Source organism: Lygodium microphyllum, chromosome 15, assembly GCF_053477565.2.
Source record: "Lygodium microphyllum isolate KBCC chromosome 15, Lygodium_microphyllum_v1.1.10, whole genome shotgun sequence".
NCBI lineage: Eukaryota > Viridiplantae > Streptophyta > Polypodiopsida > Schizaeales > Lygodiaceae > Lygodium > Lygodium microphyllum.
Window position 1 is genome coordinate 144,273,995 of NC_141149.1, and position 144,179 is coordinate 144,418,173.

The 144,179-nt window shown below is 41.4% G+C and overlaps 1 protein-coding gene across 1 annotated transcript; it reads right to left on the bottom strand.

The window, feature by feature from the left end:
• Positions 1-60,222: 60,222 nt before the first annotated feature.
• Positions 60,223-103,493, bottom strand: LOC148025176 (Photosystem II reaction center PsbP family protein). Its single transcript, XM_087694943.1, has 3 exons — positions 103,063-103,493; positions 102,513-102,741; positions 60,223-61,090 (listed from the first exon to the last, which is right to left on the bottom strand). The coding sequence occupies exons 1-3, from the start codon at positions 103,475-103,477 to the stop codon at positions 60,775-60,777; spliced, it is 960 nt and encodes a 319-aa protein (XP_087551069.1). The 5' UTR covers positions 103,478-103,493; the 3' UTR covers positions 60,223-60,774.
• Between the last annotated feature and the right edge of the window lie 40,686 nt (positions 103,494-144,179).

Sequence of the window (144,179 nt, forward strand, 5' to 3'; positions counted from 1 at the left end):
TATCCATTGACTCGAGGTAACTCACCATATTCTTGGTGATCAATATATTTGGAATGCTTTGTGTGCATGAACAAGAGTTATAGTAGCTCAAATGTTTTTTGAGGAACTTTCAATGTAGCAAGCTACCATACATGGGGCTCTGATTGAATACTAGAGTTCCTTGGGTTATTTTTGTCTAGTTGTAAGGTTCTATTCATCAAAGTGATACTAACTCTTTCAAGCTTTACTCCTTTGATAACCTCACTTTTATCCAATTTTATGACAAATTGTAATTTACTATCACATTCTTATAGTCATATTGCAATACATCAATATTGTTGACTATACCTTGTATAGATCAAGGTAGTAATTATTGATCCCTATAAACCTAACCTCATATGTATTTTTTGTCCCCACCATCTTCAAGGTTTCCACACTAATAACATGAATGGAATCTCCTATCAGCTCAAAAATTTTGTGTTGAGTAGCCGTCAGACTCTCTTAACTTTGAAGGTCTAGGAAGAGGCATAATTTTACTTCTCTTTAGCACACAACCATATATAACCTTAATACCCTTGAATATTTTTGACAAGTACTTTTGCTAATGCTAGCCTTTTCACAATTAGATTCTGCATCCATAGAGAAAAACTCATTTGAGACATCTTTTAATGTGGAGTCGATCACCTTCTTCACCACATCCTTGAACTTTGGGTTGCTTAAAGCGTCTTCGAATATACTTGTCTTCAATAATTTGTGTAAATGGATGATTGAAGCTCACCCTTACCTAGGTCTTCAATCTGAATGATCTTATAAGACTTCATAAATTCCTTCCATTGGCCATCACTCTTCATAATCAACTCATTAATTGGTTTTCTCTTTTGTTTGTGCTAACATATCAACTTATTATTGATTTCTTTACCTCGTCCAATTATAACTTTGTCTCTTCATATAATACCAATATCATGGATAATATCTTACGTTGTGATAATTTGATTACTTTTTTGAGTTATTATTTTATTTATTTTTTTCACTTGTCTTATTAGTTGCTAAATTTGAAGTTGATATGCAGTGACAACATCACCATAGTTTTTAATAGTTGCTTAGTAGGTTGTAAACACATTTAATCCTTGATCATTGAGCCACTTACTGTAACCAAGCAATCCATTTTCACCCTCACATACATATTTCACCAAGTTTGTTTCCAAACAAAAATAAGAGGTTTATTAGTTAGCGGATCAATTGGATAGATTCCCCCATTAACCCGCAAGTCCATATTCTTCAATCTCATCTACTTGTAGCCTTGTAAAACTTGAGTATTCATACTAGTACACTATGTCCTGTTGAATAAAGGAGGATATTCAAGTTGTATATCAATGTGCAATTCCTTCTTGCATGTATTCATTTTGCTTATGGATTGTGAGGTCAAGCTAGAGATATATGAATTGGTTACACAATTTAGTTGAATGTATGTTGAGTTGTCAAGGCAGTCTAGAGATAGACACATAGAGATGTTAATAAAAATAGGAGGTTTGATATCTATAGAGGTAGAATAGTGAGGCATAGATAGACATGCACAAATATTAATGGAAATAGGGTAGTTGAGTCTATCGAGGTAGATTGGAGAGATACAAGTAGACACACATAGATATTAATCGAAATAGGGTAGTGGAGTCTATGAAGGTGGATTGGAGAGACATAGATAGATACATAGCAATGTTAATAAAAATAGGCAGTTTGATATCTATGAATGTAGATTAGAGAGGCACAAATAGACACACATAGATGTTAATGATATCAAGGTACTTGAGTCAATGGAGGTAGATTGGAGAGGCACATATAGATAAGTAAATATATTAATGAAAATAAGGCGTTTAATGTCTATGAAAGTAGACTAGAGAGGCACAAATAGATGTACATATATGTTGAAGAATGTAAGAAAGCAATCAACCATGGAATGAAATCTAACTGAAATTGAAAAATTAACTAAGCTACAACAAAGAATTAACAAATCTATTGCACCAAGACATCCTCATCATGTATTAATGGTTGGGGTTTCAAGAATACATGACGGCCATGGCTGAGTGCTTCAAAGCTAAGAAGAAGCTAACTTCAAGAAAATGGTAAAGCCAAGATTATTGAATGATCAAAAGATGTCTTGCCTTTGGCCTCTAGTCCCTTTTTATTCTAACCCTCTTCCAAACTTAAGGGCTGTTCACACATGTACACATAGGCTAGGGCTAAATTTACAAAGGCTGGAATTAATCCAAGGTGCAAATATTAATGTTGTATTTTTCTTCACGACAAACCATCCCGTCCTGAAGATGGTTTTGTCCTCAAAACCAAGAAGTAATGGACTAAATCCAAGTCAAGGATGATAGTAATCATGCCCATTCATCTTCCAAATGATAAGAAAGCACTGTCCATGAAAAGAAGACCTTTTGCATGCCAAACTGTGAGAAAACTGGCTGCTGTCCAAATAGGGCTGATTCACTAAAACTGCCATAACTTTCGATATATTGGTCCAAATGAGGCGTATGAGGTGTAGAAACGAAGTATTCACTCCCAAGCATCACCCCATAGCATCAGAATCAAATTTTGATGAAGTCAGGACAGTTTTATTGTCTGCAGAAATTTCATACAGCAAGCTGTCTCTGCACAGTCACTGCATACTGCATCATATATCATCATGTAATAACCAAGGAAAGTTACTGACATAAGTGGATGGTTGCCAAGAAGACTCTTCAATGGGAAAATTCTTCCACTTAATGAGATACTCAATGAGAGTACGATTTCTGAGAACTTTCTCTCTCTTTCCAATAATACTTTCAGGTTCATATATGATCAGTCCTGCCTCATCCAATGGTGGTAACTCTTCCAATACTTGTACATCGGGCCCAACATACTTCTTCAGCTGTGAAATATGGAATACATCATGTATTCTAGTGGAAGATGGTAGCTGAAGTTTATAAGCAAGCTCTCCAATTTTGTCCAAAATCAAGTATGGCCCATAAAACCTATGAGCAAGCTTGTTGTTCCCACCCTTTAATGAAGCATAATGTGTCTTGGGCACTTTGAGAAATACCCAATCTCCAACCTTGAAGTCTAAATGTCTTCTTTTCTCATCAGCATAGACCTTCATTACGTCTTGTGCTTTCCTTATGCTGTCCTTGCATTGCCTCATGAGCAACTCCATTCTGTCCAACTCTTCCTTTGCTTGTGGGTTGATGTCTTCATGGAATAAAACTGATGGAAGTTGGACTTTATACCCATAAAGAGCTTCAAACGGAGACATCCCAATGCTCATGTGATGCGTGTTATTATAGCAAAATTCAGCAAGGTGGATCCAACGATCCCATGAAGCTTGTGTGTCATGACAATAATGCCTAAGGTACACTTCCACCCAATGATTGACTCTCTCCGTTTGCCCATCAGTCTCTGAGGGTGATAGGCCGTGCTAGGAGTGAGGAAAGTACCCATAGAGGAGAATAGACTTTTCCAGAAGTTGCCCATAAACTTCGAATCACGGTCTGATACTATTCTCATAGGCATACCATGTAGTTTGAACACACCTTCCATAAATTTCTCGGCGACTTGCCTTGCTGAATATTGGACTTTAGTTGGGATAAAGTGGGCTGATTTGGTCAATCTATCAACTACCACATAGATACTATTCCATCCATGACTGGTAGTAGGCAATCCTGTTATGAAATCCATGGAAATATCTATCCATTTGCCCGTAGGTATGGGTAAAGGCTGAAGTAAGCCGGCTGGTAATAGAGTAGAATCCTTATTTTGCTGACACTCCAAACACTGAGATACATACTCTTTAACATCTTTCCATAGACCTTTCCAATAGAAGCTTTGATGAACTCTATCAAACGTCTTGAAAAGGCCCAAGTGACCAGCCATTGGCGATGAATGAATCTCTTGAAGCACCTTCAGCTTGAATTTACTGCTGGGAATCAAGTACACTTTACCCTTAAACCATAAGAGGCCATTATGCACTTTAAAATTAGGAAATTCAGCATCACACCCTTGCTGTAATTTCTATAAAATATGGGAAGCATGCTCATCAAGCACATATTCCTCTTGAATGTCTTCAATCCAATCCTTATAGATGGTAGACACAGTAGATAGACTGCATGCCCACATTCTTGATAACGCATCAGCCACCACATTATCCTTGCCAGCCATGTATGATATTTCAAAATCATATGATTGCAAAGTGGCCAACCATCTCTTTTGCTTGGGAGAAAGATTGGGCTACGAGAGAAAATATCTCAAGACCCTATGATCGCTTTTGACTTTGAAGTGTGTCCCATAGAGGTAGTGGTGCCATTTCTTGATTGCATGTAAAATAGCAAGCATCTCCTGCTCATAAACATGCATCTCTCTCTCTTTGTCATCAAATTTTCTGCTCTCAAATGCAATGACACCATGCTCCTGTACCAAAACTGCTCCCAAACCTCTACCAATGGCATCCGCATAAATGGTAAAAGTCTTGGAGAAGTCAGGGCAAACTAGTATGGGTGCTGAAACAAGCAATTGCTTCAGCTCATTAAAGCTCTTGTCAGCGATCTCATCCCAAAAGAAGGCCTCTTTTTTCAACCGATCGGTAAGAGGAGCTGCAACATGAGCATAGTTCTTCATAAACCGTCGGTAAAAAGATGACAAACCAAGGAAACCTCTTAATGAAGTGGCATTGGTTGGTGTAGGCCATTCTTTGACGCACTGAATCTTCTTAGGATCCACTTTGATTCCATCTTCTCCCACTATATGACCCAAGTACTCAACTTCCTTTGTCATAAAAGAGCATTTAGTGGCCTTGGCAAACAGTTTGTGTATCCTCAATACGTCAAAGACCTCTTTTACATGCTGCAAATGGTCTACTTTATTCTTGCTATAGATCAAAATGTCATCAAAGAATACCAAAATTGTTTTAAAGAGCAATGGCTGAAGTATCTTATTCATGAGAGACTGGAATGTGGCTGGAGCATTTGATAACCTAAAAGGCATAACCATAAACTGATAAAGACCCCTCTCCGTCCTGAAGGCTGTTTTGAATTCATCCCCTTCCTTCATGCATATTTGATGATATCCCGATCTCAAGTCAATTTTGGAGAACACCTTGGCATCCTTCAATTCATCTAAGAGATCATCTATTCTAGGTATTGGATACCTATTCTTGATAGTGACCTTGTTGAGATCGCGGTAATCAATGCACATTCGAAAGGAGCCATCTTTCTTCTTCACAAGAAGGACTGGAGAAGCAAAAGGTGATTGGCTTGCCTTAATGAGACCCATTTCCAAAAGCTCTTTGACTTGGCGTTCTACCTCTTCTCTTTCCACTTTGGAGCGGCGATATGGTGGTTTGTTGATGGGCTTTGTATTGGGCAGCAAGTCAATGGGATGATCCACTTCTCTTTTGGGAGGAAGAGAGGTAGGTGGCTGGAAAATATCATCATATTCTTTCAGCAATTTACAAAGACATGGGTCCATATTGTTGGTAGGAGAAAAGGGCTGATCCTCTTCAATCTTGGAAAGAAGAATGGTGAACATACATGCCTTTGCATTTATCTCTTTCTTAACCTTCTTGGGACTGATCATCTCCATTCTTTTCTTTTCAGCTCCATGTAGTGTTACTTATTGTCCACACCATTTAAACTCCATTTCCATGTTGTTGAGATCCATGGTAAATCTACCCAAAGATTTTAGCCAGTTGGAGCGAAGTATTATATCAATGGGACCCATTTCTAATGCAATTAGGCTCACCGATGTAGTGCACAATGGGGAAAGGGTGATAGGTACATTTGGACAGCATTGATTGCTCTCCTCAAAATTTCCATTTGCCACTTGGATTTTGAGTGATGTAGGCATTTCATGCGTATTCAATTTCAGCCCATTGAGTGACTTAGCATTAATGAAGCTATGTGTACTTCCCGTATCTATGAGTATATGAGCGGTCCTTCCCTTGATTTGACCTTTAAGGCGTAGGGTATTATCCCCTCTTGAACCACTCCATGCATCACTTGATATGGCACATAACGATGGATGTAAATCAGTCCATGAATCATCCAAATAATGACCGCCGGGTCGAAAGGAAACCCATCCATCGGATCATAGAACTCATCATGGACATTCTCTTCATTTTCATGCGCCTCTTCTTGAGTTGTTGTGACATCAAGCTGAGCCAAGCTTCCTTCAATAGATTCAACATCGGAATCATCCTCGATGATCATGCTAATCTTCATATTTTTGGCCTTGCATTTGGACTTATGATCGGGTGACCATTTCTCTCCACATTTGTAGGATAGACCTTTAGCATACATATATTTGAGCTTGTCATTCGATACATGTTTGCCTTGAGTAGGGGCTGAAGTTTTGGCACTTATATCAGTCCTCTTTCCATCAAATCTATTTTCAGCATTAGGTCTGAAATTACTGCTTTGTTTTGACCCAAAAACAGTAGGAAAAGTGGGTATCTTGCTGTAGGTATTGCTGAAAGTATTTGGTGGCTTCCCAATATGCTGAAAATTAGTTTTAGCATGCCCATAATGGCCTGATGTCCTTGGGAACTGCGTAGGCTGAAAAGAATGCCCTGTTTTTGGCTGAAAACCCTTGTATTTCTGTCCATAGCGTTCAGCCAATTGAATGGCAGCTTGTAGGGATGTAGGATTCATGGCTCCAACTTCGGAAGAAAGAATAGGTTCCAAACCAAATATGTATTTATTCAACTTGGCACTATCGGAGACCCCATGAACATACATCGAGAGGTTCAAAAACTGATTTGAGTACTCTCTAACCGAGAGACCACGTTGCTCAAGTGCATACCACTTTTTCTCTAACCGCTCTTTTTCAATAGGGGAAACAAAGACTTCAATCATAACATTTTTCAATGCATCCCAAGACAAGAAGTCATGTCCCATCCTCGCCATATATCTCCACCAAGTGTGAGCATAGCCTTCTAGATGAAGGGCTGCAAATTTTACTTTGGCATTCTCGGGCCTTGGGTAAAGGGAAAAATACATCTCTAACTTGTCAAACCTCTCCTCCAACTCCGTGGGTGAAGGGTTCTCTCCCTTGAAGTTTGAGATAATTATTTTCTCCTTGTACTCTCTCTTGTATTGAGGAGGTTGTCCATTAGGGTGCTGCTGCCCACTATGGTGTTGTGGCCCAAAAGAATTGCCAAAAGGTCCTTGCCTAGGATATTCATTATTTCCATGCCCTTGTGCATAAGGAGTTTGCTGTCCATAATGCATACCATGACTTTGTGGCTGGAAACAATGTCCTTGAGGCTGAAAGTATGTGTTGCTCACATTGGGAGGTTGTCCATGCATAGGTGAGTTGAAAGGCGGTTGCTGCCCATTATTTTGCTGATTCCAACCATGATTTAACATGGGACTTGGCCTATTGGGCTGCACTTGAGTAGAGAAATTATGTTGTGGCTGTCCAAAAGCATTTGGGGCTAAATTCACATGTCCGTGTGGCTGCCCATAAGAGTTTGGGGCTGAATTAACATGCCCTTGCTCATAGCCACCAACATTTGCTTGAGGGTAAAATTGCTTGTAGAAAGAGTTGCACCCATGGATGTCTTCATCATGCTTTGAGTTTGTTTGCACTCTTTCTTGAAGATCCTGCCCATGTGGCTGAAAATGACCCTTTTATTGATGGAATTGTGGCTGAAGTGAAGTGGGATGAACAAAATCCTTAGCTTTAGATGACTGTCCAACTTCAAATTGACCTACCACCTTAGGAGTAGGTGGTTTAGGTGGTTCTTCAGCCCTATGAGGATGTGGGACATTAAGACCAGCTGTAGGCAACATTTTCTCACCAAGAAGTGCTACAAGCTTGTCAATACCCAACCTCATACCCTCGAAACCTGATTTCATATCCTTTATGTCATTTGACAATTGTTGAAAACTGTTTGAATTCATTGAGATATGAGACGTCTCTATGGGTTGATTGGTAGGGGAGTGGGTGGAACTTGCATCAACCTCTTCGTTCTCATAATGCATTCGGTAAATGGCATCTTGAGAAGTGTCATGTTCACCCCTTTCCTGTTGATGTCCATCCCTTTCCTGTTGATATTCCTTCAATTCTTCATTGATAGTATCCAAAACAGGGTCTCTCTTCTTATTCCTAGCCATGGGTTGATTTCTGTCCTGAATTTCCTGCAATAGAAAAACTTGATTATCTTCACTTCTAGAGCTCCAAATTATGAGGTCTTTGGCTCTGTTCAAAGCTTGAAGAGCCCTCTATCCAATGATCTATCAAGTGCAGAAAAGGGATGAGTACAGAAATTTCTGTAAGGGATTTTCTGTTGCTGTCTGAAAATTCCTGCAGGCAGTGAATACCCTGTTCTAGTCAATTAATGGCTTGTACCATCAATACCAAGCATGTACCAACTTCATAACCCTGTAGGAGAGTCTCATACGTCTGCCCATACTGAAAATGACCTCTGTAACCAGTAAAATGGCTGTCTAACTCAATGTAGACTGCAATCTTTAATGAGGGTATGTATACATACTCTGTTCCAAACTTTAATGCTGAACCATAGTGTCTTTACCATAGGATGCATACATTTTACTGTAGCCATATGTCTTCATACATTTTCCATACATTCATGAGTACCATACATTTACCAATATCTCAAGAACTCACTGCCCATAAACTCATGCTGTAGGCTGATTTCAAGTGCCTTTGAGATTTGTACCTGCACCTAAATTTGAAAATGCGTGGGATCCGAGACCCGAGGGGTTTGCAAAGTTCCCTCTCGAGCCGGGTTGTGCTCCCCTTCAAGGTCCTCGTCGGTAGGGGAGGGTCACCTCTCTTTTGTCCTACCGACTCGCCCGGCATCCACTTTTCCTCGTGGGCATGTACATGGCAAGTGAATTCTAGCTCTAAAAATCAGTATGATATGCATGGAATAGGAAAGAAATACAATTGCCTTTCATTTGCCCTTTCATGGTATGCAAGATTGGAATTGAAAAAGCTGAAATGTAAATGAGAAATGGAGAGGTATTTACCTCAGCAGTGACTCACTGCTTACAAAGTTTTTCTCACTTACCAATTGGGTAATGATTTTCTTATGATCAAGAGGCAAAATAGGCAATCAATTTCATGTCAGGGTTAGGCAATAAAGATTGAGTAATGAAGCTCAAGAAATTACTGATTTCAGTGAATGAAAGTAGATGGGTAATGCTCATTCATTATGGAAGAGTTTGAGACATTTAGAGATGGCCATTTCAGTAAATTGAAAAGATTTAGCAAAGACAATGACTGACATAACCTATAGGCTTCATGTAATGCATTAAGCTATGAATGAAAGCTTCATTAATCCTCTTATTTCTCTTCAGCAATTGGAAATGAGATCAGCAATTGGATGTAAAGAGAAATTAAGAGTGATTAGAGTACCTCATTTAATTGATTGGAGAAGAGCATTGTTGATGGAATGACCTTCAATCCATAATGCTTGACATAGGTGAGTTGAGCTTGATAATCCTTCTAAAATCAGTCCAAGAGATCTTCAATCTTCAAGAATAATCCCTTCCTTGATAAGCTTCAGCTTCATTAATCCCATGAAATCTCCATGACTCCATGAATGCTCCAAATGAGGGTTGATGAAGACCGATTACCTTCTCTACTTGAAGTAGGTTGCAATAGGTAATAGAGAGGGCTTCAATGTGTCCAAGAGATCCCGAAATTTGAGAGGGAATGCCAAAATTTAATGGCATAAAAGCTTCATGCTGTCCATTGAATACCTAGACCTCCATTGGCTTCAATCACCTTCAATGTCGGTCCAATGTTGATGGATTCTTGAGGGAAAATGGTTGAGGAAGCTTCAGAGATGCTTTGCCCACAAAAGCCCCATGATTTGCTTTAAAAATTTCAGGAATCTTTAATGCTATCCCAAACTGTTATACATAGAGTTTGCAATCTCCATATCCAAGCTCCATCAAAGCTTCAAGCTTCAAGATCAATCAATGTTGGTACTAGGATGTATGTAGAAGCCTCAGGGAGTATAATAGAGCAAAAACCCTTTGATCTTGATGAAGAAATTTGAGAAATTTTAGTGCTGTCCAAAACTGTCATAAAACTCCATACCTAGGGTTTGAGAAAGCTCCCATCTTCCAAAAGGAGTGAAAGATCAAGTAGAAGATGATGTATACTCATAGTTGCACTCCATTTGATCATCCCATGAAGAGTATAACCTCTGATTGCCTCACGTTTGCTGATCAAGAAGGGGGGGCTGTAAAAACAACGCAAACTGTTGCAGGACATCCTCTTACAGCACGTGATGAAAACGTGGTGGATATGAAGCATGTAGGTACTCAATAGGTAGCTTAAGACCCATACTACATTCTTACATAAGCCATTTGAGCACTAGAGGTCATGGGAAGAAGATCTGAGAAGAAATGTCCATGGCAGTTTGTATGGCAGCTTGAAGGAATGAGGAAAGAGAAGAAGAAACCCTTCCTTCTCAAAAGTAACCACAGTTAAAGTGTCCTGTAACCATTAGTTTGTCCACTTACCCCAATTTTTGGCTCAAATCTTGATCACGTCCTACTATTTTGGCTGGAGCCCTCCATTTCTTCCATTATTAATGCCAAGAATCACCATCTTAATCCCTGTTTGTAGCAGACTTTCACATGTAACTCCGGTTTGAAGCCTTCATGTCCTGTCAAGTCCTGTCACTCAAATTTCTAACTATGGTTTGCTCTCTCTAGCCTAGGAAACTGAATCTAGTACTTGAAAATGACTTCTGCAAGGATCTAAGCTATGGCTCTGATACCAATGTAAGAAAGCAATCAACCATGGAATGAAATCTAACTGAAATTGAAAAATTAACTAAGCTACAACAAAGAATTAACAAATCTATTGCACCAAGACATCCTCATCATGTATTAATGGTTGGGGTTTCAAGAATACATGACGGCCATGGCTGAGTGCTTCAAAGCTAAGAAGAAGCTAACTTCAAGAAAATGGTAAAGCCAAGATTATTGAATGATCAAAAGATGTCTTGCCTTTGGCCTCTAGTCCCTTTTTATTCTAACCCTCTTCCAAACTTAAGGGCTGTACACATATGTACACATAGGCTAGGGCTAAATTTACAAAGGCTGGAATTAATCCAAGGTGCAAATATTAATGTTGTATTTTCCTTCATGACAAAGAAAACATGTAGCTTAGTGTGTAAAGATAAGATGGATATACAAACACAAAGATATTAATGGAAATGGAATAGTTGAGTATGAAGGTAGATTGTCTAGTCAGATAGATTGCATAGATTGAATATTATTAATTGATTGTGAGTAATAGAGGTAAAGGGAAATGGGTAGTTCAGTGTGTCAAGGTATGTTGGAGAGACACATAGAAGAGGTCATAGTAGAGTTATGAGGGAGAAGTGGAATGGAGCTGAATAGCTCAAAGAAAAGGGATGTCCAAGAGCTTTCAAATTTAAAAATCAAAATTATCTCCAAATATATTTCTAAAAAAAAAAGGACCAAGAGGTTTGTTCTCAACCAAAAGTTAGAATATGACAAATTCCCAAAACATCTTTTAAAAAATAGTCAAAATTTTATTTTTTATTTTTATTAAAATATGAATTATTCCACATCTACTAACCATTTTGCATTGAAAATCAAGCACCACAGTCATGTAACTAATCTTTGTATAACTATAAAATTGGGTTGGAAAAGGGCTATTAAATGAGGAGAGAAAAGAAATCTGAGTAAATCCTTTATGGATAATATTCAAAAGGTAAAATGAGATTGGAAAAATAGAGAGATAAGAGGATTTTTAAATTACTATTCTCTCTATTTTTTGTTTTAATAGATGGGGGGATGTTAAAAGGCCCAAAATAGACTTGATTTTTTTCCTAATGCAAACATCCATAATTATCAAGGAACTTAAGAAACATGAAGTAGATGAGTTTTTTAAAAAAGGAAGAAAATAGAACCTCCCTCACTTTCTTGCAATGCATATAGTTCTCATTTACTTGTGATAAAAGAAAATGTTGCCTTTCTTATTTTTCTTATGTCTACACATTTTCATTAATGACAATTTTGAAGCTCATGTAACAAACCAATATATATTGTTTTAATAGTTATCTACACTATTATTTGCACGATTATCTAAACTATTGCTCATATGTTTATATATGCTATTATCTAAGCATTTATTTGTACTATTCTCTATGACTTATAATTAGAAACTAAAGAAATAATGTACTATCAAGTGCAGTTGTATGTGTGGTCTTGCAGGGCTTTTTAACATAACAAACTATCTACAATGCATTTCAATACATTGCAAGCTTAAGTAAAATACTCATTTCTTATTTAGGAAAACAAACAAAATAGAGAGTTAACATAACAATATTAGAAAAAGAAAGGGCAAAAAGATGAGAAAACATCCATATTGTTCCATGAAGTGAGGGGAGGAGGAGGAGGAGGAGGAGGAGGAGGAGGAGGAGGAGGAGGAGGAGGAGGAGGAGGAGGAGGAGGAGGAGGAGGAGTAGGAGGAGGAGGAGGAGGAGGAGGAGGAGGAGGAGGAGGAGGAGGAGGAGGAGGAGGAGGAGGAGGAGGAGGAGGAGGAGGAGGAGGAGGAGGAGGAGGAGGAGGAGGAGGAGGAGGAGGAGGAGGAGGAGGAGGAGGAGGAGGAGGAGGAGGAGGAGGAGAAGAAGAAGAAGAAGAAGAAGAAGAGAAGGGAAAAATGTATACCTAGTTCGAGATATGAAAAAGGATCTCCTTCTTTTCCTTGTCAATGCACACAACCCTTCTTTACTTATGGAAGAAAATGGCTCCACTCGTGTATGAGTTTATGAAATGGACGATATCATAATCATTTACTCGTAGTTTGATGGTCTTACGAAACTATTTCTTGTTGTTTATGTACTACCTTTGATTTCTAGGATCAATTTCATATGTACCTAATACAAGCAAATTTCTCCTCTGGATAGTAACCCTCAAAATTTAATACTTTGGTAGTTTAGTAGTATAGCATTTCATGAGTTTATAGATAATATTATAATTCAATGTACTAGCTACCAAAATCTATGGCTTCTCTTTGGTAAGGAGTCTTTAATTATCAAGAAATAATACATTTAACACTAGTTAATCTATTGAAATGTATTTAACTCTTTAGTATGCTATAATATCAATTTAGTATGGCATCATTGTAGGTGCAATTGAGATAACAAATGGGTCCTATGATGACACTTCCAATATGCATTACTTGTAAGTTTCTGACCTTCTTCTTTTGTATGGATGTAGTAACAACTCAACCCTTCATTTACGTCGGCTTGGAAAGACTATCCCCAAGGACAAAATCCACTATTTGTTCCCGAATGTGGTTATCTAATTCTACTTCAAAGAAAATTTCGGTGGTTTTCATTTTCAAAGTCTAAATTATATGCTTTATTAGTACTCAAATGATTATTATTTATAAAACAATGCCATTTTCAACTCGACTATAATTCATCATTTTCCTTCACTTGTAGTTTTAGTTTCATAAACTTCTAAATCTATTGTTTATTTTATTTTTAAATATTTTTTGTGTGTTAATGGATTTCTTTGGATTAGTTGTTGAACTTAAGGTAATTCGTGATTGAAGTTAAGGTACTAAAATTAGTTATTAAATTTGAGGTAATTAATTTACAATAATTTTATATGATTCAATTTTTTGGAGGAAAATAACACACACACACACACACACACACACACACACACACACACACACACACACACACACACACACACACACACACACACACACACACACACACACACACACACACACACACACACACACACACACACACACACACACACACACACACACACACACACACACACACACACACACACACACACACACACACACACACACACACACACACACACACACACACACACACACACACACACACACACACACACACACACACACACACCATCCTCATTGTAGCCATCAATCTTGATGTAAACAATGACATGGATATGATTGTAGGTGAGTACCCCCCCAAACTACAACCCCCAATTAGCATTAAACCCAATTGCATTCAATGCTTAATCTATAGAATGATTGTAAAACTTATAGAGGGCACGTAGATCATTTTGATAAGATGCTTTCTCTAGCTTAACATGACATTTAAAACTCTAACAATGAAATGATTGATATGGTTATTACCAACGATGATATCATTGAGGTCAAGACCTATTGGCATACAGCTTATGAAGACCACGAATATGAAATTTTGAAAAGTATGATGATGTAATATTTCCGCACGAAATATTAATGATCTTAGAACCCTGCACATCCTGCGCAAGAGCAACTTAAAAGCAATCTCCCCCCCGCGTCGTGTATGGAAGACCGTGGCTAAAGACCCGAAGTTCTATGCGGGAACACCCCTTCAAGGGGGGAAAAGGGATAATGGATAAATTTTTGGCAAATTTTTTTATAATAACCCCTCCCCTTCAGCCGTTGCATGGGGGGGGAGAGGGAGTGTGAGAGGAGTGGGTGTGGAGTAGGAGAGCACGGGGGAGGGAGGAGGCATGCAACTAGCCACATGTGTGGCTATTCCCCCCCCCCCCCCCCCCCCCCCCCCCCACCCCCTTCCACACTATAAGAACACCCCCTCCCCAAGCTTGAGGGAGGGGAGAGAGAGAAGGGAGTCGTGCTGTTCCCCCTGCTGCCGTGAGGAGCCGCCGCCACGCTACCGCCACGCTGCCGCCTCCATCCTCACCACCATCATCATCATAATCATCATCATCCTCGTACTCATCGTCATCTTCCTCCTCTCCCAATCATTTTCTCTCTCCACGTCATCTACTGTGGAACAGAAGCTTGGAAGCTTTTTTTGGAAGCTTCCATTAAAGGCCTCCATAAGCCTTGTTTACGTGTGCCTTCCCTGGGTTTTTGTCTTGTAAGCCCCAGTTTCTGTGCGGGGAAAGAAATATCAGCCTAATAGGCAGTTTCGGAGATTGGGAAAAAGGGCGAGGAGAATTCGCGGAGCCCAAGTCCACTACGTCATCCATGGCTCCAAAGCAAAAGTCACGAGGTGCACATGCGGGAGCTTCCACCCCGAGTACGCGAGTGGACAACACCCCGAATCTTAATGCCCAGGTTCCGATAAATTTCCTGCATAAAAAGGGATGCATTTAAGCATGTCTTTAATTCACGTAGGCAAGTTTAAACACGTTGGGAATTTTTTTTTGCCTGTTCGATCTGCAAAAATTAGTTACATGTCGAGTAATTGCAGTTGCTTGCATTTCCATGGTCATGGGTAATTGCAAATTCTAAACGCATGATGCATAAATTAAAAGACAGAGTTGTGCAAAGGCATCTTGTTGCATTGCAAAAAAGGATAGGGCATAAACACATAATGCACTTACGTAGTAATTTCCTAGCCGCGATTCGTGTATAAGACAAAGCATAGACGGCCATTGAATAATGTCCAAATAGTCGCAATGCATGGAAAGGAAATTATGAACTTTGCAAATTGCATGCGAAGATGATTACATTTTAGGTCGGGTTAAGTGATAAAAGGAAGGATTAAGTCAATTATGGAGTCATGGTATTCGCTCATGCTTGGAGTTCTTTTATCAAAGTTTGAATGCATCTTCATATTAAAGCTTGAATTCAATGCATTAAACGTAGGGTTTATAAGCATAGTTCTGAATGTAAATCAACGTAACATAAGGCAAGGAAAAGAAAAGTTCACTAAAGATCCCTTCGTTGCAAAAAGGTCTACGGACTTGAATTTGCATACTCACATGGAATGATGCATCCCACTTCTCTTGCAGTTACTTACATCTTTTAGGGAAAAAGTACTTGCTAATTTAGAAGGAAGTATTTGCATCTTTAAAAAGGGATGATCGTCTCTAACTGTGGGTTAGTTAAATCAACTAAGTAATTCGTGTATAGTTGAGTTGCTCACATGAGAAACATAAAGGTGCGATTAGATTGCATATGACGATCACCTCAAAGTGCTAGGTAGAGTTAAGTTACGTTACAATTCTGCCTAGTATCGCACTTGGGATGCTGATTTAAGACTTTCGATCCCCAAAGATCCTACCCACATTCTCGAAAATGTTAGGGTTATCTAAATGCCCATGCAAGAATGTTCTAAGGTTCTCGCCCTAAGGATCAATTGACCAAATAACTAGACTTCCGTATGAATTTTAGGGTTGGATTGGGTCAAGAGGACTCCCAAACCCTACATCTTGACCAAAGGTATTCTTGACCAAGGAATACTGTGTGATGGGAGAAATAATCCCATAAGTTAGGTGCGACACTTATCCCGTGCAACAAGTTGCAACGTTGCATAATTTGCGTCTAAATCACAAAGTAGTATTGCCACTCCTTAGAATAAGGTTGGCAAGCTCTAAGTACAAGTCTAATTTTTCTAGAGGATGAACAGTCATCCTGCTACATCACCCTTTCTTGGGGCTAAATTGCCAAGTTAGGGTAATTATGGATTGCCTGGCAAGCAATTGACCAATCAAGTGAGGACAATGGGATTGTCCAGGATTTATTAACCATAATATATGGAAACCTAAAGTATTGATAATTTGGGTTAACAGGGTATAAACCCTAAACCAAGGATAAAGGGTAAACAAGCAACTTAGCTTACGAGACCCTTGGGATCTTGCCAAGTCGAAATTGACCCCAGATCGAATGCTGGATGTATTCGGAGAGAAGGATTCACACCTTAGCAGTTGGCCGTATAAACGACCACTGGAGTGTTTGTGTTTGTACACTTAGGAGCACTATTTGTTCTTCTTTGCTCAAGGAACTAATGTTGAAAAATAACTAATGCTTCAAGTTGAAAGCCTGGAGGGAGAGGCAGCATTAGTTACCCCCGACTGTCTGCCTGACCCTATCCAAGGGGGTTGTTAGCCGCGTTGGGAACGTGGACCGAACCCGCCGTGAGAGGTCTCTCCGTGGGTGCTACTTGGAGCAGGAGGACACTTGGGTGCCAGGGGGCTCTGGCCGTAAATCCCTTGCCTCCGGACCCTGCACAAGAGGCCGACGTGACTCGAGATTGAATCTCGAGGCCCGCATACTAGTCTATGGACGGAACTTGGAATAGCGATCCCTGAGGATTGCTGGAATTGCCTTTGGGTGGATTATGGAATAGCCTTTGGGCAGATTATGGAATAGCCTTCGAGCGGATTATGGAATTGCCTTCGGGCGGATTATGGATTAGCCTTTGGGCTGGATTATATGATGTATTCCAAAGACTGATAAATAAAGATCAAATGTTGAAAAGAAACTTGCTTGACATTGTTTTTCTATGTCAGTGCCTAAGTTACGTGAAGGAACCGGTGATTAATTGGTTAATTAAGGAAGCTGTTTTTGCTTGTCAAACTAAATGTGGTAGATAATTAGATAACTAAAGCAACCCGAGGAAAGTGCGGTGGTGGATGTGACCCTGGGTCCGTCCTATGAAAGGGTGGTTCTGGTTGGCCGAGAACTTTTCTCAAAGGAAATGACAGCAAGGTAACGATGACCTAGAATCTAGAGTGCTAGAGTCTCGATTTATACTGTTTTAGGGGAACAGAATGGGACTATGCCTTAGGCAGAGAGGTCGAGCTTTGCATCCCTCTCGTTTCCCATTCTCCTTGAACCAAGTGCAATATAAATCTGCTTCGACCCTGATGTTTCTGCGTAAAGTAGTTCGTTTGGGGCTCGACGCTAGCTACCTTCTAGGGACTTAACCATTAGGAAAACCATGATTCAGGTTGGTGTGCTTCCGCTTCGTGGCAGACTCGGGAAGACCTAGATCGCAAACCCCGTGACATTCCTTGGGAGTGCCGGGTGACGCTTTCTGGACTCTCTTCTCAATGGGCTGCTAAGACGTGTCCTGCAAGTGGACAGGGGGGACACGTTACAGATGATCCAAGATGAATTTCTAAAGACCCTTTAAAAAAGGGAGGCAAGGAAACTTTGATTCATAGCACCTTTCCAACCTATGATAAAGATTAAGAACAAGTTTGAATTTTGATGTAATCCAAACTTCTTCCCATGGTATATTTGCAATTGTAGATAACTAAATATTCTAGGAAACTCCTTTTGTTATATTTGAAGTAAAGATTTTACCCATGAGAAGGACTCCAATATCCAATCAACATCAAAGACCAATATAAAATTTAATTGGTAGGAATTAAGATTTTAAATTTATAGTGGCATGTAGTAAAATCTACAATTTACTACGTGTTGTAGTAAGATGGTTATAAAACCCTAGAAGCTTAGCTAATTATTAGTCTTTAATCTCTCTTAGTGATAATCCTATGCTACCACTATGTTTCTAATTCATAAGTAACCCTTTGCTACTCATTGCTAAGCTCTATTCAAAGTATAAGTATGTGAAAAGATCTAAAATGTTAGATGGAAGTCAATTTGGAGCCTTATTATTGTCTAATGGTGTGCCATGTTGCATAGTATTTGCTGTATTGCTACTCCACAATCTTTTACTATTCCAAGCTCATAATTACTTTCTAATAGATTTTGGTATAATGTATTTGAACAACCAAAGGTGCATCTATAAACGAATTAAAAATCTTTACAAGACAGCTCTTTTTTTCAAGATCATCTCCATGGCAAGTGCTCTTGAAATATGCACCATGAGCTTGAAAAGAGAGAGAGAGAGAGAGAGAGAGAGAGAGAGAGAGAGAGAGAGAGAGAGAGAGAGAGAGAGAGAGAGAGAGAGAGAGAGAGAGAGAGAGAGAGAGAGAGAGAGAGAGAGAGAGAGAGAGAGAGAGAGAGAGAGAGAGAGAGAGAGAGAGAGAGAGAACACATTGAGAGAATGCACACAAGTTAGGAAGTTGAAACCCTAGTCTTTCTTCTTCACTATATGAGTCTACTTAAAATAAGAGAGTACAACATACATAATATACAAGTGGTTTAAGGTGTGAACATGCTAAGTAGAAAGATGACTAGAGAGTACAACATACATAATATACAAGTGGTTTATGGTAAGTAGAAATATGACTAGATAGATATCCCATAACTGGGGTAGGAGGAGGATTAATTGAAGTCCACCTATAAAGTCTTACTGGAATGATATGCCGATGCAAGTACCAACCACATCAATGATGTGAATGCGAAAACAACCATCTAGGTACATGAGTCTCACCTTGTGTTGAGATTAACATGTCAACACTTCCCCCTCAAGCTCAACTCCATGACTTGTATTCCAAGTAAGCTTCGAAAACACTAAAGCTTTTTTGCTCCTAGGGCCTTGGTGAAAATATTTGCAACCTACTCCTCTATGCTCATATATATGAGATCAACATCACTTGCCAAGAGACTTGCTCTCTGATAAAATGGTAATGAACCTCAATGTGTTTTGTAAGTGCATGAAACATTGGGTTCTAGCTAACTATATACTGCTCATGTTGTCATAATAGATAACAACTCTCTTGTTTATTTTTATCCCCAAATCATAAAGTAGCTTTTGCATCTAAGCTACCTCACATGCTGCTATATCAACACCCCTGTACTTTGCCTTTGTACTTGATGGGCTATTTCTTACTGCTCCAAGTCATAGTCCCAGTCCCAATGGAAAATATGTAACACGTGGTGGACTTCCTTCTTCTAGACACCCAATTTGCATCAGGCTAACCAAATAATTGCACCATCGAGTCAACCTCATAAAAGATACCATAATCCAATGTCGCCTTAAGATATTGCAATGTATGTCTCACACTATCCAAATGAGGCTTACAAGGCATTTTCATACATTGACTCTCTAAGCCTATGTAGTTACAATTTGTCTTGGTAATAGTAGTGAAGATCAAACTTCCCACTATCTTCTTATACATTGTGAGATGCTCCAATATCTCATCCACATTAGCAATTAGGTTCACATTCCGATCCAATGGCATTGGGATTGGATTACAATCATACCATACTTCATCAACATATCCAAGATGTAGTGCCTTTGTGAGAGCCATCTCCCCTCAGATATTTGTATCATGTCAATGCCAAGAAAGTTCTTTAGCTCTCCCAAATCTTTTATGTCAAATTTTTTCTTGAGAAGAATCTTCACATACTCCACCTCTTTCACACACACATAAAATGGGAGAGGACAGCATAACAAATATGCATCTACCAATAATTGGGTGGATAATGAAAAGTTGTTTGCTATGCAACACATGATGAATATAGTAAATGCAGATGCATCAATATTAATGACCAATGATGTACGGTATGTGGACTCAGGTGTCTCTAACCATATGACGCCTCATGAAGAATGATTTAGAGAAATGAAAAAACTTGAAATGCCAAGTTTTGTTGAAATGGGTGACAATATAGTGCATCCTATTACTCATGTTGGGAGTGTCCCATTGTTGATGCAGGATGGAAAAGTCAAGTGTTTGGCTAATGTGCTACATGTGCCTAACATCACAAAGAACTTGATTTTTGTTGGGCAAATGGTTGAGCAAGGATTGCAAGTAAAGTCCAATCAGAATGGTCACATTGTAGAGGAATTCAGAATTGGATATAAATTGGTTGCAAAAGGCAAGCATGTGGGTAGGATGTTTACCTAGGATGTAAATGTACTCGAGCTAAAGGCTCCTATGTTTGCACTATGTGCAGGATTTGTGTGGCTGATAATGACATTTGGTATAAACATATTGGGGGGCCATGTAAATGTACTACGGTTGAAAAATATGTAGTCACATGAATTTTTGATGGGCTTATCTAAGTTTAAAGTGGCTAATATGTAGAAAGTGCATGAAGCATGCTAATTTGAAAAACATGCAAGGCATGCATTTTCTGATGATAAACATGCGAGCATGAATTTACTTGATGTTGTATATTTAGATCTATGGGTCCTACAAATACTCCATTAATTGGCTGGATACAAGTATCATGTAACCTTTATTGATGATCATACAAGGAAGGTATGAATGTACTTTATGAAGGAAAAAAGTGAGGTGTTCTCTCACTTTCAAGAATTTAAAAATTTGGTTGAGAAACAAAAATGTATGCAGATTAAGTACCTAAGGTTAGATGGAGGGGGAGAGACCTCTCTAATAAGTATAGTAATTTTCTAAAACAATGTGGAATTTAGATGCAATTTGCATGCATGTATAATCTACAAGAATAGAAAAGTGTTATGGAAAGGAAGAATAGGCACATTGATAAATTGCATGAGCCTTGATGGTTGAAAAGAACATGCTTCATTATGATTGGGCTAAAGTTGTCTCTATAGCTATGTATATTATGAACATGACTCCCACTGTGGTAGTGCATCATGTGACACTAGATAAATTTACTGGTAAGAAACCAGATTTGTCACATGTTAAGTGTATTTGGATGCATTGCATGCACGCACGCACGCACGCGCACGCACATGCACACGCACACGCACACGCACACGCACACGCACACGCACACGCACACGCACACACACACACACACACACACACACACATTCTTGATCAGCTAAGAAAGAAGTTGGACCCCATTTCCATTCTCTTTTTTGGATAGTCATATGAAATATGACCTTTCTAACCACAATTATACCATTCTCTGTTATCATGACTTGCATTTTGGCTATCACATCCTCTATGGCTCCCTCTTCCTCGAGACTGCACTCTACCACATGTATGTAACTGCTCTTGTGACTCATGAAATTGCCCTCGATTTTTCCCATAATAGGCACCTTCGCAACTTCTACCACCATGATATCTACCTCTACTTATGTTAGAGTAGAGCACCTTTTCTTAATTGTTCTTGCTTTGCAACAAAGATGCAGCAATACCCAATTTTTTCTCTTCTAATATCAACATAGATATTAGATCTGCATAATTAGGGATGGTGTCTCTTGTGTTGATGGAGGTTCAAAACTTTTTGTATTTCTCGCCTAAGCCATCAAAACATGCAGCCACTATATCATCATCATCAACCTGCACTTGAATAGATCCAAGAGCTTCAACAATGCTCTTAACCTTCAACTAACAATTTTTTTCACCTTCACTAACTAAGTTTACTTGCTTCATCCACCACTGAGAAAAGTGTAATGGGATTGTCTTCTAATTGAGTATTAGCCTATGTAAGTATGCATATACACACATTATTTGCACCATAACCTGTATTCAGGTTACATTTAGAAGACTTGCAAGGGACGGGAAGGTTGTAGAAAATCTCTATTTGTTTTTATCTAAATGGTATCCACAAGAGGTCAAATGTATATAAAAAGAGAAAGGACTAGTCATAACTAAAGTGGAAACAGGTAAAGGGTGTACACCTTAAGTAGGAAGCCCTAAAGTCGAAACCTAAGTATAAAAGGTGGAAAAATGAATAGAGAGATCACTCTTGTGCACACAACTTTGAGAGTAGCACCCCTTACTTTCATCTTATCCTCTTGTACACCACTCCTTGAGCGTGAGCAAGAGAATGCATGTATATGTGTGTGTGAGTGAGCTTGAGTGAGGGATTTGGAGATTGAAGATCTTCTTCTCTTTTTGCTTTTCTTATATTTTTCCCCTTTTTCTTTCATAGGTTGGAGGGTTTGAGAAGTAGAGTAAGAGGTTGAGAGAGTGAGTGTGAGAGAGTGCGAGGGACCAATTGAAGAAGCTCTTCTCCATGCCTTTCTCCTTTTACTTCTTCTCTATATTTCCTCTCTTTACTGGAGCCATTATGGATCAAATTGGATGTAAAGGAATAACAAAAGTGGATTGAGGAGCACCACTTAAATTGTGGGGCCAACAATAGACCTTCAACAACATCCAAACCAATATTGTGGAGACAAATAGGCGAGTCTACTACACCCTCTTGAGTTGTTTGATTTTTTGCTTACATTTGGATTGCAAGAAGAGAGCATAATGACTTGGAACTTGGGAGTGCAAACCAATTGTGGGAGAGAGAGTTGAGCCTCAAGTAGATTGAGATCTTGGAAGAATAAGAGTCTGTATCCAATAAAGGTCTCACAGAGGCCAACACCAAATCCCTTTCTCCATGCCTAGCAACACACCTAATAATCTTAAACTCCCTAATCCAATCCCCCCATCCAATAGAACTATAAAAACCTGTCTTCCAAAAAGCCAAAACATCCCCCTTTTGAATATTCTAATCCACCTCCTTTTTTACACCTAAATCTAAACCATAATCGATTCACTGCCTCAAACACTCATCTCTGATCACCCCCAGAGTTCCAACCCATTGTCCTCTAGAATTATTTTCTCTTTAAAAATTGTAAAAGTCTCTCCCCAAAATCTTAACTTTTCTATTTAAAAAAACATAATGTGTCCCTTTCAAACTATCTATATCCAAAGATCTAATTGGCTTGCCATTCCAAACATTATAATCCTACAACTCATCCAAACTCCCCACCTAAAAACCCTAATTCATTACTGCCCATCACCAAAATGTTGATCTCCTCTCAAACCTAGCTCCCCACTTCCATAAAAATGCTAACTAAGCCTTCTCCCTCCAAACCTAGCTCCCACTTGCCAAAAGCCTTAACCTTCTTACCCTCTCAATCCTAATAATTCCTTAGCTTCCAAATTTTTGCATCCTCCAAACCTAGGCCCCCATTTGAAGCTTAACCATATCCTAATCTCTTCCATATATCCTCCCCGCCCCCTGCAAAAAAAAAAAACATTAATGTTTCATTGTTAGCCCCACATATACACCTACCTGGAATACTTAGAGAGAGAGAGAGAGAGAGAGAGAGAGAGAGAGAGAGAGAGAGAGAGAGAGAGAGAGAGAGAGAGAGAGAGAGAGAGAGAGAGAGAGAGAGAGAGAGAGAGAGAGAGAGAGAGAGAGAGAGAGAGAGAGAGAGAGAGAGAGAGAGAGAGAGAGAGAGAGAGAGAGAGAGAGAGAGAGAGAGAGAGAGAGAGAGAGAGAGGTAATCCTATTTTACCACATTCATTGATGATGTAACTAGGAAAGTATCGGCTTTCACTATGGGTTAAAAAGATGAGGCTTTGTCTTGTTTTCTGGATTGAAATTATTTTCTCTGCATTCTCGGAAGGGCATATCCTCCACAAAACATGGTCAATACCTTGGGTGCAAAAATGGGGAGCCTTGCATTGTCCAAAGAATATTCACTATAAGAAATTATAATCCATAATAGTAAAGTCATTTATTTAGATCAATACAGAATCTTTATCTGTAATACATCACTTGAAAGTGTGTTTGTGCATATGTAACTTTGTATGATGCAATTTGCCAATGTATTGTGAGAGAGCTACATCTTTTTGTGGCATGTTGTCTTGGAACTAATGGGAGCTAATGTCCTTGAGCCCCTTGCTTGCATAAAGAAGTCGTTGTTGTCAAGTAGCACCACCTGCTTACAAACATACATTCTAAGAAAAGAAGGCAGGAACCATTGTAGACCAAAAATAAGAAGAGCACATAGACTAATACCCATTGATTTTCATCACTTTCAAGCAAACATGACATCCACATAGGGATTGTGCCACCCTTGGATTCTTGTGGCACTAATGTTTCATACTATCCTATGTTCACTATGCTAATGATGTCCATGCCTTTGACAATATAGTTGGATGGGATTAGGGTGTCATGTTGTTTCCAAGGCCTCACCCAAATCTCTTCAAGTAGAGGTAAATAACATTGCCTAAGGTAGCCCACCATCGCTTAGGTATGTGAGGTCTTTCATGCAAAAAGCTTCTCTTTTATGGAGGACAAGGACTAGTGAGACTCTTATCAAATAATATAATCTCGCACTCGGTCCTTTGATAGGGAAGGAAACTTATACAAGCTCGACATTGCTAAGCATCAAAAGGCTTGGGATGAACATGATGAGGTGGCAACTCACATTTTGGGTAGGCTTTTGCTATTCGGTGAGATACATTTCACATGGTATTAGAGTTATAAAATTTATTATACTCTTTAGAGAAATCATTGTTAGATTAATAATTATTTGATTAACTTATATTTAAGTTACTTATTATCATCCGCTTAAAAGGTAGATTCTCTTGGGACCTCTTTGACCAACTTATAAGTCATGAGACATTATGAGCAATGGGTATGTGAATCAAGTGACTTCTATTTCCCACATAATGTTGCCTTAGTTATCTTCAAAGCTAGATTCGAGTAATTGAGAGTCCAAGTGAAAGGCTAGCAACTACATTATTTAGTCCATTTAATTAATGTTGAGAAGATAAAACACATTAAAAAATACATAAAGAGTGTTGAGATTCTTGAGAAGCTTAACTTGGTCGAAGCTTTTGATTCTTTGAAATGAAAGAACCCCCAAGTATTTATCTATGTGAATGGACAATAGGCCAACCAAAAGTCAGTATGTCTACTTAAGCTCATAAAAGTCATTAACTCTAAATGCATTGGAATTCGCACCTAAGTCTTTTATACAAATATATCTAATGAGTTTGATTGCCCCCATTACAACCTTGGATGTAAAAAGAGTCCCCCCTCACAAACATTGTGTTGAGCCTAATGAACCTATTGCCCTATTCCATTCGTGTACTATTTTAGGTTGGCTAGAAATCTTATAGCCAAAAGGATCTAAAATAAGAAAAAAGTATAAGGGATAGGATTGTTTATGATTATTATCAAATATAAAATAGAATATATATTAATAAATTACAAAGATCCTAAAATAAGAAAAATAAAAATGCTATAAGGCACAAGCACTCTCTCACTCTCTTTTGAAATTTGTGTATAAGGTGCTCCATAAGATAATGCCCTTGTTATACCACATAGGATCCTAGTGCAACTTTTTCCTATGAGAGTGTGTCTTCCTATTTATGGAGTGGATCTTTATGCCACCTTTCTATCAGTTCTATAAGACCTACTAGTGGACTCAATATATGGGATGAAATATAATACCTCCCAATTAGTACATTTATGCTGATCAAGTTGACAACCTGGAGTATGACATGAGGAGACTTTGTTGAGCCAAGAGGCTTCAACCTTATCCATATTTTTTCTTTTATCCATGGCACCCCCTTCCTATTGAGTACTATGAGGGAGAGACTGTGACATAGACTCAGTGGATCTATAAGAGGGTTAACTAGGTCATTTAGCCCAACCATGTTATATTTGCCTATCAACCATGAGATTCTACGTAGAAGGATTTCTAGATCTTCTTGAGGAGTATTTAGCCTTAAATATCATGAGAGAGTTTCCTACATATTACTATATTTTCATGGCTAATGTTGTATGAGATGTATGGCTCCTAAGTAAAGCCTTTGTATATAAATAAATCAAATAATACATTTGGTTCTTTTCTCTCTCTCCACAATCTTATCCAAAAATATGATTTAACTTAACTTACCTTGTTGGAAATTTAGATTTGAAACACCCCATGACATGAATTCCTTGTCTTCCACACCATGTACCACTTGTGAAAATACAAGTGGAAGCAAGAGCTATGGAGGTACAAGCAATAAGAGAGATTAATGTGTGGGAACTCTAATAGTCACAATGTGTGACCTACCTTTCCTTATTCTATTTCCACTAAAAGAATAAAGAATAAAGTGATAGTGATGGGCACTTGCCACTTGCAGTGTATAAGTGTGTGGGTACAACATACAAGTACATGTAGGTAGCTAGGCACATGTGTTCTTTAACCCCCAACAACCTCCCATTTAAAGGTGAATGTTCTTGAGTGAGGAGGGAAAAAAAAAAAACAAAGTACAAATGTACATAGAAGAACAACAGGATAAGGAAGACATTCATCTCATCCTATGCTCATCATCTTCCTAAGGAAGATATATCATTTGACTACTGAGTAGATCTACATGATTTTTGTCCACAGGGATCTTAACAAGCTCAATGGACTTGTTCTCTACTACCTCTCTGATGAAGTAATAGTGCACCTCAAAGTGCTTTGTCTTCTTATGGAAGATTGCATTATGGGATAATTTAATGGCCCTCATCGAATTTGAATGCAGTGTAGAAATCATAGTCATACCAAGATCTGCAAGTAGATGATCTAAACATTGGGCCTTCTTGCAAGCCTTAGTGGTTGCAATATTCTCAGCCTCGGTAGTAGATAAGGCCATGCATTTCGGCACCTTGGATATCTACTAAGAGATAGCCCCTCCAACAAAGATAATGACATGCCCAGAGATGGACTATCTATTGTCTATATGTCCTACATAATTTGAGTTAGTGTAACCCATGACTCATGTACTCACTACCATAGCAAATGCACATATCTGCAGTGCCTTTAAAATATCTCATGATACCCTTCATGGTGTCCCAATGTTGCATGCCATGTATAATGTGCCACAACCCATTGCAAATGCTATGTTAATTTCAATGGCTATTATGGTATGCATTGCCATCTCGGCCCTCTCATCATTTGACTAGGGACAATTTATCTAACCAGCCTTCACATGAGAAGGTAACGGACAACCTAGGTTTATCATCCTGGTTATGGAATCGCTCCAAGTACTCTATGAATGTACTTCTTTTGAAACAAGTATAGAAGTCCCTTAGAGAAATTGTGCATAATCACATAGCAAGTATGTGTAAGGTGTGTACCATGTCCTTCATCTCAAAGCTCTTATTGAGTTGAGTCTTTAAAGCATCCAAGTCAACATTAGCATTTCCAGCAATAAGCATGTAATCAATACAAACCACCAAGATAATAAGGCTACTACCATCATGGGCCTTCTTCATGTATAGACAGACATCATATCATTTTAGGAATGTCTATGTGAATGCATGAAATCATCAAACTTATGGTACTATTCCCTAGATGCCTGCTTAAGCCCATAAAGACTTTTCTTCAATTTGCACACTAGGGGTTCCCTATCTTTTTTCACAAAGCCCTTATGTTGTTGCATATAAATATCCTCATGCAGGTCCCCATGTAAAAAAGTTGTGTTAACATCCATATGATAAAGATCCGAATCTAACTAAGCAACCAAGGCCAAGACCAAGTGTAGAGTAGTCATCTTGACTGCAAGAGAGAAGATCTCATCAAAATCAACTCTCTTTTCCTACTTAAAATCCTTAGCAACCAATAGGGCCTTATATATTGGCTTAGACTGACCAGGGGTGCTCTTCAACTTGTATAACCACTTAGATGGAAATGCATACTTTTTATCAAGTAAGGAAACTAAGTCCCATGTATGGTTCTTCTGCAATGAATTAAGCTCAGACTACTGCATAGCTATGTCCCAAGAATAAGACTCACCTTTGCTCATAGCCTCCTCATAAGTAAGCGACTCAACAAAGTCTCTTGCCATGATATAATCCATAGAGTACTCATAGCCATCATGAGGACACGAAGCTCTAGTGGAGCATCTCAAAACTAGATATGGGGCATGTATAGCATGTTCTCTTTGTTCAACATCATAATCTTGCACAAAAAGTGGATCTTGGGCCACTACATTATCAATGGCTACAATATGCTATCTCATTGGGATTGGTTGTATATAGTACTAGGAGGCTCCTCTTGAAAGATCACCATGCATACCTCAATCGCATGGTTTGGTCACACATGTATCTTTTTCTCATGGAACATCAAGGTTGCAAATTCCAAAGGTGATAGCCCATCTCACCTACATCACCATATCCAAGAAAAATATAATTGATAAACTTTGAATCCAAGTTATTGTGCTTGTCTTTAGGAGTATGGTAGAAAGCCTCACATCCAAAGGCTTGCAAAGTGTGCATACAAGCAAGGTTTGCCAAAACATACCTCCTCTACAACTCTACCACCAAGAGTAGTGCATGGGAATCTACTAATGATATGCACGAAAATATTAACTACCTTAGCCCAAAAATGTTACAGTAAGCTTGCCTGACTAAGTATTCTATGGACTCTTTCTTGAATACGCCTATTCATACGCTTTGCAACACCATTCTAGGGTGGGGTGTATGTGGTGGTCAATTGACGATTAATATTCTTCTCATCACATATTTGCTCAAAAGCCTTAGAAATATATTCTCCTCCATTTTCAAACCATAGGCATTTTAGTCTATGCAGACTAGTTCTCAACCACGGCCAAAAAGCACTGAAACATAGGCAAAATAATTGATTTTGGCTTAATAGAATAGACCCAAACCGTATACAAATAATCATCTATGAATGTAACAAGTATTTCATGCTACCCAAGTACTGACAGAGCATGGAGCCACAAACATCTAAATGCAAAAGAGCCAAAGGCTCACCCATACGCATAGAACCAGACCTCTTATGCAAGTTACAAGTCTGCTTGCCATACAAACAATGATCACATGAATCAAAACATGAATAATCCAAGGGTAGAAGATACTAAAAATAGTTCAACACTTTCGTTCCTTTCAAAGACATGTGTCCAAGGCGACAATGCTATGAAGATATATGTGGAAGATTGGTCATGGCCAAAACATGGTCAATACACCCATAGACAAGGAAAGGGTAGAGGCTGCCAACCTTGGCATCTCTAGCAAAAAGAATATTGACATGGGTGATCTTCTAGGAAGAATCATCAAAAGATACATGGTACCTATCATCATCCAATTGTCGAGTTGAAATAAGGCCTTTGGTCAAAGCTGGGATATACATACATCATGAAACACAAAAGGAGCACTAGTACCAAACTCATAATAGTACCATAGTTATGAAAACCAATGACAATGTGTGGTAACATGGAGGGAAGCCCCCAAATCAAAAAGCCAACACTGAGAATAAGAAGACAGTATCATATCAATTGAGTAGCATCAAGTGATGAAATAGCAAGAATATAGTCATCAGAACTATACTCTAATGTATTTATCTCCTCTATCTTCATGTTGTACTTAGACATAATGTCAATAGACTTTGCATTTTTCTACACTTTTCCCTTGCCTTTCTCATTACGCCTATCATTGCACATTTTATGGCATTATGGCTTAATGTGACCTTGTTACCCACAATAATGATATGCTAAAGAGAACTTATGACTAGGGAACTTACTAGAGGATTGCCCACAAGACTGAGAATTACTCTTGTTGGGCTTGGAATCTCTACCATGGTTATTCTTACAATTTCTACCATTTCTGTCTCTAATTGTAAGTATATGAAGCCCCAAGAGGAACACCAAGAAAAAGGGGATTCTACTGTAAGAAAATCTATCTTGTAACATCAACAAGCTTTTATTTTATTCTTTTGATGACCAAAACAAAGAAAACATCAATTCTTCACGCAGCATCATAGTAGATATCTCCCACATGTTCTCTTTAGGACATGTCTTAGCAGTCCATCGGAAAGAAGATCTAGAAAGCTCCGCTCGGCACTCCTATGGAATGTTACGAGGTTTGTGATCTAGGATTTCCCCCGTTTGCCACGTAGCGAAAGTATTTTGGCCGTTCCCACTTCGGACCGACCTGAATCAGGGTTTCCCCTAATGGTCATTTCCTAAACGGCAACTAGCGTCGAACCCTGAGCGAATTACTTTACACAGAAACGCCAAGGCCGAAGCGGATTCATGCTGCACTTGGTTCAAGGAGAATGGGAAATGAGAGGGATGCAAGGCTCAACCTCTCTACCATAAGGCATAGCCCCATTCCGTTCCCCTAAAACAGCGTAAACCGGGATTATTGTAACCTAGACTCTAGGTCAGCGCCCTTGCTATTTGATAGAATCAACCATAATCTTTAACATCTTCATAGAATCCATAAATTAAAAAAAGAACATAAAAGAACATACCATTTTTGAATGAAAATCAATCACATAGTATTCATCTTCAATGTCTTCATAGTTCTCTCTCTTAATCTCTCATATACAATTACATTGTTTTTATAGAAATTGGCTATCTCTAGCTCTCTCTCTCTCTCTCTCTCTCTCTTTCTCAATAGTACATCATCTTCTCACTACAATACTCAATAATGACTCTCAATAATCCTTCTTAGGTCGTGGATGCACCTCCCAAGAGGTATATTTGATGTGAAGAGGCACCAAAGCCACTACAGTGTCTCTTCATAGCTCACTACTATCAGTGTCACTCCAGTCTTCTCTTCAGTCTTCAACAGCTGCTTCTTTCATTTGTTTTAGCTATTTTGAACTTAGATTCATCCTTTCCAAAAGTTAGAAAACTTTCCCAAAGTCACACATACATTCTACATAATACTTACAGAAGATCTACAGAATAGAACAGAACAAGAACAGAGCAGATACATAGCAGATACAGAGGCTCTACAGAAGGTTTACAGAGGGTTAAAGAAGGTCATCAAAGAACATCAAATCCTCATAACTCATACTAAAACCATTTCAAAATATCAAAAACTATTCAATAAGCTTTCAAAAGATTTCAACCTTCATCAATCATCAATTCATGCTTCATACAGAAGAAAATCAGAACAAAACATAAGCTATACAAAAGGTATCAGAACCTCAACAGAACCTATCAGAACATCACAGAGCCTCATATTTCCACTAAAAATCATCATGAGCTTCCAAAACATAATCAATATCATCCAAAACACTCTCAAACACTTCCATTAACAATCATACATCACTCTAAATCCATCAAAAGTTAATCATTCAGACCTCAAAAACAACAAAAATCAGTCAAAATTTCAATCTTTTTCCACTCTCAACATATCCCTACACTTAGAAAGGAAGCGTCCTCGCGATCTAAGGAAAAGAAGAATATAAGTTCACTAAAGAGCTCAATTTAATCTTCTTTAGTCTCTTCAACAATCACTCCACTCCCCACGACCCAAACTTATCACATGTGTATCTAGAAAAGAATACTTCTAAAGGAAAACTTCATTATTCCTTAACACATCTGATAAACAATAGAAAGTCATAACAAATTTGTAAAGGATATAAGAGGTTCTTCAGCTTTCCATCATAGGCTTGCCATCCACCATCACCATCAATAGTTGAAAGGAGCTCTTGAACAAATTATTCAACCAGCACAAACTCATCACATAAGATTAACCCACAATACAAACACTAAACACAACCATTTGAATGATACCTTCAAAAAGAGAGATATATATCATTAAGCTGAATGATACCTTAAAAAAGAGAGATATATATTATTAAGAATCATCCAAAATACATTGCAAAGGTATCAATTAAAGTGATCCCTTTTTAAGGCTTGGTGATTACGAAAACGATCCATGGAGAAGGACTCATCCACAAATGTCTTGGGAGGATTTTGAAATAACTGAAGGCAGCATATCCTTTCTAGCAAAACAAGATATCTGCTAGGTAGACATAGGGCATGAAAATATAGGACATCCAATTGTTGGGAATCAGTGTTCACATTGACATTCATACAAAGCTTTGGAATGGCCTTTTGATCGTTATGGGAATGCCTGTGCATATATGCTAAGTACCAAGCAAAATGGGCTGTCAATCTCACTGAAGGATCTAGAGATTGTGAATATTGGTGAGAAAAATGGAGGTAATTCTGGTATGCTTGATTAGCAGTTGTCCAGTCTCCTGGAATTAATGACCAATTAATCTGTGGTCCCATGAGAGAATCAGTTGAGCTCCATCCTCTTCTTCTCGGAATCTGCTGATCAAATCCTTCATACCCACTAATCAACTGAGGGGGTTGAGAAATAGAAGTGGCAAGAGATGGAAGTGGAATAAGTAAAAGAGGATGAAGAGATGGATAGGAAAAATCATAAAAGGAGGAATAAGCTAAAGAGGGAGTGGCTGAAAATTTAAGTGAATCAGTTAGGAAAGGTGTCAATTGATAAGCAAGAAAAGTAGAAGGTATATGGATAGATGGAGAAGGGCATGGTGGAGAAGGGGAAAAGACTCGATCTTCAATGAAAGAATAATAGGTAAAGATGGGAATTTGAGGAAAACCCTGAGGTTGGAAAAGGAGAGGTGAGATAGCTGTTGAGTTGGATTGATAAAGAGAAAGATAAGTATCATAGTGATGGGCCATTTGTTGATAGTACAATAGGCTAGGAACAGAGGAACCTAAAACAGATCATCTATGGTAGGCATTAAAGAAGGATGAATCAAATGGATGGTTCTTGGAAAGATAAGCTAGGAGATCCACCCTCAGTTGGTTAGTGCTCTGCACATAAGTAGAAGCTGTATTCTGATGTTGGTTCAGGACTACAGAATCAATCATTGAATGTCATGAAGTGTCCGGACAAGTAGCCACTTTAGAAGAATAACACTGGAACATGTCATCTATCCTGAACTCCAAATAGTTGACATATAAGACAGCTTGTAAAACCACATCTCCCACATACCAAGCTAGATCTACATAATCTGAAATCAACAGATCACCTCGTAGATACATATAAGATAGCAACATGGTATTTGTCGTCACAGAATCTTCAAAGACCATACGGACAACTTCTGTCAGCAAATCAGAAGACCAAGCCCCACTCCAACCATCCTATGGAAGAGGAAGATCCATCATGGAGAGCTTCATATAGAAGGCTAACTTGTGCAACTGATAGTGGACAAAGAAGGAATGGTCCGGAGAAACATACTCCTGAAAGTGCTCAAATGTAGACCATAACAAATCCATCTTGGACTGCAATCTTTCCACTTTATCTTGAAACAACTGACATAATGTGGCCTGTGTTTGGAGAACTGCCAAGTCCTGCTAAGATATAGAAGGAGTCATAGGAACATTGGGGCTTGGAGGAATGGACCATGACTACACTAGTTGGTCCTGCAAACAACTGCTTAGTCTGGGAAGCTTGTGATTCCAATGTATTATGAGCAGTTTGCAAAGCTGACATGTTCGCATCTAAAAGAGTCTTAAACTCTTGAGCTTCTTTGGACTTTAACTGATATTTCCAAAGAACCCTCTCGATGTGCCCTGAATAAATTATTACATGTGAGGTAGGCAGGGAGATTACTTCCAAAGGTAGCACGAACTGTTACTGAAGGAATGACTAAGGGAACTTTCTCTGCTACACGCTTCAAGCGCTTCCACTAAATGACCAATGGAGGAGGGAAATCAAGATCCTCTATGTCAATGGGTTCTGAATCCTCTGAAGGTGGAGGGGGAGGAACTGGATCAGATGGAGGAGGAGGTAGCACACCCTTCGTAAGGCCGGAATATGTCAATAAAGCATATAAATAGGAACCATAAGTGACATTTGTGATATTCCCTCTGGTCACTTTAACAAAATATTGTTCCATCTTCGTAAGCAGGTAAGTACTCCAATCAATGGCAACCCCTTTTAACACCATCCTGGAAGTTGTGAAAAGCTCTTTGGACAAATAGTGAGATGGTATTTTGGCAGGCATAAACCTGTCTTGGAGAAATTGGCAGACTAGCTTCCAAAGAGGATCAGTGATCATGGAGAAAGACACTCGTGAAGTGTTAACCACCTTCTTGACATCAAGGACCTCTTTGGTCTGCTTCTATAACAGCTTGAGAATCTCATCATTGGAGAATAATTGTCTGGCTGTAACAAAGGGTTCTCCTTTGTAGGGAAGAGACAAAGCCTTCCCTAACCCTCTAGGTGTCAATACCATGGAAGTTCCACGAACCAAGCTCGATTTCTTACTATATGATGCAAGAAACTCATCACACAGAGCTGGATCGTCTGGAATCAAAGGGAATGAAGCAGCCACGAAAGTTGCAAGGCTTGCTTTCGCTATAGGCTCAAAAGTGAGTAGGGAAGAATAATCCCTACTAATCAATGGGACATACTGGACAGGAGGAGGAGCGTGAGGCGCCATTCAGATGGAAAACACACACACCATAAACACAGACAATCACACAGAATACCTGCAAAACAATAAAATAGCGATAAAAAAGTAATCGATCAAAAGAAGCACACACACAGACGTAACCAACCAATTGACCATCCCAAACAACCCACGTCCTAGAAAAAATTCGACATGACCTCTACACATATGCGACTGAAAACTTCATGCTATGCAACAAGCAGGCACCCAAGACCCCGTATCAGGCAAAAAAGAAAAAAAACTACAAACCGCACCCGTAATCGTATCACCCAAGCAAACCATAATACCTTAAAAACCTAAGCAGGACCTAGCCATAACTTTGATAAACAATATCAGCCAAGAGGACTATACATGCCCATCCCACGAAGTGTGTTTATTAAAAAGGGGAAAAAGTGCATCCTTCCTGTTAAAGCATTCAAAGTTTGCTTCTTTCAAGGACCTAATCCTCACAGAAAGCACAACAATTCTTGCTTCTAACCACCATAGCTTTCTCTTGGATTCTTTCAAGTCTTTCTTGAAATTTTATTAGATTGTAAACATTAATAAGAAAACGGTGGTTCTTTTTTAAAATTTTAATTACAATTTATTAGGGTGAAACGGTGCTTAAATGAAACCCGGACTTCGATATCCAGACTAGGATCCCTAAATGCAAATTTATTAATTAGAAATTAATAGTGATGTGGAGTGCTTTTTTACCATCGCATGCTTTTTTGTGACGGTGGTTCATTTTTTATTAAAAATTAAAGTGCCTCTGAAGCACACGTGTAGCGCGTGTAAAGTGAACAGCGGGTTGATTTTAAATTATTAGCAAAATGTGTGTTTAGTGCGAGCACGCGTGAAAAAGTAGATGAATAAAGTTTATTTTAACAATTAACTGTGATTAAGGGATGACCAAAATAAATAAAACACGAAAAATAGATACTTGGTAGGGGTGTATATGCAAAAGACTGAAGGCGCATTGAGTAGTCCCAAATGCAAGGAATCCAGTTAAAAAAGCAAAAACCACTAACTGAAAAAAATAAAGCACCTTAGTGTTTTTTTTTAATTTTTTGTTTTTTATTAAATAAATATCAAAGCAATATTAAGGGGATCACATGTGGTATAATTAATATTGATTAGTGTTTGGGTGAAATTATTATTTTATTATTTTTTAATTTTAATTTAGGTGTGTTTATATTTTGTAGTTTATGTGTTTTTTTTTCTTTATTCTTTTTTCTGTTAATGATGAAAACGGGATATAGGACACATGAATATGTTGTGAAGTGTAATGGTGGGATTTCAGCAATCCAACAAGTGTCAACAATGTGTTTGAATTTATCCATGATTTTTCAGTTGATTTTTGAAATTTAAAATGAATTTTCATGAGGTGAGGTATTAAAATTAGTGTTTTGGCTTCAAATAATACTTTGGCAATTTATGAAAGCATTTTCAATTGAGAAATTATTGGCAAAAGAGACAAGGGGGTTTGTAAAATTTTTTGAAATTTTTTTGAAAGCATTTCTAAAATTTTACCAAATTTTAATGAATTTTGCTCATTTTGCATGTATTTTTGAAAGAATTTTGAAGTTTTGAATTTTTTGCAATTTATTTTCTTGAATTTTCACTTTAGAAAATATTATAAATGATTTCAGCAATGTTAAAATTTTTTAAGGAAATTTTTTTGCAATTTATTTGGATTTGAAATAAAAGTTTTTTTGGTGTTTTATGTTTGTTTTTATGTGTTTTTAGGGTTTTCCGGGTTTTGAAATGAAAAGTTGGTATCCGAGCCGCGTGTGAATAGCTGACTGCAACACACCACCGCACGGACAAGTTGGAGGCACGTCCTCGCGTGTGAATGCTCGCTAGTAGCTCACGTACGGACAGGCACACTTCGGAGCCCGCGCGAACACATGCACACACGAGACCATCGACAACAAGGAGGCCTGCGTATAGGGGGTGGTGGGAGATTGTGGTTTTGCCCTGTGAGAAAGTGGGGACCGACGTGTTTGCTGCGGGTGGGGGTGGTGGGAAAAGGGGCTACGAGGGAGATAAGTGGATAGGGGTGGGAGAGGAGGCTTGGGTAGGGGTAACTGGGGTTAGGAGGGTGGGTTAGGGTAACTGGGGTTAGGGAGGTGGGTTAGGGTAACTGGGGTCAAATTTGGTGGGGGGTAAAAGGGCCCAAGGAGGTGGGCGGGCGGGGGAAGGGGAGGCAGAAGGTCGGAGGTGGCAGAGGAGTGGCCACGGAGGGGGAGGCGGGGCCAGGGCGGCAGCGAGGGCAAGGAAAGAGGCGGGGGAGAAAGGCAAGGCGAGGAGAGGGAGGAGATGGTGTAGAGGGAGGAGGGGAGGTGATGTAGAGCAGCGAGGGCAAGGGTGGAAACGGGGGCTGCAGGCGGAGGCGGAGGGAGAAGGCGGGGGAGAAGGCGAGGGCAGCAGGGGCGGCAGCGGGTGGAGGAAGGAGGCGGGGGAGAAAGGCAAGGCGAGGAGAGGGAGGAGACAGGGGCTGCAGGTGGAAGAGGAAGGGCCGCGAGGAGAGAGAGAAGGAGGGGCCGTGGGAAGAAAGGCACGCGAGGGGAGAACCCGACAGATACGTTTTTTTTTTCTCTTTTTTGTTTTTTCTTTATTTTTTATGTTTGTTTTTTTACATTTTTTTGTTTGGAAAAAAAATTAATTTTGTTGGATTAAATTTTTTAAATTTTGGTGTGTGTTTTTTTTTGTTTTTTGTTTTTTTTTTTTGGTTAAAATTTTTGTGTTGGTTTTTTTTTGGATTAGAATTGTTGGTTTTTGGTTGTTTTTTTAAATTTTATTATTTTGATTTTGGTTGTTTTTGTGTGGTTTTTGTTTTTTGTTTTTTTTCTATTGGTTAATGTGTTTGGTTGTGTGTATGTTTTTTTTTTTGGGTTTTTTTATTAAAAAAATGTGGTATGGGTGTTAAAAATGAGCACACCCTCGTCCCGGGTACATGCGCGGGGCGGGAGTAAAAAAATTTACATCGACGGGATCAGATGGGGTGGGGAGGGCGACAGAGGCGATAGGGGCGTCCCGAGGCGCTTAAAACCAAAAATATACGCGTTCACGCGCGACACGAGAGATGCGGACACACTTCAAGAGGAAGAAAAATTAATAAAACCCAAACCATACATCAGATCAAAAAACCGTAAAAAGGAAAAATGTGCTAGGAGACGAGGAGAAGATGAGAGAAAAATGCGATACGGGTGCCGGGGCAAAATCAAGGTGTTCACATGGAAAAAATGCAAGAAATAGACCCGAAAATACATACGTGTATTAATATTGAAAAAGCCGCTTGTTGGAACGAAGTGTGGAAAGAAGGAAAAATGTGCAGAATAACGTGCCCAACAACCCTATCACAACAAAACACAGTTCTGATCGAGATAGGACGCGCTCACATGGAAAAAACCCAAAAAAGGACTAAAAAATGGACGCGAAAATTAATACGGGAAGAACCAATTGCCGAAACGAAGTGCGATAAACAAGAAAAATGTTCCGGGGAAGGGATTCACAGGCTTGGTGCATCAAAACTCAGTTTGGGAGGAATTGGGAGGTGTTTACATGGGAAAAACACAAAAAACACACTCGAAAACACTCGGAAAAATTAATAACTAAAAATCCAGCAGTCAGAAGAGGGGGAGGAAAAAGGAAAAAGTGGGGGAAAGGCTGGCGGAACACGACTGTCAAATTAAATTGAAATTCTGGTAGGGCATGTTCACATGGAAAAATGTGAAAAATAGGCATGAAAAGGGCCCAAAAACCCGCAAAAATTAATAACGGATCAACCGTGTATCGGAATGATAGGGAGTAAAAAGAAAAAATGTCACGAGGAATGGATAGGGCAGGGCTGGCACCTCTGATCAGTGTTTCGAAGTAATAAAAGTACGTTCACATGGAAAACCGTCCAATTTACGAGAATTGCTTCAAAAATTAATAACTTTAGAACCGTCTGTCGGAACAGGGGTTGGCAAAAAGGAAAAATGGAGAGTTCGAAGGGACCAACACGCTATAAGGTTGGATGTTAGTCTCAGTGAACGTAGGGTGCGTTCACATGGAAAAATCACAAAACAAAGGATAAGGGCAAACAGTCAAGGAATAGCTCCGAGGACAGAGTGAAATAGAACGGAAAAGTGGAGAAGGGGACCCCATTAGAAGATAAAAATTAAATTTCCGCATTTGGAGGTGGATAGATGTATTTCCATGATGATATGCAGAAGTGATGCACAGGGACGTATCCTCACAATTAAGACCTTAACAGGAAGGGTAAACCAAACATCAAGGACCTGGTACCACACATCAGAGCAACCACGAACGTCCCCACACTTAAGACATGACCGTCAATGAGAAACATAAGGTGTAGGGTTAGTAAAACTTGGCCCATATTGCCGAGGAGTAATGTCGACTATCGAGGTTGCGTCTTGTGTCGTTGTCGGTTGCAGGAGGTACCAAGGTGTCTTCACAGCACATGTTCTTCGTGGCAGGGACCATGCGACATCATCCAAGGAGATAGCTGGTTGAAGGAATCACATGAAATTCGTCGATGAACGAGGGATATTGCACTTAACTCACGATCACTCAAATGGAATGAAAGAACAGTCACTCACCCCATTACTAACATCACTTGAGAAAATAATGATGAAACCCATAGCTCACACCCGGTTTAGGAATCGATAAGGGGGTGGTGTAAGGGGAGTATGCCAGGGTGCACAATTAATGGTGCATTAGTGCATCTAACCTATCTGGGATAGGTGCAAGCACGAAAGCTAGGGAGCCTCACAGTGCAGTGTGCAGAACAAAGTGATGTGTCCTGTACTGATGGCAGAGACCCATCCCATGGGTGCATAGGGAAATAGAAACGTACCTAACTCGAATGGTCGTAACGTCACTCAATCCTCACCTCTCTCGATAATTGATTGGAGAAACGTCAGTCACACTCAACCCACCCTCTGTCTCACACTCTGTTGAAAGATACAGAGGGCAGCCCATTCCTAAAACCCATTAATGTAATCCTCACTATCACTTGTGTAGAGCTTGTATGCCTTGTGCACTTTTGATGGTGTAACTGTGCATCCCGCTCTATGTTGGCATACAGTGTAAGAAGGAAGGCTAGGGAGCCTTATGGTGCAATGCACAGGAACAAATTGTGCATTGTGCATTGAGAGGCCCATCCCGTGTGTTCAACACTCTGTTTACACATCTCACCTCGCATTTGATTTGAAGGGAAAAACTGGTCACTCATCCCACCCTCTGTCTCACTCTTTGATAGATACAAAGGGCAGCCCATACTCACGTCCCCATCGTGTTAGGATGAAAGCTCGCATCACTCAAAGGGTTGGTGATGAAGATCATGTCGGTTGTTGTTGTCATCAGGATCTTGAAGATGAGGCGTACCCAGGGAGGCATCCAACAAGTCTCATACTTCAATGATTTGTAAGAAAGGTCGTCCATTAAGAAGGAAAGACGGATTGATATTGCAGAGACAACTCACCAAGGGAGGTGGCTTCAAATTACATGCTGAAAAGGTGTTGCTGGTGAGTTAGCTATCCTGAACTACGGGGTGTTATCACCTTTTCTACAGTCAGCTTCCCACCCAAGGGTGTTTCCACCTTTTCTTGGAACAAGGCCTGTTATGACAAGGAATTTCTTCCTTTTCTCCCATAACAGTTTTGTTTGTTGTTGTTGTTGTTTTTTTTCCTTTTTTTTTGTAAAGAAAGAGAATGGTAGAAATACCATGTGTCAGGACCAACCTCGCCACCGTTGTTGGATCAGACGAGAAGAGAACAAGGTTGGGTTGAGATGTATCTGCGAGGGGTTAGCAGAACGAGACCGTCTCATGAGGAGAACCATAAGGGCTATCAGAAGCACGACGAGAAGGACAGTGCGACGCCCAAAAGGGGTAGGGTAGGTCGACTGTGATTGTCAAGATCCCCAGGAAGGAAAGTACTTCTTTAGATGATAGCCATTGATCAGGAAGGGATCCTCAGAGGCATCAACGGTCTGCACCTGAACAGAGCCATTAGGATTGACATCAAGTACCTTGTATAGACCCATCCACCATTGTTGAAGCTTGCCAGGAAACTTGCCAAATCTCGAATCATAGGCTAGGACAAGATCACCTTCTTTGAACTCCTTGTGCTTTTGATGAAACTGTCATGATAGGCCTTGTATCGAGCTTGAGTGGTTTCCATACACTGTAGACTCATCCTCCGAATCTCATCCAAACATTCCAAGTGTAGGAGGCAGCGTTGCAGCGACTCATCATCTCCAAAGCGTTCTTTAACTGCCACTCGCAAAGAGGGCAATTCCAGCTCAACAGGGAAGATGGCTTCTATACCATACTAGCTGGAAAGGGGTTTGTCCTGTAGCTGCCTTATGGGAAGTTCTGTATACCTAGAGGGCCTCTATAAGTCGATCGTCCCAGTCGCGACAATATGCGGCAATCGTTCTTGTCAGAATCGAGCAAAGGATGCGATTGGTGACTTCAACTTGGCCATTGGCTCTGGGGTAATAGGGAGTGGACTTGCGATGACGGATTTTATGATCGGCTAGGACATGGGAACGGCCAGGCTTAGTGACCACTTCGAAGTCGAACTGTTGGAATAGTAGCAACCATCTCATCAATCGTCCTTTAACATCTGCTTTGTTCACCAAGAAGGACAGGGTTTCATGATCCACGTAGAACTTAAGATGCGTTGACAATAGATAGTGTCCAAACTTCTCCAGTGCAAACACCATTGCCAGGCACTCAAGCTCTACACTGTGTAGTTCCGTTCCCTATCAGTGACCTTTCGGCTTGCATAATATATTGGTTGATCTAATTTAGAGGGGCCCTTTTGACATAGGACAACACCTAGCCCAAATGATGCATCTGTGCACATGGAGCTCCTTCGTCCAGTCAGTAGGCTGCAAGATAGGTGCTTGGACAAGACACTGTTTTAGGGTATTAAAGGCTTCTTCACAGTCATCTGTCCAAAGAAAATCCACATCTTTCCTTAGGAGCTTGTGTAGAGGGGCCGCCTTGATTACAAAATGTGCAATAAATCTTCTGTAGTAGCCCACATGGCCAAGAAATCCTCTCAATTGCTTGAGGTTTGTTGGTGCTGTTAATGTGGCAATCTTCTCAATCTTCGCCAGGTCTGTGGCAATCCCTTGTGCAGAGACAATACGGCCCAAAAGAACTTCTGATGAGACGCCAAAGACACATTTGTCGGGGTTGAGAGAAATCCCATACTCTCAGCATCTATCAAAACATTGCTCTAGGTGTCCCCAATGCTCGCGGATTAAGCTATAGACACAAAAGTAATCAAGATACACCTCAATGAAATCATGCAAATGATTCTGGAAGGCAACCATCATTACTTGTTGAAAGGTGGCAGGAGCATTATAGAGCCTAAATGGAATCACTCTATAGGCATAGGTCCCCCATTCTGTGGTGAAGGTTGTTTTGGATTGGTCCTCTTCTGTGATTTAGACTTGGTTATATCCGCTGAATCCATCTAAGAGGGAATACAGCTCATGGCCTGCCACTGTGTCCAAAAGTTGGTCTGTAAAAGAGTTAGGGAAATGATCCTTCTTCGTCTTCGAATTGAGCTTTCGAAAGTCCACACATATTCGCGAAGTTTCCCGTTCTTCTTGGATACTACCACAATGGGCGAAACCCATTCACTATTAGCCACGAGATAAATGAACTCGGCTTCAAGAAGTTTCAATAATTCAGCCTTCACCAGAGCATAATAATTAGGATTCATACGCCTTTGTCTTTGCCTTACAGGTTTGGCATCAGGCTCTAGGTCAATGTGATGTTGGCATACTGTGGGATCAATCCCCTTTAGATCTTTATATGGCCAAGCAAATACATCTAAGTTCTCTTTGAGTACTCGCAAGACCACTAGTTCTTCTACCAGAAGATTGAGACCTACTTTCAGGTGACGTTCAGTACCGTTAGTATCCAGGAACGTCACTTATTTTTCACCTTCCACTTCACGGATAAATGTCCCACGGATTGCTTTTGGATAGAGGTCTGACTCTTTCAAGGGAGTAACGTCCTCGTCTGATGTTCCACTAGAACCAGTGTCCTCCTTCTGAACAGATGACTCATTTATCTGTTGGAACTGCTGAAAGGGTATCAGAGCTTTGTTTGCTTCTGTGTGAGTGGTGATTTCTTCTAGACTTAGGGATTCATCTTCAGAGGATGCGTCCAAGAATATCACATAGCACGGACCTTCTAGAAGTCGAGGCTTTGATAGCTCTGGCTTCTGTTGACAAGGGGCATCATCATCATCTTTTCTCTGGACTGAACAGTTAGGGCAACAGGAGCCACAGATGAACTTAATTTTTATGCCTTTGATCCATTGCTTATGCAGATTCTGCATACTTTGTGGTCCATTGGTCAACCCAAATGGAACCATGGTTATTCCATCCAACACCCTGAGATCTTCGGCGGCTTCTAAGGTCTCTGTAGGGACATCAACAAGATCATCCACTATCAGAGGATCTTCTTCAACTGCACTTTCATAACTTGCTTCGTTTTTTTCCTCATCATTTTCATCCTCTTCCTCTGGAGGCTCGGTCTCTTCTTCTGTAGAGGCTTTGTAGGAGAAGAATAGATCTTCTGTCTCTGCGTCTGCTTCTGCTTCTGTCTTTGGCTCTATCTCTGTTAATGTCTCTGGCTCTGCTTCTGCTCTACTATCTCTGCTCTGTATCTGCTCTGTCTCTGTTCTATCTCTGTTGTTACTGCTATGTAACAGAAAGAACAGTATATCCATGCTTCTATTTCGCTGTCAGAGGTGATTTCAGAAGTCAATTCAAGTTGAGGCAGGAGGTATTCTCCCATGGACAAGGACTTTGCTTCCCTTGGTAATTGGCTTATAGTGCCCACTGTTAGGGACTGTGCCTCTGTTTTCTTGGGAAAGATCTATTTAACAGCCTCTTCATCTCCTAATGTACCATCAGTGACCTCGTTGGAGGAGTCAGTTATGACTTCAATGGATGTGGATCCATTGCCTTTTTTTGATCCATACAACTTCAACATCACTTTGTTGGTTCCTCTGCCTAGGGTTAGGGTTCCTTTGAACCAATCCGTCCTGGCTCTTGCTTCAAAGAGCCAAGGTCTTTCCAACAACAGAGGGTATGAGGTCCCATAAGAATTTGGTTTGACCACCAAATATGTCAACCAATAGTCTCTTCCTGCAAGGGTTATTTTTACGTATGGCAGGATGTCCAACGGTTTAATTCTGCTTTGATCTGCCAATCTAATAAGCCACTGTGTAGGTTGAATTCCTTGCAACCCTAAGTCATTCATTGTTACATCCGTCATTATGTTTACTGATGAGCCTCCATCAATCAATGCATCTGAAATAAAGCATCCTTCTATCCATACACTAATCTCTGGGGTTCCAGGATCTAGGAAGGCATTAGCCACATCTACTGCTCTGGGGCCTTATTGGTATTGGTCACTATTGAAGGAGCTATCCGTAATCCACGTCTTCTTGTCAAGATGCTTTTGAATTTCTTTTAGCAGCTGGGAGACAGCATCAGCAACTGTCGGAATGTTAAGTTTGGTTTAAAAGTGTCTAGGTCTTTTACCAAGTCATAATCTTTGATAGGATCCACGGGCTTTTCTAGCCTGCTAGGGAATGGGACTATACCCATTTTCATCTTTTCTTTTTCTTCTAGAAATTGCAACATCAGCACTTCCTCTGTTTCTGAAAGTGCTTCTATCTCATCTATCTCCTGGACCTCTGGTCCTGTTTTTGGGACCGTCTCTGTGACTCTGTGGCATTGCAGTGCTCTATACTGCACTATTCTGTCCTGTATTGCTCTATCCCTCTGTTGTGACAGGTTGAACTTCACAGTCTTGGCAGGAGAATTATTTTCGTTCTGAACAACTAGTTGCTTCTTCTTGGTGCACGTGACAGTGGCAACTTCCAACTCTACCAAATTGGAGGCAGGCTCTTGTACCTTCTTTTGTTGGCTATTAGTGCCATTGGCCTTTACAGGGGCTGGACTTGGACAGTCCTTTGCAGTGTGGTCTTCTCCTTTGCATTGGCTGCATAAGGGCTTGTAATCCACAGATCGTCTAGGGTTTGGACAATTCGGGGAGATATGACCCTTTTCTCCACACCTGTAACATTTCACTTTTCCGATCTTTGACCACCGCCTATCGTCCTCTGTAACTTTGAGAGGGAAACCTCCTTGGACCGAAATTAGGACAAAATTTCCTAGGCTTTGGTCCAATATCCTGTGTTGTCATTTTGGATTCTAGCAAGTTGAATCTTGCATTTTCATCTTTCTGTCTTCATTCGTGCAGCTCTTTCAGAGAGCAGATATCCTCTGTATGGTTCTTCATAGGAATGGTTGGTTTTCGGGTACATTCAGTGACTAAATGTCTCGCTTGATGATACTTTCCACACCATGTATTAGAGCGCATTACATCTCTCCCAGCTCCCGTAGGGGTAGATATATTGGCGGTATTCATCTTCAATGTCTGTAGTGCTCTATAATCACATCCATAAGCTCTTTCTTGATACTTGCAACTGAATTGGATAAGTAGTCCTTCAGATTTTCACCTCCTGAAGTACTTGTAGTAGGGTTTTGGAAAGCTTCTGTAATTACTCCATACACTGGTTGGGTCGATCCAGAGGGTCCTCTATTCTGATTCTGATTCAGAGCTCCTGTTGAGACTTGGGGTTGTTGATTCCAATTGGTAGAGTTCCACTGTTGTTGAATCGCCATTGGAGGAACTGTTTGATGCCACTGTTGTTGTGGTTGAACCATCATTTGAGGCACTGTCGTCTATGGTGACCACAGTGGATTATGTGCATTATATTGCGGCATTGTTTGCATCTGGGGATAGGGGTAGGGAACTGTTCCTGGGTGTTGAGGCAAACACACCAACAGTCGGGACTTTGGACGGACTTCTATTCTTTCAGAAGCTGCAACTCACGTTGGCGACAATCTCTCACCTTATCTCTCACGCTCCGCTCTAACTAACCAAGCATTCTCCTCTCCAACCCAAGGAAGCAAGAACACAAAACTAGCTCGAGTTGTAGTGAACTCACCTAACTTACCTTTCAAAGGCTCGAAGATAGTTCCACGACCATGATCAACACGATCCGATGCCGTCGCTCCTTCGCATCCACCACCAAGCACACCAACGAGTCGAAGAGCTAGTAGAGACGACGAGAAAAGCAAGAAGATGACGAAGAGCTTCACCTTCCCTCAGTCCCTCGCTCAACACACCTCTCACTCTCTCCCTCTCAGTCACTCTCAACACAATGGAAGCAAGATGATAGAATAGAAAGATTGAATGGTTGCACTAACAGAGCTTCCGTAGCATGAATGTGCCAAAGGGGTTGAATACAACTGAGACCTCCCACCCTTATATAGACATAGAATTAGGGTTAGGGTTAGGGTTTGCGCCCCTTTTGCGTTTAGGGTTAGGTTTAGGGTTTGCGTCCCTTTTGCGTTTAGGGTTTCCACAACTGTGAATTAGGGTTTGCACCCTCTTTGGGCATCCTACCCACATAGTGGGCTTTAGGCCGGTCAATCCTTGAAACATGCTTGAACCTTAGCCTAAATAGACCAAGCCTACACTATTCTAATCACAATTACATGTGCGCAACCCATGCAACACATGCGGGTGCGACAAATACAACTACGGGTGATAAATACAATATGCACGGGAGTGAGCCCGGCTCTCACAAAATAATACAACCATGATAGTCTGATGATGTCCATGAGTAAAAAGTAATACACAAGTGCCCAAAGTAATACAATGAAGCTCCATAAAATAGTAATCCACAAAAAAAATAGTATCCAGCACTTACGCTTTCTGCAGCCTTCTCAAAATACCGTTAACACTGGGACTGCATTTGGTGGGTATACCATTCCTGGCATGGGAGGAGGTAAGACTCCTCTTCTTGGAGTCATTGACAACCTTGCTTCAACTTCGTCATACAATCTTGCACCTTTCACTGCAGCTTGCAGATCGACTGGTCTTCTCAATTCCACGAACTTGCGAACTTCTGGTTGTAGGCCTCTGAGAAAAACTTCTTTCTAGATACCTTCGTCCAAATGATGGTTAGTCCATCTCTTCAAGATGGATTCCATTCGCGAGACATAAGCTTCTACTCTTTCTCTAGAGGACTGACTTAGGTTCATGAACTCCTCTCGCATCTGCTCTTCAAAACCTTCACACCTAAATTTAGTGAGGAAGGCCAACTTCAGGTCGTCCCATGTGCCAAAAGTTCATGCTGCTTGTCTCTCATACCATTGAAACGCCGTGCCTTTGAAAGTGGCGGGGGATATCGCTAACCAATGCTCAGGGGTTCTGGCATTGTTAGCCACACATGCTACCATAAATTCGGCTACATAAAGATCAGGGTCTTCATTATACTCTCCCTTAAAAATTGGCAATGGGACTACATTTACTGGCCTGTCATCAATATTTCCAAGACGAATCTGACTAGGAAGGGGACCTTGAGTTGCCATGGGGACTTTTGTAAAGAGTGCTTTTAGGGCGTCAAAGAAAGCTTCTGCTGCGAGCTCGTTCTCAGCTGTGATTTTTGTATTCTCTCTTATCATGTACCTCTGGACTCGTTCTAATGCTTGCCTCTTGATTGCGTCATTCATTAGGGGCTTGGATCCAACCAATTATTCAATACTCAACAGGATAGTATCAGAGAGGGCTTTAGTCTCTGGGGAATTCTCTGGCCAACATCTCTTCTACTTCCTTTTTTTCAATATCTGTGAATTCGGCTTTTAAACCACTACAGAGGGGGAGATATTCCGTTCTAAAAGTATCAAAACTCATTCTTCGTAGGATCGTTATTGTGCCATTATAATAATGCCAGCTTTTGATAGTTTCAATAGTGTATGTTATGAAAAAAACTTTGTCTATCAACTTCTAGTGGGTTGCTAATTAGACAAATAGAAGATTGTCAGTGCACCAAGCATCCTACGTATCTTGCTGTTGAGCATTCATGAACAAATTTCAACTCTTTTCCTTCTTGTATTCGTGAACCTCTACAGACTATGACTCCTTAAGCTTCTTCACAATCTCCCACTTGATGATGTCTGAAAACTTCTCAATGAATACCAAATCTTCCATGGATAGTCATTCTCTCTGCTTCTCTCTTCAGTTTGTTCCCAAACAAATTTTCACCAAGATACAAGTTTCTGCTGCTTCAACAGGAAGAGAAAACAGTCCACCACATAGAGCATGCATCATGATGGTAATATGTTTCCGCCATTGTGGGATGAATTTCTTGTGGAAAGTGGCTTTGATAATGAGAATCTCCAACTCTCCAGTGGAAGAAGGAACTTTGCAAATATCCATTGAATTCTCATTTTCTTGGCAATGCCATTTCCTTCATTTTCACCCTCTTCTGATGCTTGTTGATGGCAAATTTCCCCGACTGCGCACAAAAAACATGGAGCCCCAAGTGGAACACCAAGGAAAAGTGTATTCTACTGCAAGAAAATCTATCTTGTAACATCAATAAGCTTTTATTTGATTCTTTTGATGACCAAAACAAAGAAAACAAAAATTCTTCACGTAGCATCATAGTAGATATCTCCCACGGATTTGATAGAATCAACCATAATCTTTAACATCTTCATATAATCCATCAATAGAACAAAGAACATAAAAGAATACACCATTTTTGAATGAAAATCAATCATATATTATTCATCTTCAATGTCTTCATAGTTCTCTCTTTTAATCTCTCATATACAATTACACTGTTTTTATAGAAATTGGCTATCTCTAGCTCTCTCTCTCTCTCTCTCTCTCTATCTCAATAGTACATCATCTCCTCACTACAATACTCAATAATGACTCTCAATAATCCTTCTTAGGTCGTGGATGCACCTCCCAAGAGGTATGTCTGATGTGAAGAGACACCAGAGCCACTACAGTGTCTCTTCATAGCTCACTACTGTCACTGTCACTCCAGTCTTCTCTTCAGTCTTCAACAGCTGCTTCTTCCATTTGTTTTAGCTCTTTTGAACTTAGATTCATCCTTTCCAAAATTTAGAAAACTTTTCCAAAGTCACACATACATTCTACAGAACACTTACAAAAGATCTACATAACAGAACAGAACAGAAACAGAGCAGATACAGAGGCTCTACAGAAGGTTTACAGAGGGTTACAGAAGGTCATCAGAGAACATCAAATCCTCATAACTCATACTAAAACCATTCTAAAATATAAAAAAATATTCAATAAGCTTTCAAAAGATTTCAACCTTCATCAACCATCAATCCATGCTTCATACAGAAGATAACCAGAACAAAACATAAGCTATACAGAATGTATCAGAACTAATCAGAACCTTAACAGAACCTATCAAAACATCATAGAGCCTCACATTTTCACTAAAAATCATCACGAGCTTCCAAAACATAATAAATATCATCCAAAACACTCTCAAACACTTCCATTAACAACCAGACATCACTCTAAATCCATAAAAAATTAATCATTTAGACCTAAAAAACAACAAAAATCAGTCAAAATTTCAGTCTTTTTCCACTCTCAACAATGTATAAGAAGTACAAGTTGCATCAATATTTTTTCAGTTTACTTCTTTTGTAGATACAATACTCTCTACATCACTACATTTAACATCATCCTCAGAAGGATCAATACTCATAGTAATACAAAATGTATCCCATGACCCGAGTAGTGTGACAAGTTAGAAAAAAAACTTTATGTTATCCTCAAACTTAATATCCTACGAGATAAGTTGGCTGAAAATAGAGTGGAACTCATTCAAATAAGTAGACATAAAGGCGTTGTCCTTCATGAATAGGTCCATAAACTTCTTCAACCAATACAATTAAGATGCATGAATTTGCTTGTTAAAGATCAAACATCTTCTTTCATATATCATATGCACCACTGGTAGTCAAAATAACATTGAAATATACTTGCTTAGATAAAGAGAATATGATAGTAAACTAGCATAACTCATCAAGTTCATCCCAATCATCTCTATCCCAATTTTTTGGCTCTATACTCTCTTCAATGCCCTATTCTGCACCAAGACTTGCCATATTTGTATCTTCCAATATTGGAAGTCATTACCACATCAAGCTTTTTAATGTTGAAAATAGTACTATTTGCTAATGCATTGATAGTACCTACCATTATTTTTGCAAATGATTACAAAGTACAAGAGTATGGACTGATATAATTATAGCAAAATAATCCCCAAATTGAGCCAAAAGAGAGCAAGAGGTGGGGAACAAAAGACTATATATGTACCAAAAACAACAAGGTATTTATGCTCAAAGAAACTGCTCATAAGTATTATTCAGCATTATCATCCTAAAGCTATTGTAAATAACCATACATTAATAGGCAAATGACCAAGGAGTAAGCTCCCACCACTAGGAATATCTAGGAAGCAACTGGGACATATAGAATGCAAGCAATAGTGTAACAACAAAGTACCAAGAACTGTGAAAGCATACAAAGTGTTAGATACATAGATGCATACAAGCAATGCATGCCAAGCATCCACCAATATTGACAACCCACTGACAATTATAGGTATAGGTTATCCAAATGCTCAAGGTCAAATCAACCCACAACAGTGTGTATATGCAAGAATAGTGTATGCATAGGTCGATTGAGCTTGTACATAGGCAAGTGAGTCCCTTTGTCTTTAAAGAACCAAGCTTTGCAAAGAAAGTACAAGTGTCTCCCACTAGAAGTCAATATGGAGTGTCCAAGTGCCAAGCAAAGCTCAATACATAATTCTCATAATATCCAAGAAACCAAGATACATGATAAGTACATTCGAGAGTATATACATCCAATGTATCATCAATCCACAAAAGTGAAGAAATACTCGAGCAAATATGCAAAGCCCAAATACATTCAATGGATCTCAAATACAAAGCATAAAGTGCATCACAAGAATATTTGGGTACATAAATTAATGCCAAGCCTTCATATAAGCATGTAACATCCCCAAATGTCTTGTTGGCGTTCAAAGCATAGACTTGCAATCTATAAGCTTGTTGGTTACTATGCATTATAGCAATAGGCTTCTCCTTAGGCTTAAGGGCCTCCACATTGCTTGGTGTTGACCCTCATGGACATTGGAGCATAGTATGGTCACTACCAAGCAGAGGAGGCCTCTCCCTAGGCTTGAGAGCTCCTATATCACCTAGCATTGACCCTTGTGTGCACTACATACCATATGGGTCACCATCAAGCAAAGGAGACTTCTCCGTGAGCTTACTCCCACATTGCTTGGTTTTGACCCTCATGTGTAGTAAATGCCATATGGGTCACCACTGAGCAAGGGAGGCTCCTCATTGGGATGGTGGACAAAGAGCATCGCTTGGTGTTGACCCTCATCTGCACTCAAACATAGTATGGGTCACCACCAAGTGAAGGAGGCTTTTCCCTAGGCTAAAGAGCTTCCACATTGCTTGTTTTTGATGTCATGTCCACTTAAATGCAGCATTGGTCACCACGGAGTGAGAGAGACCCCTCACTAGGACGGGCAACGAATGTCACTTGGTGTTGACCCTTATGTGCATTCGAACATAGTATGGGTCACCACCAAGCAAAGAAGGCTTCTCGCTAGCCTTACGAACTCCCACATCACTTGGGTTTGACCCTCATGTGTAGTGAATGCCATATGGGTCACCATAGAGCAAGGGAGGCTTCTCCCTAGGCTTAAGCACTTTCACATTGCTTGGTATTGATCCTCATATGCACTTGAACACAGTATGGGTCACCATCAAGAGAAGAAGGTTTCTCCCTCCGCTTAAGAGCTTCCACATTACTTGATTTTGACCCTCATGTGCATTGAACACCATATGGATCACATATGCCACCACCAAGCAAAGAAGGCTTCTCCCTAGGCAGCTTAAGAGCTCCCAGATTGCTTGGTTTTGACCCTCGTGTATACACACTGAACATTGTATGGGTCGCCATCGAGCAAGGGAGGCCCCTCACTGGGTTGGTGGGTAAAGAGCATCGCTTGGTGTTGATCCTCCTTTGGCACTTGAATACAATACGGATCACCACCAAGCAATTGAGGCTTCTTCCTAAGCTTAAGAGCTCCTACATCGCTTGGGTTTGACCCTTGTTGTGTACATTGAATTCCATATGGGTCACCACTAAGCGAGGGAGGCCCCTCAATAGAGTGGTGGGCAAAGAGCATTGCTTGGTGTTGACCCTCATGTGCACTTGAATATAGTATGGGTCACTACCAAAGAAAAGGAGGTTTCTTCCTAAGATTAAAAGCTCCCACATTGCTTGGTTTTGACCTTTGTGTGCATTAAACACAAAATGGGATACCACTAGTAAGGGAGGCCTCTAACTAGGGCAGCATGCAAAGAGCATCGCTTGGTGTTGACCTTCATGTGTACTTGGATGCATTATGGTTCACCACAAAGAGAAGGAGATTTGTTTTAAAGTGGTTTGTTTGGCTTTGAGGATCAACCATTTTCTACTTTTAGATTTTATATTGGGCACAATAAATAAGTAGATTGAGCTGGTGTTTGAGGATATCATGGAGGAGACCTAGGAGGAAAAGCTATATATGTTCTTCTAGAATGTTGATGCTCACTCTTGTGCTCCCAAGTTGTCACACATGTTCAAGTCATCGCTTTCTATTGAGAAAGTATTGGGCTCCTTTGGAACATCTTAGCTAAGAAAATGGAGAAATACTAAAGAATAATGTCATCTAGCATGGTGACCTTTGATGTAGAGGAATATGTACGCTCGAAGGACTTCACAACCAACAAAGTTGCCAGTTAGCCAGAGCACTAGATAAATTACATGCCAGTGTACACAAGGGCATAGAGTATATCCCACTACACTCAAAGAGGTGTCATCTACTACATTCTTCCTTTGCATTCCTTTGCTACTTGCATCTCCTACCAGATGGGAACGACTTGCAAGGGACTTCACAAGCACTGCACACTGCTGACATAAGACAACTTGTTATTACTAGTAGAGAGGTTGAAGAGGTAGAGGAGATTGTAGCCTTTGATGTAGAGGAAGAGAGAGGAAGGTTGCTCAACAAGAGGCAAAGTTTAGATAGAGAGCCCTTGTTATTGTCCTTGTCGACCTAGAGGATGCACTACCGCTCGATTCATATGCACGAGGCATGACTTTGCCTACATTTACGATGTTAGATGACCAAGACTATGTGTTGCTAGCCAACCTTATGAGTTCATGAGACATCCGTGGTGAGGATTACAGTCCCACTACCTTGGCCCAGTTTAGTGAGGCTGTTGGGTAGTGGATGACATAGATCTACATCTCTTGGCTAACGTTGTAGTCAACGATGCAAAATGGACGTTGCGTGAGGAGATCCTTGAAAGGATTGAAGTAGAGACCAAGACCTATGAGTAGTGGCAATGGCCTATTGAAGAGGAAAGATGGACAAACAGATTGGACATATAAATGTTCAAAAGCTGAAACATATGCAGCATAAGGAGCTTATTACAAGGCTACCAAGGTTTAAGCATGTTGATTTGAAACATGTATACTCATGTCGACTTGGAAAACAAACCAAATTTCCATTTGTCAAAAATACATGGAATAGCAACAGACCTTTATAGCTTGTGCACTCAGATGTATGGGGACTTGCTTATAGTGTATCACTTGGTGGGTCTAGATACTATATGACTTTTGTGGATGACTATAGTAGGTATACGCGGATATACATCTTAAAGCATAAAGATGAGGTTTTGGATCACTTTATGGATTTTAAAGCTCATGCTGAAAAAGAGCTGTTATGTCTCATGCTTTTATGGTTTGATGGCGGTGGAGAGTATGTCTCAAAGGAGTTTGGCAGGTACTTAGTAATGCATGGGCTTACGAGGTAGTTGACTTGCAACTACACTCCTCAATAGAATGGCATTACTAAAAGGAAGAACAGAGTGATTATGGAGGTAGCCAAGGCCATGTTAAATGAGAAGGACATGCCTTTTGTCTTATTGGGCTAAAGAGGCACTTATGGCTATCTATGTGATGACTAGAACATCTACATCAAGAATACATTAAAAGACACCTTATGAGCAACTTTATGGCCTGATATTCGACATTTGAAAGTATTTGGTAGTATTGCATATGTCCATGTTCTCGATGACAAATGGAAAAAACTTGACCCTAAAGCAGTGAAGTGTGTTTTCGTTGGATACTCATAGGAAAGGAAGGCGTACAAGTGTATTGTTCCGACTACACGAGAGATATTGCTCAACTGTGATGTTGTGTTTGATAAGTTAGCATCTTGGTATGGTGCTAAGTCGGCTGCAATATATGATGACAATTCACAAGGCATATTTGTTGAAAATGGACAGCAAGGCACTACTTCTATTAGTAGACGTACTCAAAATGCATTTGGCAATGTAAATCCTTGGATTGGAAGGCTCCATAGCCATGGGTCTTCATCCATTAACATGGGTATGTCAGTGAGGGGGAGAGATAAAGAAAAAGAGAAACCCCATTATGAGCAAACATAGCAATATTCAATTCAGGTATGTTTGTATCCAATATAAACATCCTACCATATCTCTAGCCTTTAGCAACCAATTTACATCCTATGCCATATTCCTTTGTGAAGCAACCATCTCTATTGAATCGAACCTACAGGTTTTGCTCCTACAGATAACAGATTCTTCGTGATTAAGGGAACATGTAATACATCATGCAAGTGCTTCTTTTACCATCAGGCTTATTAACCAAGGGACCAATCCCTGTGTGTGCTATGTCATGTTGAGAATCATTTCCAATATATGCATAGCCGTTACCATATGTTTTCAACTCATCAAACCACTCACCATGTGGTGTCATGTGCTTTGAGGCACCAAAATCTATATACCAGACATCATCAGACTTTCCTTGATGCTTGCCCTTGTTTCGTACATAAGTCATAACAAACAATCTCTCACCATTCTCAGACTCTACATGACTAGAAGATGCATAGTGACCCTATTGTGTCTACCCTTCTGATTAGCCTACTTCTTCCAACACTCTTTTGCAATGTGGCCATGCTTGCCATAGTAAGGACAATATTTATCCTTAATTGCATTTTCATGACTAGACTAAGTATGCTAGGATCCTTTGCCCCTAGACCGAGATCTTCTCCTCGCATAGAGTATCCACTACCTCTACTAGGAAATCCCTTGCTGACACTCCATGCTAAGATGCATGCTGATGGGTTCCGCTACCACAGCTATTAGAACCTCTGCCACAATGACCATGGCCTCTCTAATTGAGTAAAAAATTGCATCTCTATTTTTAGAGCTACTCGATGGTCCACCCAAGAAATGGAGAAGTCCCATTACCAAGCAAGGACCAAATACTTTAGGCATAGAAGACATGATGGTGGTACACAAAAGACAAACAACCTATTGGAAGTTTTCCATTGGTTTTACATATTAGTTTGGTACAAAAGAATGAGATTTAAAAGAAGCCAAAAGGATGTCCCAAAACTCGGATATTGCTCTTGCATTAAAAATATCAAAACAAAAAAGATAAGAAGCATATAATAACTCATGTGCAAATGAAAAAAATTTACAATGGCTGGCTCCCAAGGAGAAAAGGCTAGAGATAGCACTCAAGGAGCAAATAAGAAAACATTCATTCCTTGCTACGTGGGCTTGAAGGGGACAATTTCATATGCTTTGTTGGCATTTTCTTGTCCTTGTCCCCCGAGGCTAGCAGTTGTATAAGTGGTATTGGTTTTGTTGGAGGCAATGACTCTATAGCCAGCACTCCTAGAGGTGCAAGCTCTACATGAATGCAACACTTCATCCACCGCAAGAATTCTCATTTTATGTAAGGATGCAAGTTGCCTAGTTCATGAACCCCTGCTGCAGTGGCATGAGCAACTGCGATACGTAGTAAGGGGCCCTCATTTAGTAAGATACTTTGTCTCACAATTGATAATGGTGGAGAATATTCTCTCTCATGAGTTCTAAAATTTTTGTGAAGCATGTGGGATAAAAATAAAACTCATTGCACGTAGTAATCTTGCCCAAAATGGTATTGCGGATCATACGAATAGAACCCAATACATAAATGGATGTTGAGTATGCTAGCTAATATTAGTCTTACTCCAGGATTGTTGCTTGAGGCTATGACAGTTGCTGTACATTCGATAAATAGGTCACCTTATACTACTTTGAATGGTGGTATTCCTTAAGAGGCATGGTTAGGCAATAAGTGATTTTATGATTACTTAAAGAGTATTTGGTTGTGAAGCTTATGTGCATGTACCAAAGAAAAGACACAAGTTAGAGCAAAAATCTACTAAATGCATCTTTTTAGGCTATGGATAGAGTACTGAGATGGGTCATCGCCTTTGGGATACAAAAGGTAAAAGGATTATCTATAATAATGATATTATCTTTAATGAGAAGATGATACATAAACAACCTCATAAGGAAGTGGAAACAAGAAAGGTTATTTTCCAACATGCATTGCCACATATTATTTTGTATGTAAAAGTGATAGTGCACCAATTGTGCAAAAAGCAAATATGAGTGATGCTTCTACTAATGAGTAGGAAGCAATGATATCTATTGAGAAACAAGTTGAGAGCCCTGTTGTGGCACAAGAAGAAAGAGTGAAGGCTCAAATTTCCACTTCAAGTCAACCCGTTGTGCTAGAAAGATCTACTCTTATCTCTTGTCCCCTTAAGAAATTTTAACTTGGATTGACTATGTGATGTTAACAAATTGTGAAGAGCCATCTTATTATAAAGAGGCCATTACTTATGATGATAAACTTAAGTGGAAGCTAGCTATGCAATCTAAAAGGGATTTCATTATGAAGAATCATGCTTAGGAGTTGCTTCCTTTGCCAAAGGGCGGAAATGCATTGCCATCCAAGTGGATTATAGGTTGAAGATTATAGGTGATGCTAAGCCAAAGTACAAGGCAATGTTAGTAGTCAAAGACTTTAAGTAAGAAAAATGTGTGGGCTTTGATGAGGCCTTTTCACCTATGGTGCAATTAACTACTCTTAGCATTGTCCTTACCTTGGTGGCTAAGAATGACATGGACCTTATACAATTGGATATCAAGATAGTGTTTTTGCACAGTGACCTTCATAACAAGATCTACATGCAATCACAAGAGGGTTTTGTGGAGCATAGCCAAGAAGAGCTTGTCTGTAGGCTAAAAAACAGTGTTTATTGATCAAAGTGGACCCCACATGAATGTTATAATAAGTTTGATACCTTTATCTAGTTTCATGGCTACAAGATTATATACTAGAAATGCTAAAGATGGCAACTTGATAGTGTTGATCATTTATGTGGATGATATGTTGATAGTTAGGGAAAACAAGTATGACATTAATACCTTGAAGAAAAGATCAATGGAAATCTTTGAAATGAAGGATTTGAAACATATAAATCACATTCATGATATGTGCATAATCAAGGATAGAAGAAAGATATTGCTCTATCTCAAAAGGATTTATGTTAGCAAAGTATTACATCATTTCAATATGGAGGGATGGAAGGCAATTAGTACTCCATTACCTCCATATGTGAGACCTAGTATTGTTGATTGTCCCAAATCTAATGAGCATAAGGTTGAAATGGCCAAGGTTCCATATTCATCATGTGTGGGAAATCTCATGTATGCTATGATTGCCACTCGCTTGAACATTGTGTTTGTAGTGAGAGTAGTAAGCGTGTACTTGTCAATTCCTAACAAGAAGCATTGGAAAGCAATGAAAGGCATCTTAAGGTACTTGAGTGGTACAAGAGACGTGTACATATGGTTTGAGAGGGAGAGTAGTGGTGTATTTGGATACATAGATGCAAACTATATAGGAAATGTTGACAATTGAAAGTCAAACCACATGATATACCTTCTTTGATAGTGCAATCTCATGGATGTCATGTTTGGAAAAATGAGTAACATTATCTACCATTAAAGCTGAGCACATTTCAACCACAAAGACATGTAAATAAGCTATATGGCTTATTCATGTAGTGGAAGACTTGGGCCTTAGTGAAGATATGCCATCGTTGAGAACAAGCAAGTTGGGATTACCAAAGTTCATATTGATAATAACCCTCTAGTAAACGTTCACCAAGAGTCTATCCTTTGAAAAGTTTATACATTGCAGGGAGTTGATCAGCATTGGGTGACAATACCTATGTGTATTTACCTCTCACATTCTCTTATTCTTTTATCTCCCTTAAAAGCGCATTGACCTTTTAAGTGGAAAGTTGTTAAGATAAACACCAAGGTGGCCAGTCGCCCATCTTACTCACTAACCCTAAATATACATATACAATCTCATTCTATAGTCATTTGAGTGATAAGGCAATAATGTACTAATCACAAGAAAGCTATTGAAGGCATCATAAACACAGTGTCCTATGTGTATGCATGTGTGTGTGTGTGTGTGTGTGTGTGTGTGTGTATGTGCGCGCGCGCAATCTCCACTCCTTAAGTAGGTCACGAATTATGTGTGTCCGACCAAGATGGCATGCTTTTGCTTCCACATCTAGAATGCTGATGAGGAGAAGGATGAGCCCACTTGTGGGGGCATATCATGCTATACTAGAGGTGGTGTTGGCATTATCATGTGGAGCAAGTCCTCTTAACGCCTTATAAACTATCACATGCAATGTCCTATGTGATAGTACCCACAAACCACAGTAGCTTCTATCAACTTTAGTCAACCATGGTTGCTCTTAACAAGTAGGGTCTAACAACAACAATGCAAGATGGGAGACAACACTAGTAACGAGATGAGCAACATGTGCTAATTGACAAGCAAGAAGAGCAAAAAAGTAAATGGTACAAGTGGAGGGGGCAAGCCACACACACACACACACACACACACACACACACAGAGTGTGTGTGTGTGATATATAGCTTGGCGCCATCTATATCCTCCTCCCCAACCTAGTAGTGTAACCAAAAAAGGGTAGATCGCATGGTTTGTCAAGGAAAGGATTCCTCCATACTCACTCTCCCGGATCCCACTGTAGTCTCTGTAGAGGCCTCCTTTGGTATGCCTAGTAGCTCCATCCATCTACAAGAGAAGCGGTTGGGTCTAGGCTTATGTGTCACCTCCACTCAAAGTGTGCTACTACTTTGATCCTCTACCTAGAGCAACCAATACAACGAGAAAGTTCTCTCGTCCTAATCATTTGTCTTGGTGAGCTTAAGCTCTATTCTCAATCATGGAAGGGCATAAGCAATCTTCTCTTTCTCTTCTCCATCTCTATCATGGGTAAAGCCTCTGCTTCAAGCAGCCCCTGTGCTTCAACAAGTTGCCCTAGTGCTGAGGGAAAATAAGAGCAAAAAAGAGAAAAATCTAGGGGGAGGGGAAAAGGAAAGAGAAAAATTGAAAATTGATAGAGAAGAACGAGAGAAAAAAAGAGAGCAAAAAAAAGAGCAATAAAACAGGGGACAATAATAGAGAGAAAAAAAGAAGAAAATAAATAACCAAAAAAACAATAAAAGGGGGTAAAGGAAGAGAAAAAAACAAAAATATCTTGTGTGTGCATAACAAAGAGAGGGCAGAGAAAAAAAAAACCGAAAAAGAGACAAACGAGGGGGAATGAGAGACAAAACATGAGAAAAATGTATGGAGACACAGAGAGAGAGAGAGAGAGAGAGAGAGAGAGAGAAAGAAATAAGAAACATGAGAGAAGAAAAATAAGATGAAAGAGAAAAAGACGAGCGCAAGAGAAGGGGGGATATTAAATGTGAAAAAATAAAAAAGTTAGTGCATGTGTGTGTGGGATGTAACTCAATTGATTAAGTTGAACACGTGATGACTAGATGGCATTGAGTTCAACATCCACACAGTCATTTAGTATAGGAATACAAAAGAGAGATTTAGCATGTTGATAAAACAAGTGGCTTACCGCTAGGGTGGTTACTTGATTACAATGAGAGAGAGAGAGAGAGAGAGAGAGGGAAAATAAAAGAGAATTTATGAAAAATGAGGAGAGAAAAAATATGTGGGAGAGAGAGAGGGATGGAGAGAGAAAAAAATAGAAAGGAAAAATAAGAGAGAAAGTGAGAAAGACAAGGGGGAGGGACAAGGAGGGGAGGGGGGAAATAAGAGAGAGAAGGGGGAGAGAGAGAGGGAGGAAGGGAGCGACATGGGAGATACAAAAGGCGAGCTTTGAGGGGAGAATCTAAACATTCCTAAATCAAATACAGAAGGAGAAAGTAGAAGGGAAGTGAAGCTAGCCATATTGTAGTACTAGAGCTTTACTTCCCTCCAATCCTACTTCATGACAATTTCACAAGATAGCATGAACATGCTGTAGAAGCCTAGTGTTTTACACCCATTACAAAAATGATGCCTTTAAAATTGATAACAAAATTAATACTGAACCTTCAAAGATCAATACATACTTACACGGTTTTAATGACGTAGACAAACCATATAACAAATAGTCAGGCCATTAACTGAGTTATCATCAATATCGACAAGTGAATCGTTGTTCATCCTTCTTGATAGCAAGTGGCCCACATTCATCCTTTATTCATATGACTTTAACCAAATTACCATATCCATTGTATCTTAATTCATTTGACAAAGGCATAGAGTATAGTTCCACCTATCTATGCAGGCAGAAGATCTAGCTTTTTGTGGGCGCAAAACAATGCATTCTTTGAAACATAGGGCATTGATTAAACATTCAGAATGAGATATCATATATGTGTAAGATAAACTTTTGCCTCTTGGTTAGAGGTACTCTTATAACCTTTTAAGCCAGCAAGCTTTGATATGAACATGAGTATATCCTCAACAAATGATTAGTTGAGATATACAGGCATGAACATATTCATCATTCCTTGGCATATATGTGTATAACCCTAGGTAGGGTTGTACACTCAAAATTTTCCCATTTTACAAGCTAAAGACAAATGTCACCCAAACTCTTCACTATGGCATAGTGCAGGCCAAAAAAGGTAACAAGTAGAAACAATAGACCTGATTCAAAATCCATTAAGAATCTTGCAAAGGCAATGTAAGAAGCCAACTCTTCTATACAGTATAACTGGCCTGTAATAAATTTTATGCAAACAAAGTTTCCATTAGAACAAGAGTGGCCCAAAGGAGATCCTTGAAGAGAGACATCCATGCACAATAGCCTGACTGGAATGATGCAAGACAATTGGCCCATCAAGAAAGATGAAAGTAGCAAGCCATGTGTGCCAAGTACCTGCTACTGCCTCAGTTTGAAAGAGCTTGCCATCTCCATAAACTGTTCCTTTAATTCAGTCCATAGGTATTCAGATGTTTGAGCATTCATTGAGAAGAGCTGTCCGTTGTGTACCACATAGACAGCAACATTGTGCCTTAAAAATGACTGCCCTTCAACTGTAAACTCGAGTGTGTAGTACGGGACTTCTTCTCCACTAACCACTCTAGTGTATTTTTCAGCTTTCAGAATGTTTATGAAAATGTTTGGATTTCTATACGCAACAAAGTTTTTCAGGATAACCTCCCCAACTTGTCTAGGATCTCCAATCATTTCCAGCCTGCTATTCAGATCAATTATTGTGGCTTCATCACACACACACACACTCTCTCTCTCTCTCTCTCTCTCTCTCTCTCTCTCTCTCTCTCTGTGTGTGTGTGTGTGTGTGCGCGCGCGCGCGCGCACAAGCACTCATACACGTGTGCATCCTATGAGTGTGTCTGCACATACACCCCACTATGTATGTCACATCTATATGTATATTTATGAGTATCTATGTTTACAACTATATGAACCCTGACTTTTAATTAACAGATACACATTTCAGTGTGGGAAACCCCAAATGGGGTGAACTCCACGATGAAGTATAGTGACAAATTATTACAAAACACTGCTCATTTAAAAGGGAAAATACAAAACTTGCTTGAGTTAAAAAGAAAGTTGAATAGCATACTCTAAAGGTAGGAGGGTGGTAGATAGATCAGGAATAACCATTAGTTGCTCACACCAATCCACACATGAAAGTTAACAAGGGATCATCTTTATCCTTCCAAGCAAACTGGCTAGACTTGTGCTATACCAGGAACAATCTGAAAACTGCATACAAAACAAGGACCAAACGTATTCCCGATCTTTCACACAGAGGTTCTATTGCTTTTACCTACTAAGCTACATAGTCTCTTCACAAAGAGCAGCACTAGGGATAGCTGCTGGACTAACATCCATAAGTGCATCCTTCTTGCCAGTCAATAGATCCACATCTATCAGTTGTGGAAGGCATCTTGCTTCCTTCTCACAAACATGCATAAAAAGTGCAGCTTTGATAGTGACTTGATCACAGCTCCACTTTTTCAAAGTATGCCAGCATAAAGAAATGGAAATTATTAACAAACTAACACAAGAATAAATTTTACACGGGGTCCTACATAGATAAGATGTGCAGGGCAGGTCAGATCAGGTCCAATCAGGTTGGCCAAGCTTGGTAGCACATGAATTCAGGACCGAAATGGAGCTGGAAAAATAACTCTCAACACCCCTTTTGCGAACAGAAATCAAAACCCGACTGGTGTGGGGGTGTTGGCTTTGCTTTGTTGGTGGGTGGGAGAGTTTAAGGAAGAAGATGCCATGTACAATGCGGACAAACACCAACCCCCTCTTAAGGTGACAAAAATGGCTATTGCAACTCTGATTGTGTACAAGAGCTCATAAAGGATGCTCAAGGAGAGAGCTTGTGAAGATATGCTAGGGTTTGCACAAAGAAAGAAAGAATGTACAAATATGACTAAATCACAACAGACTTGGAAAAAGCGCAAAAAGCAATAAGGAGAGAAAAAGTATCTGATAAATGAATGAATGTTGTAAATGAATGAGTGAAGAAGGTGATATAGATGTAGATGCTCAAGGAGCGGAGGTGTCCAACAACCATCGACACTCATGGGAGCGGCGGGCCAAGGAAGAGTGCTGGAGAGTGATGTCCTCCATGTACACATCCCAAGTGCAGCAATACCACCATAGATGGGATTGGGACGGTATTGGGACAGGATGTGACTGGAATGGGAAGCTAGCAAATGGCCATCCCCTATAACTATGAATACCACCAAGTTTGACATAGATGCAGTAGATTGGATCTTAAGGGGTGAAGTCATGAAGCAACCAAGGCCCAATTGGTGTAAAGAATAATGGAAAAACTGATGAAGAAGATGGTGAGACTGGATATGAACTACCAGAACAGCAAAATGCAGGTTTACAAATGGAGCAGCGCAGTTGATGCAGCACCCAGCCAAAATGCAGTGCTAATGATGGTCCTGGAGGCCAGAAAACAGGTTGCCAGCTGGTCTGGGGCGAAAACACAGCAATAAATAATGTTGTGGCAACTGCAGCATGGCTGAATAACCTCAAAAACAGCAGCAGCTGATTTAGACAAACAGCCCGCGGCAAAACATTGCAGAAGGGGGCCATGTGCATGCTGGCAGAAGCTGATGGAGGGCCACAGACACGCTAGAGGCAGCCTATGGAGCAGGCGGTGATGGCTGGCAGCAAGGATAGCACTTCTTGATGGTGTAGATGAGGGTAATGTCATGGCAGCCGCAGCACGGCTGAAAATCCTCAAAAACAGCAGCAGTGGATATAGACGAACAGCTTGCAGCAAAACACTACAGGAGGGGACCATATGCATGCTGGCAGCAGCTGTTGGAGGGCCAGTAAAGCATACACAGAAAATATGAGAAGAATAGGAATTGCTTTAATTTCAAATGAACTGATACAAAGATGGCTCTGTCCACCCATGTGCTTCCACTACGAAGCTTGGATGGCAATCCAAACAAATGATAGGCAAAGAGCTTAAGGCTAGCTAGAAGAACTTTGACTGGGTAAAAGATAGATTGGTATGGCTTTAGAGGGGTCTTCCTTATATAGCCCGAGAAGGTGGTTTGGTCAGCCTGTCCGACCATATTATGAACCTTCCCTAGTCGGCCAAGAAATATATTGTGCCTCAAGTTGCGACCAACATAACTACTCTATCTAACCCAAAGGTTAGATCTACAAAGGTCACCTTTTTTCCATTTTGGTCACATAGACCTCATCTAACATACAAAGGGCACCATGGATCATTGTTGGCACCTCACGAGGGTGGCACATTGAGCATATCTAACAAGGTGGTGATGGCTAGCAAGAAGGACAACACCTTTGGATGGTGTAGATGAGGTTAGACAATGAAGCTAATGATGATAAACAACTTTAGGCACAAAAGTTGAAATGGGTATGTATATTGAGTCCTATTTATAGAACATGTTGGAACCAAAAGACTATCTAGAGTGTCATACTACTGTCTAGAGTGTCATACAAAATGGCTAAAATGCCTTTTTAGGACTGAAGACTTTTAGACCATCCCCTTCCTTAATGGACAACTCTTGCAACTTGTGATTGAGATCTATACATCGGGTTTGATCTCTTGCCATTAATCAAATGAATCTAACAATCAACTGTGAGCAAAACTTAAAAAGTAACCCCTGATTTAACTTGGCATTGGCTATATATAGCATTACAAGTCTTCCATTGATAGATGGAAGAAGAGTCCAGCATAGCCTCTAGACCAACTACAAGGTCCCAAAGCCCCTAAGACTCCAGCATTTGTTATGTGAGATTTGACCAATTTATGAAATTCAACTCATTAAAACAAGTGATGCCACTAAAGGCATTCTTGGCTCTAGCAACTAGAGTGTTAAAAACTGAGTGGTAAATATGAAGAGCAAGATAGGTAACTTGAGTATGCTTTGGGTATTCCCCAAAGTGCCCAGTATGCATTGATGGAGTGTGCACATTGTATCCCAACATGTAATTGGCTTGACAAGGCATATGCATGCCCATCATACGCATAGCCCAAGGAGGATGAATACATGTACTATAAGCATGGGATTGATATCCATGCATCGTAGTGACCCATGAGGTGTTGAGGTGCCCCATAAGAAAATGATGATATCCTTGCATCTAAGTGGCCTTGGAAAATGGTCCAAGAGGCATGAGGGGAATGCCCAACACAACCATATATAGATAACCAAGTGTGCTTACTTGTGGATAGATGGAAGGTACAATGTGCCAAGGTGACATTCCTGACAAGAAAATGTGAGTGTGTACAACATAAGAGAAACACGAACATAGAGAGAAAAGGAGAAGAGAGAAGACTCCAAGAATGAGAGAAATCTACACTGCATCTGGAAAGAATGATGAATACAATGATGGACTGATCAGTCCCTGCACATAGCCCAAAGCATCAGCAAGGGTACCGAATCAAGTTTGAAAATGATGACGGCATGGTGTAGGAGATGGAGATGGAGACGAAGCGTGCAGCCAACAGCCCTTACTAGAGACAAAGAAGAACGCTAAACTCAAAGTATGTACCTGCAGAAGGAAGAAGAATGAATCTGCCCCAAGTGCCCACCAGCTATAAATAGCCAAAATGCCTCTAAACTGGCCGACCAGCCAGCTGAGCCACTAAAGAGCAATCGGCCAGTCAAATCTAGCCGACCAGCACCTACAAAGATCATAAATGCTGATGTGGTAGGAAATAAATGCCAATAGGGCCAACAATTTGGGATTTGTGTTTTGCTGCCTAAGTCACTTCCTAGCATAAGAGGACAGTTGTTCGCTCCCTCGACAGCTAGTGATCATCTTCCACCTCTCCAATGGCATCAGAGGATTGCAGTTCACTCCCTCAACTATTGTCCTTCACCTTCCAGTGATTACTTCAATAGTCCACTGCCTAGAGGACTGTGTTTCGCTCCTTTTACTATGCAAATTTCCCATAGGTGTTGCCGCTTGATTCAGACAGGACAGTGTAGTTATCTTTTCAGCTTTGGCTCCACTGCATCAGCTTTTCTTCTCATAGCATGATTCAGTGCATCATCACCATGTTCTTCTTGTGTTTCTAAGTTTCTCTTGTCTCAGTGTTTGCTGTACGCACTTTGTGTTGCTCCCCGCAAACCCTCTTGTCTCTCCGCACTATCGCTTATTTTGACACGGTATTAGAGCATACCTGTTATTTTTTACAAGTCCATGGCCACATCACCAATATCGTCCCCCTTTGAAAGGGGAGGGAGGTACAAGGGAACTGCTAGAGGAGTAGGTGGGGGATGGGAAAATAGCCCTTGAAGAAGAATCCTCAATAAAGACAGCCTAGTCGGTGAAGACAACCTGAGTACCAAGTCTAGTAAGGCCATGAACAAAGAGGAGTGGAAAGCCCAAGTCTTGAACATGTAGGACTTCCGAAATGGAGCTCCATGAATGGGCTGATAATAATAGCAAAGTGCCACTAAATAAATGTTACCAATAGTTACAAGTCCCGGAGATAGATGAAGATCCTATAGCAAATCTCCTCATGGAGTCATATGGCTTGAAGCAGTGCTGCCAATAAGCCAAGGCCTCTCAAAAGACAAGGCATCTACTGAAGAAGGCTCCTGCAATGCATGGAAGTGAAGGAACACAAAGTCATGGGTAACAATGGGTGTAGAAATAAAGAAAGGCTCAAATGATTTACCTCCATCCTTCACTCCCAGACAAAGGTGAGGGTATTTCTTGCAATATTTCTCCTCAGGATGTGTCCCCTTCCCATAGTGTGGGTATCTAGGCTTCTCTAAATCTATGTCAAAGCTTGAAGAACATTTATGTTTCTCCTTCTTGTGCTTGGCCTTTGATTTCTCCTTCTCCCCTCCCCCCTCCTATACTTTCTATGAAAGTCTTTGTGGAGCTAGATCCACTAGCTCCAATCTGTCTGAGATGCTCATTATGCTCCAAGACAAGCAAGGCTAGCTCCTCCCATAGAAAAGTCTCCTGGATCCTCGATGTAGGAAGGCTTGTATAGAAGACATCGTACTTCAGAGATGACAGTTGAGTCAAGAGAATCATCACTATATCCTTTGAAGATATCATCCTGCCTAGGGATGCAAGCTCATCATCCTCCAACCTGTTGATGTGATCCTTCATCGAAGGAGAGTCATTAGGACTAGGCATTTGAAGTTTCTTCTCCAATGTGATCCTGAAACTAGCCATCCTCCTCGGATAAAGTAGTCAATAACTTGATTAAGCACTAATTACAGCAAGCATAAAATTTACGTAAACTCAAAACGCACGCTTTACCACTTTAATCATCGACATTGGTCAACCTATTGGCTCCAAAACTAGTCCCCTTGCAATACCTCTTTATCTTATATTGCAAATGGAAGGAGTATACGACTAAGATCCTTTGATCTCCTCCATTAATCCAAGTGCATTTTGCTTTCAAAACTAACTAGCAAGCCTCCAAACCAATTTGCCCCTTGGTTTGCTTGAGGATTAATCGGCCTTCACCTTGCTCTTGAAAGACAAATTCAGCCCCAAATCTGACATTGACTGGCTAGCCTCCTAAATCTCCCTGAAATTCCTCAATTTCAGCTGTTAAAATTCAAGTCCTAGGTCCTCAATTCTGAGCATGCATTTGGAGGTAGCTATCAAACCCTAATTTCTGCTGTAAATTAGGGTTTACATCAAAGATTAACTGAAATCTCTTCCTCTGATGGCTCAAATTGCTAGCTTATGCCGAAATAACTTGAAAGATGATTGAGGGATGAGAGAATCCGGTAGAGCAAGAAATTTCAAAGTGTCATCGTGAGAAACATTGAAAAGCTATTGCTGCCCTACACAAACAGCCATGGAAGTTGTCATCTACAGCTTAGGACCACCAGAAAGACTGCTACTCTCTCTTGTATGCTTTCATCTACACCAAGAACTTGGGCTGCTGTCACCTACTCTTGGACGCCTCCAAACTGCTGTCATATGCTGTAGGACCGATCCCTAGTGAGCGCAAATCACATCAGCAACCTCTTCTTACTTTCCAATAGTCTCCTCTCTCACAATGGCTAGAATAAACTTCCACCAGCCCCTAAAAACGTTTTTTTTTTACTTGCATGGGCAAGTTTTGCCAAGCCCTCCGATCCCATTTTTCGACATTATCCAACTTATTAAATTAATAAATATTTTGAGAATTAATTTAATAATTATCTAGCGCTTTAAAAAAATCACCAGCGAATAATTTTTGCTAGGCCAATTTGACTTCCAAGTATCCTTGAGTAGTTATTAGCTCTTAGACTAGTAGTAATTTATTAATTAATGCCTAGTCTCTACTGTCACTACTAGCATTAGTGGCTAATAAATTAGTCTAGGCCAAAATCTAACACTGCGTACCACCTAGTACCTGTCAAATATAACTTTGTACAACTTTTGCCTTTGGCACCAACTAATATCTCACAATCCTAAGTCCAACACTGTGAAATAATTGACTTACATCTCACATATGCAAGTCACATTAGCACATTTGATTGACTTTTAGTCAAATGCTAAGCAAAAAAATAAATTTTCATGTTCTCGTAACAGATCCTTTGGACAAATGTCGTCTCATAATATAAAGAAGCAAGTTTTGTCCACACTTTTGCCGTTGTCCACAACCTGTGTACATGTACTAGGACAAAATCTTGTGAGCTCATAAAGAGAAAGAATCGGGCTCTAGGAATTGAGTCAATTTCACAAGGTTGCACGATCAATTATCGATTCCACTTGGGGATCCTCCATAGGATAGAAAATAGAGTAGGTAATAAACTCCCAAAGATCAAAGGTGTCAATAAATAATTTAATCCATCTAGTCGGCCTTCTTTGGGCAAAGAAGGAAGAACGAATACTTGCACTAAGGGTGCCATCATAGGCACCCTAGGGCCAAAAGAATGAGCCTTATGGGAGATGAAACCAGCCTTCCTTCTATGGATGGGCGGTAATTCCTTGATTACAACCTAGTTACAGTAGCAACATTTATTATAAAACTGAGAAATGCAAATTAACTTGCAATCTTGGATTTATGGACACCTTGTTGGCCCCAAAATTGGCACCCCTTTTGGTATTTTTTTAACTTAATTGAAAAAGAAGTTAATGTACAATGGGATTTTTGTTGGGTATCTCACACGCCTTACTTACGCCTACGCTCATATGGGAGTGTGCGGGTGATCACTAGGACACTGGGGCACTTTTTACTCTTGGTAGGAGAGGTTTTTTCCCCCAGATTATGTGTACTATTTTGTATGTGCTTGTGGTGCACACTTACGGGCACTTACTGTGTTCGGGTGTGAACAGCCCCTTATAACCCTAAGGTATAAGGGTTATCATTTGTACTTTCAGCTTACACTCTATTCAGTACTATTGCATTGGGTATCGTGCTCAACTCTGTCTCTCACTCTCACACTGTCTACTGCACTTCAGCTGCACCTCGATCCTCTCCCATCTGACATTTGGTATCAGAGCTCAGCTCAGAGCAGTCTTCAGTCTGCAGTCTGCAGCCCCCGCCAGTTCTGCCCCAGCCGCCTGTTCCTGCCCAGTCCTGCCTGCGCCTGTCAGTCCGTCAGCGCGCAGCACCAGACGACTCCTCTGCCCAGCGTGCAGCTCCAACAATCAGCGCGCAGCACCGCCCTGCCCAGCGCGCCACCTGTACCTGCGTGCTGCCACCTCTGCCCAGCGTGTCCTCTGCCCTGTGTCTGCCCAGCGTGCCCCTTCGCCTGTCAGTCTGCCTGCGCAGCCTCCCTGCGCTGAGCTAGCCGGTGCCGTCAGCTCCAGCTGCCAGCGCGCCACCTGTCTCCACCAGCCAGTCCTGGGTGCCGCCTCCTCTGCCCAGCGCGCGCCCAGTCCTGCCTGCGCGTGTCACTGGACCTGCACGCCTGTACCTGTGCGTCAGTCCGACTGTACCCAGCAGTCATTACCTCGGGAATCGTGCCCGTCGTCAACACGCAGAGGTAACATTCTGCACTTTTCTTTTACACAGGAGTTCCTGCAACAGGTTCAGGTTCAGCATTGGGAAACGTGCTGAACAGCAGGTTCAGTTTTCAGCATTGGGAAACGTGCTGTGTCTGTCTGTGACACATTGAATGCACATTTTGGGGCTTTTGTAACAGACATTTGTGACAGAAATTTTGGGGCTTTTGATGTTTTAGTGCTGCTGAGCACTAATTGCACCTTGGGAAGCGTGCATCAGTGACAGTTTTTTGACAGAGTACCCTTTGCACATTAATTGCAGACTTGTGTTTGCTGCAATTTCTGGAAATTTGCAGATTTCCAGCCCGTACTGCATTGACATTGCTCTATTGCCTTTTGGGAAATAATGGCAAATCAGGGAGGAGATGTATTCACCTATGTGTCCAAGGAAGACCGATTGGATGGGAACAATTATTCCCTTTGGTCTTTCATGATGAAGAATGTATTAGTGGCCAAAAATTTGTGGGATTATGTCAGTGGAGAGGAAGCACGACCGGGAGTTGTGGCTCCCGCTACTCCTCCTCCAGGAGGACGTGCAAGAGGGCAACCTCAGCCCCCTCCACCTCAGCCCGCTCAGCCACTTCCCCCAAGAATTGCAGCTCAGAAAGCTTGGGATACACGGGATGCACAGGCTATGTCGCTGATTGCATTGGCAGTTCAGCGTTCTATCATTCCTCATATTCGTTCAGCAGCTTCTTCACAAGAAGCTTGGTTGACATTGGAGCAGATGTTTGCAGGAAAGAATGAGACTCGCATCTCTTTCTTGAAGAAAGAGCTAGAGACTCTAAAGATGAATGAGGGTGATTCTATGCAGGATCATCTCAACAAAATTCAGGACTTGCGGGAGCAACTCATGAATGTGGATGAGTACTACTCAGATGCGCAGCTGCTTTCTACGACATTGAATTCACTGCCTCCCTCTTACTTGGCTTTTCATACTGCCTTGAACCTCACTATGAGGATTTCGAAAGAGCCCATCACTTTCATTCAGCTTGTCAGTTTGCTTCTAGAGGAGGAACAAACTAGACGGAACAGTGGTGTGGATGGTATAGCCTCTGAGCAGGCTTTTATGTCAAGGCAGAAGGGTAAAAACAGCCAAGGGAAAAATGCTTCGCAGAGTTCTGGTAGTAGTAACACTTCACAGACAAGTCAGAAACAGGGGGGCACGCAAGCCAAGAAAGGAAAATGCCATTACTGCAAGAAGCCTGGCCACTACATCACTGAGTGCAGGAAGCGCATCGCCAAAGAGAAAAAGAAGGAGTCAGGGATGCCTGTTTCTGCAGCTCCTTCCACTGCTAGTGAGTCCGCGTCCTTTGTTGCAGACAGGGACTATTGTTTTTACACTTGCAGCTATGATGTCTCTTGGGCTGATAGAGCATTTAGCTCTACAGAAGATGCTGACACTTGGTTCTTTGACAGTGGTGCTTCACGGCATATCACATCTCGTAGGAATTTGTTTGCTTCTCTTGGTGCACCTCCCGTTGGGAAGTCTGTTCAGTGTGCTAATAATGCATCATACCCTGTTCGTGGTATTGGGGAGATTCAGCTTACAGCCATTGATGGCTCTATTCTCCGCCTACAGGATGCTTTGTATGTGCCTGGCATTAAGAAGAATCTGCTTTCCATTTCTTCTATGGCACGTTGTGGTTTGCAGGTCACCTTTGATGATGACCGTTGCATGGTCCGTGACAAGGAACACATGACATTGGTCTTGACAGGTTCTTTGTGTCATGGGTTATATGAGTTGGATGCTCTTTCGGTAGATCAGTCTGCATATTTGACATCCACTCTTACTCCTGCTATGTTAGAGGCAGAGTTATGGCATGCTCGTTTGGGGCATGTAAACTATGGCAGCTTGATGCTATTACAGCGTACTCAGATGTTGGATGGATTACCTCTCTTGGAGAGACCTCCTGAGCATTTATGCGAGGGTTGCATTTTGGGGAAAATGCATCGTTTCTCTTTTCCCCGTGATGTTGCTTTTAGAGCAACAGCCAGATTGCAGCTTGTGCATTCGGATGTTTGTGGGCCCATGCAGACACAGTCATTGGGTGGTTGTTACTATTTTGTAACATTTATTGATGACTTTACACGTTTGTGCTGGGTCTATTGCTTGAAAAAGAAGTCAGAAGTGTATGATGCATTTTTGGCTTTCAGTGCACTTGTGGAAACTCAGTCTGGTTGCAAGATTAAGACTCTCCGTTCGGACCGAGGGGGGGAATACATGTCCTCTATGCTGAATTCTTATTTGCAGCAGAAGGGCATTATCCATCAGTACACTACCGCATATACTCCACAGCAGAATGGGGTAGCAGAGAGGAAAAATCGGTCACTCATGGAGATGGCCAGATGTATGCTGAAGGCAAAGAGTTTGCCTCATAGTTTTTGGATGGAAGCCGTCATGAGCGCTTGCCACATTTTGAACAGATGCCCTACCAAGGCCTTGAAAACCGTCACACCTTTTGAGGCTTGGCACAGCCGCAAACCTTCTGTTGGCCACTTCCGTACTTTTGGGTGTCTTGCATATGCCCATATTCCACAGGTACTTCGAAAGAAGTTGGACAACAAGGCTGTAAAATGCATCTTTATGGGATATAGCAGCGAAAGCAAAGGCTACAGACTCTATGATCCCGTGACCAAGAAGGTTTTTGTCAGCAGGGATGTTGTATTTGATGAAAAATCAGAATTATCCTTGGCTGGTTTTGATACATATCAGGCTGCCCGTGATGTCTTTGAAGGGCTGCTGCCCATCACATTTGGTGATTCAGCTGGTACTTCAGCAAATGAACCTAATGTTCAGCCAGCTGCTCCTATGGAACATGCAGTAAATCAGCACATTGCTGAAACTGAAATTCAGCAGGAACTTGTACACAGTCAGGAAGCAAGACAGGTGCCTAGATGGTACACGCAGACTATGAGAGATAGTCATTTGGAAACACCCTTGGCTGGTCGTACTCGAAGGCAAACTCGACTGCATGATTCAGCACATTCCATGGAGTTGGTTATGGCAACATGTACTCATGATAATGAGGAGCCTGAATGTTTTGAGGATGCACGACATAGTGTGCATTGGATGGCAGCCATGCAAGCTGAATTGGATTCTATTCATAAGAATCATACTTGGGATTTGGTGTCTTTGCCAGTTGGCAAGCGTGCCATTGGTACGAAATGGGTCTACAAATTGAAAAGGAATGCAGATGGATCCATAGATAAGTACAAGGCACGGCTGGTAGCTAAAGGCTACGCACAGAAAAAGGGCATTGACTATGAGGAGACCTTTGCTCCTACCTCCCGTATGACGACCATTCGGTCTATGATTGCCTTGGCTGCACATTTTGGTTGGAAAGTGCATCAGCTGGATATAAAGACTGCATTCTTACATGGGGAACTTCAGGAAGAAGTGTATGTACAGCAGCCCATTGGTTTTGCAGTTGAAGGCTCAGAAAATTTAGTATGCAAGCTGAAAAAAGCTCTATATGGTTTGAAACAAGCTCCACGAGCTTGGTACGCAAAGATAGATGCTTTCTTGCTTAGTCAGGGGTTTGTAAACAGCCCATCTGAGTCTACCCTTTATGTACATAAAGAAGGGGGATCCATGCTGATTTTGTGTCTATATGTAGATGACCTTTTGCTCACTGGAACACATGCTGATCAGATTTCAGCATTCAAAAATAATTTACAGCAAACTTTTGACATGTCTGACTTGGGTATTTTGCATTATTACTTGGGCATCCAGTTTGTACATGATGCTAGAGGCATTGGATTATGTCAGTCAAGGTACATTGGGCAACTTCTTGAGAAGTTTGGCTTACAGGATTGCAAGCCAGTTTGTACACCCATGGAACCTGGGCTCAAACTGTCATTACATGATGACAGTGATTTGTTTGATATCCATACTTATGCTCCAGCAGTGGGATGTCTCATCTATCTATGCCACACTCGGCCAGACATACAGTTTGCCGTTTCAGTTTTGAGCAGGTACATGCATCAGCCTCGTATGTCGCGTTGGCAAGCTGTGAAGCGTGTGTTTCGTTACTTGCAGGGTACTAGAGCTCTTGGATTGCTTTATGCCAAGGGGGGACCACTGCAGTTACATGCTTACAGTGACTCTGATTGGGCTGGTGATTTTGATACTCGTCACTCCACTAGTGGCAATTGTTTCTTTCTTGGCTCGTCATGCATTTCTTGGCTTAGCAAGAAACAATCCACTGTTGCCACGTCGTCATGTGAAGCTGAGTACAAGGCAGCCTTCACTACTGCAGTTGAGTGCGTATGGCTTAGACGCTTACTTGCTGATTTGGATGTATCTGTTACGGAGCCTACTCCTTTATATACTGACAGTCAGAGTGCCATTGCAGTGGCACGGAACCCTGTGTTTCATGCTCGCACGAAACACATCGAGATTCACTACCACTTTGTCAGAGAGAGGCTACATGCAGGTGATATCAGCCTTGTCTACTGTCCTACCACCAGCAATGTGGCAGACATCTTCACCAAAGCTCTTCCACGAGACAAATTTGAAGCATTTCGCGATGCTTTGAATTTGACGCCCTTTGGTGGCGGATGATCCTTGTACACTTGATCACTCTTCACTCCAGGGGGGTTTGTTGGGTATCTCACACGCCTTACTTACGCCTACGCTCATATGGGAGTGTGCGGGTGATCACTAGGACACTGGGGCACTTTTTACTCTCGGTAGGAGAGGTTTTTTCCCCCAGATTATGTGTACTATTTTGTATGTGCTTGTGGTGCACACTTACGGGCACTTACTGTGTTCGGGTGTGAACAGCCCCTTATAACCCTAAGGTATAAGTTGGGGTTATAAGGGTTATCATTTGTACTTTCAGCTTACACTCTATTCAGTACTATTGCATTGGGTATCGTACTCAACTCTGTCTCTCACTCTCACACTGTCTACTGCACTTCAGCTGCACCTCGATCCTCTCCCATCTGACAATTTTTCCAATCCCTTTCAATAAACTCTTGTTGCTATCCAAAATGACCAATAAGTCTTCAATCTAATTTGCCCCTTGATCGGGCAATCAATTGGCCTTCACCCGCTTTGACAGAGATGGAAAATGCCCGGAATTCATTGATTTGCTAGTTTTTCCACTTGAATTTCACTGAAAACAACTTCAGCCCTCTTGAATCCAAATCTTGGAGCTTTCGATTTCTGGCACGCTTTTTTAAGTTGTTGTAAACCCTAATTTTTGCTACAAATTAGGGTTTACAATAGAGAAATCTAAAATTTCTTACCCTTTGGTAATCTCAATATTGTTATCTTCGGAGTAGGCTGTAGAAAGGTTGGGGGAGGAGAGAGAATGTTGAGGAGAGAGAAAATTCAGACTTTCTTCGCGAATAATTGAAGAAAATCAAGCATTCACTGTTGCTACCTTGTCTCAACAGCTTGTAGATGCTGTCACCTACTTCTCCTACCCCTGGCTGCCTTAGAAGGTCCTCCAATGGCTATAGATCAGACTAGCAATATCTTCTCTCTCTCTCTTGTAGGTTGAATGCACTAAAAATGCCTCTCCAACCTCTAAAGAAGTTTTTTAATCTTGCATAGGCATTTTTGACAAGTGGCAACCTTCCCAAATGGTTTTTTCCAACATGATCCATAATTAAATATTGATTTTCAGTCTTTAAATACTAAAAATTTATCTAATAATTATTTCGATGCCCAAAAAAATAATCTAACTGGCCAATAATTAAATTGGCTAGGCAACTTCCATTCCCGAGTGTCTCTACATCACTACACCATCTTTGACCATCAAATTGGCATTAGGTATACCATTAAACGCCACTTCTCTAGTGTCACCAAACTAACACTCATGGCCAAATGAATAATGTAGGCCAACAACTAGTACCAAATTCCACCAAGTACATGTGTAGCATAACTTATAGCAACTTTTACCTTTGACATCCCATGATTTCCTTAGGTCTTGGGCTCGTAAATTTCTAACTCCAGTTAAACCTCACATGTGCAACATTTACCTAACCATATCATTAAAATTTAATCCACATGTTAAGTGAGGTTTCAAAAATGCATGTCCTCATAATAGCCCTCCCTCTTAAAATCCTTACAATCATCCTCAATTGCATTGCCAGATGCATCAAAAGCAAAATAGTAGATTGGAATTTTCAGAAGGCATCATAATTAACACAACATTGCTCACTTCTGCTCAACCATTCCATATGCCCAATACATGCTAAAAATTACCAAACAATCATAAGATAACATAAGATTCACAAAGAATCTTAAAAACATTGCCAAATTATCAAAGGACATGTCTATTTCTCATGAGATCAACTCATCTGGCAAAACCAAACCATAACCAAGTATAAACCATGGCTAAAACATCAATGGCATCATAACATATGCTATTGTCCATAGAACCAGATATAAACCATTGAAAATTGAGTATAATCTGATCATAAACTCATCACTTGCGCATCTGAGAACTGATCACAAACTCATTGGAAAAATTGACCAGCAATCAATGCAAAACTAATCCCAAAAGTAACCATAAACAGTTCTCAAGCTGATAAAAATTGAGCTGAAATTGATCAGAATTTTTGTCTCCAAATTGAGACAAGATTCATGCCAAATTGATCATAAGTTGATACAAAAGTATAGTTCCAATGCCCAGGTGAAACTCATACTCATTTGCATACATCTCACAGTGACTAGTACATTGAGTAGTGACCTCATGGCAAACATACTATCAGCACAGTACCTTGGATGCATGCTGAATACATCCAAGTTTCACTATATATGAGAGTTGACCATAATTGGAGTGGAAGTGCTACCTCCCCCTTGAGCATTCAACAATACTCTAGATCCCTGCTCTGCTGAACTTGGAGGAGCCTGAACTAAAGTCGGCTCTAACTGAAAGGCATCTAGGTAAAGTTGCAACACTGAGGATGGTCTCCCAAGTCATTCTCTTCCATCCATTTGGCATCCTTGGTGAATAATTCTGGAATTTCACGAAGTATCTCCTAGAAAATTTACCTTTGCCCTTTCTTTTCTTATGTGCCAAGATCTTCTCGAGTACCAAAATCTCATTCAGCTCAAACCTCAGGCTGAATTTTAGGAAACATATCCTCTGGCACATCACCATAAAAAGGCCTTAACAAACTAACATGAAAAGCATTGTGTATCCACCAATGTGGAGGTAATTTCAGCCGATATACCACATGGCTGATCTTCTCCAACACCTAAAAGGGCCCATAGTATCTCGTAGTGTTCAACTTCAGATACAATCTCTCTCCTCCTTTCATTTTTTTCAGCCTTGCCTTTTCAAAATGCAGCAATATATAATCACCCTCCACAAACTGCAAAGCACGACTGTGCGAATCAGCTGCCCTCTTTTGCTTTTCTTGCGATCTTTGAAGGCTTTTATTTGTGCATAGGTTGCATCTAAGTTTTCTACATAACGATGAGCCTCAAATATCTTATCCTTAGTTTGCAAAATAGATGGTACCTTCTTGCCACCCTCAACCATCTCAAATGGAGCTTTGCTCGTGGAACTATGCATTGTATTGTTGTAAGCAAACTCAACCAAGGGTAAATATTTCTCCCACTGTGTCTTGTGGTCTGAAACATAGCACCTCAAAAGATCTAACACTGTGGAATTTGCCTCCTCGTACTGACCATCTCTCTACAGAGAGAAGGATAATGAGAATTTTAGTGTGGTACCTATATTCTCAAACAACCCCTTCCAAAATAAATTCGTCATCCAAGGGTCTTGATCACTAATGATCGACTTTGGCATACCATGATACTTAAAGATATGCTGCAAAAACGATTGTGCCATATGATCAGCCTTTATTTTCTTCCTCATTAGAATAAAATGCACTTGTTTGCTAAACCTGCAAATGACAATCCATATCCCATCATTCCCTATAGGTGTCCTAGGAAGCTAAAAAATAAAGTCCATTGCAATGCTCTACCAAGGTCTATTTGAAATAGGCAAGGTTTGCAATAGACCCGACATCTTTTGCCTATCATGCTTTGCCTTCTGACATATGATACATGTTCTGACAAACTATTCTACATCATGACTCAAAGCTGGCTAATGAAAGAAATGCTCCACTACTACCTTAACCGTGGCATCAATACCTTTGTGTCTTGCATATGGAGGGGCATGACTTTCAATGATAACTCCGGGCCTTAACTGCTTTGTGACACACAGTCGTCCATGCATCATTAAAAATCCCTCTCTTAGCACAAAGTGTTCATGCCTTTGGCCATTCCAAAGCTGATCGTAAACATTAGCAAAGTCTGAATTAGCAACATATTAATCTTTCATGGTATCCAACTCAGTGTGATAAACCATGCTGATGACTGAAATTTGCGGCTTACGTGATAGTGCATCAACCACAACAATCTTTTTACCATCAATATGTATAATCTGAAAGTGAAACATAGAGGAAAATTTGCCCATCTCATATGCTTCTCTGACAACTTTGTTTGGGTTAAAAAGTATCTCAAAGTTTGATGGTCTGTTTGTACTGTAAAATCAGTCCCCCAACAAATAATATTTCCACACCTTGAACCCCATAAGCATTCGAGGGAACAGATGCAGTATCAAACATGCTACTTTGTCTCCCAGACATCAAACCAATGCTGCCATACATAGAGTTTTGCATATTTATAGCCATACCCAAATACATTGGACCTTGCAACCATACATTGGTTGTTGCCTACCATAGGGATTTATGCCATACATTCCTATATGCGGTCCCTGTCCAACCATAGCATGAAAAATCGTGCTTCCACCAAAATATCTTGACTGCCCCATCATAGCATGCATGTCCGCGACTGTTCAACATCCATTGGATTGGCACTTCCATGATGGCCTTGCATTTGCATTCCTTGTCTTGTAGATACCAATTGTTTGTTTCATTAATATCTTTGGGGGCTTCAAAATGAACGGTTTGGCATTATCTTCGGTGGACCTTGCTATCCCGAAGGTGCAGAAGACGTCTTCTTCTTCTTACCTTTGCTGTCCTTCTTTGGACATATAAGGTGTCTGTCAACACTGTCGCAAGTATATTGCAAATGCAAGCTCATCTTCATCTTCTAGTGTGCTCAACACTATACAAGAATTTGAATATGAGAACAACCAGTATAAAGCAGCTCCTTATCTGCGCCCTCAAGATAACTCCTCTTGGACAACAGAAATCCAAGCCATGAACTCGACCCATTTGGCCCTGACAAGATTAATAGAAAAGGTGTAATCTTTGTAGCAGATATCCGACCAACTTCTTAGTCTATGTCAGCAATTGCAGAAAATCACTATACAACGGCCAACTCCAGTATTACCTATCCATACTACTACTTCAATGGTGCCCTCATTTAACACAGTCATTGATTGGACAAAATTTTCTAACAAAAGATTGCAAAAAGGCTCTACTTCACACTTCTCTTCCCTCACTTCAGGAACACTGAATGTACATCACATCATTTTCTCTAAAGGCAAAGAAAAAGAAATTATTCCTACAGGCGAAGGCTCTTCTCATACCGCCACATCAAGTCCACCAGAAAAAGATTTGTACTGCTATGAAGACCTCAATTCAAAAGAAAAAGATGATCTCCAGGAAATCCTTGTCAACAAGGTACAACACATTTATTGCCCAATGATTGCAGATCTACAAGACCAAGCTATTGGTACTTGGGATACAACTCCAAATTATTTTTAGAAACCTCTTCACTCAGGACAAACAGTAACAGACTTGTCTGAATACCTAGAATTCATGTTTCCTGACTGGACAGACAATGATTATAGAACAGCTTTTGATCAGATTGATGACTTGGACCTTGAGAGAATTCACAGACAAAAAGAAGCAAACCAGATCTTAGATCAAATGCCATTGTGCATTGATCCTTCAGAAAAAGATAGTGATGAACTCACTCGTCATGTCCACAGAAAAGACTTGACTCCTCGAACATCGTGAATGAATACTGAACCTCGAACTCCTGTATCTCAAGTATTAGGGCAGGGGTAATGAGCTGGAGAGTGTCTCGTACTCGAACGGATCCCGAATCGTAGAAAGGCAGCCTTCGGATGTCGAACACCAGCAAACACAATAGTGAGAAGCTGGATCTGATGTAGATAGCAGTAAGGAGAGAGAAAGACTAAAAACGCAAATAGCAGGTGAGAGAAAGACTAAAAACGCAGGCAGTAGGTGAGAGAAAGACTAAAAACGTAGGTAGCAGGTGAGAGAAAGACTAAAACGCAGGCAGGACAGCTTGCAGGAGAGAGAAAGATTGAAAACGTAGGCAGTAGGACTGTGATGACATGGCAGGCTATACAACAGCAGGTCTGCATAGGAACAGCAGTCGCCTGACTAAAATCAGCTCCAAAATACGTGAAGAGGGCCGGAAATCACGCGCCAACTGATGGAGACAACAATGGACAGCGTCGACTGAGATGTCCTCCGCGAACGGGGTGTGGGTAGCAAGCTGAAACACCTGAAATCTGCAAAAACGAGATTGAGTAAAGAGTGAAGGGCTGGCTGCCAATTTATAGAAAATTAGGGTTCCAGATCCTCTCCCACTTAATTCTCTCGATCGGCTCCCCATTTTAGGGTTTTGGCTAAAATAAGCCTAAAATAAGCACGTTTTGGGGCTGTTTAAGTGACTAAGTGCATTTCTTAGCACAACACCTTCTCTTAGGCCCAAAATAGAGCTAGAAAAGTAGACCGGCCTAAATTTTGAGTTATCCCAAGGCGTCCCACTCCAAAGTAGCCAGGGCATCAGATAAAGGGTGCGCGTCAGTTGCCCAATGGGCTACCAAGACTATAGAGGCAATGGTTATCTTACCAAGGGAGCCCAAGTGATCACCCCAGAGAGGCCAAAGCATCAAACCAAGGATGCACATCGGCTGCCCAAGGGCCTACCAAGTCCTACAAAGGCGGATGGATACAACAATGAACTGTGTTTGTTGTGTTTTGGTTTTGGTTTTTTTTTTTTGGGAAAAGTATTTTGAAAATACATAAGGAATATAGGGAGAGCGACCGATTAAGTGATAGATAGGAAAGGATAAAGAGAGTTTTAAACCCAAGTCATTCACAAAACTAGCAAGCCAATCCCTCACATTGACTAGGATAAGTGTCTAAGGATGATAAAAATGTGTGTGTGTGTGCCAATCATGTGGTGAATATATGTAGAGACAAAAAAGATAATGGTGGGCTTAGCAAAACAAGCAAGCAAGGTAGGGAAACTGTATTTTAGGAGAACTACCATGTATTATGCCATGAATATGGTGGATCCTAGATTTGACCACTCCAAAAGACCGAAAATGGATAAATGCGCACAGATGCATGCTTACATAAACAGAATGCCAATGTATGGGGTAATGCAAAGGGAGATGCAAGATGACACACTCATGCAATATGCTATGCAATGGTACTACTTGGACAGTGTCCTCGCAGGGAAATTGTTCACTTGTCCAAGTGTCCTTTTACAATCATGTCATCCTGACAGTGCGGATGAAGTTACAAATGTCCATAATGCAATACAAAAGAATAAATGAATGAAATTATGTGATGAAGGCACAAACTCTAGGCGAATAGTGCCTAGCTCAACCAGCTCTCTGGAAAAGTGAAAGTGAACTGCCACATGCCATGTCCGTGGTGTGATGATCGGATTGCCCGTAAGGGCAATGGCACTTTGGTTGTCGCAGTAAACAATTGTGGGAGAGTCACATGGTAAATGAAGTGCCGCCAGTAGACTCCTCAGATAGATGGCCTCAAAGGTGCCATCCAAGAGAGCCCGGTACTCAGCCTCGACTGTGGAAGCCGCCACCGTCTCCTGCTTACGGCTGGACCAAGAAATGGGAGCCATGCCCAAGGTAAAGAGATAGCCGCCATGGGAACGCTGGGTGTCAAGATCTCCTGTCCAATCACAGTTTATCCCTGCAAACATAAACCAGAACCATATGTCGGGCCATAAGAAAAAGTACACCGCAAATAACGCAACACACGAAGACATGCAGTCCAATGTGACATCCTAGGTGCTGTGAAATACTAACTGAGTAAGCTAAATCTGGCCTAGTGTGAATTAACCAAAGAAGTTTTCCTACAACAAAGCAATAGGTATGGTCCTTGAAGGGCTGTCCTAGGGTATCCTTCGACAAGTGGACAGTAGGATCAAGAGGTGTGGCCACTGGCCGTATCTGATCCGTAGTGTACTGGTCCATGAGCTGAAGTACATACTTCTGGTGTGACACAAAAATACAGCCCCCAGAACGAACTACCTCCATCCCCAAAAAATAGGACAACAAACCAAGGTCTGTCATTTCAAATGTAGCTTGAAGCTTAGCCTTAATTTCTGCTATGGTAGTAGAATCTGAACCTGTGATGAGTAAGTCATCAACGTATAGCAGGATATAGCGACCCCCCTTTGCAATAGATCGAACATATAAGTTCGGGTCATAAGGGGTATAATGGTATCCATGAGTCTGTAAGAACCCATCCATCCTAGAAACCAAGACCGCAACGCTTGCTTCAGTCCATTAAGAGCTTTATGCAAGCGGAATACCTTATTCCTCGGGTTGCCAGAAGGAAAGCCTGGTGGCTGCTTCACATAGACCTCCTCCTCGAGAAAACCATTTAGGAAGGCACTCCTGACACCCATCTAATGTATCGGCCAACCGTGGTGAGCGGCTAGCGCGAGTAGCCACCGAAAGGAAGTCAACCGTGCAGTAGGGGCAAAGGTCTCTTCATAATCAATGCCATACTTTTGTCGAAACCCTTGCACTACAAGGCGAGCCTTATACTTGTCTAAAGTCCCATCAGCTTTTAGCTTAGTCCTAAAAATCCACTTTGTCCCGATGGTTTTCTTGTGGCTCAGACGATCTTCCAATGTCCAAGTCGCATTTCAGTTAATACTCTCGAGCTCCTTTTCCATGGCCGCTCGCCATTGAGGGTTATGAAGAGCCTTCTACAATGTATCCGGCTCAGAATGCACTATGTAATCAGCTGTAAACAGAGATGCAAATGATGCCTGAGGAGCAAGCCGGGCAGATTTTCTAGGTCCCTCCGTAGTGGAATCTGGGGGTGGGATCCCCAAATCCCGCAAGGTTTGCTGGTACCAGCGAGGTAATGGGTCTCGCAAAGGGAACCTAGGAACTGAAGAAACTGCGGGAAGGTCAGGAGCAGGAAGTAGACCAGGCTCAATAGACACGATCTTCGATGATGTATAAGAAGGAATCTGTGACATTAATGTGACATTAAAAGTAATATTTAATGTTACATTAAGGTCATAAGTGTGAAATGTGACATTAAAAGGAATATTTAATGTTACATTAAGGTAAATTTAGGGGAACATGCACGAGAATGACCGTCCGGGCTCTTGGGCGCCCGAACGGGGTTAAGGGGAGCCTAGAGAGTAAGGGAGTCCAAGAATAGTAGGACTCCAGCAAGTTGACGGCTGGCAAAGAGATAAGCTTGAGGGCCAGCACTTATCTAGGCGTGGCTGGGAGGATGAACGGTCTCGTGCTTCCATCAGTTTCAAGAAATCTATCTCCGTAATCTAACATTGGTATCAGAGCCTATGTTTCTGATCATTAATCAAACAAGAATCCGTCAGGCCGTCAGTCAGAAGCGGGCCATCAGTCAGAAGTGTTCTGTTCCGTCGCGTGAGAAAGCGTGCCGTCTGCCCTGTCCCGTCGCGTGCCGTCACTTCTGCCCTGTCCCGTCGCGTGAGAATTGACGAAGCCGTGAAGAAAACGGAGAAACGACTCGTCACTTTTGAAGTGCAGCGCCATGTCACGTAAGTGACACTTAACATTGGTCTAATGTTACGGGACCCGTGGCAGAAAACGTTACGGGCAGTAATGTTACGTTCGGGAGGGAGAATCAGAGTCGCGAGAGGGTCGCGAGGACCAACCAAATTAGACGTGGAGATACCAGCATCCACGAGAACCAGATCAGAAGTGGAGCCGTCAGCATCAGACGCAGGTCATTAAAAAACGTGATTCTGTTATGATGGCTGTTGACGGGCGAATCCGACTGTTCCTGAGACAGTTAGGACTGCGACTGCTGTGAGACAGGCAGAAAAATTTCATACACAACTGAAGTTACAGCCTGAAGCCACAGCCTGCCATTAAAAATCAGGGAAGTATTTTATCTTGTATGCAAATTTCTTATTTTTGCTTTCCAATTCCAGTGTATTAATGGCAGAAAAAGGGAAAGAAAGGGTAATGGAAAGTTCTAGTTCCGGGGATCAACCTATGGTAGATCCCCATGAACCAGACATACAAGAAGAACAATGGATAGAATTTTTTGCCACGAGAGAGCAATTTGATGATCTTTCTGCTCGTGTACAAACTCAAGGGGTTCAAATGGAGTTTTTAACTCAAACACTTACTGAAATAAAATCTCAGTTAACTTTATTATTGGAAAAAGATAAAAATAAGATAGAAATCTCAGATGTCCCATCTTCATCGAAAGATTTAGATGCGACCATTCGAGATTCTAAAGAACCCCAAATCTATCATAAATTGAGGGATAATCTGGTCTTAATGGATATGAAACCACCTCAATTTTATGGGGAGGAAAAAGATAGGAATAAAGATACAATCTTTAATTTCCTCCAAAAATGGGAAGATTTACATAAATTGAAAAATACCCCACCACATCTCCAAGCACTGGAGGCTAGTTTAACTTTGGGGCCCAAAGCATATAAGTGGTGGCGAACCTTAAAGGAGGCGAATAAAATACCTGAAACTTGGGCTCAATTTGAATCCGTATTTTTAAAAGAATTTCTTCCTGAAAATGAAATGGAAAGAAATTGGGAAGATTGGGATTATGTCAGACAAAAGGGACAACCCCTACTGACATATCTGGAGGAATATCGTGAGATAATCCTCAAACTGGAAGGAATTGATGAATTCCAAAAAACAAGAGGATTCATTAGGGGACTGGATAAAGCCTGTAAAAAGGAAGTAAAACGGAGTTTACCTAAGACGCTTGAAGAGGCAATTAAATTTGCATTAATTTATGAAGATAGTACGCGTCCAGGTACACTCACCAGTCTCACTGATATGGAGCCCAAGTCTAAGGAATTAGAAACCTCAAAATTTGTAGGCAAATTTAAAAGAAAAATGCCATTTTTCAAAGGTAAAAAACAACCTTTTGAAAAGAAACCATATATGAGGCCAAAGCTAAGTCCTGATGACTTTGATAAGGCCAAAAAACAAAAATTGTGTTTTAATTGCCTATCCCCTAACCATGCTGCTTGGAATTGCCCTCAAAAGAAAAAGGGGGAAGACAAAGAAAAGGACAAGGGCAAGGGAAAAGAAAAACAAATCCATGTAGTGCAGACCTTAGAATTAAAGGGTCATGAAAAGTATAAATCTTTAAAGGTCTTGCACATGGATGTACAACATAAGTGTAGTATGTCAACTTCTTTGTGGCAGCCTACTTTTGGGCCACATGATTTACTTAGAGTACATGGATTGATAGCTGGAAAACGGGTTAGAGTCATGATTGATGACTCTGCCACACATAATTTTATAAATTATGCACTTGTCAAAAAATTGAAACTTCCCCAACAAAACAGTGAGCATCAATACGTTGTGCGTATGATGCAAGGCCAAGACAATAAAATATGGGATACAATGGTATCCAATTTGGAAATCGAGATTCAAGGATATAAAGATAGGCTTGATTTCCAAATAATGAACATGGAAAGAGCTGATATTGCTCTAGGGAGGGAGTGGCTATGGGGATTGGAACCATCCTTAAAACGTAGCTATCACCATAATACACTGGAATTTGAAAGGGATGGTAAGACTTTTGTCATTCAAGGTGAACATGAGGTATCTGATAATCCTTTGCTGTGTTCTACTGAAGTTCAGAAGCTGATAAAGAAGGAAGTTTGTGAGGTATATATGCTATGGTCTCTTCCTGTACAGAATACTTTTACTTTCTATAATATAAAGCAACAATTTTTTTATGTTTGTGAATTGAATGTAAATAATGAATTGAACAGTTTGTTAGATGATTTTAAAGATGTGTTTCCTTCTGATTTACCTAGTGGCCTTCCACCTGATAGGGGTGAAATAAATCACCCAATTGATATAAATAAGGATACACATCCAATTTCAAAACCACCGGATAGGTTAAGTGAAACACAACATCAAGAAGTTGAAAGACAAATTAAGGATTACCTGGATAAAGGGTTTATTCAACCCAGTAATTCACCTTGGGCTTCACCAATTTTATTGGTAAAGAAAAAAGATGGTTCTATGCGACTTTGTGTTGACTATAGAGCACTTAATAAAATAGCGGTGAAGAATAAATTTCCTATGCCCAGAATGGAAGATCTTTTTGATCAATTGCAAGGGGCAAAATTCTTCACAAAGATAGACTTAAGATCAGGTTATCACCAAATAAGAATTAAGGCACAAGATATTTCCAAAACGGCATTTCGTACTAGATACGGGCATTATGATTTTTTGGTGATGCCTTATGGCCTCACCAATGCACCAGCTACCTTTATGAAGCTGATGAATAGTGTTTTACGGCCCTATCTAGGACATTTTGTAGTAGTCTTTTTGGATGATATCTTGATCTTTAGTAAATCAAGAGAAGAACATTTGGAACACTTACAATTAGTATTCCAACTGTTAAGAACACATTCCCTTTATGCGAAGAAAACTAAATGTGAATTCTTTGCACAAGAGGTCAAATATTTAGGGCATATAATCTCGAAAGAGGGAATCAACATGGATCCAGAAAAAGTAAGGGCAATTATTGAATGGCCACCTCCACGGAACCTGGAAGAGCTGCAGATCTTCCTAGGTTTATCTGGATTTTATCGTAGATTCATTCGAGATTATGCCAAAATAGCTGTTCCAATGACAAACCAACTTAAAGGGAAAGGGAAAAGTTTTAATTGGGGAACAGACCAAAATGAAAGTTTTCAAAAACTTAAGGTAGCTATTGCTACAGCTCCAGTATTATTAATAGTGGATCCCAATAAACCATTTGTGGTTGAAGCTGATGCGAGTGACAAGGCAATAGGCGCGGTCTTATTACAAGAAGGTCGACCAGTTGCTTTTGAAAGCAAGAAATTAGATCGTGCAAAACAGAATTATTCTGTTTATGAGAGGGAGCTGTATGCAATAGTACATGCAATGAAGAAATGGAGGCACTATTTGTATGGTGTCAAACTTTTGATTTTATCGGATCATGAAAGCATTAAGTGGCTTAACGATCAACCAGATTTATATGGGCGTAAAGCCAGATGGGCCGAACTCCTCCAAGTGTTCGACTATGAAATAAGATATAGAAAAGGAAAGTATAATATAGTAGCTGATGCACTCAGCAGAATGCCCATCATTAATGAATTGAGTTTTACTCAGTTCACTTTCAACTTGCTTGAATCTTTAAAAGGAAAATGCCAGGTTGATCCGGCATATTCCAACATATGGGAAGCAATAAAAAATGGGGATCCAAATGAAAGTGCTTCTACTGAGGAAGGAATATCTGAGGATGTTCAACTAGGAAATGGAGCATCAGGGGTTGCTCAAACTGAATTCAAGTGGAAGAATTTTACCATTGATAATGGTTATTTACTCTACAAGGGTAGGGTATGTGCCCCGAAAGATATAGAAATAAGGCGCCAGATACTCTTTGAGTGTCATGATACCCCTAGTGCGGGACATCCAGGAGTTAATAAGACTTATAGTCTTATTAAAAGGCAGTTCTATTGGCCTGGAATGAATAAGGACGTCCTTGACTATGTGGTCAAATGTAATAAATGCCAGGTTAATAAAGCTGAAAAATTAAAAATGGGAGGACTTCTCCATCCATTAGAAATTCCTTCAGGAAAATGGGAGAGTATCTCCATGGATTTTATTGTTGCTTTACCTAGAACACAGAGGGGGCACGACTCTGTGTGGGTAATTGTGGATAGGTTAACCAAAATGGCTAGGTTTATTCCAACTTCAACTGATGTTAAAACACCAGAATTGGCTAGATTGTTCGTAGAGAACATATACCGATTGTATGGCCTTCCGGCAAATATAATTTCTGATCGGGATAGAAAATTTGATAGCCATTTTTGGCGTGCGGTATTTAGAAAATTGGATACTAAACTTAGCATGAGTACGGCGGATCATCCGCAAACAGATGGGCAAACTGAAAGGGTTAACCAAATTCTTGAAGATATGCTTAGGGCATATGTAAGCAAAAGGCAAACTAATTGGGAAGAGTATTTACCGATAGCAGAGTTTGCATATAACAGTGCCAAACACTCTTCCACTGGATATAGTCCATTCATGTTGATGTATGGGTTTCAGCCCAGAGCTCCTTTTGCAGTAGGACTGCATAAGGAAAAGGTTCAGGCAGCTAAAGACTTTTTGGAGGATATGAATAATATGTTAAAATTTGCTCAAGAAAATATTAAAAAGGCTCAAAGTCGAGCTACAGCATATGCAGATCCTCACCGAAGAGACATCTTCTTTGAAGAAGGACAATTGGTCTATCTTAAGGTGCCTAAATAAACTAAAACTATGAAAAAGGGACATTGTCCAAAGCTTTCACCAAGGTATTGTGGTCCTTTCATAATACTTAAAAGGGTGGGAGAATTGGCTTACAAGCTCCAACTACCTATTGGTAGTAAAATACATCCAGTTTTTCATGTAAGCAAATTAAGGAAGAAGCTGGGTGATTTGGATAATTTAGTCTTAAATGATGATATTGAGGAGTTATTCTATAACCAATCTAATCCACATGAACCAGAAAAAATATTAAATGTTCGTAATAGACGAACGAGGAATACTATTTATCAAGAATGTTTGGTTAAGTGGAAAGATTGTTCAGAAGAAAGCTCAACATGGGAGCGAGTAGTACTTTAAAGAAAAGGTTTCCCGATTTACAGTTAGACCTTCCAAATATCGTTTTCGAGGACGAAACCGATTCTTAAAGGGGAAGGAAATGTGACATTAATGTGACATTAAAAGTAATATTTAATGTTACATTAAGGTCATAAGTGTGGAATGTGACATTAAAAGGAATATTTAATGTTACATTAAGGTAAATTTAGGGGAACATGCACGAGAATGACCGTCCGGGTTCTTGGGCGCCCGAACGGGGTTAAGGGGAGCCTAGAGAGTAAGGGAGTCCAAGAATAGTAGGACTCCAGCAAGTTGACGGCTGGCAAAGAGATAAGCTTGAGGGCCAGCACTTATCTAGGCGTGGCTGGGAGGATGAACGGTCTCGTGCTTCCATCAGTTTCAAGAAATCTATCTCCGTAATCTAACAGAATCGGAACGGAATCCGGTGCAGAAGATTGCACAATATTCCTCTCGTCAAAGATGACATCCCGCCTAACGATCACCTTGTTTGTCCGAGGATAGAACAAATGATAGGCTTTCGCCTCAAAGGAATATCCCACAAAAATAAGAAGATCAGCTCGAGGAGAGAGCTTTCCTATCTTGTCATCAGGCGTGTGTGTGTACGCACGATACCCGAAGACTCTAAAGTGGGAAATAATAGGCCAAGAGCCAAAGAATGCCTCATACGGGGTCTTCTGAGGAAAAGCCGCAGTCGGGCACCGGTTAAGGATGTATACCGAAGTGTTAACAGCCTCGACCCAAAGGCACTCAAGAAGCTCTGCTGCTGTTGGCACCCAATTTCCAGCCTGCAGCCCGCCTCCATCTGCTGTCCAGCCATCATCGAATGTAGCCACATCATCTTTAGCCTGTCCATTGCTGTAGGTGACCTCTCTCAGCTGCTGGCAACTGCTCCAAACTGTCCCAGACTGCTGTTCAGCCTGCTGTCCATCATCTCCAAGGTCAGCCAGCCTGCGTTTTCAGCATTGCAGGCCCTAACACTCTCAGCCACTGTTTCAGCCTGCTGTTTACAGCAGACTGTGCACAGTTTCCAGCCTTCGATCGGTGGTACACTGCTGCGTTTACCAGTTTCTAGCCTCCAAACTGCTGCATTTTGGTGACCAGCTTGCTGCCATTCACTATTCAGCACTCCTACACTCTGACTGGTGGTCACAGACTTGGGATCCATCTTCGGTGGACATCACACTCCGACATTGCTCTGCCCTTGAGCACACTGTACACTCTTACATTCATTTATAGCATTCATTCACTTCAGAGTTGTTTTCTCTCTCCCCCTTCTTCTATTTGTGTTTGAGTTTTTGTGTTTGAGTTTTGAGTTTTGCCTTTAGGGTTTAAGTTTTGCCCTCTGTGTTTGTGTCTGTGTCTTTGTGTTTCTGTCGTGGTCGTACACTCTGTGTGCCCTCAGTGTAAACCCTAGCAGTCTTCTTAACATGGTATCAGAGCTGGTGCTCTTGTAAAGAGTATCCTGCGGATATTGTTGAGAGCTAGTCTTTGTGCAAGGCACACAATACGACTCGTAACCGAATCACAATGTCCCAGACACCTTCTTCTCCAGTTCCTATGATGTCTTATCAGGCTTCTCCATCATTGGAGGCCCTGAGACGGCATTATGGACTCGGTGAGGAGGACGACACTCCACCTTGACCAGATTTCACTAACATGACAGAGGAGAACTTTGAGGAGTACTATCGCAACAAGTACAGAGATGTTTACACCCCTCCTACCAGTTTTGCTACCACATCCGGACCGGTTGGTGAGGCTGGCCACCTCTCTAATCATGGAGGACATACGGCATTCGGAACGTCTGGCGATCCATCTTCATCATCTCAGCCAGGTCCAATGTCAGGTTTGTACAATTCTTTTGTGTTGCATGAATCAAAACCCTGGCCTGTTTCTTCTTTTGAGGTACAGGATCCGGATGGGTTTGCATATGTGAACTTCAATAGAGGGGGCTCACGAAGCAAACAAAATTCAGGTACATCTACAGCTTCTGTTTCATTTGGGCATATTACACACACTTCTCACTTCCCTTCCATCCCACCCTCTTCTATATCACACCTTGATCATCTCTCATCATCTTTCCAAAATCTTGGATTACACTCCACATCTGCATCACACATCCTAGGGGTTGGATCTACCATCTCCGCTCCTAGCACCTTTTCCTTCTCCATCCCATTCTCTACCTCTTTGCACCATGGTACTTCGTTAGGGGGAATGCCACCCTTTAACACAGTGCCTCTCACCTTTCAGCAAATGAGCACACCCATAACTCCTGGGTCGACTGTGATGGGCATCCCCCTTACTATCCCCAGCTTCACATTTCCCATGACCACTCATACACAGGGGCTTCCATCCTCAGCTTATGGTGCGTCTTCACACTCTCCTTGGGTTACACCTACGCAGGGATTCCCATCTTCTGATCCCAGTGTTCCCATCCCACCTCCTTGGGTTCCTTATGTGGCTACCATGCCCATGCCTAGTCAGCCCATCCCTACCTATGGATCCACCTTGCACACTACCCGCATGCCTGGTAGGCACTCTGGGGCCCATTCCCAAGTGTACTCCACCCCTATCCTACCCCCACTACACTTTTTCACACTATCCATCTCCAAGCACTACCACTCCGACATTGCTCTGCCCTTGAGCACACTGTACACTCTTACATTCATTTACAGCATTCATTCACTTCAGAGTTGTGTTCTCTCTCTTCCTTCTATTTGTATTTGAGTTTTTGTGTTTGAGTTTGGAGTTTTGCCTTTAGGGTTTGAGTTTTGCCCTTTGTGTCTGTGTCTGTGTCTTTGTGTTTCTGTCATGGTTGTACACTCTGTGTGTCATCAGTGTAAACCCTAGCAGTCTTCTTAATGCACCATGCAATGAAGAAAAAGGAACACCAAATTCAATACGATTTTGTGAAGTAGACTGAAAAGAAGGAAGGTTAGAAGAAGAGGTACCTTGCTTTTTCTTATAATCCCCACGACGTGTGTTAACATACAAGAATTGGTCCTCAAGAGGACCTTTTCCGTAGTCAACAGACTGTACTCTTTCTTCCACATGATCTTTACCAAAATACTGCAAAGCAAAAGAAGTAAAACAAAAAGGCAAAAAAGATCAATCTAACGTATCTTGCATCGGAGTGGATGGAAGTGGATGAAATAAATGAACATACTCCGGGTCTTATTTTCCAACAGGGGGGCCTATCCTTGACGAAGGTCTCGACGGCCCTGCAACATCATCAGACTTACATGCAAAATCTGAAGAGAGAAATTCATGCATACCTTCATTTAGGAGATTTTCTTGGAGGGCAATCCTTCGGTCGATCTCCTTCATCTTCATTTGTCGATGAGCTATGATCAGTTTGAATTCTTCAAAGGAAAGCTTGTCTAGCTTTTCTTCTATGTAATCAGAAGTGTCTTCCACCATGTTGGAACTTTGTGAAGCAAGTTCATCGGTCCACTCTCGCTCGGTTCTCGGCATAGTTGGTTTTGGATACTAAATCAGTGTTGTTGTGTTCGAAGTCATTTGAACCTACTATTGTTCTTGCTTCTTGTGTAGAGCTTTCAAATCAAAGGTCTAGGTTTCTCAGAGAATACCACGATCTGATACCATGTTAAGAAATACCCTAACACAAAAATATAAACAGAAACCGTACGACAAAGCACAGACTGATAAAAGAACACAGTTAGGGTTAGGGTAACTCAGAGACAATGAGCACAGTGAATAAATGAAGTGATATAACTACTAAATAATACGATGCCATGCAGCAAACACACTATGCAGTGAATGAATACTGAACCTTGAACTCCTGTATCTCAAGGATCAGGGCAGGGGTAATGAGCTGAAGAGTGTGTCGTACTCCGAACGGATCCCGAATCGCAGTAAGGCAGCCTCCGGGTGTCGAACACCAGCAAACGTAGCAGTGAGAAGCTGGATATGATGCAGACAGCAGTGAGGAGAGAGTAAGACTTAAAACGTAGGCAGCAAGTGAGAGAAAGACTAAAAACGCAAGGAAGACAGCTTGCAGGAGAGAGAAATACTAAAAATGCAGGCAAGACAACTTGCAGGAGAGAGAAAGACTGAAAACGTAGGTAGCAGGACTGTGATGACGTGGCAGGCTGTACGACAGCAGGTTTGCATAGGAACAGCAATCGCCTAACTAAATCAGCTCCAAATTGCGTGAAGAGGGCTTGATATTAGGTGCCAACTAATGGAGACAGCAATGGACAGCTTCGGCTGGGATGTCCTCCACGAACGAGGTGTGGGCAGCAAGCTGAAACACTTGAAATCTGAAAAAACGAGATTGAGGGAAGAGTGGAGGGTTGGCTGCCAATTTATAGGAAATTAGGATTCTAGATCCTCTCCCACTTAACTCTCTCTATCCACTCCCCATTTTAGGGTTTGGCTAAAATAAGCCTACAATAAGCATGTTTTGGGGCTATTTAAGTGACTAAGTGCATTTCTTAGCACAACAGTATTACCATGATCAGGCATATTTCCAACAACAAGCTACATTTACCGTATCTTCATCAAATGAAGACGGAGACAGTGCGATCGAGGAAACTTTTGTTCCAATCAACCCACACCGACAACAATCATCTCCCACTTCAGTCTTACGTGCTCAAATGAATGCACATTCCTCTTTGTAAGTAAACGTTTCTCTCCAATAGCTTCTATTCATATGATACTACCTATAAATGCTACGGCTTCTACTTCCACAACAAAACCCTCATATAACAACTTCTATAAAAAAATAGGAGTTCCAGAAAAGGTTGGATCCTTTTCCATTTGGTCTATTCATGGCAAATCATCAAAAGATATTAAGCTTCTCATCTACATGATGTATGCTTACGTCGGCCAGAAAATGGTTGATAAGCCACAGACCAATAGGATAGACATCCTTAATGCTATGACATATGGATTTGTCGAAGGTCTAAAACAATGGTAGGTCTCTATACACCCACAAGTCAAATTGGCTATAGCGCAACATGCAGACCCAATACAAATATTTTTTGAATTACTACTAGGAGAGCTCGTAGGTAACAAACTAGATGATGTTTTGGAAGCCAGGGAGGCATTCTTCAAATCCAAACTTTGTGATCACAAACTAAATAAATAATATTTTGTATATATATGAGAGACCTAATGTATGAGGTCTTGATGCAAATGATAAGTCCATGAAGGAACGTTTAGTTTATTCATTTCCAGAGCCTATTCCCTTTTACTGCAAACAAAAAATGAAAAATGAAAACCGGGATTTCACTGACAGTGTTGGTCAGATTATTCAGACCATTGAACAGAGCATAAAGGAGGTGTGTCATCACCAAAAAATGACACAACTAAACAAAAAATTTCTACAATCTATTTGTAAGCATGCTTCTAAGTTCGACGCAGACTTCGGATGTGAAAAGTGTAGTTGTGAAACTTCTTACAGCAAGAGAACAAGACACAAAAATTATCGGTATCGACACACTTTTCCCACAGAAATCACTTCAACAATCAGCAAGACTATGTCAGAGATCTTCCCGACATTTCAGAAGACATAGAAGAGATAAGTATTATCATAAATCCCATCCTAAAAATGGAAAAAATAAAGAATATGAAAAAAGTTCTAAAAAGGACTTGAAATGCTTTATTTGTGAAAGCTCTTCACACTTAGCTAACAAATGTCCCAAAAAAGGCAAAGGATCAAACAAACTCTACAAAAGTCAATATCCATGTCTATGACTACAAGCATCACTATGACTACGATAGTTGTTATTCCTATGACAGCTATCCAAATGACTCTTATTCTTATACCAGTGACTATGACAGTGGCTATGACACTAAAAGAGACAGTGACCATGACACTGTTAATACAAAAGACACTCATACTGATTTTGAAGAATCTTTTGTTTCTAAAGCATCTTCTATCAGCCAAACCTCTTGGCATACAGCAAAACACTTTACGGATGCTACAGATGAAACGCCTTCATATATAACAGAAGAATCAGATGACAATGTCATCCACCCTGACAGATTTCAAGCAATCAATGCTCATGAGGCTCACTTCTCATCAAGAAGAGATGAGTTCATGAGTAATGCTTTTCCTTCTTCCTTCCATCTTAAAAATGATTTCTCAAGGAAAAAAAAAGAAAGCAGGTAAAGGAAAGCTCATCAGAATCTGACAACTCAAATACATACTCTTCCAAAACACCAAAATAGGAAAGATTATCCTTATATTCATGTAGGCTATATAGCAATAGGGATTATCCCTCTGTTCCGATGAGGTTCGAATGTTTCCTGTACGGCAGCAGTGCTTGATACTCGTCACCTTAACTTGCATGACATGATAGTAGGAGCAGTCGTTTCACCACTCTCTAATGGCCCTATTTTCTTTGAACTACGCCCTAACTATGTAATTGCCATGGATGATCCATACTTACCCGAACTTTTAATGCTTCATATTAGAACTATGAGGTTAGAAATGAAAGCTTCATCTGCACATCTTGCTATCCAATATAGAATGGTCTTTAGGTGCATGTCTTTAGCTATACCAAGGGTTGTCGAAGCGGTAAACTCTTCCTAGGACAAAGGTCAGACAATCGTTATGAAGTCTGATGAAACAACACAAAGGTTTTTGCCTGATTGTGTTAACTGGTCAGAATTAGAACTGCCCAATGAATGGCAACTAGACATTTCATCTATCCGAAAAAAGGAACTATTACCACCACAAGTCATCAAAGTCCAAAACCTAAAGGAAAACCTCTATTCCTCCCTCAGAAAGCAGTTGTAGCAAGGCCCTATCCTAGAACAATCTTTACAGAAATCAGCTATACAGCAACCACAGTTACGAATATCTCCATCACAGAAGGCTAACACTCTGAAATTTCACACTCAGCCATGTGCACATGCTCAAATCATACAAGGTGTCTGTCAACACTGTCGCAAGCTTATTGAATGCAAGCTCATCTTCATCTTCTAGTGTGCTCAACACTATACAAGAATTTGAATATGAGAACCACCAGTATAAAGCAGCTCCTTATCTGCGCCCTCAAGATAACTCCTCTTGGACAGCAGAAATCCAGGCCATGAAATGGACCCATTTGGCCCTGACAGGATTAATAGAAAAGGTGGAATCTTTGCAACAGATATCTGACCAACTTCTTGGTCTATGTCAGCAATTGCAGAAAATCACTATACAAAGGCCAACTCCAGTATTACCTATCCATACTACTTCAATGGTGCCCTCATCTAACACTCACTGACTGGACAAATTTTTCTAACAAAAGTTTGCAGAAAGATTGGACTTCACACTTCTCTTACCCCACTTCAAAAACACTGAATGTACATCACATCATTTCCTCTAAAGGCAAAGAAAAGGAAATTATTCCTACAGGCGAAGGCTCTTCTCATACCGCTACATCAAGTCCACCAAAAAAAGATTTGTATTGCTACAAAGACCTCAACTTAGAAAAAGAAGATGATCTCCAGGAAATCCTTCTCAACAAGGTACAACGCATTTATTACCCAATGATTGCAGATCTACAAGACCAAGCTATTGGTACTTGGGATACAACTCCAAACTATTTTGAGAAACCTCTTCAATCAGGACAGACAGTAACACACTTCTCTGAATACCTAGAATTCATGTTTCCTGACTGGACAGACAATGATTACAGAACAGCTTTTGATCAGATTGATGACTTGGACCTAAAGAGAATTCACAGACAAAAAGAAGCAAACCAGATCTTAGATCAAATGCCATTGTGCATTGATGATCCTTCAGAAAAAGATAGTGATGAACTCACTCGTCATGTCCACAAAAGACTTGACTCCAGAATTATGGGCGAAAGCATTGAGCAGAATCCGCCCAATCACACTCCAACAGAATTACTTGCATGGTATTACCATGATTAGGCATATTTCCAACAACAAGCAGCATTTACCGTATCTTCATCAGATGAAGACGGAGACAATGTGATCGAGGAAACTTTTGTCCCGATCAACCCACACCGACAACAGTCATCTCCCACTTCAGTCTTACATGCTCAAATGAATGCACATTCCTCTTTTGTAAGTAAACATTTCTCTCCAATAGCTTCTATTCATGTGACACTATCTGTAAATGCTACGGCTTCTAATTCCACAACAAAACCCTCATATAACAACTTCTACAAAAAAATAGGAGTTCTAGAAAAGGTTGGATCCTTTCCCATTTGGTCTATTCATGGCAAATCATCAAAAGAAATTAAGCTTCTCATCTACAAGATGTATGCTTACGTCGGCCAGAAAATGGTTGATAAGCCATAGACCAATAGGATGGACATCCTTAATGCTATGACACATGGATTTGTCGTAGGTCTGAAACAATGGTGGGTCTCTATACACCCACAAGTTAAATTGGCTATAGTGCAACATGCAGACCCAATACAAATATTTTTTGAATTGCTACTAGGAGAGCTAGTAGGTAACAAATGTTTTGGAAGCCAGGGAGGCATTCTTCAAATCCAAACTTTGTGATCGTAGACTATATAAATAATATTTTGTATATATATGAGAGACCTAATGTATGAGATCTTAATGCCGATGATAAGTCCATAAAGGAACGTTTGGTTTGTTCATTTCCAGAGCCTATTCCCTTTTATTGCAAACAAAAAATGAAAAATGAAAACCGGGATTTCACTGACAGTGTTGGTCAGATTATTCACACCATTGAACAGAGCATAAAGGAGGTGTGTCATCACCAAAAAATGACACAACTGAACAATAAATTTCCACAGTATATTTGTAAGCATGCTTCTAAGTTCGACGCAAACTTTGGATGTGAAAAGTGTAGTTGTGAAACTTCTTATAGCAAGAGAACAAGACACAAAAATTATCGGCATCGACACACTTTTCCCACAGAAATCACTTCAACAATCAGCAAGACTATGTCAGAGATCTTCCCGACATTCCAGAAGACATAGAAGAGATAATTATTATCATAAATCCCATCCTAAAAATGGAAAAAATAAAGAATATAAAAAAAGTTCTAAAAAGGACTTGAAATGCTTTATTTGTGGAAGCTCTTCACATTTAGCTAACAAATGTCCCAAAAAAGGCAGGGATCAAACAAACTCTGCAAAAGTCAACATGCATGTCTATGACTACAAGCATCACTATGACTATGATAATTGTTATTCCTATGACAGCTATTCAGATGACTCTTTGATTGCTGCTGGTCAAAAATGGCAGAGCTTGAGTAAATAGCAAAGTTTAATGGGGAAGGCTTTCATGCTTGGAAGGAGAAGACCATGTACCACCTCATGCGGAAAGACTTGTGGGACTTGTTTAAAGATGAGGAAGAAGATACAAATGACAAGAAGGAAGATGCTAAAGATGAAGGTGCTGCAGAAGTCTAGCCTAAGACAAAGGCATGGAAAAAGATGAACAAAGCTCTAGGTATTATTGCATGGGGTTTGGCATTAGGGATGCAAAGTAAGCATGGGAAGAGCTTGACAAGATCTTTGGTACACAAGCAAAGAACTCAAAGGTAAAATTACTCATGCAGCTTTATAAGTTGGATGTTAAAGACAATTCTATGACTGTACATATTAATAAGTTCAAGAGCCTTAAAACTCACCTTGCAACTCTTAAAAAGAATATTGATGAGGATGAGGCAATAGTAGTCCTACTTGCTAGTGTTAATCATGAACCATATGAGAATCTTGTGTCCACACTAAGTAATGTTCCCAATCTCTCACTCAAAGATATTGAACACTCACTACTTGATGGAGAAAGCAAATTTAAAAGCAAGGATATAAAAGAAACCCGCTCAAGGGATAACCTCTTGTACACCAAGGGTACTTATGCAGCAAAAGGACGTGGTCGAGGATTCACCACCAACAGCAACAAGGACTAAATTATTTGTCATTACTGTGGCAAGACTGGCCATGTAGCCAATGAATGTTTCCACAAGAAGAGAGCACAATAGGTGCAAGAAGATCACCACCAAAGTCACTTTATGAATGAAGGAGAAGAAGATGCTTCCGCCACCATCAAAAACTCTAACAGATTATTCTAAAGAAATTTTCATTGTATCTTTCCCATAGTGGATCATGTTTTTCCCATAGTGGATGTTTTCTTTTCCTTAGTGGATTTATATTGAAAAAAACCCTTGCCAAAAATGTAAAATTTTAAGCTTGACTCGGCTAGGCTGCCCATGAGTTAGTCTCTCGGGCCATGTCATCATGTAGAGGGGGCAAAAGCCAGCAAGTGTAGGAATTCATCATTTGAGGGGGGGTGTTGGAAAATAGGTCAAATGATGTATGCTGCATGATGAGGAGACTTGTATCCCATGAGCGAGGAGAGTGGAGAAGCTGGAAAGCTATAAAGGCATGTACTTGGTTCACTTTTCAATGAAATGCTATTGTACTTTGTACTTCACTGTGAGTCCCTATCATCCTACTCGGGATTGTGTTTATGAGTACAAGCATTCTATCTTGGAACCTAATTCAACTAAGTAACACTTAGTGTCATTTGCTTATGTTGTCATGGTTTTAGTTACTACATTCCAGCCTCCGTAGCTATAGCCATGCTCGAGATCCATGTCCTTCAACATTATACATATGTTGACAGTGCTCCACCTTGCATTAAGAGCGCGGAACATCACTAAAATGTATTCCCCTTCAAAAAAGTGGCTGCCTTTAGAATCTTTGAGGATTCGGTGAAGTTTCCTTCCAAATAGGCTGCATCAAATTGCTTGATAAATGCCAAAGCTTTCAGCCTATCTTGTGCATCGTTGAAGGACTCAAACCTCACATTTTTTTCACCCTCATTATAATCTTTTGCTGTGCCTTTGGAAGTCAATTCGTCATACACTAGTTGCTACAAAAAATGTATATTTGTTGTATTTGCATCATAATCAATACCAAAAGAAGCATTTGCATAACCAACACTTATTCCTTGAGACCCATAAGCACCTAGGGGCGCAAATGCATTACCAAACATGCCACTTTGTGCTCCAAGCATCATGCCAATGCTGCCATACATGGGGTTATACATATTACCAACCATACCCAAATACATTGGACATTACACACCATGCATTGGTTGCTACATATCATAAGGAGTTGTGTTGTATATTCTTGACTCACCATAGCATAAAAAATGGTCCTACCACCAAAGTACCTTGGTTGCCCCATAATTGCATGTATGCCCAACTGCCAAAACCCATTGGATTGGTACCACCAAGATGGCCTTGCATTTGGATATCCCATCCCACTAGTAACATTTGCTTTTGCTCATCCCGAACCTTTGGTGCATCTTTAGATTGTAGTGGTTGTTCTTTGGAAGCTTCTTGCCCAAATGTCTTTGAAGATGACATCTTCTTCTTGCCCATACTATCCTTTTTTGGAGAATTAAAAAATCTCTCAAAATATGGATCTTTGATCAATTGAACAAAGATGTCAACTGCTGCCTTTAATCAAGCCTTAAATTGGTCATCATATTCTTCATCTCCTTGCTGGTCATTTACATCTTATGGCCTAGAAGGATCCGCTTCTTGGTCAACAACCACATTTTTGCCTTGCTATCCATGCTATGAGCCTGTTCCAAGATTAGGTATTGCATTTTTCCCTTCGTTATGTGCATTTCCAGAATGAAACACATCATCATGCTTGACCCCATCTCATTGTAAAAAGACATACTTAATGTAAATGCTCAATTGAACACAATTTCAGCACTTAGAGCAACACTTCTGACTTTCAATCAAGTGCCTTGGGCCCACCAAGTCAAGGAATTTGATGGTATTTTAACAATGGAACCATGAAACCAACCTTCTTGCTCAAAAAGGGTAGTAATAACCTAATTTAACAATAATTACAAAACATAAATAAATCATGTAAATTTGAAATGCACTCTTATTTCACTAGTTGACAATTGAATTGACTAGGCCAATTTGTCTCCCAAGTATCCGTGAGCAACTATTGACCCTTAGACCGGTATTAATTAATTAATTAATGCCTAGTCTCTAATATCATGAGACTGACCTCAGTGTCCAATAATTGGTCTAAGCCCAAATCTGACACCAGGTACCGTCTAGTCTCTGTCAAGCATAACTTATTACAACTTTTGACTTTGGCATCGACTGAGGTTCCACATGATGAAATAATTAACTTGCATCTCATAGGTGCAAGTCACGTTTGTACATTTGATTAACTTTTAATCAAATGCTAAACAAAGCATTAAAATTTCATATCCTCATGATAGAACCTGCCATGCAAACCGAGTAAAGGTTGTTTGCAGCTGGCTGAGGATGATGGAGGGTTATTATGTTGCTAGTGACTCTTGTTCAAGAGATTTGCTACCACCAAAAGGCTGCTCAATACCAAGAAATAACACCAGAGGGCTGCTAGGTTGGAGACAACAGCATTCTAGGACAGGCAATAGCATTTGGGAGCATAAAACAGCTGGCAACAATATTAAATGCAAGCTGACTGCAGGTGATAGCAAGCTTTGGTATACTTCTAGAGACCGTCTGATAAATTTCTCTCTCTTCAGCCATTTAATTCACTACCTTTCTCAGTAGTTTGAAGGTGGAAAGCATTGCTTTTGTTGTCCAAACCATAATTTGCAGCAAAAATTAAAGCTTTTCAGCCACTCGAAGTTTGTATCCATTAATTGAAGACCCATTGATCAATGCAGCAATTGTAATTGCGAAAATTTTGATTTGAAGGGGAAAACTCGTCCACATTTTCTTTGGCCTCTGCATGCAAGTATTCTCGTTTCAATTTAAGCCCAAATTGTACCAAAACCAAAGGAAAAACCAAATCCTGATATTGCTGGTCATTTGTTACAACCCAAAGTATTGCAATTTGTAGAGAGATCAAGCCATATCTCCATGTACTAGGAACTCAAGCAACACAAGTTTTTTTAAAAATGCAAGGGGCGCCAGCTTTAGGGCCAATCAGCCCCACTATCCAAGATTCATGTGGTGATATATTCATTTCAAATTTGTGAATTTTATGCTTACTGTAAATTGTGTTACATAAGATCATCTACCACCCTATCCAAGAAGGAAGGCTAGTTTCAATGAAACCCAATGTTTTTTGCATGCACAAAAGACATCAAAGTCTAGTACCACTATGTTCGAAGAGGATATCAGATAGGGAGCTAGAGCTTTTGTAATATCTGACCCAAGGACTGTTAGCAGTCATGTTTGTCATGCCTTGTCATCTCCTGCCTGTGAACCTCAGTCTGAGTCAGACGAGGACATTAGGAGCTCTGACATGTCTGTCATGTGTTATGATGGGGGAGGCTAGTCACTCTCGACTGGCTGTCTTAGGATGTGCATTTCTTTTTGGCCTCTTTTAGTGGGCAGCCACTGGCTGCCCGGCCACTTTTTTGGTCACTGATGTGGGGCGCCCATTTTAGGGCATTTTTAGGGTTTGGGGCTGGTCCCCCATTTGGCTGTCCTTTTGCCTATTTATAGGCAGCCCCCCTCCCCACTTGATCACTTGTCTTCTTGCAGATTCTGACACTCCTCCCCCGTGGTGGTGCTGCCATCATCATCAGCCTGATCTGGTGCCCTCACTGACGTTGTGGGCTGCGTGCAAGGACTGATCAGTCTTCTTCCGCCTTCCTATTTGTATTCAGCATTCATTTCAGTCAGTGCAGATTTCTCTTCCTTATTTTCTGCTCTCTCTCTCTCTCTCCCTCCGTGTTCATATTCCTTCTTCCGCAGAGCACTCTCACAAGGACAATGTGCTAGACATGTTCCTGAAGGATCTTCAATTGCCTTCGCTTCTTCATCATTATGCTCCTTAGGCATTCATGTACACCTAGGATCTGAGAGGGGCTGCTAGCAGTTGTCTCCTATTTTGCGAGCCCTACATTGAGTGAGTGAAGGATCTCAAGAGCACTGTTCATTTTTTCCAGCTTTGGTCACTATCCACTTTCTAGTGCACCGAATTGATTTTGCGCCCTAAATACTAGTCAAGGTCCTGGACACTAGCTGAGTTCCATGAGTCATGTGCACTGCCTATACTAAGTCAGCCTGTTCATATGGCACGCACTATTGGATACTTCAATTGTTCATCCTTCCAATCTTCTTAACTGAGCATTCCTCTTCGGTGTTTTCAGCGTATTTTATTCTTTCTTGCTTCCATGGATCTTATAAATGTAGCTTCGTTTAGGCAGCTCAATGGACATTCCATACTGTTTTCCGTGACAGCAATTAACATAACTAAGCTTTGTTCAAGTCAATTGTGAAGTCATTCATCCATCACATCCTAAGATGTTGCAAATTGAGATCTTCATGACAGCTGAATGTACCTGAATTGAGAAAGAACTGGTGCCTCAATAACACTCACATTAATCTCCCCATTTGATCCCGGTGGACCAAAAGCTACAGCTGGCTCTATTGGACTTCTTGTATAACTGTTTTCCTTTCTGAACATTGTAGAATCAGAAACAGAATCACCTGTGTATTTTTTCTCTATTCTTTCTGCTACGCGATATAACAACCTCTGATCCCCCACCCATGCGGCTGGATACATAAACTCTGCAATAAAATTTGTTTGATATTACAACCAGCAAAAGACAAAACGAACTTTTGCTTGCTTAACTAGTTAGTGCTCTGTTCAAAACGACTGGTAACAGCAACATGCTCAGTCATGAAGACAAATGGTCAAAAGCTTCTCCACACACAAATCTATATATCAGCTTGATCAAACAAGGTGACGACTAATGTAGGACAAGAGACTGTAAGAAACGTGAAATTCTTCTGAATGGAGTTGAAAATTTTGTCGAGTCACGCGTGTACAGTGACCTGGCTGCCTGCAGGGTTTGAAGAAACCAAGCTACACGATGGTACGCAGCTTACCAAAGTCATCTTCAACACATCTCTTGAAGCCTCCGATGGGGTACAACACATCCAACTTAAGGCTTCGGAAGAGCGGCGGGTTGAGACCCAGAAAGAAGCTGCCAGTGCCCCAGACGTTCCCTCCGACGCCGATGGCCAAGGCCGCACTCATTCCCAACACTACGCGTCTCCCAAAGTCTCGCCGACTTAATTCGGATTGCCGAGAACAACACCTGCACGGCTTCATCAGATTTGCCTCCGTTGATAGCATTCCAGATGATGGCCATCGGTCCCCTCTGCTGCGCTGTGGCCGCACCAGCTGCTGGTGCAACAAGGCCATGCAGCCGCCGCCACTAGAATTAGAAACGCGACTCACCATTTTCTCTCGAGTCTCCTTGTGGAATATAGCGTAATCTGGATGATGACGACGATCCATTCTAAAGGATTCTGGCTTTTTTTTTCTTTTTTTTTTTAAACCGTCAACCAGTACGGCACACGCTATACATACATTCGTTCACTATGAAAGTGTGATGCACTTTATTCTTATAAAATAAGTAGTTTAGAGCAAGTATGGCTTTTCTTATATTAGTGAATCTAGTTTCTCTCTTCAAACAAGTAGGCTAACATTTTTTTGATCTTGTTGGATACTCATAAGTTGTTATATCCTACAGTTGTCCTTTTTTTTTTTTTTAAAGGATTGTTGCTTACTTTAGGGTTCTCTTATTGTATATCATTTTCGCTATTGCTTTTATCTTCATCTCAAAATTGTCTGCCACAAGACTCGCATGTTTGAACTTTTTTTTACATCATTTAAATGGGCCTTCTTTTGTGTTGTTCTATTCTCCTTTCAATGTTTGCAATGTGCCCTATGTATGCTTTGCCATTCCTCCAGCAATTTGTGCTATAAATGAAGTGTTTGATGTTGAGTCCCTCCATTGCCACTTCATTACTAGCTTGTGCATGTTGTTCAAGCCTAATGTTTGGCTAATAAAGTTGTACTTGAGGAGTTGCTAGTATCTGTATTGGTCGAGGTAGATGTTTTGGAGCTAGTAGCAGGGGAATTTGTCTTTGTATTGCCTTTTTTTGAGCTTTTGTCGACAACACTATTGTTTTTAGAGTGAGTGGTTTTTGAAAACTCTATTGGTATTTATGAAACAATCATATTTGGTTACTTGCCTCTTTTCTTGCAATGTCATTGAACATGTTATTTTGTACTCAATGGATTTTCTCAAAGACCTTCTTATTATTTAATAAAGTGATCTTTTCGATATTGATGTGATATCAGTCTATGGCCTCTGTGTGTGTGTGTGTGTGTGTGTGTGTGTGTGTGTGTGTGTGTGTGTGTGTGTGTGTGTGTGTGTGTGAAAAGAAAGTCATAGCAACACCATACAAGATCTATACAAAAGTAATTAATGTAAGACATAGCCTTTGATTACAAATCTATGATACAAGATATTGCTCAATTGCTATTGAAAATTACATTGTATGCAAGTAATTCTAGAATAATGGCTCAAAATAATACTATGACTTATCAACAACAATTCAAAGAAATCGATACATGTAAAGATATGAAAAGTTACTCTTGGTACCTACAAAACCAACCAAGTAGATGATTAGTAAAAAGGATTCAATCAAACAAATCTATGTTGCAAGTGTTAATGGAGCATTCTTATTGCGATCCCTATCATTGTAGCTAAACAAATACTAGATACATTTGTTCATATTGCCATGATGAAATTCATGGAAAGCACAACCTTTTATTCCAATTCTACAACATATGTGGGAGTTGGGTGTCTTGCTGAGCCTCACAATCCTGAGGCAGGAAGTTAGAGCATAAGTGTCATACGAAAGGGGTTGAACAACATCACCAATAAATGGTTATCAAAGCAAGATAATAGCACTGATAATTAGATTGTAAAGATGATTACCATAAGGTCCAGGCCATTCACGGAATAGAATGTGTGAAGATGGATGCCCATCATGGTAGGTCAAAGAGGTAGATATGTTGCAATAGCCTTGGATTGAAATTACCGAGGTGCAAAAAATGAGAATATAAAATGGATATTAGTTCACCCTACAACTCGGCAGGCCATGGACTAGGTATACCATTGTTAATTTGGTATTGGTTTTATAGAGTGACATGCCAGCATGAAGATAGACCAAAATCCTAGAATAAATGCACTCCTGACGCAACTAGAGAAGGTGTAAAATCTCATGGATTTCCATGCATTAAGAAAGCCGTAAAATCTCGTGGATTTTCGTGCATTAAGCAAGCCATGATGATGGTGATGCACATATTTTCGACTGCCAAAGCCACATTAGGCAAATAAACTTAAGAGAATAAATCTATGAAGGCTCCTATTCTTCATATTATGTCTACTAGTAGGTAATAGGAAGTATCTTAGCATGGTCAATAATTCCAAACTTGTTTGAATCTTCAACAAATTGTGAAAATGCACTTGTGGGGGATAAGAAAGGGTTATTAATGAGGGCAAAGCTCGTGAAGCCGACCGTGCACTCTTGACGCATAGTAGAACACCGTTTCATGAGTAGAATGTCCTGTCTCATGAATTTGTTAGTGCATTGTTGACTCCATACTTGTCTATAACTAATAGTGGCGTGAGAGACACGTTATATCCATAATGCAATGGCTCAATTTTCTATGTGAAGTTATGCTTGCTTTTTGTGTCTAGGTTGGTCTGTGTGGCAATTGTTTATAGTGGAGTTGCTACTACATGTTGCATTAAAAATAGTTGGTGATGGAGTACATTTTTCTTTGTTATCAAAGCATTGGCATCTATTGTCTTGAACTCTTTTCTGAGATGTAATGTGTTTCTTCATACACTAAGGTCATGTTGTTGTGTCACTTTGTAGTTGTTGGATATGATGTACATATTGCTAGGCTATCTTTTTATGAACATGATTTTTTGAATGATCACATTCATTAGTTGGTGGATTTAGTTGAGGCCAATGGATTTCTCTATATAGAGCCAGTGATGTATTGGAGCCCCAAGAGGAACACCAAGAAAATGGGGAAACTACTAAAAGAAAATCTATCTTGTCACACCAACAAGCATGTTCTTCATACTTTAATCAACCACAAGATGAAAAAGAACACTAAGAACAACCAATCTTCACGTAGCATCATATAGTGAAATCTCCCACGAATTTATCACAATAAATCTTCAACATATTCTTCATAGAAACCATCAAAGAACCAAAAGAACACAAAGAAACGATCAACTTTGAATCCAATTCATCACGTAGTATTCATATTTCATCATATTCATAGTCTTCATAGTCTTTTTCTCAATCTCTCTCATATAGATACTATGTTTATTCATAGAAACCGACTATTTCTCATCCACTATCTCTCTCACATATTCTCTCTCTCAATAGTACATGAGAATAACAAAGAATGACCCTCAATAATCCTCTCTTGGTCGTGGATACCCCTACCAAGAGGTATGCTTGATATGAAAGGGTACCAGAGCCCCTACAATGACCCTTAGGAGCTCATCAATCTTTAGTTTAAGTCTTCATCACAACTACTTCTTCAAGCTATTAAGAGCTTCCATTCTTCTCTTTCTCAGATTAGAAAATATCCCCAAGCTTAGCATCTATCCATCAAAACACTTATAGAAGCATACAAAAGACACCAAAAGGCACATAGAAGCTCAAAAATACATTACTACAAAAGGTCTATAGAATGCGTCAAAACTTCACAGCTCAAACCAAAACCAACTCAAATGATCAAAGACCATCCAAAACACTCTCAATAATTCCTCAAACCATTCATCTACAATTATAACCTCTCAATAAAAAAGAAAGCAAATCAAAACAGAAGCAAAACGGACCTATCAAAACCAAATAAACACACTACAGAATCAATCAGCACATCATAACTCAACTAAAAAGCATCATGAGCTTCTCAAACCTACTCAATCCTTTCCAAAACACTTCCAAACCATCCAAAAAACTATAAATCAACCACAAAATCAAATAAAAATTATCCAAAAATCCAACAAAAACTAGCTAAAAATACAATCCTTTTGGCACTCAACATATCCCCACATTTAATCAGCGAGAGCGTCCTCGTGACCTTGAAAAAAGATAATAAAAGCTCTAAAACAACCATCTACAATGATCGACTCTAGGTTGAACAAATCCACATTCCTCGACCCCTTGTAAGAACCTGCATCTTGCAAACAATTTTGACGAAAGGAAAACACCTTTTATCCATTAACTCATCTTAAAAATAAAAAATCATGACAAATTTGTAAAGGATATAATAGGTTTCTTCATATATCCATTGCAATCACCAAAAAACTGGGTAATTACGAAAGAACCATAATCTTGATCAACTTCATTAAACCATGACCCCTTTGTACATAACTCATGTTGAGATGTAGAGAGAGAAGATATATAGAGACACGATAGGAAGAGGAGAGATACACCATATACACTCCCAAAGACTAGATCATATTGATCACAATCTACATATATATAGGTGAGACCTAGTCTAGATAGGGTGACCTTGTTTAAGGTATGGAATTCAAAGCTCATCCTCATATGGGAATTTGTGAATATTGTGCACTTAGAAAGCATTTTCGCAAACCCTTTTCTATTTCCACCACAACTCATTCTAGAGATTTTCTTGATCTTATTCACACTGATATTTGAGGACATTCAAAATCTCAATATCAATATTCCATGAGTTTTATTGATGACTTCGCAAGATACACCACTGTTTTTCTCATGCGACACAAATCAGAAGCTTTATTATCTTTTAAGCAATATCAAAAAGTTGTAGAACTTCATATTGGTTGTTGTATCAAGAAAATTCGCAGTGATAACAATGGAGAATACATTTCAAATGATTTTGATGATTATTGTAATAATCAGGGTATTCATCATGAATATATGGTTCCCTACTCTCCTCAACAGAATGGTATTGTTGAACGTAAAAACAAGACTATTCTCAATGCCATGCGATGTATGCTCTGATACCATGTTGAGATGTAGAGAGAGAAGATATGTAGGGATGCAATAGGAAGAGAAGAGATGCACCATATACAATCCCAAAGGCTACATCATATTGATTACAATCTACATATATATAGATGAGACCTAGTCTAGATAGGGTGAGCTATATATAGCTCCAACAACTCACACATCATATACACAAATTAGACATAAAATAGTCACCTGAATGGTACCTCCAAAAAATAGAATATATCATTATGGTCTAGCCAAGATACATCAAGAATCAATGGAGTGTATTATGCTAAAAGCTTGATAGTTTTAGAAATTGTCTTTGGAAAGGGATTCATTCACAAATGTCCTAGGAGGATTTTGAAAGAATTGCAAACAGCACATTCTCTTCACAAGTATAAGATATCTGCTCAAAAGACATAAAGCATGGAAATACAATATGTTCAACTGATGGGGATCAACATCCACATTAGCATTAAGGCACAATTTAGGTACTCGCTTTTGATCATTACGAGAATGACAATGCATGTACGCTAAGTACCAAGCAAAATAAGCAACCAATCTAGCTGAAGGATCAATAAATTGATTATAGATTGGACAAACCGCAAACAACTTTGATAAGCTTGTATAGGAGTCTTCCATTCCCATGGAATGATAGGCCAATTAATCTCAGGACCCATCAACAAATGTGTCTGACTCCATCCTCTGCGTTTATGTATCTACAAATCAAAACCTAAGTGACTACTAACCAATTGAGGTGGATCAAGAATAAAAGGTGTGGAAGGAGGAAGAGAGAAAAGCATTAAAGGATGAAGTGAAAAATATGAAAAATCATAAAAAAGAAAGACTTAAAGATGGAGATCCAGATAGTTTAATAAAATCCAATAAGAAAGGAGTTAAGAATATAATGAAAAAGTGGAAACGAGTGTAGTAGATGGTAAAAGACGAGGAGGAGAGGTGAAAAAACACGGTCTATGATAAACGAACAAGGAGTAAAAACAAGAATTTGGGGATCTGATTGAGGTTGAAAAAGAAGTGGAAGAATAATGTGGGGAGTTGATTAAAGTATGGATAAATAATAATCAAATCTGTGGGTCATCTGTTGATTAAAAACAAGTGAAGGTATTGCTAGACTTAAAACAGATTGACGATTATAAGCTTCAAAGAAGGATGTGTCAAAAGGAGATTATGTAGAAATATGGACTAAAATATCCTCCCTCACTTGGTTAGCATTTTGTAGATGTACAGAGGCTTTTAATTCGCAAGAATTCAAGGCAATAGAATCTATCATTGGATGCCAAGAAACTTCAGGATGGTTAACCACTTTGGATGAATAATCTTGAAAGGTCTCATTTATCCTTATCTCCAGATATCGAACAAAAAGGATAGCTTGCAAAATAATATCCTTCACATACCAAGACAAATCCTCATCCTCTAGAATCACAAGATCACCTTGAATATACATGTAATCCATCACCATGGTAGCAAGTGTAACATAGGCTTCAAATACCATCCTCATCACTTCCACAAGGAGATCAGATGACCAAGAACCACACCATCCATCCTTTGGAGGACACAAATCCATAGTGAAAAACTTCATATAAAAGGCTAGCTTTTGTTGTTGATAGTACACAAAAAGGGGGTGATCTAGCAGGATATATTCCATAAACTTCTCAAAATTGTTCCTTAAAAGGTCCATTCTAGATTGTAACCTCTCCACCTTGGCTTAAAATAACAGACATAGCATCCACTATGTTGGAGAGCAACCAAGTCTGTATTGTCTGATAAAGAAGACACTGGGTATCAGTACACTAGGACTTGGTGGAACAAAGCGTAACTGAGCCAATTGTTCTTTCAACTCCTTGATTTGGGTATTTAGGCTATTAGTTGTAGAGTTTGCTAACTGTAGCTCTACTGTTTGTGCAACAATTAAAGCTTGGAACTCTTGGTTTTTATTAGAAAGATGATTGCTTTCCTCATCAGTAAAACAGTAACTACTTGAGTTTTGGCTTCAGCTAATTAGGCTTGCAAAGAGGCTATTTTCACTTTCTATGCTTCTAATAATGTACTATGTAGCTCCATTGGTTTGAATATATTAAAAAGGGTTTCTTTAATAGAGACAAGCTCTATAGTGGCCTTGCACAACTCCTCCTTGGATTGCTACATCTCCTCATAAAAAGAAGAATATAATTGTTGAATACAGGTAGTCACCGATATCTCAATGAAGCTTTGAATATCCTTATGCAAGAAAGGAATTGGCACCTCCTGCTACTACTAGTAGGCAGTGCAAAGAAGAAATTGATATGTCTATATTACCATCTATGTCTACCCTAAACAAGTTTGTAGATATAAGGCATGTGGGAAGACCACTTCCTGATGTAGCAACAAGGATTGACATTGGAGGAACTAAAACTGAAATAGTTTTAGCTACACACTTTAAGCTATTTCTTTGAATCACCAAAGGAGGAGGAGAATCATGATCTTCAGGGATGGGTTCAAGTTCATCTATAGGAGGAGAAACCACTGAAAGAGTTTTAGAAGGTGGTGGAATTTCTTTAATAGGAGTAGATTTTATAAAAAAAAGCATACAAATACGACCCATAGGTGACATTAGTCACACTACCCCTAACGACCTTGATAAAATGTTGATCCATTTTTATACAAAGGTATGAATTCCAGTAAATAACCACTCCTTTAAGTATTATTCTAGAGGCAGTAAATGAATCCTTGGACAAGTAATTGGATGGATTCTTGGCAGGCATGAACCTGTCCTAAAGAAATTGACACAATAGCTTCCAAATGGGTCCGAGAGCATTGCCATTTTGAGACACCTAAGGCGGTGAGAACTTTATTAGGATCCAGGATAGTACAGGTTTGTTTCTGCAACACCTTGATGTCATCATTAGCTAAGAGTTGACGAGCTACTCGAAAGACCTCTATTAACCCCGATGCAAGACAGAAAAAAAAATTCAAAATAAGGAATAATGCGAAAAAAGGTAGCCCGGCAAATGAATAAGGGAGGAAAGGCCAAAAGCGCAAAAGGTCAAGTCGAAGGTGAAGACGTATTTTATAATGCAAAGGCATTTTACCAAAATTTTGTAAAAAGATCGTCAGGCTCCCTCCTGTGCAAATTGTAAAATCTAGACGGGCATAAGTGAAGGGATAAGGCAACTAGAAGGGAATAGGGAAAGAGGACCTTAGCAAGTTCCCCGGTCATGTAAAAAAGGGGATGGGTGCCCAAGGGATTTAGGGCTTGTATATAAACTCAAAAAGTGAATGAGAAGCTCATTCTTTTGTGTGTGGCTAAAGTGGCTTCTTCTTCCTCTCTTCTTATCTTCTCTCCTTCTTGCTTGTGTGTGCTTGTTCTTGAGAGAGGGAGTGTGAGATTGTGTGAGGGTGAGGGACTGTGGTGGAGAAGCTCTCCATCTTTTCCTCTCTTCTTCTCTTCTCTTCTCTTCTCTTAAACCATGCAGAAATATGGAGGATGGAGCTCGAAGGAGGAGGCATGAGGTTGCTTGAGCTTGCAATTAGGATCATGGAGCTACCGGAGTGCTTGCAAGAGAAGGCTACTCACTCGGGCATCAAGGTAAGCTCACTAGACCCGTGGGAATGGAGGCGTGTCAGCTAGGTAAGAGATAGCCATTAGATATCACTTAAAATGCTTGAATAATAAGCAGTTCGTGGGTCTTGGCGGTTGAGCGTGAGCTTCCACTACATTTTGGTTCCGTTGTGCCAGGATCAACAGATTCAAGTTGAGCACTTATGTGCTTCAAATCAAGTATCGAGTAGGGTTTCATCCCCAAGCCGGTGCTTGATGTAGGTAGGAGATTTCAGAGTTTAATCTTCAATCCAAGTAAGTATTTTGGGGTTTTGATGATTAGGCAAGTAGGATAAATCATTTCAGTACTTAAGTCAAGATTTTTGTTGCATTTAGAGTACGATAAGATGCTTGAGAGATCAAAGCAAATCACATTAGGGTTGTTGCTACAAACAGGCACAAAACATAGCAAAAATAGGGTTGAAATCCATTTACAAGGCATGAGCACTAATATATATATATATATATAGAGAGAGAGAGAGAGAGAGCTTGAGAGAGAAGAGAGAGTCCACGGCCAAAGCACTGATCGATCGTCATGTAGGGATGTTTTCTGGCCGCACCAAATATATACAAACCCTGCCCCTTGTTTATTCTTGATTTCTAGAAGTTTGTATTGTCAGAAGTGGAGCAGCGGTGGAAGCATAAACATGTGCTGAAATAAACTTATGAAACACAAGACAAAAAGAGAAAAGAAAAGAACACAATACAGATGAGAACTCAGATGTATGCACGGGAAATGGAATCCATATATCTGAACACGAGACAGTCGCATACAACAGTAAGTCACTGGCTGCGTGGGCACTGGCACTGGCTCCTCTCTCCACAGAGTCTGCAGATGGTGAAAATGAAGTGACTGACTGAGGAGGAGCCACTGAGTATAAATAGGCTGAAAAAGTGGGGAGCAATAATGCTGGTCGGACAGCATTAATGCTGGCCGACTGGTGCATAAAAATGCTCCACTGGCATAAAATGCCACACCAGAAAAAAACCTAAAATACCTAATAAAAATGCCCAGCCCAGATCAAGCTCAGACTCACACATGAGCTGACAAATACTCTGCTAACATGTATGACCTAGCATGCCCAAGATCATTGCCATTGATTCGATTTTTGCATCTACTGGAACCATGGCCACATCGAAATTGGACACGACTGACAGAGTCAAATTCCCAGATCGGACTCGGACCATTTGATTTCGAATAATCGAACCACTTAGACACCACCCAACCCGTCTGATCAGACACGTGGCTCATTCGATTCAGACAATCGGACTCACAAGAATTGTATGCCCAAATAGGACAGCCCGAAAATCAGACATGTTGAAATCGGATAAACGAAACCACTTGTACACGGACGTTCGATTCTGGGAATCGGACACTCAGAATCGAACCTTGTCAAAGGACTAAAGGTGGACCGATCAACTTAACATGCCTCTACACACTTGTGTGTGACCCTCCACTCTCCCCACACAATATACAAATTTGACAATCAAGGGAAGGGCCCCTAATTTGTCTATTTCTCCTCCTTGTATAGTTTTCTACACAACACGTTGTGTGTTTGATAAGCTAAAGCTTTTGGCTTTTCAATAGGAGTGTGTTTTAAAAAAGTCTAAGGCTTTTTAAAAATTTAAGCTTAAAGCTTTATTCCGTTCTTTTTGAGGATGACTACAATGGGCGAAACCTAGTCCGTGTGCTCAATTTCATAGATGAATCATGCTCTTAAGAGTTTGTTTATCTCCTCCTTGACCGCATGAGCATGCTTGGGATTCATCGAATACAGTCTCTGCTTGGCTGGCATTGCATCAGGTGTCATGGGGATGTTATGAGTCACTATACTTGGATCCACTCCTTTCAGCTCGTTGAGTGACCAAGCAAAGACGTCTATGTACTCTCGTAGGAGAGTAATGGGTCTTGCTTCTTCCTGCTTGCTCAAGTCATCAGCTATAAAGACCAGTCGGGGCATCTTCCCTTCCTTAGCCAAATTAACCTATTTTACTTTGGCAGGTCCTTCTATAAGCTCACTCGCTTGCCCTTGTTGTTTGGCAAGATCACTACCCTATCGCCTTTCTTGAATTTCGTGAATCATTTTGGTAAGTCTTGCAATTTTTTTTGTTCTCTAGCTTCCAACTCCCTCTAGTCTATCTCTTCCTTTCCTCCTTCAACTATCGGTGCCTCACCGTGGACTGATAGGTCTCCCTTGGTGCATTTTGCACTGGGGGGTCGAGGTATCTTAGGGTTGTTGTTTGAGCTCCAACTTAGAATTGAACTCTCCATCTTCGCCAGAAGAGGGAGTGTCTCCTAGTGGTCGTAACTTTGACGATGACTCCATTCTCAATAGGGGCATGGCACGTGGCTGAACTAACGCTGCTTCCTCATAGCCTATCACCACTACCTGGTCTAGCCAAGTGTAATCACACTTGGTTTTGAAAACTCCTCTTTTGATTCTAGATGTGTTGGCGCTCTCTGCGGCTTTGAGTCTAATTTGATCTACTCAATCACTAACCATCCATGTCGTATTCTATGGTCTCAATCTCCTCTTCACCATCCTCATTTGTAGAGTAGTAATCTTCATACTCATTGTCTGAACTGCCCTCGTCCGACTACTTGTCACCTCTTAAGCCTCGATGCTCCATTTCTTTCTCATTGGTGACTAAGGCCCAATTGTACATCAAGTTCAGATCATGCACCTCGGTCCACTTGCACTTGGGTTCGTCCAATAGATCCTTGAGGGGTTTGAGGTTAGCGACTGGGTTGCCAACTAGCTCGTCCGCCAAGCGCTCTAAGATCTCGTGGAGCTCTCGCTTGTTGTTTGGGATATGGAATGTGATAGGGGTGGGCCATTCACTAGGGCTTCTAGCCATCATGCATAGTGGCACTGAGGGTTTGTCCTTGGGCACATCGATTGCGCTAGCAGCTTGTTCGTATTCCTCATTGTCTGAGAAAGTCAAATCAATAGTGGCTAGCACGTGCATCCAATCACAGTCGTCCTCAAGGCATAGGGAATACACTTTGTTAGTGGCCCGTAAGACTTTCTAACTCGAGTGTCACCCTTCATCAAAGCTGAGATGGTGTCGAGGTCAACTAGTGTAGTCTTCCAGGTGTCCATTTCTACCCTCACTGCTTCCATTAGATTTTTGAAGAAGATCAGACCGTTGCCCCAGTCTTCTATGACTCGTGCATTTTGCATCCAGGGTCAGCCTAACAGGATATCATAGTTGACTCCCTTCATGATGATGAAGTCTATTGAGAACTGGACTCCTGTGATCTTCAATGGCCAATTTTTTAGCACTTCGAATTGTTTGATCTTCATCCCATTGGTCAATGTGACATTAAACCTAGTGTTCTCAATAGGTGGGTCACCCCAAGCCTGGAGCACCGCATGGCTAAGCAGATTGACTCCTGCCCCCATGTCTACGATTTCTTTCCTTGTTGCGTCTCGTGGTGCTAGGACTAGCAAGACTGCATGCATCTTCGTGCCTTCCCAAAAAGTGTTGACATGTAAGGACTTGGGCACACTGAGTGCCGCGTCAAGCTCAATATCTGCATCACTGCATTGTGGTCATGCAAGTCAACTACCTCTTTCTGAAGCGGCCCTTCCACCCATTGTTTCAACTCTTGCCACATCGTCAAATGCTACCTAAGCAAGTCTCCTAAGCTCAAAGTCACTGGGGTGGTTACTAGTGTTGTAAGAAGATTGCTTATTGCTTGCTTACCTTTGTTTTGCTTTTCTTCTTCCTTCGCCTACGGCTTTTCTTTCCCATTGAGACTGTGTCTAGGTTGCTAGGCATAGCGTCTCCATCGAGTGTTTTTACTATGAATAGCCCCAATGGCACTAATGGCACGATCATTGAACTAGAGGATGGTTTCCGTCGTCTAAGGCAATATCGAAAAATCATAGAGATATGTGATTCCACACTTTGTGCATCTGAGGTCAATCTTTTCTTAGTTGGCTTGCTCCCTCTCGAGGCAGCATGATGAAATGTGCCCAGGTGACTGCAAGTCCAACAAGCAATCGACTCTTGGGTCTGCCCTCTTAGGCCTCTACCTCTACCTCTGCCTAATGCCATCACCAGCACTGGTTGATAGTCCATAAGGATCAGATTGCCCTCTTCATCGTATGAGATGTAAGGGTTCACATATGCCTCTTCATCATTCGGCTCCTCCACATAGTGGACTGGAGCATCGCTCGGTGGGTGGGTTACAAAAGGCCCGGGCGGCCTAGGTATGCCTGTGGGGTTAATTTCCATCCTAGGGATGGCTGATTTTGTGTCATTAGGTATTGGAAGAGCCAATCAGGCTCCCCTCCCAAAGGAGTTTGGTGGCCGACTCCCCAAGTACGATTGGTTGTAAGGCTATGAGTATGGATCAACTGGGAAATCTCCCAAGTCGAGCTCGTCACTTCCATGAGTCGCACTGGTTCCTACCATATCTGCAGCCTTTTGCTCTACGGAATTGTTACTGTGGTTGGTCAAGTCGTCAGGCAGTGTTGTGCCTCCAATGGAGTTGATCCTTCTATGAGTCTGGCTCTCTGTGTCGAGTCTCTCTCTTGGTCCTACAGATCGAGATTCTTAATGGCCCATCTAGGTCTAAGGATCATCTCCTATTGGTGGGGTTGTTCTACTTATTATTTTTGGGGTGTGTTCCTTTCTTTATCACAAACAACCCTCAACTTATGCATACTTCGAGTTTGCGTGGCATTCTTTTCGTGCACTATGCAAAATCACGCTTTTAATTTTGTCAAGTGGATTTCAAGTGTCGAAAATAGTTGTGGGGGTGCAAATGTAGGATAACAGATGTAGGTCTCTCACTCCCTTGTACGTTCTTGGCTAGGTATGCTTCTAGGTTCAGTTGTTGCTGGCCGCTCTTAGGGGTTGCTGGGGTCCCTACTACACCTTTCAGCTTTGTCAAATCTTCATCGGGGTCTACGGGTTGATTTGTGGCTCTAAGCAGGTTAATAGATAGCTGGTGAGTCAATTAGTGTTGCTTCTAGATCTATAGGTCAGTAGACAGCTGAAGAGTCAGTTAGTGTTTGTTGATGGCCTATGCATTCACTTGAGTTGGAAAGAACACCTAAACAAACTCCACGTAGTCTTTGAACGATGCACACTATATCATCTCTCGTTGAACCCCCTTAAGTACCAGCTCTAGGTGAAGCATGGATGCATCCTAGTACACATGGTGTCCAAGAATGGCATTGCCACTAACTTCTTGAAAGTTAGGGTGATTCTCAACCTTCCACCACAACCAACTACAAGGGAGTTCAGTGCTTCCTAGGGCATACAGGGGACTATCAATGATTTGTATTGAACTGTGTGTTAATCTCGCTAGACCACTCTACGAATTGCTGATAATATTCGAACATGGACCGAGGAATGCCAACATGCTTGCGAATAATTGAAGAGGACTCTAACAAATGTGCCAATACTACGAGCTCCAGATTGGACCATAACCTTTCACGTCCACATTGATGCCTCGAAGTTTGCTGTGGGAGCAGTGTTGTGCCAGCTTGGCGAACACAATCTAGACTATCCCATGAGTTTCGCTATAGCAGACAATTGATAGACACAGAAATGGATTATTCCACTACAGAGAGAGAAGGTTTAGCCATGGTGTTTGCTTTGAAGAAAGTTTGGCATTATCTATTAGCTATGCCTTTTACTTTCTTTGTTGGCCATCAAGCTTTGCTCTTTCTTGTTAATAAACCTTGTGCTCTACATGATGCATTGCTCGATGGTTACTTCTGTTGTTAGAATTCGACTTCTTTGTGGTTGTGTGCAAGGGGAAACAGCATTACATGACTGACCACATGTCCTGCATATCCACATGAGAAGCTGTTGGACAGGGTATCGCTGCCAACAATTTGCTAGATGCATATCTCTTTAACCTGTCAGTGAGAAAGATTTGTTTAGAGCTAACTTGACTCCATACTGGGCATATGACATAGTCTAAGTTCTTGAACATGCACTGCCCGAAAGACCCTTCGAAAAGGCCCAACTTAAGCGACTCATCCTTAAGATGTAGCCCTATCAGTTGTTGATAGTAGCAGGACAACTCTATAGGTTAGGGCAGGACGGCTTGCTATATAGATGGGTGTGCAAGCATGAAATACATGAGGTACTTGTAGAAGCACATAAGGGAATTGTTGGAGGATACTTCAACACAGACGCAATAGCCCGGAAGGTGCTACAGTCAACTATGGTGGCCTACACTTGTCTGAGATGCAACGCAATTTGTAAAGAATTGTGATGAATGCCAATGGACCAAGAATGCGTGTAACTTGGAAGAAAGGAAAGAAAGATGCACATAATGAGCCATGCACTCCACCCCACCTTTTCCCCAAAAGACACACAACCCTTCATATTTTTATTATTTCTTTGATTTTTTGATACATTTGTATTCGTAAAGCTTTAGCCTTTACATTTTTAATTCTTTCTAGCTCCTTACAAATGCATGCATGTACACTTTTGTGTATACCATTTATTAATGTGATGGATGTGGATGTGGCCCCTCATGTCTCTATCTCTTTTTGGTGATTTTGCAACAACTTAGTATTATTCTCTTGACAAAAAATGAAAATACGATGCATCTTGGACTCTTTTGTGCCTTGCTTTTGTGCTTATTTGGGTGTCATCAAATTGCTGCTAGGGCATGCCTTTAAAAAACAGGCGCATTGCAACGTCGACTACGAATCACAGTGCATTTACCTCGCCATCATCGACAATGTATGCATTGTGACAGCTTTCAGCAAGGGAGTGCAACTCCATCCGAGCCGGTGAAGCCACCCAAAGAGGGAACCACCACCAAGTCTAAGGAGGGGGGTCATGACTTGTCACAACCCATCAAGCCTCAACATCAACAAACTGCAGAGACGAAGGCCAAAGCCCATGAACCCAAGTTCAAATGGGTACATAAACATCAAGGGCTGCCACTAGGAAGCAACCAACCATGACCTTACAAGTCTAGAAACTCATACTTGAAACCTAGGAACCAGAGAAGAAGCTATAGGCATCAACGAACGGTCAAGCCGCACTGGCCCCCAAGACTTTATTGCAAGCACAAGACAATTACGAGGGCAACACTTGGATATGGATACCCAAACCCATGACTGCCAAGTGCATAACTCAAGCACAACCCTCAAGCTTTCCCACGCAAGCGTGCATGACAAATGAGAAATTGAAATCCCGAACAACTCAAGCTATCGAGCCCATAGAGTCCAAACCCGTTACACTTGCAAAACTTCACTAAGTCTCCCGGCCGTGAAACTGCAGCTTGAATGATCAAGAGGAGTTTAAAAAAATATCTATTCGAATAAAAAGAGATAGAAAATCCAGTGTTGCCTATGCTCCACCTCAACCTAGGACTGCTAGTGCCCCTAGGGCCTCCCAAGCATCTAGCAGCACAACATCTACATCACAACCCTTGCCTAGTGCCCAAGCCTCTGCTGTAGACCTGTCTAGCCTAGTCGACCTCCCGTAGGCCTAAAACCCTCTTATGAGTGGCAATCAATTCTTACTGTTAACCCCAATACGAAGAAAGCAAAAGGAAATAAAAAAGACGCAGGGCAAAGGCGGAAAAAAGATAGCCCGACTGAAGAAAGAATAGGAGAAAAGGCCAAAGGCGCAAGGGCAACCTTAAAAGTCCAAGGCAAATACAAAAGGGGAAAGGCGCATTTTTAAATAAAAAGGCGCACCCTGAAATCTTGTAAAAGAGTGTCGGGCTCTCACCCGTGCAAATTGTAAATGTAGATGGGCGGTGGAAAGGAAGCTAGGAAGATAGAAGGACAATGGGGAAAAGGCCCTAGGCTATGGCCGGCCATGTAAAAAAGAGGAAAAGGGGATGACCGCCCAAAAGGGATTTAGGGTTTTGTATATAAAGTTGAAAAGTGAATGAGAAGCTCATTCTTTGGTGTGTGGCAAAAGGAGTCTTCTTCTTCCTCTCTTCTTCTCTCCTTCTTGCTTGTGTGTGCTTTGGAGAGAGGGAGTGTGAGAGTGTGAGGGAGTGAGTGAGTGTGGGAGTGAGGGATCAAGAGGGTGAAGCTCTTCACCATCTCCTCTCCTCTTCTTCTCTTCTCTTCTCTTCTCTTCTCTTCTCTTCTCTTACGCGCGCGGCTATGGAGGATGGAGCTTGGAGATGGAGGAGGCTTGAGGATGCTTGAGCTAGCATCTAGGATCGTGGAGCTACCGGGGTGCAAGAGAGAGGAGGGTACTCGGTTGAGCATCAAGGTAAGCTCACTACACTCGTAGGATCTAAGGCACATCGGCTAGGTGAGAGATAGCCATTAAAGATCGCTTGAAATGCTTGAAAGAATAAGCGGTCCGAGGGTCTTGGCGGTTGAGCGAAAGCTCCCACATTTTGGTTCCGTTGCCGGGACCAATGGATTCAAGCTTGAGCACTTGCGCGCCTCATATCGAGCATCGAAGTAGGGTATTCATCCCCGAAACGGAGCTTGAGATAGGTAGGAGGTTGGGTGTTTTCGATCTTCAGAACAGGTAAGTATTTTGGGATATTCTGGTTGTTTGATGATTGGAAAACATGGAGAAACTAGTTCAGTAAGCTTTCGATACGGCTTGGCCGAGGTCAAGATGGAATTGGCCAAAATACAAGACATGTTGAGGCGACCGACGCGTCCGCACGTCCAGTGCGTGCACTGTGGAGGAAACCACCTGCCAGCAAAGTGTCAAGACCCTAGGTCAAGACCCTGCGCTAACTGCAGTAGGTTCGGCCACGATGCCGCACACTGCAAACTACCACGAAGACTACCATACGCGCAACCCTACGGCCAGCCTCATCCGGCTAACAGGCCGCAGCCATTCTTGGGACGGGGAGCCCCGCTAGCCCTACTTGCACCTAACGATATGAAACCAGCTGTCCCTAGGCTGGACATAAATCCTACCGGCATTCCTAGACCGCCTGGTCCCTATGTGACCCACCCACCGAGCGACGCTCCCGTACACTACGTGGAGGAGCCCAGCCAGATGAAGAGACCTACATATACCCTTACGTCTCGCATGACGACGAGGGCAACGCGGTCCTCATGGATTATCGACCCGTGCCGGTGATGGCATTAGGACGAGGACGGGGTAGAGGCCTAGGAGGGCAGCCACTGGATCCGGTCACTTGTTGGACTTGTGGACATCCCGGTCATGTCTCATCGCGCTGCCCCGAAAGAGAGCAGCAAAACAGGGACAAAGCTGACCAAAGGTGTGCAGAGTGCGGAATCACCCATCTTTTCATAGACTGCCCAAAACGGAAGTCGCCCTCCGGTTCAGCTAATTTGCCATCCATCCCGTTGGGGCTGTTTGGTATTGAAAACCCCGATGGGGAGGCCACACCTATTCCCTTGCGAGTTATGACCCGAGCACAAACGAAGCAGGCCGACATCTCTCTGCCAGGACCTAGCAATCTTGACGCGACCTCAGTAGGGAAGAAAAGCCGTAGGCGAAAAAAGAAGAGATCGGAGGTTAAGGTCGCACTTAAAACTGACAGTATTACAACCTTACCTCAGGGGAAGAAAGTCTCAGACGCAGAGGCAGAGACTTCAGCCCCTAAAACAGTCCAAAAGGGAAGCGCTAAGATAGGGGAATACCCACACCCCAAGCGGCAATTAGAGGCCATAGAAAAGGTGAAGGAATGGGTGAGGGAGGCTCAACAGCACCTCAAGGATGTTGAACCCATCACGGAGGACAAGATCGATGATCTCTCCAGCATAAGCACGCCAATGTCACCGCCTCAACCTAAGTCGGCCGAGGCTACTATGCCACAAGCAGTGCCATTGAGGCCAAGCCTAGACGCAACAGAGCCGCAGATCCGCCGCGGCCATTGGCCCGGACAGTCTAGGCTAAAGGAAGGACGAGTGTTTAGCAATCTCCTGACCACACTAGTGACCACCCCTGTAACATTTGGCCTGGGAGATCTGCTTAAGCAGCACCTGCCCTATGGCAAGACCTCAAGCAGTGGGTCGAGGGATCGCAAGAGCAGGCCACGGCAGATCCTCAAGACCAGGATGCGGAAACACAATTGCCAAGTTTGACGCTACACTCCGGGCCTAAATCCTTGCACGTCAATGCCTTCTGGGAGGGCTCGGAGATGCACGCAGTCCTGCCGGTCCTAGCCCTGGGAGACGCAACGAGGAAGGGAATTGTAGACATAGGAGTTGGGGTTAGTGTGCTTAGCCACGCAGTGCTACAAACATGGGGAAACCCGCCTGTCGAAGCTGCTCGGTTTAATGTCACGCTAGCAAATGGTATGCGAGTGAAGCCATTCGGGGTCTTGAAGAACTGGCCAGTAAAGATTATAGGAGTCCAGTTCTCTGTCGACTTTATAGTCATGAAGGGAGTGGACTATGATATCCTATTGGGTCGACCCTGGATGTGCAATGCTAGAGTTATCGAAGATTGGGGTAACAACCTGATCTTCCTTGGCAACCAGACTGATGCCGTGAGAATAGAGATGGACACTTGGGAGACCTCACCAGTCGACCTAGACGCCATCTCTACTATGCTCAAAGGGAACACTCAGGTCAAGGAACCCTATGGATCCTTAACTAAGTATATCCCGTGCCCAGAGGACGAGCGGGATTGGATGCACATTCTCGCTACACTTGGCCTACCGTTCTCAGACCATGAGGCGTACGAGCAGGCTATCAAAACATTTGGCAAGCCAAACGAAACACTCTCTACACCTGTCTACATGATGGCAGCAAGCCTCCATGAAGGGCCTAAGCCTACCATCTTCCAAGTACCTTCCAACAAGAGGGAGCTCCAAGGAATATTGGAGCACTTAACGGACTGACTGGCAGGCAACGCAGCCGCGCCAACCTCAAGCCACTCCAAGACCTCTTCGAAGAGTCCGAGTGGAAGTGGACCAGGGTACACGAACTGAACCTCAAGTATAACTGGGCTTTGGCTCCCGACCAACAAGACGAAGCAGAGCAAGCCTTGGGAGACGATGAGCAGTCGAGAGATAAAGATTCCTATGATGAATACGAAGATTGCCAACCCTTCGATGATGAAAGTGAGGGTGAGGTGGATACCATAGAATACGACACCGAAGGGCGAGAAATTGAGCAGATACGGGCAGATGCTAAGCCGCAGAAGAGACAGGCCCTTAGAGTGGACCAAGGAGTTATGTGTACGAAGTGTGATCGTGCTTGGTTGGAACGGATAGGAGCAGTAGACCTTGAGCAAGCTGGCCTAGCCCAACCAGGAACGGCAGCACTGCTTAGAACCGAATCGCCATCTGAACTGCGGCCACCAGGGGAGACCACCTTCTCTAGTGAAAATGGGGGGTTTAACTCTGAATCAGAAGTTACTTCGGATAGTGACCCAGAAATCCCTAGGCCACACATGACCAGACGTACCAAGGGGGACTTACCGGTCCACCTGAGGTGCAGACGGTTGTGGCAGGATGAGGCAAAGCGGCCCAAGGATGCGCGATCAGAGGAACAAAGGAAGCCGCAAGACCTCCCTAAACGCTTCTCTAAGTTCAAAAAAGGGGACAGGGTAGTGGTTCTGCTAAGTGCCAAGCGCCAAGGGCAGACCAGCGAACCAATCGAAGGGCCAGTCAAGGTCAAGGAGGTAAACCTAGCCCTAGAAGGGGAAGTACCCCGACCAGTGTTCATTGCCGAGGACTTGACTACTGAAGAAGAGTCCAGTCTTGTCACTCTTTTGCGGGAGTACATAGACGTATTTGCTTGGTCCTTAGATGAGCTACGAGGGGTAGATCCGAGTGTTGTGATTCACAACATACCCATGACGTCGGATGCAACGTCGGTCAAGCAGCGACCATACCCCATGAATCCAAAGCATGCTCATGCTGTCAAGGAGAAAATCGACAAGCTGATGAGAGCTGGATTCATTTACGAAATTGAGCACACAGACTGGGTGTCACCCATAGTCATTGTGATGAAGAAAAACGGCAAGATTCAAGTGTGCATCAATTACAAGAAGGTGAATGCTGCTACAAAGAGAGACAACTACCCCTTGCCGTACACCGAGCACATGCTTGAGAGAGTGGCAGGTAAGGAAGCCTATAGTTTCTTGGATGTCTTCTCGGGGTACAATCAGGTGCAGTGCATCCTGCAGACCAGGCACAAGATCGCCTTCGCCACTGAGTGGGGCGTCTTTGCGTACGTAGTCATGCCCTTCGGGTTAACCAATCCCCCCGCCACCTTTCAACGCCTCATGTGCACCATATTCAAGGACATGCTTCGCAAGGAGTTAGAGGTCTTTGTCGATGACCTGTGTGTCCATTTGACCTGGATTGAACATCTAGACAAACTCCGCGCGGTCTTTGAACGGTGTCGCTTATACCGTCTCTCCCTGAACCCCTTGAAATGTCAGTTTTGGGTGAAGCACGGATGCATCTTGGGACACGTGGTGTCAAAGAACGGCATTGCCACGGACTTCTCGAAGGTCAAAGTTATCGTTGACCTTCCACCCCCAGGTAATTACAGGGGAGTTCAATGCTTCTTAGGTCACATAGGATACTATCGGCGGTTTGTACTGAACTACGCGCTGATTGCTAGGCCATTGTACAAGCTGCTAATTGTCTTCGAGTGGACTGAAGCATGCCAACGGGCGTACGAAGAATTGAAAAAGGCTCTAACAACGGCACCTATTATGCGAGCTCTAGACTGGACCATTACTTTCCACGTACACATTGACGCCTCTAAGTTTGCCATGGGGGTAGTGTTGTGCCAACCTGGTGAGCATAACCTAGATTACCTAGTAAGTTTTGCTAGCAGGCAACTCACTGAGACGGAGATGAATTATTCGACAACGGAAAGGGAGGGATTAGCCATGGTGTCTCGCCGTGAAGAAGTTCCGGCATTACCTGCTGGCCACCCCCTTCACCTTCTTCGTAGACCATCAAGCCCTGCTCTATTTAGTGAACAAACCTTGTGCTACAGGACGTATAGCTCGATGGCTTCTCCTGCTCCTAGAGTTCGATTTCTCCGTGGTGGTGCGGAAGGGAAAACAACATTACATGGCTGATCATTTGTCCCATATACCCACAAGAGAAACCGCTGGACAAGGCATCATGGACGAGTTACCGGACAGCCACTTATTCCATCTGTCCAATGAAGGAGACCTATTCAGGGCCGATCTGACACCGTACTGGGCAGACGACATAGTCCAAGTGCTCGAGCATGGGCTGCCCGAACGACCAATAGAACGGGCACGGCTTAGGCACTTGATCCTGAAAATCCAGCCCTACCAGCTGATTGCAGGCCAGCTCTATAGGCTGGGGCAAGATGGATTGCTACGTAGGTGCGTATGTGAGCATGAGATGCACGATGTGCTCTCAGAGGCGCACAACGGTATTGCAGGAGGACACTTTAGCGGAGACACGACAGCACGGAAGGTGCTGCAGTCCCAGCTATGGTGGCCCACACTTTTCCGCGATGCTACACAATTTGTCAAGCATTGTGACGAGTGCCAACGGACAAGAGTCCCGATTCGTAAACATCAGATGGAGTTAACCCCCGTTATTGCTCGCCAACCCTTCGAAAAATGGGGGATTGACTTCATAGGACCCATCAACCCCGCGGCGCAATACTCACAAGCCAAGTACATCATGGTGGCCACGGATTACCTCACCAAATGGGCGGAGGCGAGAGCCACGCGGAGAAACAATGCTAGGACAACTGCCAAGTTCTTATGGGAGCAAGTAATCTCGCGCTTTGGTTGCCCCATCGAACTGGTTAGCGACCAGGGAACACACTTCATCAACGAAGTGATAGCCCATCTCCTATCCGCCTTTCTCATCATCCATCGCAAATCCTCACCATACTACCCTTAGGCTAATGGCCAGGCGGAATCAACCAACAAAATTCTCATCAATTTTCTGACTAAAGTGGTCTCAGCCTCACGAAGCGACTGGGATAACAAGTTGATGGCAGCCTTGTGGGCCTACCGGACAGCTTATAAAACGGCCGTCGGTCAAACACCTTTTAGGCTGACCTATGGGACTGAAGCCATTCTCCCGTTAGAATTCTTCGTCCCTAGCCTGAGGATAGCGCTCCAAGAATGGTGGGAAGGGAAGGAAGCATGGACGCAACGCTTGGTTGAGCTGGAACGCCTGTCAGAGATTCGTCTTCTAGCCACCCACGCACTTATCTGCGAGAAAGCCCGACGCAAAAGCTGGTTTGACAAACATGTCAAGCAACGAGAGTTTGAGCAGGGTGACCTAGTGCTCCTCTACTCAGTTAAAGGACATAAGCAAAAGATGAAATTCAGAGGTCTCGGACCCTTCAAGATCCGGGCAATCAGTCGAACTGGTAATGTCGAGCTGGAGACACTGGATGGTGAAGGAATGGGCTTCTTCAATGGCAGTTGGGTCAAGAAGTACTATCCGCCCACTCATCCTTTGCATGAGCCACCAATGGTAGAACCACCCGTCAAAATACGAGTAGCCACAATTACGGAAATCTACGAGAACGAGGAGGAGCCTGTAGAACCCACCTACCTCCGTGTCACGGTCACTGCCAAGCAAACGTGCTCCTTCGACGCCCTGATTGATGAGGGGGCGGATTAAACCAAGACGCCCTCACTGCAAGTTCCGCGTGATTAAACAAATATGGGTCCCTAAAACCCTCCTGCGTGCACAAGGCTACTATGAGGGGAATGCCTCGTTGTGGATCCCTAAAATCCCAACTGCCAAACGCACTAGTTCTACTTCGACCTCAAGTCTAATCAGTCCTTGTCCCCCGACGCCTCAAGACCATGAATCGCAGGGCTCACCCCACTCATCCGACCCCTCCACGTGTCAACCCAAGAGAGTCACACACGCCTATCGGCCCAAACAACGGCCATCACCACAAGTGGCATCATCCAACCAACTCAACCTGCCGCTCCGCAGCCTAGCTGATGGCGGCATCATAGCTCTTGAGATCAAACCCGACCCATCCATCTTGCCAACACCCAGGTTGCCGACTCAAACGGACCCCCAGCTACAACTCTGTACTGTCAGAACCTCCAGCTCTAGCAAATCTCAACCACCCGCCGGCCTTAAGCCCTCCTATGAACGAAAGTCATTTCTAATGCTGGCCACTGACCTTGCAGAGGACACTGGAGATGATGTGGTGGACTGCATCAAACAGCTCGATGCCACCTTTGTTGCACTGGCCCTCAGCTATGATCGCCTGGACTTGGGACTATTAGCAGAACCCTTTGCAACAGACATGCGCAATATGCCTTGCTCTTGGGAGACTTTTGAATTCGCCTTTGCACAGGCTTCTTACTCTGCCGAGCGCTGAGTTGCTCGCTAGCGAGGTCTCCAAAGAGCAAGCCATTAAGCAATGCCTCATCACATCATTTGACCCAGGACAACGCCTGCCATCACTGACCAAGAGAGCCCAAGGTTATCCCATCTGGTGGATACGGGATCACCCTTCTTGAAGCAGTGGTACGCTCTTAGGTTGAAATGGGAAGTCGACGGATGCCGCATAATGACCAACGCCGAACAACGCCGAGCCATCAAAACGGCCGAGTATGATCCCACCTACGTCACGCCTACCTCGTATAGAGTGTTAACCACTCTTCGGGGTCGGCCCATGGACGATCATATCTCAGTGCACCCCTATCTCGACCGCCTCTTAACAGAGGAAGAGCTCCACATCGCAAGTCGGGTCGACTCTGGTCATTTGCTCACAGATGTCCTCACGTACATCACACATGTAGGCATTCGACCCTGTGATCTGGACTGCGCTGCACAACTGGAATATAACCCCAACTTCTATGTTTAATAAACATGAACGCCTTGGCCCCACAACCTCCAATCCTGGGACGGATTCTTCTTTTCCAAAAGGGGGAAGGGGCAGTAAGGGGATAAACGAAGTAAAATCTAAAAAGTAAACCAAGTGTGAAATGCTCAAAATTGAAATGCCATATAAAAGGAGGTGATAGAAGTCTGAAAGGAAAAGTTAGGGCTATGGGCAATAAAATCTGCTATGCTTTTGGTCGTCCAGCAAATTAGTTGCCAAAAAATACTAAAAAGGGAAATGGCTAAATGTGCAGGTGGGGACCATGGCAAGCCAGGACAAAGCAGGCAAGCTCCCCTTCTCGGAGGAAGAACAAGTAAAGTACGGCCTCACAATGGAAACAAGAGCGTTCAACCAGCTAAAGTTCCGCCACGTATTCAACCTGGAAGACGTAGTCATCGAAGAACCGGCAGTACGGCAAATTATAGAGCAATGCCACCTACAGAAGTACCTGGACGCAGTGGGCTGGAGGATAAACTACACCCTGTGCGCTGAGTTCTTGCGTACCTTCAACAGAAACAGGGGCACCGTCACGGTGCGGGACAGGGAAGCTACCAGACAGGTGCAGATCGAGCTAACCCCGGAGCTAGTGGAAAGGGCACTAGGGCTGCCAAACAAGGTGGAAAGGAAGCCAAAAAGAGACGTCTATGCCATGTTGGGGATGGATAAAGTGAAGGTTCACACCAACGACGGAATTAGCCTGGCAGACATCCCCAACCAAGAAATTCAGCTACAGGCAAAGATGATGCACGCCCTGTTCTCAAGCCAGCGGTACAACAGCATTATGACCAGAATCAATGTACCTCTGCTCGAAAGCATCGCGGCGCAATCGCTGGACGAGGTGAACCTCAATGGGTTCGTAAGAAAGACCATTGAGGCTTCAGCAAAGGCCCTGGCGACAGGAGGAAGAGCCGGCAGGAGAATCCCCTTCATCCTGATCGACCCGCAAAGCCTCATCCTCCAAGGCCTCCACCATAGGGTTTGGAGGTGTCCTTACCGCAATCATTCAAGAAGCGATAGGGCAGGGACAAGCAGGAGAAGACAAATAGGGAGGTGACGAGAAAAGTGGCGAATCACCGTCACAGTCCCAGCCTCACGCAGAAGAGCAGTCTGATGAAACGGAAACGGACACCGATGAGGAGGGAGAACCCCAGGCTACACCACAAAGGAAGGCGGAACAACGAACTAAGGCCCTACATGGAAAAAGAGAGATGGAGCGAAAGAGGAAAGAGAAGGAAGATCTCGAATGGGCCCAAAGGGAGTCGGTAAGGGATGAGGAGGAAAGAAAAAAGAAGGCCGAGGAGGAGCTGAGAAGGAAGGAAGAGGAAGATTTGGAGCTGGTAACCCGTCGCTCCATCGAGGAACAGCAAAGAAGAGACGAGGAAGGAGCAGGGGGTCCGCACCAACCTGAGGCACCCGGTCCCAGTACTGGTGTGTCGAAAATTGCGCCCCTGCCCCCTGCAGAAGGAAAAGGAAAGGACCTAATCAGGCCGGCTTCCCCTCTCCTCATGCCACCCATGCAAGCCACCCCTATCATGATGACACCCCCTGCCACCGCCACTCGGGGGCACACCCCAAAAGTCGACGAGAGCAATGTGGTCACCTGGCTGCAGTTTCTGGTGGAAAGGGAGCTGGCAAGGGAAGTAGCCGTGGCCACCCCAGCTTCAGGAGCCAAAAGGGCAGCCACGGCCGAACTGGAGCCAAGGTCGGAATTGAAAAGGCAAAAATTATAAGAGGTTGCCACCACTACAACCATGCCCCACCCCCCACCTCCAGCAGGCCAATACGACGAGTACGTGAAGGAGCTGCTCGCGCAGTTGCAAAGAGCCAGACAGGAAAGGAGGATAGCCGTGGAGGAGCTGGCAGCGGAACGAGAATCACAAGCCGCTCTCCAGCTGGAAAGAATGAAGCAGATAACAGAATATCAAAGGGAAATCGCTGTGCTCAGGGAGGAAGCCAGCACTAAGGAGGCGGAAGAACTAAAAGCCCTGAAGGAACATGACGCTGCCTGGGAGGGAAGAAGAAAAATCTTGATGGAGCGTCTCAATGGGGAGAGGGAAACGAATGCCCACCTGCGGTGCAAAAATGATCAGTTATCTGCAGTCAACCTGGAAGCGCAAAGCCAGCTCGAAAAAATCAGACAGGAGGCTGCAGAGCTGGACCAATTAAGGGCAAAACAGGTGCGAAGGATGCAGGTGAAGCTGGACCAGCTCAATGCGCAAATCGCAGAAGAACGCTAGGAGCAGTCCCGCCTGCACCGTGAGCTCGAGGCCCAGCAGCAACAACTCATGGCAATGACCCTCCATCAGGGGGAGAGCCTAGAAGATATGGAAAGAAGGGCAAAAGAATGGTCCGATCATAACGAGCATAGAGTACGGGACTTAGTACGCCGGCTAGCCAAGGCCGAAGGAGACAGGGTGCTGGCTGAGAATCAAGCAGAAGCGGCCCAGCTCTCCATGATAGCCCAGCAGCACACCTTTCTCAATACGCTGCTCCACGCCACCAGACCAGAAGGAGATGAAGCCAATGATCAGCTGCAAAGGAAACTAACCATTGCGCGCAGAGCTCTCACAGCAGGCCTGCACGTGCCGCTGCAGCTAGGAGGCCCGCCACAGAGCCTAGAAGAGCAGAGAAGATATCTTGCACAGGTAGGCCTGACAGCGCAGGAGATAGATGACCTCGGCTTCACGGAGAAAAAAACACAAGAAGACGAGCAAGCAGAAGGGGGTGAACCGGAGCTCAATCTGGGACCTCAGGAGGAGGAATACATCCCACCACCCCCTCAACCACAACAAGCCGAAGTGCAGCCCCCTGATACGTCTGTCGAGAGAAGAGCGACCCAAACCAACCGTAGGAAAGAGATGGTGGAGAAGGCAAGAAGAAAGCTGAATGCCAGACCTGTCCCGAGACAGCCTGCCCCTCTCCTACTGCGCACCCAAGATTCCCCTGCTGAATTCCATGCCGAATTGATTATCTGGGAACATCAGGAGTATAACCGCGACCCCTTCGACTTGTGCTTTGAGTTTCCCACTGCCTTGAATAGGGTACTGCCCATTCAACTGGTGGAGGATGTCATTGCCATGGGGGCAAGGCTCAAAGCCAAATGGTTAGTGGAGCGTGAGGCTCACCCAACTGCTTGGGGAGCCGAGGACCGCGAGTTTTGGCAAGATAAAGTCCTCCAGGTGCTTAGATCAGTGGAAGGCTATAATTGCCAACCCATCTGGAGGAGACGCATTTTTTACGTCAACCTAGAAGCGTGGATGGCATTTTGCAGCACCCTCCCATTAGAGAGAAACGACCCCACTTTTATGCCGTATCCTCAAAGGGTAGGAGTGGACTTCAATCCGTCCATCCACGGCAGGTTCGATTTTCCCATCATCTATAATACCAATAGCACCTCCCATAGAAACGCCCTTCTTTTCACCCTCCCTGACTTGTATAGCTCTATAGATAAATTTCTTAGCGAGTTCACCTCTTGCCCCGACCCCGCATTCATCACCACTTGTAATTATCTTAGGTTAATTAGGATCCTAGTCCACCAAGAGCCCGCACCCCAAGAACGCCACCTCCCACCCCTCTATTTTGACCCCAACGCCATCGACAGCAACACCATGACTCGCCTCATGATGCGTGCTTCTCTTTTGCCATCTTTCTGTGGTGCACTACTTGAAGACATGAACGACAGTAAATTCACCCAGTGCAACCACCCCTTCCTTTCTACCACCACCCTCAAAACCCGCCTCCACATCAAAGGCTACTTGTTGAGTCGAAAATTCCTTAGCAAGACCCCCTGCCCTCCACCAACCCCTACCCACTATTCAGATGACGAGGCGTAAACTCCTGTCATGCCCTTGTACCGCTTGCCTCCATGTATACGCCTCCTCATGCTATTATATTGAAAAAAAGAAGAAGAAGAAGAAGAAGCACACACGATCACAGCACCGCACCTAGGGGTCCTCAAATTAGGTATGTCTAGTAACCTTGGTCGGTTGGCTCCCCGTCCCTAATCCCCTAGCCCTTTCATACATCCCCCACAATTGTTCAGGGCACATTAAGGGCAGGACATACATGGGGAGCTCGCCTCGCCTATGATTAAACCTGTCACCCTGAACCACTTGCACAATCCTTTTGCACTAATCTCAATCCCGTTACAACCCACAGTGGTAAGCAAGGTTTGAAAGACAATGGAAAGACCATAATGACATCTCAAGCAATCTTCAAGTGTACTCCCCGTCTTCATTGACAACTTTTTCCATCAACTTAGCCCCTTGCTTCACCGACCCCTTGCTATACAAGGAACCAGGCCGACAGTCTTCTAACTAAGTAATATCTAAGTATGCACAAGCACTCACATAATACCTGCACTGAAGTATATACACAGTTTGGGACCTCAAGTGGTGCAGGACAATACTCTCAGCTCGCTTAGAGTTTGACCTGTCTCCCAAACTAATCAAATATGTCTTGTGCACAATAGAGAAGACTAGCACTACCCTTAGGGAGAGACCACCTGAGAGGTTTTCAATTGCAGGTGTTGAAGACCACAACGGAAGTGTCATTCGTTCTTCATCAAACACCCAGCTCTGACTGCTTATCCCTCACCATTCGACAAGCCCGGAAAGAATAGTTCCGTGCAGAATCCCCAACAAACCAACACGTGTGACAGCCACCAATGCAAACCCCACACAGAATAGCCCTACCACCAACACTCCTTCACGAAAACCACAAGCGTCCTTGTCACCCACGTCTTCGGTGCATGCTACCGCCTGCTACCTATGACAAGGAGTGCCATGGGACTGGCACTCATCTAGGAGGGGGTAATGTTAACCCCAACACGAAGAAAGCAAAAGGAAATAAAAAAGACGTAAGGCAAAGGCGGAAAAAAGACTGAAGAAAGAATAGGAGAAAAGGCCAAAGGCGCAAGGGCAACCTTAAAAGTCCAAGGCAAATACAAAAGGGGAAAGGCACATTTTTAAATAAAAAGGCGCACCCTGAAATCTTGTAAAAGAGCGCCGGGCTCTCACCCGTGCAAATTGTAAATGTAGATGGGCGGTGGAAAGGAAGCTCGGAAGATAGAAGGACAATGGGGAAAAGAGCCTAGGCTATGGCCGGCCATGTAAAAAAGAGGAAAAGGGGATGACTGCCCAAAAGGGATTTAGGGTTTTGTATATAAAGTTGAAAAGTGAATGAGAAGCTCATTCTTTGGTGTGTGGCAAAAGGAGTCTTCTTCTTCCTCTCTTCTTCTCTCCTTCTTGCTTGTGTGTGCTTTGGAGAGAGGGAGTGTGAGAGTGTGAGGGAGTGAGTGAGTGTGGGAGTGAGGGATCAAGAGGGTGAAGCTCTTCACCATCTCCTCTCCTCTTCTTCTCTTCTCTTCTCTTCTCTTCTCTTCTCTTCTCTTCTCTTCTCTTCTCTTGTCTTGTGCGCGTGGCTATGGAGGATGGAGCTTGGAGATGGAGGAGGCTTGAGGATGCTTGAGCTAGCATCTAGGATCGTGGAGCTACCGGAGTGCAAGAGAGAGGAGGGTACTCGGTCGAGCATCAAGGTAAGCTCACTACACTCGTAGGATCTAAGGCGCGTCGGCTAGGTGAGAGATAGCCATTAGAGCTCGCTTGAAATGCTTGAAAGAATAAGCGGTCCGAGGGTCTTGGCGGTTGAGTGAAAGCTCCCACACTTACCTTGGCCTTAGACTTGTTAGCTGAAAATATAGGTGATTATGTGGTCAATTGCCTTTGATGCTTGGATGCTACATTTACTACACTTGCTAAATGCTATGATCAATTAGACCTAGGCCTTTTGGAAGAGCCTTTGGCCACGGAGGTATGTACGTTGCCTTGCTCTTGGGAAGAAACAATCCGAACTTCTACACTTGGCTCATGTAGAGGTGAAACACCGTGAGCATGCGTTGAATAGCCTTCCCCCTTCAACCTCTAATCCTAGGAAGGATCCTTCTCATCTCCAAGGGGGAGGGGGTAAGGTATGGAACATAAAAGGTGTGGAATATAAAAACAAACCCTAAACCTCAATCAATGTCCAAAAGTGGAAAAGAATGGATAAAAATCAACTTATGATTGAGGAAAAGGGTCATAAATTTTTTGAGGCATGCATAAACTGTTTAAAGGGAAATTCCCTTTATGTAGTTAAGCATTTTAGTTTCCATAAGAATTTACTCCATTTCCTACGTGTGTTCCACAAAATTATATGAAGAATACTGATGGTGAGTTATAGTTTCATGATAGGCACCTACAATGGCAGGATAGGAGAAAGCCAACAAGTTACCATTTTCAGACGAAGAGCAAGCAAGGTATGGCCTCTCAGTGGAGACGAGAGCCTACAACCAATTCAAGTTCAGGCACATCCAGAATTTGGAGGATGTAGTCATGGAGGAGCAAGCCATAAGGCAAATTGTGAACCAATGCAAGTTGCTGAAGTATGTGGAGAAGGTTGGCTAAGCCGTGGATTACGAAAAGTGCATGGAGTTCCTCCATACCTTCAACAGGAACCGTGGCATTGTGACTATGCGACAAGGAGAGGCTGCTTGCAAGTAGAAGTGTAGCTGACCTCAAAGCTAGTGGAGAGAGCGTTGGGCCTGGCCAAAAAAGGTGAAAGACGACCAAAAAGGGAAGTGTACAGCATGATGGGAATGGAAAAAGTACTAGTCCACACCAACGATGGCATCAGCTTGTCTGATATCCCCAACCCTGAAGTCCAACTATAGGCCAAAATGGTGCATGCCTTGTTTTCCAGTCAAAGATACAACACATTGATGAGTAGAATCAATGTGCCGATGCTGAAAAGCATCGCAGCCAAATCCTTCGATGAAGTGAACTTGAATGGCTTCATGTAGAAGACCATCAAGACTTCAGCTAAGGCACTAGCCATGGGTGAAAGACCCGCGGGTGGAGAGTCTCGGCCTCCAAGGCAAGGAAGAAGTTGCCGTCTACCATTGGATTTGGAGGGGTCTTGACAGCCATCATCAGAGAGGCGTTGGGGGAGGCACAAGACGAGGAAGGAGTTGGCAAAACACCAAACAAGTCCCCTCTTTACCATGAGCAAGAATAGTCCAGTGAAGGAACCGTGAGTGACGAAGAAGGATAATAGGAGACGTGGTCTAGCCACATAAGAGCCATGAAGTCAAAGAAGGGAACCCCCCAAAGGAGAGCAGAAGAGGAGAGGAGGAAGAAAGAAAGAGCTGACTACCTCAAGGCCCAAAGGGAATCCAAGGAGGCAAAAGAAGAAAGAAAGAGAAAAGTAGACGAAGAGGCGAAGGAGCTCAGAAGGAGAGAAGAAGAAGACATAGCCAGGGCCATCCACCTATCAATGAGCAGCCCTCTAGAGAGGAGGAGTTGGTTGCCATGAGCCCGCATGGAGAAGAACGCTCTAGGACAAGCTCCCAAGTACCAAAAATCATGCCACCCCGAGTAGCAGAAGGCAAGGGCAAGGGTTTGATTGTCCCCATTCCACCTATCCTAATGCCTACCACCCTAGTCTCTCCACCCACCCAAGGCACTTCTACCATAGTAGATGCCAGTAACCTTATGGCTTGGGTGTAGTTTTTGGTCAATAAAGAGATAACTCAAGGTGCCACTGGAGGAACCCCAGTGATGAGAACAAAGAGATCAACAGCTTGCTGATGTGGAATCACAACAAGATCCTAAGAGATACAGGGTAGAAGCATCCACAACAGCTATCCCTACAGCACTGTCATTGTCTACAAATTATGACAATTACGTTAAGAAACTCCTTTCGCAACTGGAGAGAGCAAAGAAGGAAAAGAAGATGGATGTGGCCAAGCTAGAAGTGGAGAAAGACACATTAGCAGCTTTTCAGCTGTGGAGAAAACCTGCCAAATAGCCGGGTATCAACATGAAATAAGTGAGCTAAAGGCGGAGCTCAGGGCTAAGGAGGAGCAAGAGGATAGATGGCAAAGAAAACTTGAAGACAAGAATTAGGAGAGCTGATGGGACTTCAAAGGGAGTACAAGCCTCTGTGCCTTCCATTTGATGATATGCCTTTATTGTTGCTTTAGGGAAAGAGAACACATGTTGTTTCATAACCAAGAAAATGCTTAGAGACTTCCATTTGATGATGATGATAACTGTGACTATACAAGATTGACTTATACCCTTCTAGCTTGTTGAGTTGACTGCACTCATAGAGATAAGGATGGTTGATAGTGTAGATCAATTGCAAGCAAGAACCTTGCATTATGCAATTGTGACTATAATGTAAAGAGAAGTATCTTATTGTAAGATGCATGACTTTTCAAAACTTGAGGATAAAAAAATAGAAGAACAAAACAAATACCTACAAATAAAAGAATGTAACAAATATGTGTTTAAGTTGTTCCAACATGCAAATTCAAAGATGGGTTGTTTAATGGTCTATATTTAGCCATTCTTGTACTTGTACGATCAATTCTTCTAGCTCATACTCCAATGGCCCAGCATATACAAATGCAAACATTTAGTTACATTTGATTTGTTGTGGAAATTTTTGCACATCTATTTTGTTAAATATTAATGCTCTTCAAGATCTTTGCAATTTAAGCCAAAAGAAAGGTTTAGCATCATTATCCTATGCTTGTATACATGTCTCATATACATTTATGGCCATATACATGTATAATATCTCATATGCATGGAGGTGGATATTATAAACGTATTTCTGTATAGCCATGTACTTATTTAGTTTATCGTACACATGTGAAGACTAGTAATGATCGTATGGCTATTGCTAATGTGAAAGTTTAAGGGGTTTTTATTTCAACAACATTAATACAACCAGTAGGAGAAAAACTTATCATAACCTTGTTTCTCCATTACCTTCACTAGCATCTAGTGGAGTTATAGCTAAAATGTCTTGCTACATAAGAAAGCCTCATGCGTTATGAGGGAAGTGACCACAAGTGCATAAGCTTTAAACAACAATACAATGCATAGATCCCACTCTTGCCATATACCACGTGTGCACATGACATACTTGTGTGCACCTGTCTCTCAAAATAATTATGCTTAGGTATTTGAGTAAAAGAGAATGAGGGATTGATTGGAGAAGCTCTTATCACTTTTGTGGCTTTCTTTATGATTCCATTTTTTCAAATCTATTAGATGTAAAAATGAAATCTGACCTTAATTTTCTATCACAATCCTTCATTCATAATAGATTACTCATCTCCTAGATAATGCACGTGATTGCTATTATCAAATTAATGAAATCTTACCAACTCCTAATTTAGCCAATTTGGGGCTTCTTGATAAGATTAGCGTTAATAGAGTTATTATTTTTTTAGAAATTGTTAATTTTTATTGACTTAGTAGCCATATATATATCAATTGATATGTTAACTTATTATTGTTTGAAATATGTATCACTTCATGTTGAATTAATGGCCATAAACATTTTAGAAACTTGATTTTCAAAAGCACATGATATATCAATTTTTTCTTTGGTAATTCATTAATAAAAAAATAAATTATGGTGAAAGATATCTAGCATTTTAAAAAGTAAAATTTATTGTTCGGAGATAGTATTGTAGAAAAAAGCCACAACCATGGCTATTTATATGTCATGTTAGATTTTTCATTTCTCTTTTGATACACCATATCAATGAAATTCCTTTCAACGTATTTATACTCAACATAATATAGGAGTTAGAAAAAAAAATTGATATGATTTTTTATTAATAAAGCATATTTTTAGGGGCATCATTGAGGTTATTTTAGGAAAAGACCATTCACAACTTTCTCAATGAATTTTTTGAATACTTTGTAATTAAATGGCTTTGGCATGCATGAAACTCATCTACATAGGTGCTTGGCCCATAGAAGAAAAGTTGTTAGATTTTTAAAGCACTTGAAGTAGGGGTGTATAGAGAAAAATAAGTATATCAATTCATACTAGAAATAGTAATTTTTTGAAATTACTTCATGTTGGATTAGTGGCCATAAACTTTTTAGAAATTGGAATACATCACAAAATTTTGCATATCACCTTAAGTTTTGTTATCATTGCCTTTGAAACTTGTTGGAAATATATGAGTTGAGATGATAGATAGGAAACAATCAAGGTTTTATGTCATATTAGGTATAATATCCTCAGTAACTTTAACTAGTCTCATTGAATCAATATCTATAGTCTAGGGTTTCACGTACGATTACAAAAATGTATTAGCATGCTTTTTTTTTCCTTCATATAATCTTCACTTTAGATCGTAGAAATAAGAAAGGTAATAAGACAAAGTGGTTTGTTGGTCCTTCGAATGATCTTAACTTTGTATTGTCAAGCTTTAACAATTGACAGAACTAGCATTAATTATCTATAGTGTGCTTGTCAATGCTTCCTTGATGGTGGCTGATGGCATGATTTTCATAGCCCAGACATAGGCGACACCATCAGGAACTCCCTTTGAATATCCTAGACTTTGTTATTTAGGATTTCTTGAGTCCACCTCCCAGGGAAGTTGCACCCCATTCCCACGTGAGGATCAACCTGAAAATAAGGCTCTTGAACTTGGTCCAAAGAGGGTGAGAAATGAGGGGGATTTAACCCTCAATCATGAAAAATGTTTCAATATTTAAGCATCAACCCCTTGACACATAAGGCAAAGTCTCACCCCAGCCCCCAAAATGACAAAAGGTTAGTTCTAACTAATCTTCCTAGGATGATAGCATTTTAGCCCTTCCTAATTTGTTTGTCCTACCATTACTGTAAGAAACCTCTCAATTTACCAAGATCACCCCATCATAGGACAAAGCTGACAGGGATCCACCCTCCCACTTCTCTTCATAAAATAGAGTTTCTTAATTATTTGATTATCTAGCATAATTAATTTGACATATTAAAATGAATTTTTTAACTAGCCCATTAGGTGTAGGATTCATTCATGTAATTTAGGCACAACACAAAGACAAGATCAAACAAACCTTTGGATGATAATGTATTATCTACACCTTCTCCAACATGCAACACTAATCAAGCATTTCATCCCTTACATTGGGACCCATATCCAAAGTACTTGAATATTGTGTCCAAGTCCCATGGACACAATCCACCAATCTGTCCTTAGCTAGCATTCGAGCCTTCCAAAAATAACTCCCTAGGTTCGCAAGGTTTCTAATTTATCTTAGTTCACTATCAAGCATGGAATGGAAATCACAACTAGAGCCCCACTCATTACCACACGCCTCGAGAGTAGACTCAACCACTATGAAAAAAAATTGAGTTGGTGGTCGTAGCTTCCAGGACAGAACTTGATTCTTGGTGAGGGAATCTGAGTGAGATACTTATGTCATCAACTCACCCCTCCCATGACACTAGTTTTCACGGGTTAGACATTTTTTTGATGAAAGCACAATTAAGGCAACCAAGCCTAACTCAAACTAGGAAATCAATCATTTTCCATAGAAGCAATCAAAAAATCCCTTTGACAATTCCGTAAAGGACAACCAATCTTCATTCAACATAATCTTTTAAGGAGTGCGACTACTTGAGAAGTGATGTATAACGTTCCTTTTAATACATAGGTTGCAAGTCAACATCATACATATTGAGTCCTTCTTATGTATTGTAAGTTTTTCTCCAAAAGATATAATACTTTATCATGCATGATAACTTTCTTATTTATGAATCATCATGCAATAATTAGGATTTGATCTCATCATGGAAGATAGTGCTTTCAATAACTCCCCTCTAGGGTGTTTGTGAATTTAGGATCTGTCAAACCTATGAAACACCATCAAGTGTTTGAACTTAGAGGTCATATTGCACACATGTTTAACTTAATTAAAACCGACAATGAACTTTTGATTAAACTATATGGTAATTATAACCAGGAAAACTTGGGGTTGGCTCGATGCAATGTTGTCTGCATGTGCAATCTCTTGTCCAACTCCCATGTTTCTTCACTTCAGGGCCATCATCATCCATGAACTCTACATCATCATTCATGAATTCCACAACTCATTGGACATTCTACTCCTTACGCTCTTTGATAGTGTTGAAGTCATGAGTTTACTAATTCCTCATGTTGGATTCTCTCCTCGAGTTTGAGGTAAGTCTTCTTGGGAGTTATGAAGAGGGAATGGAGGATTATAGGCATTTTGATGAGGTTAAGTAGAGAGGATAGGAAGACTTCCAATCTTGTGGGAAAATAAGGACTAGTATAGGAGCATTTCTCAAGGGGTGTGATGATAGACAAAAAGGTTTTAGTGTTGATGAGAGTGAACAAAGTGGAGAGTGTATCTCAAGTCTTCAATAGGATCACTAGGCACTTGTTCCTCTCACTTCTTTCACCTTTCCCCCCTCTCTCTCTCATATATATATATATATATATATATATATATATATGCGTCGGGGTCTAATGGATAGTTAAGATGTGTTGATTGTGGCAAGGAGAGTCTTAAAGTTGGCCAAATTTTGATCTTTAGTGTAAACATAGGGACAAAAGAGGAATTCTAGTGATTTGATATTCTTCAAGATGCCTATGGCTCAAGGATAGGAGTATCCATAGGCCAATGAAATTCTCATTGAAACCAAAAATAAATCCAAATCAAAGATTTAGAATATAGAGCTTTTGTGAAGTGCTTTTAGAAAATTGAAGTATGGAATCATAATTGCCATGGCTATTCTAATTGTATCTAGTTAACAAGTTCTTGGCCCTAAGAATGAGGTTCTCAATTTTGCTATCACCCAACTAGAAAGAAAAAGGCCCCATTTATCGAGAAGAGCAAAAATAGGTTTGGAGGAAAGTGTCAAACAAATTGGACCTAAGAATGAGGTTCTCAATTTTGCTATCACCCAACTAGAAAGAAAAAGGCCCCATTTATCGAGAAGAAAGTTATTGGCCCTAAGAATGAGGTTCTCAATTTTGCTATCACCCAACTAGAAATAAAAAGGCCCCATTTATCGAGAAGAGCAAAAGTAGGTTTGGAGGAAAGTGTCAAACAAATTGGACTTGATGTAGTTCGATGTGATCAATCTACAATTCATTGGCTTTGAGATGAGAAATTTGGTAGGAGGAAATGGATAATGTTTGGAAATCCTAACTTCATAAAATATCTTAATTAAAGATGTTTGATGCATTATTTCAAGCTATAATCAATGCAAATTTTGAAATAAATCTAGAGCAATTATTGAGATTGGTAATTGTGTTTCGAAAGAAGTTATTTTTGTAGCTTGAGAATGAAAAGGAGCATCCAATTGTTGATGAGATAGGAGCTTTGGCTAAATTGCATCTTCTAGCACCAAAGTATGTTGATGTAAAAATTCTTGCTATTGCTATTCATTTTACAGATAAAGGAGCTCAATAGACTTTTACCGAATGGTAGATTTGGAGTTCTACCTAAATCTACCACCTCATATTATGTTTCTAAAAGTGGTTTAGCACCTTTTCAAGTCAAGATGGCTAATCAAAGACGGTTACAACCACTTGGTATTTTAAAAGATCAAGATATCATTGTTTCAGGTATATCTTTTAAATCTCATTTGGGGCAGGGGGGGGTCAAAAAATTCGACCTAAAGAAGTTTCTTCCATGATATTAGGAAGATCTTGGTTTAATGTGGCTATTGAGACAAGGTTGGGGTAATGAGGTCATTATCTAAAAAAGGGCAAGAAGAAAGTGTAGTTTCATTGTCTAAAAATGTGTAACAACAAAGTGCAATCATCCATAATTCTGATAGTATCTACATAGTAGTCAAATAGTGCATTTTGGAGTCAAGGATTTAAGCTAATCTTTGATGTAGGGGGAAAAGAAGAAGATCTTTTGACTAATCCAACTATCCCAACATTCAATATTGATGTTTTGGAGATAGATAGTAATTTTCAAGAGTCTCTATCAATTTAGAATTAGACTCCTTTAGATTTGGTTGCTAATGATTGGAACGGTGATCTAAATGTTGGAAAGAAGTTAAAATTAGTAAAAACAAGTTTTGATTGGAGAATATTTTAAATTTTGAGCTAAGAAAGGCATGCAAAATAATCACATTAAGGATTCAGACCAATCAAATTAAGGTCCTATCATTGTTGCTAAATTGAAGTTTGAGGATCCTACCATTTATAGCTAAGTTGAACTATGAGGTGGTGATGAATAAGTCAACCAAATTAGTCAAATCAAAATTCCACCATTGTAGTTGAGCTAAACTATGAGGCAATGATGAAGAAGTCAACCAAAATCACTAAAGATGATCTTCAAGTCCTCAATTTGAGGATAGAGTTCAAGGAGAGTTTAAGTTTAAATTGTATAAATTGTTATTGAAATGCACAAATATGGTTTTGCTTGGTATTACTCTATAACGCAAGAAATAGATCCAAATTCTTGTCAACATTGAATTACTATGAAGAAGAATGCAATTTTAGTAATTCATTAGAGGTGTTGCATGAATCCAACCCATGCTAAGTATGTCAAAGAAGAAATTTATAAGCTTCTATAGGTGAGACTTATAAAGTAAGTTAGTGAAGTCATGTAGCTTTGTAAAATAGCTAGTTCTCACAGCAAACCAAATAATTGGAAATTCATGAAATACACCATACTTGCAAAGAAATACACCATGTTTTCAAGGAAGCCATAGCCAAGGTAGCTAGGCCTGAAATAGTATTGCCATGGAAGGTTGAGAATCATAGATGAATGTTGCAACATGAATACTCGCCTCGTATTAAGGTGGGACATGGTATGCACCCCATATCTTGGTGGCTAAGAGCATGCAACCTCTTAGTTGGTGGGAGGAAGGAACCTCAAAGCATGTATTGCTTGAAAATGGCAAAAATATCCTTCACATGTTACGTCTCCACCTTTTATACTTAACCCTAGCCTACCCTAGAATAAGGTAACTTATGCTTTATTACAAGCCATCTCAGCCTAAAAGAGCTTTGTCCTCAAAGTTGAATTGGGAACAAATTACAAGAATGATTACAAAGATAACTTGATGCATTTAGAATCATGCTGAAATAAAGCTCCATGTTGATTAAGATCAAAGAAATTGATGAATAAGGACCATGTAAATGGAACAGATTGCTAAAAACTGTCCAAAAAGACTGTAGTACAAAATTGGTTATATCTTGAGCTAGAAGTGGTTGATTTCCATGTGCTATATATAGAAATGTAGAGGACAACATGTAATATCCAAGTATGCATTCAAAATTGAATTTTGATTATGATAATGTAATTTACTTTCTGACAAAAATTTAATACAACAAGTTGTTTACTGCCCTATTTATGAACTATCCTCTTGCTTAAGCCATGGAAATTGTTCCAAATATGATGCTTGTTGCCATGAAGACTCTTCAATAGGCAAACCCTTCAATTTGACAAGGTATTCCACAAGAATATGGCTCCTTAGAACCTTCTCCCGCTTGCCAATAATCTTCTCAGGCTCATAGATGATCAAACCATCATCATCCAAAGGAGATAGTTCATCAAGAACTTGAATTTAAGGATCCACATACTTTTTAAGCTGAGACACATGAAAGACATTATGGATTCTTGTATTAGAAGGTAAGTCTAGTTGATAAGCAAGATCCCCAACTTTTTGACAATATGGTAAGGACCATAAAACCTGTGAGCAAGTTTGTTATGTCCCCCTTTTAAGAGAAGCATAACGTGACTTGGGAACCTTCAAAAATACCCATTCATCTTCCTCAAACTCCACATGTCTTCTTTTCTCATCCGCATAAACCTTCATTGTCTCTTGAGGTTTACGAATGTTGTCCTTGCATTGCTTCATAAGAGCCTCTATCTTTTCCAACTCCTCATGGGCTTGTGAATTTACATCTTCATGAAACAATGCAGAAGATACTTGTACTTTGTAGCCATATAAAGCTTCAAAAGGAGGCATTCCAATACTCATATGGTAAGTATCGTTATAACAAAACTCCACAAGGTGGAGCCATTGGTCCTATGTATTTTGTTTCTCATGGCAAAAGTGTCTAAAATAAACTTCTAGCCATTTGTTAACTCTTTCGGTTTGCCTATTCGTTTGTGGGTGATATGTAGTACTAGGAGTCAAAAGGGTCCCCATTGAAAAGAACAAACTCCTCCAAAAGCTGTCCATAAACTTAGTGTTGCAATCGGATACAATCTTCATTGGCATACCATGAAGCTTGAAAATATATTCAATGAATTGTTGAGCCACTAACTTTGCTATAAATTGGGGCTTTAGTTGGGATGAAATGGGCTGATTTAGTCAACCAATCAACTACCACATAAATGCTATTCCACCCATGCTTAGTTGTAGACGATCCCACAATAAAATCCATAGAGATATTAGTCCACTTGCCTTGAGGAATAGGGAGTGGCTGAAGTAAGCCACTGGGTAGAAAAGACGAGTCTTTATTTTGTTGACATAGAAGACATTGCATCACATAATCCTTGACATCCCGCCAAATGCCCTTCCAATAGAAGCTCTTATGGATGTTGTCAAATGTTTTGAACAACCCATTATGGCCCGCTAAAGGTGAAGAATGCATCTCATGCAAAATACGGTCTTTGAAAGAGGATTGTGGTGCCAAGTAGACTCTACCATGATACCATAAAAGACCATTGTGCCAATTGAAATTGGGATACTCTTCTCCTTTACCTTTCTGAAATTCCTTCATCATCTTTGATGCTTACTCATTAAGTAAATATTCTTCTTGGATGTCTTGAATCCAATCCTTATGTACTATTGAAATTGAAGAGATAGAACATGCCCACATACGTGATAAAGCATCCGCCACAACATTATCTTTTCCAGCCATGTAGGATCATAGCTTTGAAGAGTAGCTAGCCACCACCTTTTTTTAGGGGACAAATTTG

What these genes read in the sequence shown, in the direction of transcription:
- LOC148025176 (XM_087694943.1), bottom strand. Translation starts at nt 103,477, where the DNA reads ATGGATCGTCGTCATCATCCAGATTACGCTATATTCCACAAGGAGACT. An exon ending in ATGTGTTGAAGATGACTTTG is followed by an intron (nt 102,742 to 103,062) that starts GTAAGCTGCGTA and finishes ATTTTATTGCAG; the next exon opens with AGTTTATGTATCCAGCCGCA. An exon ending in CCAGTTCTTTCTCAATTCAG is followed by an intron (nt 61,091 to 102,512) that starts GTACATTCAGCT and finishes TCTGAATAGCAG; the next exon opens with GCTGGAAATGATTGGAGATC.